This window comes from Equus caballus, chromosome 3 (assembly GCF_041296265.1).
Source record: "Equus caballus isolate H_3958 breed thoroughbred chromosome 3, TB-T2T, whole genome shotgun sequence".
Classification (NCBI taxonomy): domain Eukaryota; kingdom Metazoa; phylum Chordata; class Mammalia; order Perissodactyla; family Equidae; genus Equus; species Equus caballus.
Window position 1 is genome coordinate 88,387,235 of NC_091686.1, and position 144,179 is coordinate 88,531,413.

Below are 144,179 nucleotides of genomic sequence, written 5' to 3' on the forward strand. Positions count from 1 at the left end.
TTAACTGTTCTCAGCATCCTTCAGTTGTATATGACAACAATGAGAGTTAAACCTTGCTAAGAATTTCTGATGGGAGAACTATCAATTACTATTGTATAAGACTACGCAGTATCATATTCCCATTAATATATGCAAAAATCTTACCTAATCTTAGCAAAATGCAAAGAGTAACTAGACAACTATTTGTTACTCATTACATACTTCTAGTGAATTAATTCCTAGTTCCCCCGCTAATCAGATAGTGGATTAGTTTGTGCATCCAATGAAACAGTTAAATACCTATCCGAAGCACATTCTTAATTGAAGCAGAAAAAAAATACTACCCAGATTTATGTTATCAACTTTTAACTAAATTTATTCACCTCAAAATCTATTTTAACGAAACTTTATTGTTATATAAATTATTTGAGATGAGCTACCTTGACTAACATGCTTTGTGGAAGAGAATAATGGTGCCTAATTAATGTATAGTAGGAGAAGAAAAACAAGGAGGTCAATACCGTTTTTTTCAGAGAAGACTAAAAGTCTGGAGAATCAATCCAAGAGGGGAGAGAAAAGCCCAGCACTGCACCATCTGTTACTCCGGGCAAGAAAATATCTGTAACCTTGTTACTCCATCCAGTTCCTTTAAGTGATTTCAGAAGGCAGGATAGCAACAGTTACCTTACTGTCATGCACAAACACTGTTACTTCTGCCTTGAACTGTTCACGGGAGACAAATACTCTCGGATAACTAGGTGGTAAATTGCAGTTCAACCCTGAATGTGGCCAATTCCAGGTGGTTGTGGGGTGATTAGTGAGATAGCCAAAGACCCCAACCCTAGGAGGCTTTAATGGGAAGTAGGGATTTAGGAAGGCATGAAGGCAGAAGATGGCTGGGCAGAGCCAGCCTGCTTCCACCACCACCACCGTCTTGCCTGTACAGTTGTTCAAGCTGCCAGAGGCTTTCTGGTTGCCATGGCAACAGTTAGGCTCTGCTGCAAACTCAAAGCAGAGCCTCTGAAGTTAGGTACCAAACACTGGAGCTCAACAAACGCAAAGGCAACTGGGAAGGGAGCAGAGAATAAGGATTACCCACGTAATAGGTCTACAACTCAAGAGGACCTTTTTAAAAACGGATTTTTGTTTCTGTTTTTGTAAAATGAGATCGTTCTTGCCTGACAGTATTCATCAGCATCGTCTTCTGGTACCCGGAGAAAGAAGGAGTTGCAAATCCTCTCACTCATAAAGACAGAAGGGGTTGAGGAAACGTTACCGGCGGTGCACCTAGCCCGCTCATTCATTCATTCATTCATTCAATTAGTTGTTTATTCAACATCTCCCGAGAGCTCATTTGTGCCAGGCATTGCGCCAGGTGCTGGGTCTGCAGAGAAATGAGACGTCGCCCCACACTCAAAATCAACGATAATAAACAAAAATTAGCAGAACCTTCTCGAGCCTGGGGAAAACCAATTAGACACTGCAAGCTTCCCACGGGTCTCTCTCGGTGGACAGATTCAGAATCTAAAGGTGGGAGAGGCAAGAGGTAGTGGTTTCCCAAATAGAGTCAGGCAGGAGGGAAGGCCAGGGGGAAGAGGCAGGCTGCCTGTCCCTGGAAAGGAAGTCTGTCAAGGCTACTCAAACGTTTCTCCGTGGCTGCGAGGGAGAAGAGGTTTGTTTTTCTTTTAGAAAGACGAAGCCCTTTTCCCTACTGGGCACGATTTCTAGTAGGGGAAGCCCCGCCTCTTTGAGCCTTTGATTGGCCCAACTCTTTTTCAGATAATTTATGCCAACATCCTCTAGTTCTGATTGGCTCCCCTGCTCAATTCCGCTGGGAGTCGCATCCTACCTGGTTGGGAGGTGTACTGCCTTCCCGCACTCCCTTCTCGTACTCGCTGGGCTGCAGCTGAGGTGGGAGAAAAAGTCCTGGCTTGGAGACTTGAGCAGAAAAAGCGATCCCAATGGGTTCTTGGAAAGATTTTCATTTCTCTCCTTTTCTTCTGTGGAGTCAAAGCAGAGGGGTGAGGCTGATGTTCTTGTTACTGACCCTGCATTTGGGAAACTGGTGAGTAAATTTAAGGACCTAAAACTATTCTTTCGGATCTGTCTCCTTCCCCCTCATTTCTCATTCTTTTAAAAATGATTCTAAGTTAAGTAACTTGCATTTTCCTGGGCATGTGTGCGATATTTTACTAGCATTTTATTTTCTAATTACATCTCTTCATTTTCAGATAGAATGAAATTAACCTATGTTAGTTAGAAGGTTAGTTCAGTTGTTTTTCACCTGAAGCAAAGTCGAAACTAGTAAAGGTTCAGTTACCGGGAGTGGGGTGGGGGAGTAGAAATAATTTTGCTTTTAAATTTAATGAATGAATGCCATTGATGAACTTTCCAGATGATTCTGCGTTTTAAAAGCAAAGTTATTTTAGAAACTTGTTACACTTCATGGTATGTATGATGCTTTTCTATATACTAATATTGCTTTTTCTGGTATTCTTTTTTTTCTGTTTTTGCTATTCTGGAAAACACCAAAGTTTTACCTCAAGAAAGATTATGATTATAGCTAAAAAAAAACTATCACAGTTGAAATATTTAAGCCAGAAATAACTATGTATATTTTATTGAGCCAGCTTTGGGTGATTTTTATTTTCATTGACTGTCTACAAGTAAATAAAAATTGTATGATGATATGAATATCCTGGCTCTGTGTATGTGTGTGTGTGTGTGTGTATGTATGTGACAGAGAGAGAGAGACAGACAGAAAGACAGACAGAGATAGAGAGAGAAATTATCAGCCCCAAGCCTCCAACTTAACCAAAGCAAGACTTGAGCTGCTTGGGCTGTAATACCTTTCAATAAAACTTTGAAATCATTCTGGTAGAAAACTAAAATGCTCAGGTATTGCACCTGGATTTAGGAGTAGAGGATGAAAGAAGTTACAATGCTGGTTTAGATGTAGACATTATAAAGGTCTTTGACATACTACTCATATCATGTAACGAAATTTTATATAAATGTACATTTAAAATTATATTATTGTATTATGTGGTGCTGCTTAGAACTCAGGAGTAAAATATAATCACTATGCAGATGGAAACACGCCTGTATAAGTATTTGCATCATTGCTAAAATGAATTATTGTGATGATTAATTTTAGTATATAGCTAGAGTGAATATTTTTGCCATTACCAGCAGATAGAACAACTATATTCTTTCTCCGAAAATAGAGATTGGATTAAAGTATGCTAAGTCATATTAGACTTGCCAGAAAATATTTAACACACAATGCTTTTTTAAGTATTACAGTTTTAGTTTATTTACCCTTTTCCCTTAGAAACTTAAATGTTCTGCATGGGCTCAAATATGCTACTTGATTAATCATTTCCTATATGCAAGTTGTGTCATGTTCTATTTCTTTAAAATATATTATAAAATTTTATAGAAGATATTTTCATAGAACACGTACCCGTCCTCTCATGCATCTTCATAATGCTACAAATGAATCTGTGTTCTCATAAGGAAAAACAGATTTAGCCTGTGATTTTCTGAAATAACAACCTGTATGCTCCTTTGCCATTCTAAGTGCAAGTTTCCCTTGCGATGTAGTGGGCAAGCTGCTTGCTAAGGGGCATACTGTCTCTCTAAAGAGACGTTTTGTTTTAAATAACATCTTTTGTTTTTAAGGATGTTTACTTTATGGTCATCATAATTGGCTCCAGAATTCTCTTCCAGCTGCTCCGAATTAAAGAATTGTGTGGTGTAGGTGAGAGAGATGGGATCTGGCAGTCTGGAGACATGATTTTATGTGTCAAGGGTCCTTAACCTCTCTGAACACACTTTCTTCATCTAGCAAATGAAGGGTAGTAGTAGATCATTTATGACTTTTTCAAATTTTCGTATTCAATATGTCTAAGATTGAGCTAAACATAAAGTAATGATTGCTTTACTGGCTTTTTCTTAGTAGTTTTCAAGAGGGAAATTCTAATTGAGAATGCCATGAACTCTTTTTAGCATATGTATGAGTGAGTGAGAGAGAGGTGTTATGAAGTTAAAGTAGATAAATAATTCATTTTATCATAGTACTATAGACCATCTGGATTACTCTGGCCAGTGAGTAAATAAATACTAAAAAAAGCTGTATGTTGCTGTTATAATTAGCTCTTTGGGCCTCAATTATGAGAGAATATGTCTTCAATTTTTAAAGTAGCTACATTGTGGTGAACTTTTCATCCTTTTAAGATTTAGTTGGAAAAAATTGATGCCAGCATGAATAAACAATTCACATTCGTATCTTCTTCTTCCTTTTTTCTTCTTTTGAGAGATCTTTAAAAACTAACCACTGATGGTTCTGTTTATAGGAATTTTGATGTTTTACACTGATTTCAAAAATAAATCTTCCAAGTCATCTATTTTGCGGTTTACCAAATTGGAAGCTATTATTTCTTATATCTAATCAAAAACAAAAGCTTATTTCCTCATTAGTTTCCATCAAGAGCATAAAGGAGAGATACTATACTGATTTTTATATTGCTGAACTATGAAAATCTATCCTATTGTTGTAACTAAAAGCTGTAGTCTTGGTTCCTGTGTTTCCTTCCCCGTGAGGCTCTATGGCATCTTGACAAGTTGGTTAAAATCTCTTAAGCTTGATTTGACTTATTTGTAACGTTGGAAAAAATCTAATTACAGTCAGGTTTTTAAAAATAGGTGAAAAAGGGCTTGGAGATTTTAGCTGTTCTAAAAAGTAATTTACAATAAGCATTGACTAAGAAGTTATATTTTGAGAAACCAAAGGAAAATAACTTGTTTTTATTTTTTAAAACAATCACACAGTTTAGCATTCAGTTGCCGAAATAAAAATATTCAATTATCCTTGCTTTATAAAATATATTATTTTCAAAGAACTTCAGTAATATATTTTGTGGAGGTAATAGTGAATGATTTTTCTTTAGGCATTTAGATTTTTGGTTGGCTTAATTTTCTAATAAAATACTGATGCAAACTTGAGGGCAAATAAGTGAGTAATAATGGTCCAAGATAATTAAATATTCAAAGAAGGACTGAGAGACAAAATTATTTTGGAGCTAAGATGCAAAGCTATATTTGATAAATCCCCTGTGTATAGTCTTTTAGGTATACTCTCCTTCCATTTCATTCCATTATATACTAGGAGACATAATTTTGGCTAAGCAAGAAAAGGAAAAGTTTGACTTTTCATCAAAACATTAAATAGACATATAGTATTTTATGTTTATATAAAGGTGATTAAAATTTATCTATGAAAACAATAATGAAGGTGGGATCCCAAAGAAAGGAGACAAGGCAAGGTGGAAAACAGAAAAAGATGGTTCTTGAGGTATTATCAAAATATGATAAATGACTGTCATGGGGGAAGGGGGAAGAGTGGGCACAAATTGAATATACAGGCTTCAGGAGAATAATTCACATATACACTAGGTACCAATTGAGAATTCTGAACTTGATCATTAGATGTAAATTCTAGTTTCAGCTCCACTATTTCCCACTAGAGTGATTTCAGGCAAATCTTTGAGGCAGAGAGCCCTCATTTGTAAAGTGTGGAAATGATATCTACCTTTCCAGTTTGTTTCAAGACCAAGAGAGAAAACTTGTGCAAAGTATGTAGCACTTAAAATTTTAACTGAAAAGACATAACAACAGATGTTCTTGGAATCACAGTGATTCTAGTCTTATTTATCCTGGTTAAAGTTGTTTTAACTTCAGTAAAGTCCTTGAATCATTGTACATTATTAAATATCTTTTGGATTTGGGAGATGTCATTCATTCTTTTATTCAACAAATATTTATTGAATAACTTCTGTGTGCTATAGACAGTGCAACAGGCTGAGTTTATAGGGGTGAAAAGACTAAACATGATTATTACCCATATGGAGCTTGTATTCACTGCTAAGACCTAGATTTGTGGTAATCATCAAAGGAAAACATCTTGTAGACAAAACAAGAAAATATACTTTCAGAACTCCAAAGATAAACAGAGGAGTCTAAACTTTTAAGGATAGAGGGTGCTGATGGAACAGATCTTAATCAAGGAAAGAGAATTAGGGAGTCATGAGATTTCTCATCAGCAATACGGGAAAATTATGGAGGAAATGTCACCAAAATTCTAAAGACAAATGTTCTGCCTAGAAGGTTATGCTTAGCCAAATGAACCATCAAGCATGAAGGGCGAATAAAGCCTAGATACTGTTATTATCCCCATTTTACAGATGGGAAAACCAGGGCACAGTGATTTTTAGAAACTCACTGAAGATCATCGGCGCTGAATCCAAGATTCAAATCCATGTGTTCGTTGCCCAGAGCCTGCATTCTTAACCACCACACCTCTCAGATTACAAATGCAATATAAATCAAAGCAATTAACATGACTGTGGATGAAGGGGAAAAAGGGAAGGGAGGAGGGAAGAAGGAGGAAAGGAAAGGAGAGGAGAGATAACGCAACTGATAGAAAGCACAGTAAATATAAGAATCTATTGTTATGCCTACCACATAATCAGGAATATTATATGCAGTGCTAGATTACTTATTTTAGGGAAAACTTTAACTGGAGTACTTGATCTAGAAAAAAACACCATAGGATAAAGAGTTAAAAACACGAATTTGGAATTTAGGTAAGTTTTACTGAGGAATCAGATGGCTATTTATTTTTAAGTATGCTATATAAATAAAATCATGATTGAATTTATTAGGTTTAAGTGTAACAGACAAACCATAACCAAATGGTGAAAGCTGCATGAAGGCAGATTTTCTTTCAATAAAAAAGCCCTCTAACAATACAATGGATGATTTGTCACTAGACTTCTTCAAGCAGAAGCTTGTTAGAGCCCTTGTACTCTGTAGGACGCCGATGAAATTTATACTTTTTTCTATTTTTAAATATGTCACAATCTAATTCTATCAATACTAAGATAGTTTAACCAACTCAAGCTCCATGTTTCAGGAAATAGTCTTAGCTATTAATTCATTCAGTAAACATGTATTGAGCATCAATAATGCTCATTCATTCAAGAAATAGTTACTCATTGCCTATTATGTGTTAAGCAGAATTCTGGGAACTGGAAATACAGTGGTAAGCAAGACGTAATGCCTGCCCTAATAGTGTTTGTGTAGTGTATACAGGACATATGTATATGACAGTGTATGTACTAAATTCACAGGACAAAGAAGGCAGGGTCCCTGCCCCCAGTGAACTTAAACTCTAGAAATTTATATGAGATAGTTTATTAATATAAACAAAGACAGTAAAATGCTATAAATGCTACTTAGAATTCTAGGTGAGCTATGGGGGGTCACTAAGGAGAGTGACATCAATTGCAACTCTGGGAAAAGATGAAATATTCTCAGCTGTCCTGGGCACAAGTTCAGGTCAATGTTAGTGAAGAGTAGAGAGAGAAATAGCATTATTCTTCTGTGGCCAAAGGTATGGTCTCAAAATTTGGTAGGCCTTATGAAAACGATATTCCTATATCTTCTAGGAAAACCTTTACTCTGGTCATCTGACATATGGTATTAAAATAGCAACATCCTATGAAAGGCTATAGAATTAAGTTTAACGGTGAACTTCTGAACTGTAGGAATCCTTTCCCCCCAGATACAATGTATTTGGAGATTTAACTTTTCTCCTTATTTTTAGGCAAATATATTAAGTAACAAATATATTGAGTAACACAGTAGTTGGACTGTGCTAAGCACTAGGGATGTAGAAGAAAAGTTAACATGAACCCTGCTCTCCAATCTGTAGCTGGATGGGAAGATCAGACAGTCTGTGATTAGAATATAGTGGGTTTAATATAAATATTTTAATATTAGTGTGATCAGGATGTGATTTGGTTCTCCAGTTAGCTTTAAGGCTGCTAGAATCAAGGATCCTGGCAACAAGTTAATCTTTGAGTAGCTTCCTAGGACCATCACTTATGATTGCACAATTTGTGAATTACTTAAATACAGAGACATCATTCATCTCTCAGTCATCCTAGATGTATATAATTAGCAGAATAATTTTCCAACACATGTAGTAGAGTGTCTTGAGTAAGGATCACCTTTTCCACAAAATAACCATACTGATTAGCACAAAGCAGCTATATTGGCTATTTTAAATTTAAGTGTAACTCAGACCTCTGTGTTCTACAAACTAATTTGCTACTCTTGATAGGTGGCTTATGAGTGTGTATTTGTTTCTATCATATCCTTAGCGACAATTCTGTTTGAAAAACCATCAAATTGTCATAACTGGAATTGACAAGAAAGAGTGTTTTGGTGTTTCTGTTCTACTCATTTGTATTCTCTCCCTATTGAAGTGAATGGTCTAAGAGGATCCTTATGTCAATGAAAATATTTTGTCTCTCATTTTATGATCCCAAGACTTAGGAAACAAATGCATATCTTTCTGCATTCAGAGAAACTAATTCCCATTTCTTTCTTCCATTTAATTTTAAGATCTTTTAATATGCTTTACAATGTATTAAGCCTCAACATTATGCCTCCACTTTGCAAAGTTTTTAGCAGCCTTGTAGAATTTATCTGATGCAGAAGAGCATCAAAGGCCTACAAAATGTGAATGTCATGAAGAGTGGTATTCTTTCTAACTCTAATTTATGTTCTGTCAACCACTATGGATATAAATTGGAGCAATGGAGAATTTGGTATTCATTTTAATATACTTTCTACCCAGTACTCATTTTTTTATAAACTGTAATGAAAATTTCTTTCCCTTCCTCCAGAAAATACTCACATGGAAATGGTCCCAAAAGAACATTTATGATCTCTGGATATTCACCATCCCCCTGAAGATTATTTATTGGACTTGTGATTCCTAATTTTCTAAGTTTTAAAGAGCAGATCTGGCCTGCCAAACAAAGCAAATAAGCAAAACAAAAACAAAACTCCAAAAATTGGCAAAAGACAATGTTTTGTTAGTAATTTTTGTTGTTATATTAAGGATCAATCATTAAGCCTCAGAAATTTCATATCTATAATCACGATGTTAAAAAAATCTCTGCTTTATTTTATAATTCTCTGTTTTTATTCTCTTTCTAAAAACATGCTGCTATACCAGTTGATCTTTTATAAATCTATTCTGATATTAATCTGTCCCTTTTGGCATTAACTAATGGAACTGTACATTTTTATATCTAATTTAATCAGATCAAACTATGTTCTAATAGATTTAGGAATTGTGCTGACCCCTTTTTGAAACTAACAATGAAGCAGTCTGTGCCAAAAGTTATGTTTATTGCCATTTATTTCCTATCTTTAATGTAATTTGAAGGGTTCTGTATATTCTGCTTTACCAAGGAAACTACATAAAATTTACAAAGGATGAAGATGTCACATTTTATTTTTTTCTCTTAGATCAATATTCCACACTTCAAATTGTAGAATCATTAATTTATAATCCAATTTCTGTTCTATTCTTGGACATAAAATACTTTAAATTTTAAATTTCTCACCACAAATAGTTTAGACCTTATTTTTCTTTGTTTTCTAAACAAATAATTTGAATAATTTCCAAGTTATATGCAGATTTCCCTGCTATCTGAAAGTTTGCTTTTCGCCACTTTACTTTTACAAAAGACCTACATTAATACCTGTTTCCGCTAACTAGAAGAAATCTGAAGGCAATTTTCACTTTTACGACAAAAGACGAAAAGCAAAATTATCGTTCAGTGCTGGCTTTATAGAGGCAGCTCCCACTCTCGGCGTCGAGAGTGGCGCCCACAAGTCCTTCCCCGGAAACTGTGCCCAGGATCTCAGCATCAAGCTGCCATAGCTTTGAACTGTGTCTGTGGGCATCTGTGCTTCATCTCGATTTATTTTGTGCATCCATTAGCAAGATGCGTCCTAAGGTATCAGAAAAGCCTAAGAGAGCTCGTAAGGGTGTTATGCTTAGTGTAAAACTGGATGTAATTAAGAGTTTTTATCATGATGAACGAAATAAGGGTTTTATATGTTATTGGGTATGATTTGGTAGGTTATTTTTGGAGTCTGGGAATGCTCAAAAATTTTTCCCCTATAAATTAATTGTAATTGCTTCTTCACTTTATGCCATTTCAGCTTAGGAAAGATTTCGTTGGAATTCTCTACGTTTGGATATCAGCGGAAACCTGTGTATATATATATATGTTGCTGGTGTTGTTGAAATATATGGAGAAAAACAAAACTGTTTTCCCTAACCATAATGTTTTTGATCATATAATCTAAATAAGAAGGTCACTTATTTTATTCCACTCCTCAAAATTTCTTAGCAATTTTGAGTCTATACTTCCAGACTTTTACCTAAGTTTAGACATGAATGAACATACAATTTGTGTGTGTAAGTTTTCTATACAAATGAAATCTGACACTTGTTTTGTCGCATAACTAATGTTAAAGATATCTTTCTGGATTAGTGTGCTTAGTTGTATCTCTTGCTTTTTTATTTTTATTTTTTTGGTGAGGAAGATTGGCCCTGAGCTAACATCTGTTGCCAATCCTCCTCTTTTTGCTTGAGGAAGATTGTTGCTGAGCTAACATCTGGACCAGCCTTCCTTTATTTTATGTGATATGCCACAACAGTGAGGCTTGACTAACAGTGCTAGGCCTGCACCTGGGATCTGAACCTGCGAAACCCAGGCTGCCGAAGCCAAGTGCATGAACTTAACCACTATGCCAACGGGCTGGCCCCATTGTAATTGTATCTCCTTTTTAATGATGATGTGGTATCTATGTTATAGAGGAATCATAATTTAAATTATTCCATAAGTCTCTCTTTGATTTTGTTTATCAAACAAAATTGTGTGATTTTTGTATTATCACACATTGACTTTGTGTACATATATACATTACATATAATTTCAATATTATTCATTGAAATATTATATATTATACTTAATTTCAATATTTCATCAGTGTTGCCAAATTACCATAAAGCTATTTAGTTTTCTATTAATGCTTATAAAAATGCCACTTATCCATATTATCACCCCTACTGGATGTAATGAATCTTTTAGTGATTTGCCATTGTGATGGCTAAAATTTGTCACATTTTAAACCTATATGCCTTGCTACCAGTAGATGTTAGCATAATTTTATGTCTTTTTTTAACTTTTTTCCCCTCTGAATCTTTGTGTACCTGTTATGTTGTAAATATTTTTGTGTCAGTCTGCCCTTTGTCCCTAGTCTTTGTCAAGTGTCTTATGTCATTCATAAGTTATTTTTCATTTTTCTATTTATTTGTCAATTTTTTTTCTTTCCTCGTTTGGTTAGGTGTAGGCCTGAAAGACGTCATTACCCCAAAGGTCAAAAAGAATTTGCAATATCTTTTTTAATATTTTTATACTTTATTATATTTTCATCTTTAAGATATCTACAATTTATCATATAAGTAGGAATCTAAGTTATTTTCTTCTAAATTGGTTAGTAAGCATTGCAGTACAATTTACTGAATAATTCATCCTTTCATTGCTAAACCAGTTAGTCACTTTTATTATATACTAAATTTCTATTCACTCGGGATCTGAATTTACTTGTTTTTGTTCTCGCTGATTTCTGTATGTCTTACTACAATATAGTTTTGATTACAGTAACTTTATTTTGTTTTCTTTTTATTCTAGCAGGACAAATTTCATCTAACAATACTTTTTTCAATAATTTCTTGTAAACCCTCATCTTGATTCTTCTACCTAACCATAATGATTCAAAACCTATTACATACGAACTATGGAATTAAAACTTCATTAAATCTATAAACTTATTTTGGAATGATATATCAACAATATTGTTTTACAGCCAAAATATTTACTTTGCTTTTATTTTTTTCTGTCCTTATATCCTTCATTTATTTTTAAATTTCTTTACATAAGACTTATACCTTCCCTGTTATATTTCCTCTCAATCGTCTTATAGGTTGTGCTATCATTTTGAAAGGAATCACTTCTTTTCCTGTTTTTGTTTATGATAGATTAATAGTAGTATCAGAAAACTGCTGTATTTTTTAAATTAATTTTATATTAGGTTAGCTACAATAATTAATTCTCTTATTAAGGCCAATAGGAATAGTTTCTAGTTGTTAATTTTCTTGGTTCACTATAAGTTTACCTGCAAACAGCAAGATGAGCTCTAATATTCTTTTCATTCATTCACTTATTCAGTGGATTTTTTTTATCGGACACCTACCGTGTGCCAAGTATTGGTCTTGGTGCCAACGATATCATGTTGAACACCTTCAAGGAACTTAGAGAGGGTCATAAATATCTAAACTAGTTAATTAAAATGCAATGTGATCAATTTCCTGGTGGAGTTAAGCACTGAACAGAGTGAAAGCACATAGTAAAGCACACCTACTTAATAATCTATTCTTGGCTCCCCTCTCCCTCTTCAAATTTCCAAAGCATTCATCTCTGTGTGTGTTAAGTGATGGGCCCCATATTCTTTTGTGCTAATGAAATAATCACAAAATTGAGTGGACTGTCATTTCACCTCTCTAAAACTCTGGAAGTGCAAATCTGTAACCCTTTCACTCTTTTACTTATTTTGCTTCCCTACCAACTTTTATGAGCAATAAAAATGATTCAGAGCTACAACGCTAGAAAGGAATTTTTGTCCAAAAGAATTTAGCAGCTAAAATATAGAGGCAAAAAGAAAATAATAAAATTTGTTTTTTTTAATTTCTCCTTTATTTTGACTTCCTTTGACTTCCAGATCTAAAATGAGTGCTCCTCTTTAAAAGCTAGCTCTTGGAGGCTTTGACATTAGGATATCTTCTACTCAAAAACGTTAGAACAAGTATGTTTCTTTCCTGGAACTTGTCACTTGTTACTATGCTTATAGAAACATACCTGATGTTTATAAATAAACACTATTTAATTGGTCATGAGCAATAAATCACAGATGAGGCCTGGCTTTGGAGTTCTATCTGCTCTTTCTTCACTGATTAATGGAAGAGTCTTCTCCAGGTGTCAGAATCAGGACATTTGCAGTCACCTTTACACAAACTATATAAAGGATGACTATATAATTTATCATCCAAATTAGGTCATTTTGTAAGTGAAAGAGGGTGCTATTAATAATTATTCTAGGAAACAGGTGTAAACCAGGCCATCCCGAGGAAACTTCAATCAATGTTTGCCCTACGTGTGAAAAATAGTTTATAATAGTTGAGTGACTGGCTCTAGGTCTCGTACAGATACAGTGCTGGTCTGGAGGGCTGGCAGCTGAACTGTCAGTCAGCTATGCTCCCACATCAGGAAAACCACGTGGCAAATTTTCAGGGCTTCTGCTGTCTTTTTCTTGGCAGAATATAAAGCTCTGCTGCCCTCTATAAAAGGCTCTATTAAATTATTTATTTTTTATTAGAAATCTATTTCAGAGCCCTATCTGTCTGGTGTATAGGAAAAAGCAGTTCATTTTTAGGCAGGCTTTAATATCAAATTAACTCTTTTTCATGTATTTGTATTACAAAATTATACAGAAAGATTGTAGTATACTATTAATATAAAGAAAAGAATTAAGTTTTCTACAGTTCCACTAGTGTAGCATACTTAGTATATTCATTATGCCAACTTCTTATTAAATCTTTAGTCATTTTATACATCAGTTTTGATAAAAGCAAATTGTTATATGTTATTTTTATATAACATTAAATTATGAAAATAATTTCATATTTTTACAGACTCTTCACAACCGTCAATTGAATGTATGCATCCATTACGTCATATGGATACGTCATAATTTATGTAAATATACTCTTATTGTTTAAAACTTGACTACCACAGATAATATTGTGATAAGCATCTTTATATATGATGGTTTTCTGTATCATTTCTTTGATCGTTTTCTCCTTTATTAGAAAATAAGATCATCTAGATCAGGAATATAATTTTGTTTGCTGTTGTATTTTCAGCACTTAGCACATTTGTAGTATGTGGGATTTCCTCTAGAAATGAGTTAAAGCATTGGATTGGAAGTTGAGCACACATGTTAGAAAGTCTTTTCCATCATAGAGAGTGTGTTTGTGATTCCTTGAGTTTATTATTCTAACGTCTCGGAACTAAAGGCGGAGACTAAGGTATCTTACCTGTGCACAATCCAAATGCGCTTCAGATTACTTACCGTAAATGTCAATGTGTTCTTATGAATTAGAAAACTCAAAATCCAACCACCCTGGGTTGTTTAATAAAGATAGAATGAGATGATACTATGAAACTTCAAAGGAAAGAGCAAACGAGTCTTTAAAGTAAATTGATCTATTTTAAATCCTGGCTCTATTATTTAATAATATGTATGCTGGAAATTCTATAAACCGATTTTTTCACCTATAAAATAGGAATATTAATATTTATTTCATAGGATTATTCTGGATTAAATGACATAATATGTGGAAGGAACCTATCACACAGTTCCTGAAACATGGTAGGCACTTAATGGTGCATTATGGGAACTCAGTAGCTGATGAAAACAATGAAAGCATCAACTGTTAAACAATTAGTAAAATTTTATATTCAGGAGTCTAAATGTATTTCCACTAAAGATAAACTTACGCTTGTTCAAATTATTTAAAAGAAGAGCTTGAGCATAAGTCTAGGAATTCTCAGAGTATAATGTAAAAAGATCGTATTTGTTTTCCCCAAATGAATAGTCACTCAACATGTGTAAATGTTACAAAAATCTCCAAGCCTATGAAAGATATTGAGACATCAGTTATGTTATATGAACTATTTTAAAATTATGGGAAGTACTTTTAATCACCAAAATAATATCAATATGATATTCATGATAATTAATGAATGTTCTGAAGGTAATTTAGAAAGCTTGGAAGGAAGAGGTAGAAAAATTAACTATAATGAAATTTCCTTTCTATTATTGCTGGAAATGAGGAAGCATAGCTTTGTAATATCCTTGAGGCCGATTTTCATATTCCCTCTGAGCTGGCTGGGAAAAGCGGAATATGAATCACTCTGAGCATGTGCTTTTGGGATTACCAGGATGTTGCTGTGGCAAAAAATAGAAAAACGTTTTTATATTTGCTGGGAACTTCCATTTGACTGCAGTCATATTTCAAAGAAAGATCAACTACTTACATGGGCAGTGGCCTGCCTCTATCCACTAGATGTTTCATTCTATAAAACTGGGATTTAAAGCTAAACGGATGCCCTAAAATTTGGGTTGTTGACCTATCTTGGCAATTCTAATTAGATATGAAAACTTTCCTGGAGAACACACCAGCAAGGATTCTTAATACGTCAGTATTTTCAATGTTTTAGTTTATGAATGAATGTATGTATGTATATATTTTATTAAGAGAAAATTGTAGGAAATTATTTAAAGGAAATCACACAACTATATCAATGGTATATACTTTTAGAAGTTAAATAGAGCGATACAATTAATATAAATAAGCATTTCATTAAAAATTTGTTAACTAAATGTACCCTAGTAGTTCACATAGGGAGAACGGTGGATATCGTGGTAATAAAATACCCCCCAAATCTCAGTGGCCTACAACGCTAAATATTTCTCATACAGGCTGCATGTCCACTGTAGGTCAACTGTGGCTGTGTCCGTGCTGCCTTCACTCTGAGACTGCGGTAATGGAGCAGCCTCTGTTTGAGTATGGCTGCTTCTGGCAAAAGGACAAGAGAGATATGGTGAACTGTGTGCACTGACGTTAAATCTTCTGCTTGGTAGTGACACATGTCACATATATTCCATTAGCAAAAGCAAATCACAGGGCCACACTTGAATTCAATAGGACAAGGATGTATAATCCTCTCACAGGAAGGAGTATTTTAGGTCACATGACCAACTTAGAAGTCAATGGAGTGAAAAGTACAATTCTCTTGACAGAAAGGAGAAGTGAAGTATTGAGAATAATAATGCACCCTATTATCTGTTGATAATAAGTATCAACAGAATTATTATGAATATGAAATGTAGCAAATACTTTAAAGGTTAAGTTTCAATTTAAAAATGTTAACTTGTACTCATGGATAAAGAGGGTAGATGTTAACCAAACTTATTGTAATAATCTTTTCACTATACATACATATAGCAAATCATTTTGTTGTACTCCTCAAACTTATACAATGTTATATGCCAATTACCCCTTAATAAGACTGGAAGAAAAATTTTTAAAAGAAGGATAAAGAGCATGGGAGCAGCGTTAGGTAAGATATTTAGGTCCAAAGCAAAAGAGATCTGCATGGATAATGGAGAAAAGATCAACTCAAGATATTATGATAAACTTGCATATTTGCCGCTGGAGAGAAGCCTATCTCTGAAATATATGTAGATAACTAATAAATGATGGATTTGCCTGATTTTACCAAAGTAAGTGGTAATAAAGGGTCTTTTGAATCTTTTTCCCTGGTAGACTAAGATTACTGAAGTAGGGTATGTTAAGTCTAGGATGATCTTTCTCAAATGAAGAGGGGGTTACTTATGCGTCATAAAGGAAGAGTAATTTGTTCCTGTTGATGAATTGTAGATGAATGTCTATCTTACTGCATTGTCTACCATGACTCAGAAGTAAGTGGATTCCGTGTACTTGTTAAAGACATGGTTGTAGCAAGAAGCATTACTGGGAGAGTCAGGACTTGATTTTCAGTTTTGCTAATAAAAAGATTTGTGCTTTAGTTAGTTCTCAACTGTCTTTAGTTTTCTCATTTACAAAATGAAAGCAGTGGGTTATTTGATCTCTAAAGTCTCACTTCCAGTCCTAATATTTGATAGTCATGCCTCCCTCGAAAAAAAAATATGTGGAGAGTGAGTCACCCACTTATGATTTGATGGTAAGACAACGTTTAACACAATTTTTGGAATAAGATGAATGGGTTCTTCTGACCTCAAAGGAAGAAGCATAGGTGTGTTCAATAATTTGTCCCCTTTTTTGGTCAAACCTTTCTTCACTCATCTTTGTGTAGATTGTGTACTGCACAAATCTAGGGTACCATTCACATTTTCAGTGCATAATCTCTGTGGCCTTTAATGACACTTGTGGAGGTGGCCAAGATTTATTTCATTATTTTAATATTATGTTATATTTCTTATACTGAATTCTTCATTTTTGAGTATTATTATATCAGAACAGTTCATGTGATGAAGGTGTTAATCTTAATGTAACATATTTCTAATGGTTTTTATTTTCTCTCTTACTACTCCCTAAAAAATTATGATAATTATAATAATCTTAAACTACTTTTTTTAAATACACAGTTTGGTTGAACTTTCTATCATCCACATTTTTTTTTTTTGAATTATTTAGCATTGATAAAGCAGATGATGAAGATGATGAGGATTTAACAGTGAACAAAACTTGGGTCTTGGCACCAAAGATTCATGAAGGAGATATAACACAAATTCTCAATTCATTGCTTCGAGGGTATGACAATAAACTTCGCCCAGATATAGGAGGTAAGTTTGAACTATCATTCTGGGATTTTGATGATTATGAAAACCATATCTACTGATGTTATTTTAATCATATATCTCATATTCCTTGAGTGTCTGATGTATGTTAGAAACTGCTGGGTTTGACAATCATTGCTTGGAAATGTAGCACTATCTTTGAGAGGTTCACAGTCTGATGTGCAAAGAAAGACATATAAACATTTTTGAGGTAATTATTTTACAACTGCCACAACAAAGGGTACAACGGCAAAGTTTCGATAAACTGCCTGAAAAGCTGAGATATTTTATGAAAGAAAATATTTGAAAAGCAAGTAGGAGTTCTAATTTTGTGCCAATGCCACAGTTTTAATTAATGTAAAATTATAAGCCTTGATAGTATATTTAGTGTAGGTAATCCTACTTTGTTCTTTGTTGAGATTGTTATTCTCAGTCTTTTGTATATTTTATAACATAATTAAATTCTAAGTCCCTCTCCACGACTCTTTAACACACGAAAATAGAAATCATCAAAGCTTTTTATTGGAATTGCATTAAATCTATGGTCAATATAGGGAAATTGAAATCTTTACTATATTGAATTTTTATCATACCAAATTCATGAGCAACATATAGTCCTCTCTTTATATATTTATTTCTTTTTCTCCCCAAAGCCCCAGTACATAGTTGTATATTCTAGTTGTAAGTTCTGTGTGAGCCACCGCTGCAACATGGCTACTGACAAATGAGCGATGTGGTTTCATGTCTGGGAACCCAACCTGTGCTACCAAAGCGGAGCACACAGAACTTTTACTGCTAGGCCATCAGGACTGGCTCTATATAGTTATTTTTTAATCAATTTTCCTGTGAAGAAGTGTTGAATATATTTTACTAGATTTAATTCTACATATTTGGAGTTTTTCATTCATGTGTAAATAGGTTTTTTAAAAACTTGTTTTCTAATTTTGTATTAGCAGTATACAGGAGTCTTGCTAAATTTGTTTATGAATTTTAATTATTTATTGTTATATTCTTCTAGATTTTCTACAAAGATAGAGAATAATGACTATTACAAATAATGACTACTTTCAAATAGTGTATTTTGCAAATAATGAGTGTTCTACTTCATTAGAAAATTATATATTTGTTATGCCACGTTGCACTGGCTAGGACTAGTGGTATGTTACCCATTCAGTGTTTTCTATCAGGAGGTATGTGATGTTACTATATCTTACTACTGGTGATGTTAAACTTTGATCACTTGCTTAGGTGTGGTTTCTTCCACATTTCTCTACTGTAGAGTTGTTATTTTTCCCTTTTTGGTTAATAACTGTGCTGTGAGGACATAGTGCCGTGGGGAGAAACTATTGAAACGTTTCTCAGCACACATTTGTCCATTAACCATGTGTCCAGCAATAAGTCTTCCCTTCAGCAATATTACTGTGCTGTCTGCCAAATGGTGACTCAATAGTGTCATCATTCCTTCTACGTATTTTAATTGTAATTCTACCATAAGGAAGAACTGTGACTTCTCTTCCATTTATTTGTCTATTCATTTACTTATTTACTCAGTGTAGACTTAAAGATATGTTTTCTTTTATAGTTTATAACTCATTACTATCATTATTTACCTTTTTTCTTAAAATAAAAATTTGACCACTGGAACTTTCTATAATTTAGCTTCTGTGTTCTTTCACATGTCCCCATGATTTTCTGAACACTCCTTACTTTCTAGCACATAAGGTATTCCAGCCTCATCTTAATCCAGCAACGGAATTCACCATTTCTCCATGGAGCCCTGGTTCCTCTTTTTGTAGAGTGGTATTCAGAAACCAAGATTTGGCCACTAGGTGTACTTATTAATATAGGGTGTCATTACTTCTTGACCCTTTGGTGTATAGAAGTAGAAATATGTGTTCTACGTGCACATTCCAGGCATCTGTATTTCTATCTCTGTCCCTTTTTACATGTATTATAAACCAGGAGCTCACACTGATAGCTGTGATTCCAATCCAAACACCATGGGGTTCATTCTAGCCTTTCCCCCTTTTCTCATTTGTAGCTCCTCTTTCCAACAGTAGGCCCCTGGCTCTCATTTATCCGTAAAATATTTTCTTATTTGCTCAATTGTAGTAAATATATAAAAGTAGTTTTAGAATTTTAACACATCTATGAAAACAAATTAACTAGAATTAAATATTCATGTATAATTATTTTTGTCTTTAGCTTTACAGTATGTCATCAAAATACTCTTCCCCAAAGTTACTTAGGTTAGTTATTTTCTTCTCTATTTCTGTCAGTGTGGTTATGTTATTCATTTTCAATGCAGTTTGGTTCAAGTGTTACTGGTTGTATTCTACTTTGAGTTTACGTCTAGTAATTTGTATTGTTTTATTTTTTATATTTAATTCTCTGATCCGTTTGGAGTTTATTCCTGTGTATGGTGTCAAGTATGAATCTAATTTTTATCTTTTGCAAATGGCTTTTCTGTTGACTCAGCATCATTTATTAAAAAGTCAATTTTTGCCTCTGTTCTTTGAGATGTCAACTTTATAATTTATTACATTTTCCTATATACTTTGGTTATTTCTGACCTTTCTTTTCCATTCTCTCATCTATTTTTTTCTGTTTCTTTGCCACGACTTCATATTAATAGTAGAAATTCAACACTATAGTAAGACTAAAATATTTAATAGTAGTGTCTTGTAAGGCTAGTTCCACCTTATATTTTCATTTTATTGTGTTTTTCATTTTCAGCTTTTTGACTATTCTTTCATGTTTTTGAAAAAAATATATGGGCTTTATTATGAACAAGTTTAGCTCCATAAAAAAATACTTGTTGGTATTTTTATTGAGATTGTGTTAAATTTGTAATATAACTTTGGGAAAACTGACATCTTTATAACATTGAGTCATCTAATGTGGGAACGTGGGCTGCCTTTCCAATTCTTCATGTTTATTTTGTATCTTTTGTGAATAATTTAAAGATTTACTCACATACATTTTTCACATACATTTGAATCTTGTGTTTAATTTTTTTCTGCTGTAAATGGTATTTTCTCAACCATAATGTCTTCTGATTATTGGTTTTGTATATCAATGTTATAGATTTATGAGTGCTCATTTTATATCCTACTATCTCCCTGATTTTTTTTGTGTGTGTGTGAGGAGCTGGCCCTTAGCTAACATCTGTTGCCGGTCTTCCTCTTTTTGTTTTTTTCTCCCCAAAGCCCCAGTGCATAGTTGCGTATATACTAGTTGTAGGTCATTCTAGTTCCTCCATGTGGGACGCTGCCGCACCACGGCCTGATGCGCCGTGCCAGGTCCATGCTCAGGATCCGAACCGGTGAACCCCAAGCTGCTCCAGCTGAGCGCTCAAACTTAGCCACTCAGCCATGGGGCGGCCTCTCCTGATTTTTTATTGTTAGTTTAAGCATTTATTATCTGAGTTTTCAAAATATGCTATCATATCATACACCAAGAAATGATTTTATTTACCAATTAATAGGCAACTAATCGATGTGTCTTATCTAATAGCATTCACTAAATGTCTAGTATAATTAAATAGTGGAGATAGTGGATAACTTTGCCTTATTCTAGATCTTAGTGAAAATGACTCTAGTGTTTCTTCATATGTATGTTCACAATGAGAAATTGTTGCTCAATTTTCTCGACTTTGTTTTTAGATCAAGAATTGGTGTTGAAATTTGTCAAAGGCTTTTTCAACATTTCTGGGAATAATCATGAGTTTTTTCCTCCTTAGATCTATTAAGATGAAAATATTTTTGTGTTGTCCTCAGTTTTGAATGATATTTTCAATGGATATGAAAACCGAGTACGACTGTTATTTCCTGTCCAAACTTTATAAGCATCACTCCATTTTCTTCCAACTTCTATTATTTCTGTTGAAAAACCACTTTTCAACATTAACTTTGCTATGTTAAAGTTAAAATATCTTTTATCTCTGGCTGTTTTTAGATTTTCTTTGTCTTTGGTTTTCTACAGTTATATATAATGTCCCTAGATTTTTTTGTTTCATTTTTGGTATGTAGTTGGGGTAGTTCATAGAGCTTGAATCTACATGTTGGCATCTTTACTTTCTTTTGGAAAATTCTTGGCCAATATTTCTTTAAACACGTTTTCTATCTCAATTTCTCTGTGACTCCAGCCGCAGATATGTTTGACATTTTCACCATGTCCATTAAATCTCATAGATTTTTCTGTAACTTTCAATATTTCCCTCTTTGTGTTTCAATCTGTTCTTTATTATTGACCTCTTTTCCAGTTTAATAATTCTCAGTTGTATTTACACATGATTTTGAAGTCAATTTCAAGGATTTTATCAAATTTGCCACCTTTTCATTGATTTTCTTGTACATAGTAATGATAGTTATTTTAAAGTCTGTGTCTAATAACCACAATGTCTTGATCACTTGTGTGACTTTATCTCTTGGTTTAAGGTGATTTGCCTGTGTTTCATTTAATTGTGTTGATTTTTTATTGAATGCCAGTAGAGTATATTAAAAATAATGGAGCTTCTAGATGATGTTATTTTCCTCCAGAGAGGATTTAATTTTGTTTTGGGAGGCAGGTTGAGTAAAGGAAAATCACCTTCTTTTGGACAAAACCAGTGTATTTCCTTTTGTAAAACTTTCCTTTCTGCTAGGGCATAGCCATTTGAAGTGTCTCAACTGGTAGCCTGATAAGAATCCCTCTCCTTGGTGGCCCCAGACATTTCTGAAATAGCTGAAATCTCCACATATTATTGTAGATGCTTAGCAGCTGATTTATATTTGGTTTCTCAGCATCACACTGTCCTTAAGCACAATTTAGGAATTAGTAAATGCCTTGAGGGGAAGTTGCATGTAGAATGTCTGATTAAACTCCCCGTGGTGGTTTCCTTTGTTCCAGGGAAGTCTCAGCTGTCTTGACAGCCCTTAACGCCAATATTTGTCTCTCCAGCCCAATGAGACGGGTACAACTTCTAAGCCTCTGTGTTTTGTTCAGTTACTATTTCTGTGCAGTGAAAGAGCAAATGCACCAAGGGGAAAAAGTGACCAAAGAATAAAGAGGAGCTCACGTCATTGCATTTTCATTCTTTCCAGGAAATTGTGTCAAATCCTGACTGTCTTACTTGCTGTGTGATTCTTTCAACTATTTTTAAAATTTTAAGTAAATTTTATGCTTGTGTTCATTGAGATGGTTAATTTGATACCAACTGCTTATCACAAGAAGAAGCAGAAATCTGTACTTCCATTTTACTCATCATACTTCACTATTCTTATTTGACACTCTGTTTTCTTTGTCTAATGTAGGTTCCCTGAAAGTAGAAATCAGCAGAATCCTAGTTGGTAAAACAATGCTTGAAACATAAACTACATTCACTTAATATTTGCTGAATGAATATTTGCTGAATAGAACACAGTGTATATAATCTTTTTTATTCCATATATAGGTATTTTGACAGTTACTCTATTTGTGAATTTAGCATTTAAAATACATTATTTCAAATCAAGATATGAACTTTCAAATTCTATAAACATGTGACTGTCACTTTTTTTAATAGATTAGATAAAACATGTCCTAAAGTGTACCGTGCATAGTAGCATTTTATCTTGAATCTTGGAGTAAATATAATGAGCGACTTAGTTGTTGAGGTGACCTTTGCAGGTATTCCCTTCTGTCCGAAATTTGTGTTAGTATTTTTCTTTCCGTTGAGGCTATGAAAACTTACATAATCAACTTACTGAGGGCTTCTAAACTTAATGGGGAGTTAACACTAAAAGGTTTTGTAGTTCTAGTAAATCCTAAACAACTCTATTTTGAATCGTCTTTTTCTATTTCTTAACAACTTTTCAGCTAGAATCTATGGCTTTCCAAACTGTTTCAGTGATTTAAATAGTTCAATCTTGTCTAAAAATTTAATATCCAAACAGAATTAAAGCTATCCTTCTCCCAGGACGGGTAGACCAGTGCTACTAGAGATGGACTTGGTGTGATCTGCTTTCTTATTCCATCTGTTCACCTCTTCTAGGTTCCTAGTGATGGGAACATTCAAGAGATATGAGGGGGAACAGTGTATGCGATCATTCCAATGGGTACAGCTGAAACCTTTGTCTTGTTAGTTTTTATTTCTCTGGGCTAACACCAACTGGCCCTTGGTGTACTTTGAGAGGCAGACATATATATAATGACTCTTTTATGGGTAGGAGGGAAGAAATGGCTTTTGTTGTTCTGTTGATAGGCATTTTATATTGCTTACTTCCTTGACACAGGAAATCTGGATGGGTCTCTATGTCTTCTTCCCTCCTTAGTTCCTTTCCTCAATCATCTAGTCCGGAGATATGTGCTGCTGGCGCACAACACTCTTGGGTCAAAAAACTGGTGAAATCCCTCTAGCTCAGTTGTTTTATTTTGATATGAGTTATACCCACCAGAAACTAAAATATCCTAGACATTCTAAGGAAGGAGTGTGCAGATACTCCACTGCTTTTGTTTCTTTAAGTCCTACCACCCCTCCTAACTTTCTTTTCCCTTGATCAGGTATAGGAACAGGAGCAGGTTGCTAAGTCTGCTGCCTGAAGAGATGTTTAACTGTAGGATGAGACACCACTCTTCCATTCACCTAAGAATACATTCCCAATAGCTAGATATATATATATATTTAATATATATTATAAATGTATGTAATAAATGTATATTATAAATGTATATAATGTATATTAATAATAGTTACATATATGTATGAGTATTAAATACTTTAAATTGTTTATTGGCTATTGAGTACTTGAAATGTGGTTAGTGTGGCTAAGAAAAAACATTTTTGTTTTAATTTATTAATTTCTATTTAATTTAAGTAGTCATATATACCATGCATAGTAGCATTTTATGTGTTCATCTCAGACTATAAATAATAAATGACTTAATTATTAAAGTGATATTTGTAGGCATTCTTTTCTGTCCAAAATTTGTGTTAGTATCTTTTCTGGCTTTCTGTGTTGGTATCTACTGGCTAAAGTAGTAGACAACACAGTCTTAAGTACCTATTTATCCATATGTACCTTTTTATCCGTACACATGCCAGTATCTATTTGTCTTGGAAGGGAAATGGTGAGTGTTAGTCGACATTTCCTTGTTAGTAAGTCCTGGGAAGAAGTATCTGGACCCACATATGACATCTTTGGGTTGAGAACCCCTGCTGTCTATTCTAGGACAATAAGAATACATTAGTCACAGTTCTTTCAAAGTCTGTGTATTATAACTGCAATATCTGGATCAGTGGAGATATTTCTTTTTTTATGTCTGTTTTGGGGCGACAAGAAAAAACTGTCAAACTTTTTCTCCAGGATTAGAATTTTTAATTGACGAGTTAATTTTAATATCCAAAAGTGACCAAAAAGCTGCATAATCTGCTAAAGATATCTTAGAGTAGTTAGAATAGGCATCCAAGAAAGGATGGTTAGAAACAATTATGGAGAAAATACTTTTTAAGTCCATTTTAATTTACATCTTCTTTTTAAAATTTTTTAAAAAATTTTTTATTGTGATAACATTGGTTTATAACATTATATTAATTTCAGTTGTGCATCATTATCTTTAATTTCTGTGTAGATTACATCATGTTCACCACCCAAAGACTAATTAAAATCCATCACCATCACATGTGCCTAATCACCCCTTTCATGTTCCTCCCTCCCCCCTCCCTCTCTGGTGACCACCAATCCAATCTCTGTCTCTGTGTGATTGTTTGTTGTTGTTTTTGTCTTCTATTTAGAAGTGAGATCATATGGTATTTGACTTTCTCCCTCTGACTTATTTCACTTAGCACAATACCCTCAAGGTCCATCCATGTTGTCGCAAATGGCTGGATTTCGTCATTTTTTATGGCTGAGTAGTATTACATTATGTATATATGCCCACATCTTCTTTATCCATTCATCTTTTGATGGGTACCTAGGTTGCTTCCAAGTCATTGTGGTTGTGAATAATGCTGCAATGAACATAGGGGTGCATGTACTTTATGCATTCATGTTTTCAGGTTCTTTGGATAAATACCCAGCAGTGGAATAGCTGGATCGTATGGTAGTTCTATTCTTAATTTTTTGACGAATCCCCATACTGTTTTCCATAGTGGCTGCACCAGTTTGCACTCCCACCAGCAGTGTATGAGAGTTCCCTTCTTTCCATGTCTTCTGCAACACCTGTTATTTCCTGTCTTGTTAATCATAGTCATTCTGATGAGGGCGAGGTGATATCTCATTGGAGTTTTGATTTGCATTTCCCTGATAGTGAAGATGGACATCTTTTCAGGTGCCTGCTGTCCATCTGTATATCTTCTTTGGGGAAATGTCTGTTCAGACCTTTTTCCCATTTTTTAATTGGGTTGTTAGTTTTGTTGTTGTTGAGATGTATGTGTTTTTTTAATATGTTTTGGATATTAACTCCTTTACAGATATATGGTTTGCAAATATCTTCTACCAATTGTTAGGTTGTCTTTTCATTTTGTTGATGGTACCCTTTGCTGTGCAGAAGCTTTTTACTTTAATGTAGTCCCACTGTTTATTTTTTCTCTTGTTTCTCTTGCTCAGTCAACATGGTACTTGAAAATACATTGCTAAGACTGATGTCGAAGAGCATACTGCTTATGTTTTCTTCTAGAAGTTTCATGGTTTCAAGTTTTACATTAAAGTCTTTAATCCATGTTGAGTTAACTTTTGTGCATGGTGTAAGATAAGGGTCTACTTTCATTCTTTCACATGTGACTGTCCAGTTTTCCCAGCACTATTTATTGAAGAGACTTTCCATTCTACGTTGTATGTTCTTGGCTCCTTTGTCAAAAATTAGCTGTCCATAGGTGTATGTGTTCATTTCTGGGCTCTTGATTCTGTTTCATTGATCTGTGTGTCGATGTTTGTGCCATGCTACTTTGGTTACTATGGCTTTATAGTATATTTTGAAATCAGGGAGTGTGATACCTCCAGCTCTGTTCCTTTTTCTCAGGATTCCTTTGGCTAATCAGGGTCTTCTGTTGTTCCATATAAATTTTAGGATTCTTTCTTCTATTTTTGTGAAAAATGTTATTGGAACTTTGATAAGGATTGCATTGAATCTGTAGATTGCTTTAGGAAATATGGACATTTTACCTATATTAATTCTTCCAATCCAAGAGCACAGAATATCTTCCCATTTCTTTGTGACTTCAATTGCTTTCAAAAATGTTTTATAGTTTTCAGTGTACAGAACTTTCAATTCTTTGGTTAAGTTTATTCCTAGGTATTTTATTCTTTTTGTTGCAATTGTAAATGGGATTGTATTCTTAATTTCTCTTTCTGCTACTTCATGGTTAGTGTATAGAAACACAACTGACATTGATTTTGTATCCTGCAAATTTACCATATTCAATTATTATTTCTAAATATTTTGGTGGATTCTTTAGATTTTACTATATATAAAATCATGTCATCTGCAAATAGTGACAGTTTCACTTTTTTCCAATTTGGATCTCATTTCCTTCTTTTTCTTGCCTGTTTGCTCTGGCTAGGACTTCAATACTATGTTAAATAAGAGTGGTGACAGTGGGCATCCTTGTCTGGTTCCTGTTCTTAGAGGGATAATTTTCAGTTTTTCTTTGTTGAGAATGATATTAGCTGTGGATTTGTCATATATGGCCTTTATTATGTTAAAATATTTTCCTTCTATACCCACTTTATTTAGAGTTTTTATCATAAATGGATGCTGTGTCTTGTCAAATGCTCTCTCTACATCTATTGAGACCATCATGAAATTTTTATTCTTCATTTTGTTGATGGGGTGTATCATGTTGATTGATTTTCAGATGTTGCACCAACTTTGTGTATCTGGCATAAATCCCACTTGATTTATTGTATTGTTGTGTTCGATTTGCTAGTATTTTCTTGAGGATTTTTGCATTGATGTTCACCAGCGATATTGGTCTGTAATTTTCTTTTCATGTGTTGTCCTTGTCTTGTTTTGGTATCAGGATACTATTGGCTTTGTCAAATCAGTTAGGAAGCCTCCCTTCCTCTTCAATTTTTTAGAAGAGTTTGAGAAGGATAGGTATTAAGTCTTTGAATGTTTGGTAGAATTCACCAGGAAAGCCATCTGGTCCTGGACTTTTATTTTTGGGGAGGTTTTTGATTACTGTTTTGATCTCCTTATTGGTGATTGGTCTATTCAAATTCTCTACTTCTTCTTGATTCAGTTTTGAAAGGTTGTACGATTTGAGAATTTATCCATTTCTTCTCAATTACCCAATTTGTTGGTGTAAAGCTTTTCGTAGTACTCTCTTATAATCTTTCGTATTTCTGAGGTGTCTATTCTATTTTTTCCTCTTTAATTTCTGATTTTGTTTATTTGAGCCTTCTCTCTTTTTTTCTTGGTGAGTCTACCTAAAGTTTTGTAAATTTTCTTGTTTTTTCAAAGAACCAGCTTTTTTTCATTGGGGTTTTTTCTTTTTTTTTTTTTTTTTAGTCTCTATTTTGTTTATTTCTGCTCTGATTTTTATTATTTCTTTCCTTCTTTTTTTTTTTTTTTTTTTGAGGAAGATTAGCCCTGAGCTAACTACTGCCAATCCTCCTCTTTTTGCTGAGGAAGACTGACCATGAGCTAACATCCATGCCCATCTTCCTCTATTTTGTACGTTGGACGCTTACCACAGCATGGCTTTTACCAAGCAGTGTGATGTCCACACCCAGGAACCAAACCTGTGAACCCGAGGCCGCCGAGAAGCGGAACGGTACACTTAAATGCTGTGCCACCAGGCCGGCCCCTCCTTCCTTCTTCTGATTTTGGCTTTGTTTGTTCTTCTTTTCCCATTTCCTTTAGGTGCACTGTTAGATTGTTTATTTTCTTGTTTGTTCAGGTAGGCCTGTATTGCTATAAACTTCCCTCTTAGAACCACTTTTGTTGTATCCCATAGATTCTGGCATGTTGTATTTTCATCTTCATTTGTCTCCAGGTATTTTTTGATTTCTCCTTTGATTTCTTCATTATCCCAATCATTGTTCAGTAGCATTTTGTTTAATCTCCACCTATTCATGGCTTTTCTGATTTTCTCCCTGTAGTTGAATTTTAGTTTTATACTGTTGTGGTCAGAAAAGATGTTTGGTATTATTTCAATCTTCTTAAGTTTATGGAGGCTTGTTTTGTGGCCTAATATGTGATCTATCCTGGAGAATGTTCCATGTTCATTATTCATAGTATGAATCAACAAAAGTGGTAATGAGTCATTATCAAAGAACAATCACAAATTTCCATTGTTTTCCTCTTGACTATACCTTTTGAAGCATATAATCACTAACCGTAGTTTCAAAATTAATCTGAAATACTTTAGTTCACTTTCAGGTTTATTCTTCCTTGTGTTTTGGGGTTGAAGTTTAAAGAATTGGATGAAACATCAACAGCCCAAAGCTATAAAATGGGGCACAAAATAACTAAAAAAATATTCATAGTTTGCAAATATATATTTGTCAACTTATCTCTTGAATATCTTCTTTATCAGTAGCAATGTTCTACACTGAACTCACTGATGGGACTCTTCTTCTGTCCCATCCCAGATCAACTTGATCTATGTCCATCTTGAAATACTTAAGTGTGGCTCCTGTCCTAATGCCAGAGTTAATATTTCCCTAACATGTGTATGTATTTGTCTTATAAGTGGCTAAGGAAATGTTGATATCAGGAAACCAGGATAGATCACTCATATCTAAAACTTTCTACACTGTATATGTGAAAAAGTATGTCTATCTGTAAAAATATCCTCTGAAATTATTTGCTTGTTGGCATAGACAGTGTTCAGCCCTTAGTATCATGCAATAAGAGTGTATGCTCAGTGTTTGTTGATTTATCAGATGAATTGAAAAAATCTAATTAAATAAGACTGGTTCATTGCACTTAATTGCTTATAACTGGCAATAAATATACTTACAAATGGACTAATAAACTTATTGTCTTGTTATTAATTGGCTTTTATAAAAACCATTCTGTAAAAATAGCTATAGTTAGCCTAAGTATATAATATTTATTGGCTGCAATATATAGTTAGTCAAAAATAAATGGCAAAGGGCTAAAGCTACTCATTTCAGACGACAACAGCCTAAGTTAAATTACAAAACTTTCCATAAATCATATGATCTAATTTTATTTAAGGAATCTAATTGTTGGCTATCAGATTGAGTCACATTTTCATGTATTGTATGAGTCTAGAACCTATAGTTTGGCATACTAAAACTATTTCTAGCAAATCTCATTTATTTTTCTAGCTAAGATAATTTGTACACCATGTAATAAAAACTTTGCTTGAGGAAAAACAAACTATGTAAATGTTATTAATGTTTCCTTAAGTATGGTATTTTTATCGCAAAGAGTAAATATAAATATTGTTTTGAAATTATGTAGGCACTGTTTTTCAAAATGCCTCAAGTTTTCTAGCTTACTAGCCCTGGGGGCTCTGCCAGACTGGAGGTGCTAAGATGGGGAGACTTGGGACCAGATAGAGACTCAGACAGGCAGACTGGGCTGTGTGTTCCAGAAGCAGATGCATCCTGCCGGGCCAAGCATAGCGTCTGAATTGTAAAAGTGATAAATACTATGCCAGAAAGGGAAGTCAGGTAAAGTTTAGAAAGGAAAACTGAGTAAACATTACTAAAAACATGCTATTTTAGTAGAGAAACTTTTTATCTACAAGGTGGCTTTTCTGCTTTATCTCATTTGCATTATCTCTATATAAATCTCCATAAGAGATATGCCAGATTTTCTTCATGGAATGTTTTTCACCTTCTTGTCTACTTTGTAACCCTATACACACATTGCTCAGTAAGTATTTGCTGAATCAATAAATGAACCCTTTATGTCTCCTTTGGTGAGGGAGAGGGAATAAAAGAAACTGTGTGAAAATGTTTTTTATAGCAAACAAAAAGCATATGTCTATAACTTATCATTGTTATGGTGAATCTCATTATAGGAAGCCAGAAATACATGGCAAAAGTTGAAAGCCTAAATCATAATCAAATATGGCACTATTGTGAAGATTCATTAAACATATCATTTGATAAACATTTAAAAGGTTGGACCTGTGCTACACATTTTGATAAAATATAAAAACATTATATATACCATTTAAAAATAACTGGGAAATTACAGTTAAGAATAACTAAGAAATTGTAAATTTAAAGAATAACTGAAAAAACACAAATGATTATGTACAAAACACAATAGATGCAGTGTATAGTGACGTCTATATAATATACTCTGAGAATTAGATGAAAATACACCTTACACTGGAGTCAGTATAAACAACCTAAAGGAATATTGTTAACGAGGGAAGAAGGAGGTGTGAACAAATATTTATTAACCTCCTCATAAGAATCAGACCTGGAGTAGATGCTCTACATGCATTATGTTCTTTAATCATCATAACTATGCTTCAAGTTCCAGTGTGTTCTGGAATTGGCTTATACAGTCTCAAAATAGCCCCTTATTGTATATTGTCCCAACTCTGCATTCAAGGACTTTACAGTCAGATCTTTAAATCAGCCATTGTGGGAGTAATGACAGCATGGAAATCAGCAAAAGCTGCAAGGCAGGGCTGTTTTTCCTCTCTTTCCAAGAACAAGGTTGTTTACCAGCATACCACTGATATGCCTGAAGTAGGACTACATAATATTTAGGCTCTAAAATCTATCCAATCTGCAAATTCTACAACTATTGTGGAGCAAATTATCTAGTCATTTTTTATTGAATTAACTTTCTTAATTATAATGGATGATTTACATAATTTTAACATTTTTAGGTTATACACTGGAATGTTTTTAATTGAAAATGTATTGATTTATAAACTGAAAAAGGTTTTGTGTTTTTATAATGGGCTATATTTCTTGATTTTATAATGAGGAATGTTTTACGATTGAAGTGGTAAAATATTATTAGTTATACAGATTTGTTTAAAACTAAGATCTATTTAACACAACCTCTGATCAGATCTTTGACCATGCTTTGTGTTGGTATTTTGCAGTGAGGCCTACAGTAATTGAAACTGATGTTTATGTAAACAGCATTGGACCAGTTGATCCTATAAATATGGTGAGTAGTAAATATTAAAAATAGTTATCTTGCATAAAGTTCTAGAGTATACACCTCAGTAGTAGAATGAGTTTATGAGTAATTTCTGATAGCTAATTCTGAATGAGGTTAGGGTAACGTGCAGTTACTATGTGATGGGTGTTAGGATTGGAGCTAAAATATCCCCATATCTAAGAATGTGTAGCCTGTTACTGCAATGTGCTACGTGTGGTAGGAACTATGCTGGGGCATAAAAAATTATCACCAGATCCATCAAGGGTGGATCCCTGAAGGAATCTAGAAGGAGATAACCAGAAGGCCTGAAGGAAAAGTAGTCAGTCAGAGAAGAAAAGAGACTTACTGGCAGAGGAAGGAGTATGCATAGAGTCACAGACAGTGAAACAGCTTGATAAGATCAAGAAAACTTCCAGCAATTTGAAGACGCTGGAACATAAAGTACAAGGTAAGGAATTGAGGCTGAAAGGATGTTCAAGGGCATTATTAAGAATGGTCTTGTGAGCCATAATAGGAAACTTATGTATGAATTGTATCCCTTTGGATAAGAGAAATGATTGGAATCTTTTCTTTAGGGGAGTGTCATAGGCAGATTTATAGTTTTAATAAATCACTCTTACAATACTATAGTAGATGGATGTAAGGATCCGAGTCCAAGATTAGAGAGACCAGTTATGAGGTTGTTACATTAGTCTGGGCAAGAGATGTTGAAGGCCTTACCTAGTGCAGTAGCAATTGAACAGAAGAAGATAACAGCATGTTTAGGAAATATTAAATAGGTGAATTTTCCAAAATTTAATGATTCATTGGTTGTGCACAGTCTGACTCTGAGGTATACACATAAGGAGACTTTGTAGATGGTAGAGTCATTATTTGAGATAGGGAATATAGCCACACATGCCTCAAATGCTAATGGCACATTCAGGAGGAGCAGTCCAGAAATGATTTGGATTTTAAGTCTGCTGTTCAGGGATGAAGTTAGGACTGGATATAGATGCAAATTGAGAAGAAAAGAGGAACAAGCAGTATATAATATAGCTTAAAACTTCAAGAATACATGAAATGATCCAAGGGGAGATGCATATTAAGAAGAGCACAGATCTGAGGACCAGATGATATAATGAGACCAATGTATAAAATATATAGGTGGGAGAAAGAGAAGAGCAGAAAAGGGGCATACTCAGAAAAGTCAGAAGGGTAAGAGAAGAACCAGGAGAAGATGACGTTATATAACCTGAGAAATTAAAGAGGATGAAGAAGGAGGAACTAATCATCAATTTTCAAGGCACATGAGAATCCAATGAGAAATGGATTAAATTGGGCTCACTGGTGTTGCAATTAGGTGGTACTGGTTATCTCTGTTGTATGAAATTCAATGAAAGGTGAAGGTAGGAATGAAATAACAGATGAATTGTATGTCCCTCTAGCATCCTCAAAATTAGTCTCATGTCCAGCTTCTTGTCACAGAGCTCTGAAGACATACATGAGTTCTACAGGGATAGACATGCAGTCATGCACTGGTTTCAAGGTGATGGCGAGTAAGTGGGAATGCAGGTTAATGTTATGAACTACTATTTTGAGAAAATTGACTTAGAACACTATGAGATAAGAGTATCGTGGTAGAGAAGGGAGAGAGTGAGAGACAGTATAAGAGAAATATAGAAGGGAGAGAGAATATGAGAAAATGTCAAGGCAAGGTCATTTAGGATGGAAAATGATAAAGTGTGGTATTCATGATTTATCTTTTATACAATGAATAAATAATGTTTTATTACTATTTGGAGGACATAATTAACACCTCCAAGATAACCAATATACATTATTAAAATAGGTTAAAAATATTCTATCCCAAGCCCTAATAATCCCATTTCTGTGAGTCGAACTACTAGGTCCCATTCAATGGGCTCAATAATGTATTTCCATCTTCTTTGATTTTGTCATTTGTATTAGTCTTTCAGGCTGCCAGAACAGAGTACTGGAGACTGGATGGCTCAAACAACAAAAATTTATTTCTCTGAAGGCTAGAAGTCCAAATCAAGGTGTCAGCAAATTTGGTTTCTTCTTAGGCCTCTCTCCTCAGCTTGCAAATGGCTGCTTTCTCATTGTGTCCCCACATGGTCTTTCCTCTGTGCACATGCACCCCTGGTGCTCTTTGTGCATCCAAATTTTCTCTTCTTATAAGGACATCAGTCAGATTGGCTTAGGGCCCATCCTAAGGCCTCATTTTAGCTTAATCACTTCTTTAAAGGCCCCACCTCCAAATAGAGTCACCTTCTGTATTAGGGGTTAGGGCTTCAATATATGAATTTTAGGTGGACACAATTCAGCCTGTAACATCATCCAAAGATAATTCTCTAACACTTTGATGATTTTTTCCCTCACTTTATTTATTCATTATTACAACAATCAAATTGTCTCTTTATTATAGGTCTTAATTGACCTGCATAACCGTTATGTGCTTAACAATTGCCTGCTTATTCCTATTAGTATTATAGTCATGCTTAGTTTTTCTCTTACTCAATATAATGTTCACTTGAATGTCATTAACTTTCACAGCTACCTACCCTGACTAATGTACTGACAGCATTTTGGCCACACCATAAGGGACATCTCTGTCACCTTAATACAAATGAATATGAACTGGCTGTGGATAAGTTTAATTTGAGAGTCTGCAATTAAGAGTGAACTCTCAGGAGAAAGTTAGGACTGGAGCAAATATTTGTCAGGAATTAACTAAACCTCTGAGAAATGGGAAAAACACTTGTAAAGTAAAGAGAGAAGAAAAGAGGAACTAATTATCAGACCTTAGGGAACACATACATTTAAGGAACTGAAAGATGAAGCTGAGATAGTATAAGACAGCAAAGTTGGCAAGAAAATGAAGATAAAACAGTGGCAAAGAAAGCAACAGAAAAGAAAGTTTCAAAGAATTGTTTGGTATTACTTCTGCCCCAAACAAATTCCTATCAAACCTCTTGATTTTTGTAAAGGTAAAACATTCTATAGACCTGTGTGTATTGATTTAACGTTATGCAAATATGGGAGTTCCTAAAGTAGGGCATTACTAAAATGTTAATTTTCTCTTTGGGAGAATCTTACAATGTTCATGCTAATTAACCAGTGCTTAGAGAAGATAAGCCTGTTTGAGCATATGGAAGTCTACGTTTTCTTGAACTGTATATTTTTTGTTTGGAGCGTTTGTTTTCAATTTTAATGAATTCATGAAAGAAAAAAGTGTGGTCGTTAAAATAAAGACAAGTAGGTTTCAAGGCTGAATTAGTATTCCAGAAATGCTTTGACAAGAATGGCTACTGAGAGGCTTCTGTGATGATCTTCCTGTGTAAAACTTTCATGGTACTAAAGATTTAGTTTTCCCAGTGGGGCAAGTTACACACTTGTAACCTTAGACAGTGATCGTTTTTTAAAAAGCTAATTAAATGAAATTGCTGTTAAAACTGGTGATACTAAAACACGCATAAGGGAAAAAAACTATGAATACTTCACAGTGTTATTAAAAGAGAAGCACTGTCATACCAGGGATTAATAAGGAGCAGTTTACATAGAAGACTGTTTTAGCTAAACAATGCAGGGAAATTAGAATTCAGTTTTCATAAAATGAGCAAAATTGCTTTGAATGTGAACGTAATCAAGCAAGCAGACTTGAGTGTAATTAAACAAGCAAGAGGGTAGGTTTTATTCTCTCTTAACTACTCATGGAATTTAAGTTACTAGTAAGGAACAAAATTAATGTATTGGTTTAACAATTTTGTTTTTTTAAATTAGCCAAAATTGGATTTGGTGAAAAACGGTTGTTTCTTTTTAAGCTTGGCTACATAAAATAGTATCTCTGTAGATTACTGATAAAACCTAAAACAGTATCATTCTACAATAGGATATGTTTTTCTTTCTTCTTTTTTTCAGGTTAGATTAATGGCTTTAATCTCGGTGTCACTAACAAAAGATAGGATATTCAATAATTGCATGTTAAATGAATGAATAAATTAGTCAATAAATAGTTTCCATTTTAAGAATTTAAATTCAAAATGACACACTAATGAAGATTGAAAAAAAATGGTAACTTGGAGAGAGGCTGTTCAGCTATGTATGTATGCTCTAAAACTATCTAAATATAAATAGAACAAAAAATATAGAATCAGAACTGAAGACAGCAAGATGTTCATAGAGGTTATTAGGCTAGAATTAAAGTATTTTTTAACCTCTTAATTTTTCAGGTTTTGGGAAGATTATCTATTTCTCCTCTTTTGAGTAAATATCTCGTGATAATAAAACAGTAGCAGTTTACCCTCTGACTAACAAGTGCAATATTCAAGTGTTAGAGTGATTCTCTGAGTCAAATCAAAATCACTGAGAGCTCCAGGGAAGCCAAGATATTATGGGTATCTAACAGGAGCTAAAGCACAACAGAGTGAGTGCAAAAGCAGTTATAATTTAAAATTTGTACGTGGGTTTACTTATAGGGACTGGTAGACCATTATGTAGTCCAGGATTAAGAGATTAAGAGTCCAGTATGGGCACATTGAAAGTGTAGGACCAGAGAGAAAAACAACTAATGAAAGCTAGTCAAGAATAAGACCCCAGTTCAGGCGTGTAGAGCTCACTTTACAACCTTCTGACTGCCAAAGTGGCACATTCCACTGTCCTAGAATATGGCGCTGAAGCTGGATGCATTCTTCTTGTGGCTGGTGAAATTGCACTTGGTCTTGGTAATGGAGACAGGGCTGAGGAACAAGGGCGCCACTTATGAGGAAAACAACATAGAAAGGAGCCGAGGCACCAGCTGGGCTCTACTCCAAAGCAGCTACATGCTGGAGATGACTACAATGGGTGAGCAGTACACAAACAGAGTTAAGGAAACTTGGCAAAAGACAGAATGCTTTTTTTTCTGGCCAGTATAGAAATATTTAACAATTATGCCCCTTTCCAGGCTCCTTTTACCAGAAAAGGAAAATCCAACTGTTCCTATAAAAGAAAACAAAAAAAGAAATTCCTTAAACAAAAGTATAGGTAGAACTACGAAAGTCATAAAAGTTATTTATTCTTGAATAAATAAGCGTTGTCTCAGTAATCATGTTTTGTTCCACTCATTTAAGTGGAATGGCCAAGTTTTATATGTGTGAGGGTAATACTTAATCTGTTTGAAAATGGTAAGAACTGACTTTTAAATTTTTTTTGCTTTATCTTGTTTCGTCAGACTCGTTTTTGATAATAAGCTTCCCAGACACATAACCTGTGTTTAAACATTCTAAATATATTGAAAAAGTGGATGCTCGTAGAGAAATTTTCCTCCATGAATTTCTTTCACTGTAAGGAGCATATTTTATTTAGCATAGTTCATACAGTTGGTGCTAATCTTCATAGGTTTTTCTCTCTCGTTCTCTTTTTCTCTGCCTTTCTCCCTCTCTCTCTCTCTCTCTCACTTTTTCTCTTTTATTCCTCTCCTTCCCTCTCTTTTTTGATCCTGCTGCTTCTAGATTTAAGGAAATATAGCGTTAAGGAGAGCTTCTACATATCAGATAAACCCTGTTTATTCCTTTTTACTGTATTAGCAGGAACAGTTACTCCTTACCAGCTGCATTACGTTGAGGAATTATGAAACAGTGAAAGCATGGAAACAAGATATTTTTCTCCTGTCTAGCTAATTGACCTGCATATGCTAATGGAGGGGAAGAGAAAGGGTTTTAGTCTTGGATGTGATGAATTAAAATACTTGAAGAAATGCATTTATATTTAAAAAGTTTAAGTTTATGTCCTTGGTTTGTACAATATTTTAAAGCTTATTACTATAGTTTTAAATTTTTTCCTTTTGAGTATTACGTTAACTTTTTTTTACCACTAGGTACTCTAAAATCTATTTCCTTTCACTGGCTTTATTTTAAAACGGTATAAAATTTAGGTATGTTTTGATTCAACACTAACAGAGATAAAATGAAAAATTATAAATGAGTGAGTGTTATTTTCATCTCTATGCTTCTTTCATCCAGTATGCTCATTTGCCCCATAAATAGGACATTAAAGCTTTTAGAGCTAAGAAATTAAGTTAACCTATGAATCTCCAAAATTTATCAAAATCATGTTATTATTTCTTGAGGCACACAAATGCATTTTTATTTATTTAGTGGTTTTTTTGGTCTTATATGTATTTACTACCTATATTGTGATGGTGCATTGCCTACTAAGTTAGAAAAGATATGGCCTCCTTTCTTCAGAGAAATATAAAACCTAGTGGGAAGGATAGCTAAAAAATGCAAATTAGATTGGTACAGAAGGGCAAGTTCCAGGAAAAATGCTGTGCATAAACCCATACATATTTTAAGTTGAAAAAGGTGACCCTATGATATTTTTAAAAAATATTTCATAAAAATAGTTTTCTTCTTTATTGTGAAAGAAATACATATTCAATATGGGAAAATTAGAAATTCAATGTAGGCAAAACAAAAAAATTGAAATATTATAGATTATCATTATCCAATGGTCACCATTGCTTTTACCATTTTAATAACTTTATGTGTATAGTTTTCCCAAATGCTATAATGTTACACATATTCTATTATAAAACTGTGTCTTTCCTCTGATTATATCATGGCTATTATTGCACTTTATCTTTTGAAAAATATCATTAAATGTTGTGTAATACTTAGGGGATGTATCTGTACCACATGCACTTAATAATTCATTATTTTAACATTTGGGATGTTTCCAATTTGTTGTAATTAAGACTAATGTCATCAAAATCCTTTTGGCCACCCATAATTATTTCCTTAGGATATGGGTACAAACACCTCTGATACCTCCCATACCTCTTGGTCAGACTTTGGAGGTGTCTCTTTAGAATTCTTTTCTAATGATATGCCTCAAGATAGAGAGTCCCAGTTAGTTACAATCTTGAGTCCTTTATGGATTAGTAGATGTAGAATGTCGCAGAATGGGCCTTTCTTGCTTGACAAAAGGAGGGCCTAGATCGTGTCAGCTCATGACTTTCAAACGTGTGATTAAAAGCTGGTTTTAGCCTTGCTTCTACCTAGCTGCTCCACGCCACTATTTCATTCGTCAGATGTTATGGTTGATTCAAACCTACATCATAATTTCTCATTTTCTACTTCTTTGATTAAAATTGAATTATTTGGATTATATAGTACTTACCAAGGGCTTTCAATTCTGAACTCAAAGTTATTAGGCAATCATTTTGATTTTTTTATTTCTTAATATAAAATTGATTTATAGGAGGATATTGACAAGTATTAATGCTTTGCTAATAATGTAAAAACACAGCAAAACAATAAATATCTAAGGAAAAGCAATTTAGCACATACGGTGGTACTTTAACACAGCCTAACATAACTTCAGAGGGTTAATATTTCACCATTTTAGAAGATTACAGTGTAAAATAGTGTAGAGGTAGATATATTAGCTGAATGTTAAAAGCCAAATTTTCCTTAAATACACATACACACACACACATATACACACAGTCTCATATAGTGTTTAATACATAGAGCTTGTATTTAGAGAGATGGCATCCTACGTTGTTCAGTTTGAGGAATATTGGACAAATCCTCCCATCTGTAGATGTTAACTCCCAAACTTGTTCAAATGCCCTAAAATTCTGCATTGCTCCAGGACAATCTGATTCAGTAATCAGATGGATACTTGGAATCAGAATTTTGAAAATGCTGTTCAGGGATTTCTAGCCAACTATGTTTGGCAGCCACCAGCTTAAGCCATTTTCAACCCTCAATTTGGCAGGAATACGGTGGGATTAAATGAAAGTAACAAAGAAACCTATAGATCGGGAGTAGTTTTATGAGGAAGGGTCCTCGGAAGATACCATGTCCATCTCAGGCTTTACCCTTATTCATGTTTAGAACGTTTTTTAAAAAGTTAATTTCTAACATTTTATAACATTCTCGTGATCAATAATGTTCTTATGATCACTGAACCTTAGAGCTGGGAAAGATCAAAATGGTGATTTTGCCTAGTGTTCTCATTTTTCCAGTGAGATAGAGTAAGTGACTTGGTCAGCATTATATTTTAGTAAGTCAAAGAATTGGAGCTATGACATGATTTTCTGACTCCATCCAACCAGTGTTCTTTATGCTATATCGTAACTTCTCACTACAACACAAACTTTTGATGTATCAGTACTAGCTTTGTTGATTTTCTGAAAAGTATTTAAAGTTATATATATATAATTAAAAGGCAATGCTCAATCTCTTATTCACTGTGTTATTTTTATATTTTTTTAGCGCAAAGGCCTTAAATGCTGTACTAAAGTTTTAGATCTTAGATTGGCAATGGATTTGAACTAACATCAGTTGCTCTGCAGTTTAATTAAAATGTGAAGGAGAGAAAGTTTGTTTAAATGTCTTGACTTTTGACATTTTGCTATAATGAAACTTGTGCCAAATTTCTGTATTGAAAATTGTGCAAATTATGTGATAAGCCTTAGATTTTCTGCTAAGAGCCCTCAGCTCTGTGATATGCACAATTGGATCCAAACTACTGAGATAAACACTGGAAGCCAATGCTTCCAATAGCAGTCCAAACAATGCCATCCTAGCAGCATGCTGACAGTGTCAGAAAATTCTTCATTTTCTGCATTAAGAATATGGACAGTGGCAAGAATCCATGAAGTGGTAATAATATAAACAATTTGAAACATGAGTCATTCAGACTCCTTCTAAATATGCCATTCCCAAATATAGAGTTCTGTCTTGCTTAGATAGGAAGCCTAATTCGGACAGCAAGAACTATTTTTTCAGCTTTATTGAGGTATAATTGAAAGTGAAAATTGTATATAATTAAGGTGTTGATGTTTTGATATAAGTACACCTTGTGAAATGGATACCATAATCAAGCTAATTAACATCCATTACCTTACATAGTTACCTTTTCTTTTTTTCATGAAAGCATTTGAGATCTATCCTTTTAGCAAATTTCAAATATAATAATATTGAGGAATATACTTTTAAAACAGTGTAATTATAGATGCAAAAACATTTGTCAACTTACTTAGATCATAGAGCAAATAATCTAGCTATCTTGCACTGAACCAATCTATGGCAAATGTTGTTCACATGGATGGAAAACACAATGCCTTATTGGTGATGGGGCTTCTCTAGGAAGAAGACTTCTCACCTGAATATCAAACAGCCATCGCAGAGAGTTCCTTAACATGCTTTCAATGGTAACCATGCAGATTACTTCTTTCCAGATGTCATGCTGGATATTTACAGGCTTCCCATTAGAATGTTACCCTCTCTTCCGTGTTTCAGAGGTAGCAGTGTTTGATCTATCGTTGTACAACTCTTTAGTTTAGGTCACACACCTGTAACTATGAACTTAGCCATGAAGTTATGAGATTTTGGCCTAATTCTTACAGATTAATTCAAATGCACTATGGACACCAGGGATTAAAATTTATTGATAACACCTTACCAATTTATACTATAAACAACTATTTATTGGGTGTCTTTTATATGCCAGAGAGTGTTTTTAAGAGCTGAGGTTACAGAATTGAATAATCAAATATGTTTTGCCCTCGTGGAGCTTGGATTATAGTTGAGAGGCACTGTAAAATAAATAAATATATGACATATCAAGTGGTGATGAGTGCAATAGAGAGAAGTGAAGCAGAGTACTTGATAGGAAGTGTCAGGATGGTAGTGGGGTTTTACCGTATATATTGGTCAAGGGAAGTATCACTCCATAGGTGAGATTTAAACAGAAATCTAACAGGAGTGAAGGAGCAAGTCATGCAGCTATCCAGAGGAAGAGTGCCAGCTAGAGGGAATAGCAGGAGCAAAGGTTCTGAGAGAAAAACGTTCATGGAACAGCAAGGAGACCAGTAGGTCTTGTAGTAGAATTAACAGGGATTAAAAGAGATAGGAGAAGTTGGTGTAGTTAGGGTTCAGATCTTCTGGAGTCTTAAAGACATTGAAAGGACATTGATTTTTGTCTGAGTGAATATGCGAATGTGATAGAAAAATGTTGACCAGAGGAGAGGTATGATGTGACTTATGTTTTCAATGTGACAACTCTTTTTGAATGAAGAACAAACTATAAGAGGCCAATTGTAGAAGCAGGGAGACTAGTTATAAGAATATTGCAATGATCAAGGGAAAAGTTGATGATGGTGAAACTGGTGAGAAGTTATCAGATTCTGGAATAATTTGAAAATGGTGATTTGATGCCAGGATATTCTGAAAGACCAGATGTGGAGTATTAGAGAAAAAGAATCAAGAATGATTCCAAGATTTTTTGACTTGAAAACTTGGAGGATGGAGTTGTTCATTTAATGAGATGGATAAGTGAGTTAGAGATTTCTTTTTTTTTTTTTTGGAGGATGATGACGATCAAGACTTCCGTTTTAGAATGTTAAGGTTGAGGTATCCATTAGCTGTCCTACTGAAGACATTAAGGAGGCAATCAGACATACATGTTGGGATTTCAGCAGGGGGATTTGCAGTTGAGATACAGATTTTGCATTCTTCTGGCTACTTAAAGTAGATGATCTTCAGATGATACTTAAAGTCATGAAACTGGATTAGATTCTTTTGAGTGAAGAGAAAGGGACTGAGCATTATTAAACTCTGGGGCATTTCATTGCTTAGACATAGGAAAGATACAGAGAAACTAGCAAAGGAGACTGAGAATGAGTGACCATTGAAGCAGGAGAAAAACAAGACTCAGTGGTGTCCCAAGATCTGAATAGACCAAATGTTTCCTGAAATGGAAACTAATTAACTGATTCACGTTCTGCTAATGGACTAATAATATGATATTTAGAATAGACTAATTTTCCAGAAGCTAGAGAATTTTTATTACTTAGAGTCTTGGTATTGGAAGGGGCTGTCCCTATATATGAAGAAATTGCTTCACAAATAAAAGTCTATCTGGAAAATGTTTATCTCTTCCAGAGGAGGCATTGCATGATTATGCCTTATAATCTCTGTAAAATGGAGCATTTGCAAAGGCCCCATTGCCCCATTTTAAAACAATAAGAAGGTTTTCTTTCATTATTGTGATCATAATATTATAGAATACTTAACTATGTGTCAATCATTGTTTTACGTAATTTACATTAAATATTAACAAGAACCTTAATCACTAGATACTATATCATCCCCAGATACATGAAGAAGAAATTGGGTCATAAAGAGCTAAGAAATTTGCTGAAGGTCAGATGAAAATTGTTATATTCAGAATTTCAAACCCAAGAAGTCCGCCCCAAAGTAGCTTCCACCGCCAGACACTGCACTAAGCTGTACCCACTAAAGTGCACTCTGACCTCCAGGGCTCAGAATAGTCCAGTTGTCCACGTTGAAAAGAAGTTGTGTTTCTCTTGACTGTATGTCAGATTCCTCGGTTGGCTCACTGCTTTTTCTTCAGCAGTTTCTGTTTCTGTCTTTGTGCTTGATGCAGTGCTGTAGTGATTCTGGAAGTTCTTTCGTCTGCCTTCTGGATTGTCGTCGTTTCAGTTCATCCCCCCATGTGGCAGATGCTGAGCATTCCGTGTGCACATCTGTTTCTCTTTCATAGCCGTTTCAGGACTACAGGGGGGCAGTAAAAATCATTTTGATGTCCTTGCATTGGGAAAGTTCCTATAGTTTGTTCAAGGAGTTGCCCTGCCATGTGATATGTGGTATCCCATTGGGCATGATTTTGGTGAAACTTCTCAAGATACATAATTGTGGAAAGTTAAATTCACAAATTTATAAATGTTTAGAGGACCTTGTTTACAATTTTAGGATCTGAAGTAAGGGATTTCTCATGGTAGACTGGTAGAAAAAGATGTTGACATGCCCAGGACCTTTCTTATCCTAACAACGGATGTCCTGGAGGAGGACAATTCACGTCTTTTATTCTCCCGTGAGTGGTACAGGGAATAAGCAATATTATATGTTTGATCTCATGCAGTAATCGTAACACAGGTACTATTTTGGAATTACTTTGCAAATAATCATCTGGCTTTTTTAGGAGTCCTTCAGCTGAAAAATAGAATTCCAAATTTCATTACCTTTATGCAATATCAAAACTGAATCTAAGAACTTCCTAATATGGGCATTCTGCAGGGAAAAAATGATCATCTGTATTTTCTGGCAGATATTTCGTGTTTGGCAGGACCAATAAATGCTTCCCTCATTTTTGTCCATCTGCCCGTACTCTGAATCCACTGACAAATAAGCATAGAAGATAGGTAAAATAAACAAACAAGAAAAAATAAACAAACGAGAGATAAACTAGGAGGTAAAGTAAGAGATAAAATAGACAAAGAAAAAAATAAACCTTCCTTAGTAGTAATTAAACTGGGGCATAGAATAGAGCTAGGGTGTGAGAACCGAATGGTTTGTCAGCACTCTCATGCACCTATCTGACTCCAACCCTCAGTTGAGACTTTGTGAGCATTCATTCAGATAAAGTTCAGAGAAAAAAAGAGAAAAGAACTTACTGATTAAGGATTTTTAATATATTATATTCACCCAATTGAGAAATATGGAACAAACTTCTCCGAGAGGTAAAGTGAGTAAGAGATGGGACAAAATTAAAAGAGAGTTTATTTACACAGGAAACATGAGCTGGGGAATACATTTTTTCCTATCACAACAAGTATTCATTTTAACTTGTCTAGCAGAGAAACACATGCATAATTTTTGTTAAGGCTTTCTGAATCCATGAATGGCCATTCCTACTATTATAGTCCTGCAATCGTTGATTTTATGTGTCACCTTGCTGGGCTATGGTACCCAGATAGATGTCAAACACCAGTCTAGATGTTGCTGTAAAGCCATTTTTAAAGATGTGATTAACATTTAAGTCAGAGTGTGAGTAAATCAGATTATCCTCTGTAATGTTGGTGGGCCTCATTCAATCAGATGAAATCTAAGCGAAAAACCTGAGTCCCTTGCGGAAGAAGGGATTCTGCCTACAGACTGCCTTTTGCCTGAGGACTGAGACATCAACTCTTCCTGATTCTTCAGCCTGCCAGCCTGCCCTACAAATTTTTGACTTGCCAATACCCACAGTAACATGAGTCAATACCTTAAAATAAATCTATCTGTCCTATCGATCTACCTACCTCCCTATCCACCCATCCATCCATCCATTCATCCTATTAATTCTGTTTCTCTGGAAAATCCTGCCTAATACAGGCTTATAAGGGTTGCTCCCACCCCAGATCTCAGGATACCTATTATATATACCTGGAAGCTAACCCTATCTTCTCTATTGTATTATAAACTCTTTAAGGACTGGGAGTTCATTATTTTTTCTTTGTATCCTTTGTAGAAGTTAGCTATGTGTGATTATATTAAGTGTGATGTTTTACTCTTTGAAAATGTATATAGAATATTATTGAATATTTATCTGGTAGGAAATGTATGATTCAGCATGATGCACAAATTTGGCAAATGAAACATTAGGACTTTCAGTTCATAATGCTCAGTCCAGCAGTACATGGGGACAGGGCTGTGTCTAGGATGCAGAGTCGATTATTGGAAACTGGTAATTTTAGATAATAATTGTCAAAAACTCTTCCAGATGTAGAATATCTTGTGGACTTGAGGAATGCACATTCCTTGATGTACAAAAAATGCACTACTTTTTTCATTGTATATGGCTTATTTTCTTTTTTTCCCATTATGCTCTACATTTTACTACCTCTTTATTTTCCCCTCACATTTATTAATCAGCCTCTGTATGTATTTAAATGTTCATATATCCTTCAAGGTTCAGGTTAAATACAACTTGTATCATGAAGTCTTTCTTAATTTCCTCTAGCTGAAAATAATCTCTGTTGTTTCCGTTTCTCTTTAACTTTACTTCTCCTAAGTTTTAAAATTTCCAATTTTTATGTATATATTCATAATAGGAAGGCTCCATCTTCATCTTTGTAAATCCAGAACAACATAGAAGTAACTCAAATGCTGAAAAATATTTGTCAAAAAATTAACTGATTAGGGGGCCAGCCCCATGGCCGAATGGTTAAGTTCCTTCGCTCTGCTTCAGCGGTCCAGGGTTTCGCCTGTTCGGATCCTGGGCGCTGAGATGGCACCACTCACTCAGGCCACACTGAGGAGGCGTCCCACATACCACAACTAGAAGGACCCACAACTAAAATATACAACTATATACTAGGGGGATTTGAGGAGAAAAAGCAGGGGAAAAAAAAAAGATTGGCATCAGTTGTTAGCTCAGGGGCCAATCTTTAAAAAAAAAATAAAGCTAACTGATGAATTCATATGCTGCTATGTGCCTCTGGCAATCTACATTTAGACACATAAAAATAGATCCTAAAGGGTTGGTAACTGAATCCAGGATTCATGTCTACTTTTTAAATATCTCTCAATGTATTGCTGGATGACTTCCATGATTTAAGTAGCTAGTATAACCTCTCTGTTCCTTATTTCTTTTTCCATTTGAAACAAAAGAAACATCAAGTTTTCTATTTACCTGATTGTGACCGTATCAAGAAGTTGGTGCTTTTACAATAATTGAACTGATACCTATGGACTTTTACCACTAAAGCTGTTTGTGCTGTGGACTAGCTACACTTGTAACTTTACGTGGCTATAGCCTTAGTATCTGATTTACTGCTAACCATTATTTGGCCCACCATACTGTTTTGACCATGTGAATAGACGGTTTAGGGAGAGATTAATGTCAAGATGGAAAGACCAGATCAGGACCAACCAAATCTCATGATGAAATTATGCACCTACATTAATTACCTGGGCAGGTCTGCATTTTGTGTGAAGTTTCTTCCATTACTAGAAAGACAATAATAGTGAATTAACTAGTATTCTTTAAGTGTGAAACAAAGTACATAATTCAAAGGTGACGGTGTGCTATGAAGACTACACTACACACACTTTCATCAATTATGGATCGATTTGATTGAGTTCGAAATAGAGATGGCTCCCTTCACCTTTATTGACTAACACTGTTTCTCAGCTAACTTGCAAGGAGACAAAGTAAATCTTTTAATGTACATTGGATCTCACATGTTAAATGCACTATTTCCTGTCTCAGTGTATTTATCCTAGAAGCTACTGTATTTGTGCTTAGTGAATGAAAGTTCCTTTTCATGTTTCTTTTCCTTATTTATTATGCAGATAATTATAACCTCTAAAGAGGAACATGAAGTACAAGAACACAGTTTGATCATTTTCTGGAAATTACACTAACACAAATGAGTAAATGAAATTGGATTTTTCAATTGCATAGAAAATGGCACAAACTTTAATGACCTTCTTATCTGAGTGAGGCACTTATTAAGGATTAGCAGTTTAAAAGAGCTTGAAAGTATTAGCCTCTGCAAAGGCTTTGGGAAGGGTAGATTATCAAGACATTTGCTCTGTATCTTTTTCTTCTCAATCCTAGATTGAGGGAATAATTGTGAGTAGGAAAATTTTCATATTTCCCCCAGACTCTCCGCTTGGGAGAGTTTGACTCTTGGAAGTTGTAACTCTTCCAACAGAGATAGCACTTTTATAAACAGATTTTCTTAGGAAGATCCTGTCAGCTGCTAAGCAGGATTCACAACTACTTGCTAAATCCCACCCCTAGACAATTAGTTCTCAAGTGCCAACTGTAATGCCCTGTTAGTTAGAATACCGCAGCCAAGTTTACCTACCAGGCAGCATGAGGTTCCCTCTACCAACTGGGGATGGATCTTTGCCAAGCCACAATCCTGGCAGTTATGTTAGCCTCTCCCTTGATCTTAACCAGTTTGAGTCCATATAAAAGTACAGCATAATTCTGGCACATAATATTGATTAAATATTCTTTCTTGGATCTACCGTAAAATGAGTGTAAGCCTTCTTTCTATTTGTATTTAGTGTTACAACCAGAAACTATGTTATTAAGACAGGTTACACTGTTCGACTTTGAATGGTTAATCATTTGTGGCTGTTGAAGAGGCTGCTTGGATAAATCATAATTTAGTCCAAAGAAAAAACATCTGGCCTGAGAAGCAGGAGGTCAGAATAAGAATTAAAGATGACTGTTGTGAAGCTGTCCAAGAATTTCCACAAGGTTCAGGGAGCAGGTACACCAGGGATATTGGCAGGACCCATTGACCCACTGAAAATGCATGCCCATTTTTGTACCACTCTGTTAGCATTACCTAATAAGATAGTTAAGTGTCTACAGAATAAATGTGCTTCATTATTATGTATTATGAGACGTCTTTTGCATTAGAACTCAGCTTGAATTGCAAACGGTACATCAGCAAGGTTGTGGCTGTGGAATGTATAAAGCTTACATGGTTGCAAAAGCACTGTCAGTGTATATTCTGCAGCACAGTTTGGTTCTGCGTCATTCTATCGTAGTTTGGAAAAAGCTAAATTTTAATTTTCTCCCTCTCTAAGTTATTTGGGCAACACCATGGCAAATAAGACTATGAGAAAAAGGGGTCATGATACAAGTGATTTTGTGCACAAGGACTTCATTTCTTCACATCTATGCAAAACAATGACTGACACCCAGTAGATGCTAAATATATGGATAGATGATTGAATGATCACATATGACACATTACATGGACAAATTATCCATAATAATTTATCTATATATCTTAATTCTTTTATGGAGCATAATGTTTTGGCCCCTGTTGGATTTTAAATAATTTTATTAATATGTATGTACCTTTCCCAAATTGCAACACTGTTCATCTAAAATAGATGAAATGATGGTGTTTAAGTGTACAAACTTGTAATGAATAGTAAATAAGCAGTAGTTATCTAATGCACAGTATAATGACTATAGACTACCATATTGTACCATAATTAGGTAATGTGATAAATATCACTACAATAGCAATCATATTACAATATATAAATATATCAAAATAACATGCTGTACACCTTACATTCACACAATGTTACATGTCAAATTTATTCAATAAAAAACCCCACCGAAATAGATAAAATGAGGTTTCCCTCTCAATTTACTTTATGTATTCTAGTCAAGTAAATTATAATTATGAATACTCTGTCTGGAAACCAGAATTTGATCCAACTTTTCTATTAACATGTTGACTCCTAGTCTATTTACTTATTATTGTCCCCATCATTTTTTTCAAATCTTCGTTCATTACTTAAACTCCCAATTACACTTCCATTTCTTATATTAAATATTTCTCTCAGGTAAATTGGCCAATTGCTAGCATTACCTCAAGAGTGAGCAACCAATCTCTCTCACCACAAGTAATTCATGTAATACCTCATAGTTTTCAATTTACTCTGTTCTTCCTCTTTTAATAGTGCGGTTATACAGGCATATACATATAACCACTTTCTTTCCTCAATTGCATTGATTATTACTACATTGTTATTCATTAATTTTATTAAATAAATTTTAATGTTTACAATGTGGCAGGCATTTTGTCAGGAGACAAAGGTAGGTAACAGCTAATTCCCTACTCCTGAGAGTTCTCTCGTACCACGCAATTTCCTGTTTTCCATCACTTGCTGATTGTGCACAGAGCCTTTGCTCTAATCTTGGCATCTGTCAGGCCCCGTTATGACCACCATTATATGCGATTGTTATGGATGGGCATTTGGCATTCAACCTGCAGTGTCTCCATTTCCATATCATCTGCTTATTAGCTCTGTGATGTGCGGAGAATTATTTTACCTCTCTATTACTTAATAAATGTTACTTTAAAATAAAGATTATACAGGCTGGCGCTGTGGCATAGTGGTTAAGTTTGGTGTGCTCTGCTTTGGTGGCCCAGGTTCATGGATTTGGATCCTGGACATGGACCTACATCAATCGTCAGCCACGCCGTGGTGGTGACGCACATATGAAGTTGAGGAAGATTGGTGCAGATGTTAGCTCAGGGCTAATATCCCTCAGTAAAAAATAAAAAAGTAAAATAAAGATTATAGTAGTACCTATTTCACAGTGCTGTAGTAAGGATTTAATGACATGATACAGGCAAAGCTCAACATAGTACTTGGCATATTTTAAATGCTCAGTAGGGTTTCTTGTGTGTGGTTGCTTTCAAACATTTGAAAACAGTGAATCTAAATAATAATAATTGATTTTTTTGGATAAAGGACAGTGTAAGGGCTTTTAGATAATTTGGTGAGTATTTGCATCTTGATTTTGTACTTATTTCTGATTTTTGTGACTAAAGCACCATGTAAATATTATAAAAGTTAATATAGTCATTAACATTAAGAATATTTGCTTTTAATGAATATATCCTACATATTATAAAATCTTGAATAAAATTTACAAAAAAATTTACAGCCACATTTGGCAGCAGTAATGACTAGAAATCTTGGATTTTATTTTACATGACTCATGTAAACAATTAAAAAGAAAACTTAGGATAATGGCATGCTTTTTTTACTACAAGAAAACTAAGTTTAAGTGCTATTTACTTACAGAAACTTTGTAATATAAACGCTCAAATGTCTGAAGAAAATGTCTAAGATAGTGGCTTTACTATTATAAGTTGTTACTCTTATTTTTATTTTTTAGGAATACACAATAGATATAATTTTTGCCCAAACCTGGTTTGACAGTCGTTTAAAATTCAATAGTACCATGAAAGTGCTTATGCTAAACAGTAATATGGTTGGAAAAATTTGGATTCCTGACACTTTCTTCAGAAACTCAAGAAAATCTGATGCTCATTGGATAACAACTCCTAATCGTCTTCTTCGAATTTGGAATGATGGCCGAGTTCTATATACTCTAAGGTAATACTGTTTTTTAAAAAAAGATGTAGTTGCTCTAATTTATTTTCATTACTAATATGTGATTACCTCATAAATTTCCCTCTTTCAAAGTTGCAAAGTAAGAAATACGGAGCTCCTTTCATACCTAAACTCTAAAGTGGTAGAATATTTTAAAAACATTTGTTTAAGCTCAGATTACTAGTATGTGAAAAGGACTAAAAGCAAAGAGAAAAAAAACCCCTTGATTTCCCTCCTTTGAAGCAGAAGAGGTAGTAGCATGAACATTATGGTTTCAATTGATAGTGCAAATGATTGACGGAGATTTTCTCTAGGAGCCCATCCTGCCATAACATTTAAAACACTTTGTTTTTCAATGATGTAAAACATCCTAGGAAAGGATTAAATGAAGGTTGATGTATAAGATTCAAGTTTATTTAATTCATTCTCTTGAACGTATCTGCTTATTAAGAATCATCCTTAGAAAAATTTTTATGATAAAGAGAAAAGATCACCATACTTAACCATGTACACTCTGTTAATCTGTGTGTGTGTACACATGTGATTGTTGAGATCCCAAAGGATGAATTTTTAACTGTAAACGCAGAGATCATACTGAAATGTGTGATCTCTACATAAGATGCCTACAGAGGCATCTTAGTTGGCCGGAAAGGAAAATGTTAGAATGTTTTACTCATTTATGAATGTTATGATATTACCACTTAAGACTTTGAGACTTATTATTATTTCTTAGTACATTGCAGGTCAAAATCATGTTTAAAAATTAGACAAAACATTTTTAATGTTTGAAATTACTTCTTGTTATTTAATATTTATTTTTCCATCTAAATAGATTGACAATTAATGCAGAATGTTACCTTCAGCTTCATAACTTTCCTATGGACGAACATTCCTGTCCACTGGAATTTTCAAGCTGTAAGTGACAAAATGCTTAATAATTTCATAGAATTTTAGCCTCTGACACTGTTTATTTAAAAATGTAAAATGAAATGAGATAGAAGATTTATACAATTTTCAGAAGTGTGGATTATGTTCAACTCTCTTAGAAAAAATACTTGCTTTTAAATTAAAAAGTGACAATAAATGCATAGTGAATGTATATATTTTATTATATCATTCTTTACTAATCTTAGATTATCCAAGTGCCCTTTTCCTATTTTGATTAAATAAAGTACTTTGAAAATAAATTGTGTTCAAATGTTTTCATATGCCATGAATGAGTTTATTCAAAGTTTATTCATCTTCCTGGAGGCAAGATTTAACTTTATTTCATTGGATTTTAAAATATAATTTATAAGTTGGTTTGGTGAAGAGTATTTACTATGTTAATAGCAAATATTAGAGAAGACTTTAATGAATTGGAAAATCCAGGGTAGAAATAAGTTTATTTTATTCAAAAGGATACATAAAACAGAGAAATTATTAGAGCTAAACAATTTGTATACAAAAACCTGGTATTTTGTTCCAAGGAAATAGTTACAGTCTTTCTATATAAATGCCAATTTTATTTTATATTCCCAATCTATTTACCCTCACATGTATTTTTATAAAAATATTTTTCTAGATAACATACCATTGAGCAAGTCTTGAAAACATGTAAAATGAGTTTTAAAATAATATTACCTATATCCATGAATTGCCTAATGCTATTTTCCTTTTATTGAAATTCAATTTTTTTCATATATCACATTCTAAAATCTATTCACAGTAGATTAGAAGTATCATAAGTTTTATCCTACTTCACTTACAAAATTCCCAATACCTCTTGCTGCCCTTTATTAACAATTTTCTTAACTTTTCTAATGATTTTTGTCTCATTAAAATGTCCTTTTTAATTCATAATCTCATATGTCACTGGTTTGATTTTCTAACATTAGCTTCTCAGTAAATAAAGCAGCCACATCACAACAAAGACTTGATTAATAGGAACACTTGAGGAATAGTTGATATGCGAATATTTGAAGATGTAGCAATTATTATACTGTCCTCTAGATACCACGTCGAAGCTCTTGGCATGATATCTCTTTAGTTTTGACTGTCTTATTGGGAATTAATATTTTATCCTGATGAGTGCAATTGGGTGTCACTGACATAAACATTTTAGTCATAGCTGGCTTTTTCATGCACTCCATATGGGTCCAGTAAAGAATTAAGCGTTCTACGTCTAATATTTCACAATTGTAATTGGAAGATTTCATTATGGCCCCCATTTTAAAAGTCATTGTCATGAGATTTAGGGTAGTTAAGTAACTAGCTCACCATTTTTGTTTGTGCCAGCACTCCTATATAATTTAACTATACTCTATTACCTCTATAATAATAATAAAGAGTGGGAATTATGGAAAAACAAGATGGTTTAACCTCTAGAGAGCAAGAGAGAGAAGTTTGAAAAACGAAAGAGAAAACAGATCCTTACACAGGTGACAGCTGTTTCATTGCAGGGATGATAATCTTATTGAAATCTTCTCAAAAACATTTAAGTGGTCACTAGGAAGGAATTTTCAACCACAAAAATCCACATAAAAAGTTGAAGCCAGAAAGAAAGAAGTTTTGTAGCCAATTTGACCTGAGGACATTTACCAAACAAGGTAAATTTGAGCTTTGATTTTAGCAGCATTGTGGATTGGAAATTTGAAAGAACATAATTTCTACACACAGCTGGGTTCCAAATGGCTGGGCACTTAAGGTAAAATGAAGAAGTGCTCCCCATACACCTATACAAGCACGCACAACCACTAAGGTCTAAAAAGGAAAGTTGCCTCTAAAAGGAAAGAATAAACTAACTCCTTGAGAGGATTGAATCACAAGCCCACCCCACGTGGACTTGCAGCTCAAATTTCCTTTACTTCATTGGTCCAAAGGGCCTTTGTGGATTTCCCTGTCACGTGGCAGAAACTAAAACATATCCCTTTTGAAATAATGCACCTCCATTCTAGACAGCTACAGAGAAGGCAAGATTATTTTCAATACAGATAACTAACACAGGGCTAGTATCCAGAATACAGACAGAATTCAGACAAAAAGAAAGAAAACCCAATAAAATAGTAGGCAATTGTGCAAGCAGTCCTCCAGAGAAAAAACCCAAGAATCTAATAAACATGAAAAAATTGCTGGGTTTCATTTATAATTGGGAAAATATGAAATAAAATACATTCTACAGACCAGTATAATAAAGAAGACTGTCCACATCAAGTTTAATGAGAATATGGAGCCCCATATACTTTCACACTGTGGCTGGTGAGAGAGATGAGATTGGTATATTCTTTATGGAAACAAGACTGGCACTGTTTCATAAAATGGAAATTATATGTAACCCATGACCCAGCTATCCCACACTTAGGTATATAGCCCAGAGAAACCTTTGCATACACATGTTTTATGAGGCATGTACAATAATGTTAATAGCGGCAATGTTAGTAACAACCAACAGGAAACATTACAAGTGCCCACAACAGTAAAATTGATAAATAAATTTTATTGCACCTTTACAATGGAACAAATTTACTACAGCTACATATAATAGCATAGAGGACTATTATAAATATGATATTAAAAGGAGTAAGATACAAAATACTGCATCCAGTATGGCAACAATCAAATAGTGTTCAAAAAGTACCTAAATTAAGCTATATCTTTTAGAAATGTATATCAGAAAATCTATAACAAAAAAAAACAAGGGTGAGATTATCACAAATCAGGTTAGTAGTTACTTCTGGTTGGGAGGGAAAATACTATATTGGAGTGGACATATAGGTTTTCCTGGAAGCTAGCAAGGTTTTATTTCTTGATTTAAGTGGAGTTACGTGAATTATTATTTTTTGGTCATCGGATGATTATTCTTTAAACTATACACATAAATTTTATACAGTATTTTCTATACTTGACATATAATACAAAAATGAGAATAAATTTCAAAGAATTTGTCTTTGGATAATGTTGGTATTGCAAGAGTAACAGATTTGGATCCTGCTAATGTACATATCTTTATTTTAATTTTTTATCTAGATGGATACCCTAAAAATGAAATTGAGTATAAGTGGAAAAAGCCTTCTGTGGAAGTGGCTGATCCTAAATACTGGAGATTATATCAGTTTGCATTTGTAGGGCTACGGAACTCAACTGAAATCTCGCACACGATATCCGGTAAAAAGGAAATGCAAATCAGTGACGAATGCTGGCATCAAATGGCACTTGTATTTAAACCTGCCGATTGTAATCTATACTTTTATATATTTTATACCCCAAATAAAACATATTTCTTTTTTTCCAGGGGATTATATTATCATGACAATTTTTTTTGACCTGAGCCGACGAATGGGGTATTTCACTATTCAGACCTACATTCCATGTATTCTGACCGTTGTTCTTTCTTGGGTGTCTTTTTGGATCAATAAAGATGCAGTACCTGCAAGAACGTCACTGGGTATGACATGTAATATTATGCTATAATGTCATAGGACTTTTAACAACATTTTAATGTGATAAAAGTTTATGGTTTAATATAGTGGAAATATTCCTTTAACTACAATAAGGCAAAAATTGACATACTCTAGTACAATATGATGTTGGAATGAATATAGGAAAAATAAGTAAAAATAGAATTGTAAAGAACTTGAAATTTCAGAAAAATTTTTATTTTTCCTGCTAATAGAGGTGGAGAAGCATAAATACACATCAAGAATTAACACATGAAAATTACACATAGTCCCTCAGTCTTAATTCAGTCAATATTTTTAATCACTTTTCATCAAGATTTTATTTTTTAGCTGAATGACTAATAGCCAGCATTTATTGACTAGTGTGTGTTTAGAAGGCTTTGCAATTCTCTGCTTTAACAATGGTGCTGATGAAGAGTCGACTGCCAAAGGGCAGGTTGCTGAAAGGAACAAGAAGATCTGGGCTTCTGCAATCTATAAAATGTGTCATTAGTCTGTGAATATTTTGAAAGTTGCCTGTACAATAACGCTGATTAAAAGAGTAATTTATAATTCATGCTTGATAAAATAGACTCTTGTTTTCTTTCTTTAGCAATTCATAGCAATAATCAAAATCATAAAAGAAAATGTATGTAATTACTATACATTTGTTTAAAAGAAAATGATAACTTACGTCCATGTATTTGTATATGAAGACAACTTATTGATCAATTGATTCATTCCCAAGACAAGAATCACACTACTGATAATTATGTCTTAAAAAACATGAAGAAAGTTGGGACAATTTCTGTTTTCAACAGTAAAGAGGTTTTCATGTGGTTTCCATGATAGCTGGTAAATAACTCCATTTAATAAATATAGTAAAATGCAAATCATGTAAAAGTAGCAAGGTAAAGCCTGAGGCATCTAGCTCCGTAATTGGAAATGCAGTTTCTTTGGGAGTCTAAACAGTTGTGTAGACATAGCTCGGGGACAAAATGCACTCAGACCTCGTTTTATTTCCTACCATTGTCTCAAATTATTTTATGTTCCAAGGTGAATAAATTATTTTAGGTTTTTTGTATGCTACTATGAGTTATGACTTAAAAATTGTATTTTTTAAACATTATTCTCATATTTTTTCCCAGATAGAATTTGAATGGATTATTTCTACCATTAGGTTTCCATGAAGCCAAAAACCATATGCCATAGTGTCATGAAAGAGAATAGCCAATTATGGAATTGTATTTTTGCATGAATTCGTATTTTTTAGTATTAGCATATCAACTAGAAGGATAAGGTATATATATATATATATAATTGAAGGACAATTGCCTGAGCTCATTTATTCAACATTGCATTTTAACAAACATTCATCAAATGCTTTCTATGAAATAGGCAGAGTTCTAGGTGCTGTAGTGTTAACAGTGGACAAAAGTTGTAAAACCCTCATGTTCATGTTAAAACATAAAACATTTATGTTAGTGGGATATACGGGTAATGTACAAATCTAAAAAGCATACAGTAAAATGTCAGTAAGTAGTAAAGGCTATGAAGAGAAAGCAAAATGAATGGTTAGAGAACGGCAGGGGATGTGGGTGGATATGATGTTTGCTGTATTATCTCGTGGAGTCAGCCTGGATCTCTCTGAGGAGATGGCAGAGATCTAATGGAGTGTGGGAGCTAGCCTGGTGGCTACCTGGTAAAAAGATAGTCCAGGCTGGGAGAACCACAAAGTTCTGAAGAGGATTCTTCCTTGCATGCCATGCTTGAGAGTCAGAAAGAAGACAATGTGACTAGAGGTGACTGAGTAGTGGTAGAAAATGAGATTGGAGAGGTGGCCAGTAGTTAAATCATGTCAGTTTCAGTAGGTCATTTTAAAGACTGGATTTTCTACCAAATGTGATGGGAGACTATTGCAGGACTTTGAACAGGGGAAGCCATGGAAGAAATATCAATGAGTCCTTTTAAAATCCCAAATATTTTCTTATTTTTGTGGACTCAGAGATATTTTAATAGGAAATCCACCATGTTCTTTTTAAGCTGAACTCTGTCATAATAATTACTAAATTAGAGAGGGGCCAGCCCGGTGGCATAGTGGTTAAGTCCACATGCTCCATTTCAGAGGCCAAGGGGTCGCTGGCCTGGACCCCAGCCATGGACCTATGCACCACTTACCAAGCCATACTGTGGCAGGCCTCCCACATTATAAAGTAGAGGAAGATGGGCACGGATGTTAGCTTAGGGCCAATCTTCCTAAAAGCAAACAAAATAAAAAACTAAAGAAATAAATGTCTAGAAGCTAAGTTCTGCTTTAGTTTTCCTTATTTTATGAAATAGAAATGTAGCCATATTTTAGTACAGTGAAATTTAATACAATAATTGATAATGAAATCAAAGCATTAAGATTTTTTTAGTTGGGATGGGACATAATTATGGAAACCAGCAATATCTTTGGAAATCTACCTTTGTCTGACTATGAGAATGTTGTGATTTACTAAGTTATCAGAAAACCAGTATACAAAGCAAGAAAGAGGGAAGGCTAGTGTTCACTGAGATTATTCAGCACTTACCATATATGCAAAGCTTTTTAAATATAGCACTGTTTTAAAAATAAGTGAGGCAAAAACTGTCAGGAATAATGGGAGAAATAGACAAATCTGAAATCATCACTGGACATTTTAATACTCTTTCTCATTCGTTGACGAAGAAATGAATACATGAAAAAAATCAATTAATTGTAGAAAATATGAATGAAATTATCAACTACTTGACCTGACTGATGTTAATGGAACACTACACCCAACTACAGAATACATGATATTTTCAAGGGCATATAGAACATTGACCAAGATCTCAATAAAATTCAAAAAACTAAAATTTTCCAGAGTATTTTTCTAACCAAAACGAAGTAAATTAAAAATCAATAAAAGTAATATAGACAATAATTTATTTGGAAATTTAAAAATGACCTTTTAGATGCCCCTGGGGTCAAAAAATAATCAAAAGGGAAATTAGAAAATATTTCAAATTGAATTTTAATAAAAATTTAACATATAAATATTTGTGAGATGCAGGTAAAGTGTTGCATAAAGGAGAAATTATAGATTTAAAATGTTAATATTAGAAAGGAAGAAAGACTTAAAATCAGTATTCCAGCTATCCACTTTTAAGAACAAATAAGTAAAATAAATACCTTTTGTATAAATTTATTATAGTACCAAATAAGATATTACCGTGCCAGTTGTTTTAGATGGAAGGCACAGAGGAGTTAAGAAACTTCCCTAAAGCCACAGGGCTAACAGACGGGAGCATCAGAATTTGAACCTAAATTTGCCTTCATGACTCCCAAACCACCATACCTGTGTCATCTTTAAGTTTTTTTTTCAACCCGAAGTGATGATGAAAATAAAAAGATAGGCATGTAAGAAGAATTATTAGGGCACGTTTCAACGGAGACATGAGAAAAAGAGGTGGCTATTGCCTTCGTCAGCCCAAAGAGACCCTTTCTATTTTTATTTTCATCCCAGGTATATCCACTCTATAAATAATTGGCCAAATTAATAGTCATCTGGCATTTTATTTAGTACTTTTTAGAGAGTAGACAATTAGGTTCATGGGGCCATATTTCATGGGACAAAGAATGAGAATTATGGCAGTTTAGATAAGAAGAGATACAGCATGTGCAACTGTGAGTTGGGAGGCTAAAACCAGAAGAGTTAAGAACGGCAAGAAGGCCATGGGTAAAGAGAAACAGACACCCCCAAGGATGTACACATAGGGCTGGGGCCGAGGGTGATATCCTAATTTTGTATGCTGAATTCTTCAAAATATGAAGATTTACTCTGTGCTTTTAAAATCTTCCATTGATATAATTTTGCCTGTTTTCCTTACTTAAACTTTGAGATCAAAAAATAGGTTTAATTCAAGTTGTCTTGTAAGAAAACACTGTACTAGTTTGGAGTAATTTTAACCATGTGTGGCAGAAAACCTCAAATCACCATAGCTTAAATTAGGTAGAGGGGTGTTTGTTTTTCATTTGAAAAGTCCGGAGTGGGGAAGTCAACGGGTGACTGCAGTGGGAGGGACTCAGGCTCCTTCGAGCTTTCTGCTGTGTTGTGAGTGATTTTAATTCTCATGACCATCTAATTTTCTAAGGTGGCTGCTGGTGCTCTGGCCATTGTATTCCAGCAGAAAGCCATGAGAAAGAGGGAAAGAAGAGCATTTCCTGTCTCGTTAATGCCATCTCTATTTTTAAGGGGGAGATAATTGATGTATAACATTATATTAGTTTCAAGTGTACAAAATACTTATTCAATATTTGCATATATTGTGAAATGATCACCACAATAAATCTAGTTAGGGTCCATCGCCATACATAGTTACAAATTTTTTTTCTTGTGATGAGAACTTTTAAGATCTACTCTCTCAGCACTTTTCAAATATGCAATACAGTATTATTAACTATGATCACCATGCTGTACCTTCTATTCGTGATTTATTTATTTTACGACTGGAAGTTTGTACCTTCTGATTCCCTTCAATCGTTGTTAACGCCATCTTTCAGACACGTTCTTTACATCCTTGTCTTAATCCTCCTTGGCTAGATCTCAGCCTGCAGCCACACATAGCTGAGAAAAGGTGACAAAGAAAGTTGTTCTTCCAGACAGCCACGTGCCAGCGAAAAAGTGGGTGGTCTGTTATTAGGAAGGGAAGGATGGGTACGGGGAGTCAACTACTTGCGTTCCACTGAATTTAGATGATTAAAACTCATACAGGGGCCAGCCTGGTGGCTCTGCAGGTAGGTTGGCATGTCCTGCTTCAGCAGCCTAGGGTTCGCTGGTTCGGATCCTGGGTACAGACATGGCACCACTTGGCAAGCCATGCTGTGGCAGTCGTCCCACATATAAGGTAGAGGAAGATGGGCATGGATGTTAGCTCAGGGCCAGTCTTCCTCAGCAAAAAGAGGAGGATTGGCAGCAGATGTTAGCTCGGGGCTAATCTTCCTCAAAAAAAACCCAAAACCCAAACCAAAAAACTCATACAGACACAAAGAGCACACTGAACATAATGTAGCTATGGTTACCGGCACTTTAATTTTTTTTGTAAATCACGAGTAATCACATCCTTTTGTTTCCATTGTTAATTTCCACTCATAATATTGCCTAATCCCGTGGAAGAATAAAAATAGTCTGTTAAGTAATTTTTCAACTTCTGTTTTTTTTTTCCCTCCCTCCACAGGTATCACTACAGTTCTGACTATGACAACTCTGAGTACAATCGCCAGGAAGTCCTTACCTAAAGTTTCTTATGTGACTGCGATGGATCTCTTTGTTTCTGTTTGCTTCATTTTTGTTTTTGCAGCTTTGATGGAATATGGCACGTTGCATTATTTCACCAGCAACAAAAAAGGAAAGACCACACGAAACAGAAAGCTAAAAAATAAGGCCTCGGTACGTTAAAAATCTCTATTTTTATAAACAGCAACTCACTATTAGAGATACTGTTTTAAACACTCATGTTATATTTGCTTAAAGTGATACGGACGCTTGAGGTACCCTGGCAAAAGATAAATAAAATTAAGGTGAAACTGGAGACCCTAACATTGCCCACCAAGAAAAGAGTATTTATATTTATCCTTAGGAAAGACTCTCGGACCACCCATGTAAAGAGTGGCTTCTTATGCTGTGAATTTTCCCCAAGTGGTAGATTCTTTGGACCTAAAAAAATTATTTAAGATCTCTCTTTGATCCTATTTTTGTGTTAGGATTTGGACTTTCAACAAGTGGACCACAAAACAGAGATCTCTCTTTAATGTTAGTGTTGAGCTATGTTCGAAAGTCATAGCTATAAAAATTTTTTTGTTTTTTATATATTTGTATGCTCTTACTCCCCCTTCCCAATCATATATTTACCTTAACTTATATCACATCAAATTGGTATATTAGAATTGATTCTATTGCTTCTAAGATACTTAAGTGTTGAATGATTGACTATAATTTCTTGTTATAATGGTAATTATAACAATCTTAAAGTAATATCTAACACTTGCTATGTATGCCAGGCATGTCTCTAAGTATTTTACATGTGTGATTTCATTTATGCTCATACGAATACAAATTCAGTAATTTACACAAGGACGGCCCTAGGAAGTGAAGGGTCCAGGACCCAAACCCAGGTCTTCTTTGGTGTCAGAACTTAAGCTTTATATTTCCTGTTCTCGTAAGACTCAGAAAAGTAGCTGTTTATCTGATACCAACAACGAAGGCACTTTATTGCTGATTTTAGTAATTATTTTTAAAAAATTGGTTCCAAAATATCCAAATAAATGAGAACGTATAAAACAGCTATGTGTGAGTTGTAAGCTTGTAAACCTACCGTAGTGTGTATATATTGAGACATAGAGTTTTCCATGTTAGCTCCTAACTTTGTAAGTTTTAGGATTCTCTTTCCTCCCTTCCCCCATTTTTCATTAGTTTCTTCATAAAACTTTGACATACTTTTAAATTATATTTTACTTTTCATGTTATACTCCAGGACCAAACCCTTGTATACTTACTTTCAGATTGCCACAGTATTCCAAGAAGGCAGAGAACATTGCTGGCACATTCGAGACTTACATTGTACAATTACCCTGTCACTCTCTCGATTTGACACTATTTTAGCTTATCCATAGGATATATTATGGCCCCTGAATAGACAAACCATCAGAAGGCAATTATTGCAACTTTAATATCCATTTGCTTAATTTTTAAATAAAGAAAAACACAGGTTTTCTGCTATTTTCCTCTGATCAAAGTCAAGCATCCTCTCTGAATTTTCCATTTCATCATTTACTCATCTATAGCTGTGTTCAACTACTGCCTTGAAAATTTTACTTTTGGAAATTGTGAATGAAAATTTTTGGAGTAAAAATAATTTACTTTAAAATCCAGTCTGCGTACAATCTCGCATGGATTCTCTAATTTCGTTCTATGAATATATAATGTCTGTACTATTATTACATTAGCTAAGGGCACTCAACCAATAAGTGGCTACACTAGGACTGCAGCTGATTGGTTTGAGTCCAGATCATGCACTCGCAACCACATTACCAGACGTTGCATTTACTCAGAAAGCTGAAACATGGGAGTGCAAACTTTAAAATTATGATGTTTATTTAGTCGTTCATTCATCAAATATTTTTAACAATACCCATGTTCTAGACACTGTTCTAGAATAAGTATTTAAGAAAAAAAAATCTATATGTCAGTATCTAAAATTTAGCATCAAGCTCCAGAAGCAAAATTCTAAAGATGAAAAATTAAGGAATAAAAATTAAATGAGAACGTTGAAGCACCAAATTACAACTATCAGAAGTTAAATAGACTACGCAGGTCCGAAAAATGTTTCCTTTAGAGCCATCCAATATAAAATTCTATTGTCTTTTCTTTCTGTTCAGTTATATGCTTTATGAGCTCTTTGGATACTAAATGAAACTGAGTGAAAAACTGGGATCGCTAACCAAATCTGACTCACTGCCTGGTTCAGTGGTCATATGGTCTTGCTAATCAGGTAAATCAGGACGAACTTTTATGAAGAATAGACAGTTCTGCTTGCTGTTGTCTCAAATGGCCTACTTAAAGGGCTTTGTGGAATCTGTGTTTTTCTTCTGTTCCAGCCAGGACAGTCAAATGGACAATCTAAACACAGAAATCTTGCAGCATCTTGCCTTTACACCTGTTTCAATTGTTTGTGAGTTTATCTTCCTCCCTCTCTCTCTCTCTCTCTCTTCCTCTTTCTCCATGCTTCCGTCTCTCCACTTTCTTTTATAGGCTCAAAATTCTGAGTAATTTAAAATCCAGCATTCTCCCTTTTCTTCTCTAAACTATATATGGCAATAGGTCAGGACCAAAGACCTTGACTAGAGTCACTGAAGGGTCAATATGTCTGTTGTTAAGCAAAACTAAAACTCCCTTCTTGACCTCTCTTTGACTGCTTTACTGAGAATCCCAGAACACTCCAATTTATTTTCTTTAGGAAGAGGTAGTATTTGAGCACAATAGACTTTTAGCTTTAATGAACCCTCTAGAAGAGCATAAATTAATAAAGATGCTTTCTACCTTACTTTCCACATGATATATTGGACCCTTTCTCTCTCTTTCCTTTTCTTCCTCACTCTCTCCTTCTCCCTCTCATCCCTTCCTTCCTTCTGGTCTTCCTTCTATCCTTTTTCTTTTATTTCTTCATTTCTTTCTTTTTCATTTTTTATTATAAATGTCAATGAAATTTTGACTTGGTCCATATTTCCATTTAATACATTTTATGGTGTTCTTATTTCTATTCATTAAGAATATGGGGGCCGGCCTGATGGTGCAGCAGTTAAGTTCTCACATTCCACTTCGGCGGCCCAGGGTTCACCGGCCCGGATCCCAGGTGCAGACCTACACACCCCTTATCAAGCCACACTGAGGCAGGCGTCCCACATATAAAGTGGAGGAAGATGGGCATGGATGTTAGCTCAGTGCCAACCTTCCTCAGCAAAAAGAGGAGAATTGGCGGTGGATGTTAGCTCAGGGCTAATCTTCCTAAAAAAAAAAAAAAGAATATGATTCAGGTATGTTTGTTTCAACATCTATTTTCAAGATAATCTAATAAGTTAACTATGCTGGAGCATGGAATCAAGATCCTTTATGGAACAGATAAAGATCACAGAAGAGCAATTGTGGTCAACCAACCAACTAAAGAATAGTTCATGTTGAAACTCAAATGCTCAGTCCATAGCGGATTAGAAATCTCAGAAAACCATGTTACACTATGTCAGGGGCCCAATACATCCATTTGAGGATAGAATTTATGTGAAATCTCTCAATTTAAACTGTAAAATGATGGAAATTTATTTTGCCAACCAGGGACTAGGCACTTTGGAAAGAATAATGATAAAATGTATTCTCTGCTTTCAGGGGTCTTTAAATGCAGTTGTGAAAAAATACATTAGAAACATAAATGTAAGGTAATAAAGTATAATACAAATAGTTCAGTATAAAAATCAAAAGTAAACAAAGACATTATAAGGGAATTAACAATTAGATGACTGGTTTCAAATACCTTTTCAGAAATAGAATACTTCCTATAAAGAATATAAATAAAAATTATTTTTTAAAGGAGATGTTCCTATTGAAATAGAGACAGGTACTACAAAGTCTGACTTATTTGGCCTATCTTTTGCACCGAGGAAATCTTGAGACACCATGTATTAAGGTCTATGAAACACTGACTTAGCAAGCACACAGTGTTGAGAAGAGGCTATGTCACAGTGGGCCCCAGTGGAGTAGGGTGGCTTTCTTTCATTTCAAGTGTAAATAGGGTATTCAAAAAGCATGTAAACTAATTCTTCCAAAGGGAATTTGACAGAGAAAATTACAGAGAAATTGTGACATTGTTGAAGTAGATCTTTGAAGAATGAGTTGCAGTTTTCAGGAGAACAAATTAGGAAGAACATTTAAGACAGAAGGAACCATGTGAGCAAAGTTGAGCCTTACACGTGAGAATAAACAGTAGACTGGTATAAGTCCCAAGCTGTGTTGCCCAATACTAGTAGCAACTAGTCATATATGGCTAGGTTGCTTCATTTAAATTAATTAAAATTAACCAAAATTTAAGATTCAGTATCTTAGTACTGTTAGTCACCTTTCGAGTGGTCAATAACTACATGTGACTAGTGGCTACCATATTGAACAGTACAGATAGAGAACATGTCTATCATCACAGAAATTTCCATTGAACAGTGCTGATCTAGAAAATAGGAATCATAGGAAGGAAAATAGCCCAGGTTGATGATAGAAAAATGGTTTATGGCCAAGAAGTAGAAAATCTCCTGTACTGTGTAAGAAATTTAGGTTTTGTCCTGTCAGCACTGGTAAGCCGTGTATGTTTTTAAGTAAGATGACATTTTTATATATGTTTTTGAAATATAATCAGAAGTAGCATAGTGTATACACTTGAATGGCAAAAGAAGCGAGGAGATAAATTTGGAGACTATTGCAATAGTTCAAGAAGTAATATACAACTGAGAGCCAGAACCAGCACATTAAGGTGGAAATAATGTGTGGAAGGGTTTGTGTTTTTGCTTTTTGTTTCTGCTCACAATCCCTGCAAAGACAAGAGCTTATTTTCAGCCAGTTGCATACCTATATGAATAAACATTTGCCTTCCTTTCAGAGTACTGAAATAATGTGAAGCTATATCAATATACTGTTTCACAAATTATAGACCTCCCTTCCTATAATAGTATTTGGCAAAGTTCCCAGGAGTGATCATTTGATCTCAGTAAAATGTGAAATACAGCAAGAATGTTATTTAAATGACTTTAAAGAGTCAGTGGATGTAGGATGTTTTCAACAGATAGAGTAGCCATTTAATATCACTTATGACAATGGTCATGTAACGCTCCTCTCGAGGCATGTAGGTCTCCCCAACAATAGCTCTCCTTCTACCTTGATTTCCAGATAACACTCCTTCATATTTCTCTTCCTACTGAAACCACCATAGATTATTGCAGCTGAAAGGGACCAGATTAACCATGAGTAAAAATTTCATCTAAAAAATTATTTTAATAGTAATATATATACAAGGTTGAAACACATGAACAAATCAAACAATGTCAAATGTACAAAGGAAGAATAAAATTCTCTGCCCTGCACCCTTGGTCTCAACCGTTAGAATTAACCACATTTTAACCATTTCTGTTTTTACTTTCCTCTGATGATTATTTCCATTATACTACTAATTTTTGAAGTACCAAACTTCAAAGTAGTTACAACTGTTTGGTATAAATGAAAGAAAAATGTAGCTTTCCCATTGTCTCCTTCCCGTTCTTTTCTTCAATATTTTATCTTACCATTAATACTTATTATACTGATTAGTTTAAAAAATTTAAACAGTACACTTAAATCTCTACTTCTTAATTCATTATTATGATTAATTCTAATGCCAATCTGATTATTATTTCTTTGTCAGTAAACCCTTTTCTTTTCTTACCTAAAATTTTTCATCATCATTGGTTTCCCCAGGGCACAAACATTTTCTTAATGATTAGTACACTTTCTGTTTTTTGACCTCATTCACTTCCTTGTTACTTAATATTCCTATCTCTTATTTCGGAGAATTTTCTTGATTCTTTATTCCAATTAATTTCTACTTTCTCCTGTAAAATTATTATGAGATGAATTTAGCCCTCCCAGGTTAATAATCCACGTATTCCAGATTTTCTTTTTATCATGTTTTTCGTTGAGGTATTTTTTTCTATATATTATGGGAAACTTCCTCAAGATTTTATCTTACAATGCTTTAGTTTTTTTAAAATTTATAATAACTTGAATTTCTGGGAACTCTTATTTTCTAATTGTTCTCCCTCCTTTTTTCCTTAAATGAACACAATATCCCCTTAAGTATTTCTAAGTGAATTAATTAGAAAGTTTAATGATCTGTTATGTTTCCTGAAATATTAGAATCAGTAATTATAGCTGTTCATTTTCATTTTTTTCTTTTATGTTGTTGGTTTACCTAGAAAGTTCTTGGCGATTTCTCTCCAACAGGCCCTGCAAACTTGGCGCATAACTGATGAGTTTGCAACTGTGGGATTTCACTTTCGTGTGTGTGTGTGGGGAGCATGACATCTGATTGCTTCCAAATGTACACACACACTCTAAATGATGAGGAGGATATTATAGGACATTCCAATACCAGCTTCAGGAGCCCTAGTCCTCCCCGGGGTAGAGTGAGGTTATTTATTTACTTATTTTAGAAGTTATAAAGTTCTAACCAGGAGCAAATGCCAACCTGTCAGCACCTCTTCTTCTCTGCAGGCACAGTAGAAAGCTAGTTCAGGAGATGGGCCTTTAGCCAATGCCATGGTTTCCATTCTATCATTCTCATTCTTCCTGCCTTAGAGTGAGTGTCTCTGAAGCTTTGATGGGAAGAATAGCTCCTATCCGCCTGAGCCTCTTCTGACATTTGGCTTCTTTTGGTCTACTTTATCTGTTGGCCTACTGCCATCTGTTCTTTGTCTTTCAAAAACTCATCACAAATTCTGACATGCTGATTGGCAGCTCAGCATCACCAAGATCCATCCTATGTCTATATTTAACACTGATGTGGATTTCGTAACTTTTTAAATCCTGACTGATACTTAAATGAGATTTTGGGGAAGTGGAGTGGAGGAAAACTTGTGCTTAGGTTGGCATTCTCATGTGCAATGTGTTAAATGGGAAATTAATGATAGTAATAATAGTCAGTATTTCATAATATCAATAACATGACCTTATAATGTTGCTATTCGTATTAGTAATATTTAACAGCATTAATGACATTAGCATATTATGTAAATAGTAATTATAATATGTAAATATATATAAAATAATTTGTACGTAGATGTTTTACTAATTAATGATATTTATTTGATAGTAGTATATCTTAAAATATATTTTGTATATTTAACTATATTATTAATATATAAGGAATATAACATTTAATATATAACCAGACATATATGTATCTTTAATAATGAGAATAGGATAAATTTCTCAAAATGTTAAATTTAGCTATATTTTTAAAGACCTTTTGAAATAACAGAAAAATGGTATATTCTCAAAACTATATCATTCAAAATAAAAGAAAATCCTATTCAATTATATCATTTCCTTTTATATCACTTAAATTCATTTATTTTTATTTTTTCAATGCTTGCATTTTGAAGGGCAGCAGGATCTTTACTTGAAAAATTATAAGATGAGTAATATAGTTACACTTCAGACAAATAAGGTTTGGAAGATGTATATTCGTCCAATTAATCTCTCAGTGGTTTCCAGGTCACAAACCTGTGTGTCAAAAGTATTTTATTTTATTGACACTGTGTCAGCTCTTTGGATATTTTTCTCAGCACATATTAAGTCTATTTCTATTCACATTCATCATTCATTGAAGTGTAGTTTCTGTCAATTTATGAATTTGTGGTGTTGTGGGGGGCAGCAGGAAACTAGAAAATTGTCAGCTGCAAAAGAGCTCTCCATGATTTTGACCACCAGCGATTAGTCCATTTTTTAAATGAACCACTTGCAGTTTTTCTCCATTTTTGTGCACTTTAATGTTTAATCATCCCTTTCATGAACAATTGATATCTCCAATAAACACATCATCTTTCCATTCATGGCCGTGCTGAGTGATATATAGAATGTGTTTTATGTCATATAACCTTGAAATTGCCAACTAACAACCTTGTATTTTAATCACTTTTCACTCTGACTAGCATTTGAACATATGCTATTTAAGTATTAGGTGACAAGGAAATGAATATCAATTTGTCTCATTTTTATGCATAATTTTAGTGCTCCACTAAAATTTAGGAGTTTAGTCAGGTATCCTCAAATGTCAACCTCAAAAGATCTGTCATTAACATTTAGTAATATACTGCCTCTGCTTTTTTGGATACTTCTAGGCAATGGATCCTGAATTTATTTGTGTTTATGGCATTGCTCCTTATCTTCGGCCTGCACATTTTGTCTCTAACATGGATATTATGACTTGTATGATGCATTTATGTTTTTAAAATATCACTAAATGTGATCATTCGCTTTTTTGCATCTACTGAATGTTTAATATTTAGCGGTTTGGCTTCTATGTTTCCTTTTAGGAATAAAATAGGTTTGAATATAGGTCCAAATTTTAGGAAATTCTCATTTTTTGCATTTAATTTTTAAAATCTTCTCCAAGCAATATTTAGTTTTCATGGCTTTGAGATTTATTTATTTCAAAACTTAGGATGAAAAAATTTATAAACATTTTCATTGGAAAGAATTTAAGATCAGGTTAAAAAATTTATAATCTCAGCATTGTATTTAATGTTTAGATAACAAAACTACTGACTATAATAAATTTTGATATTCTCGTCTTAAGATACCCCTGAAATATGTGGAAGTTCTGAAGGATGAAGAGTTATTAAATCTGACATCTTTACTCATATTTTACTTTCTTTTTTATTTGTGTTAATTAACGTGTTTTTTTTTCCAGTAACACTTTTGATGAGGTCCAGGTTGTTGTTATTGTTGCTTATTTTAGAACGTATTTTAGAGCGAATTGTGATATAATCCTCTTCAGGAATCAATAATAACAATGGCAATATCAACAACAATAAGTATCACCTATTGCAGCTAAATACTTGCTATGTTTCCGATATTTTACTTGGTGCTCTATATGCATCATTTCATTTAGTCATCAAACAGATCTACGTGTTGTTATTGCAAGCTTTGTACAGCAGAAGACACAAAGTGACATTTTCTGTTCAAGGTTATTCAACTCTGCTGGGCAGAGCTGGAATTTCAGCCCAAGCCTGTCTGACTCCAAAGTGATTGCTTTAATATTCCGTAGCAGCCTGGCCTCGCTTGAGTTTTTATGTTTTTAAAAATTCTGTTTATTGTTTAAGTACTATTCAGAGCATGGTTATCATAAAATGTTAATTTGATATGTGTCCCAAATACTCCTGATAATAATAGTAGCTATTATTATCGGTCAAGGTGGAACACAGATCATTTTACATAAGTTATGAAATTCATCACAGCCATCACAAAAATTAGGTGCCAATGTAATTCCAGCTCTGAGGAGAGCTACACCGGTAGAATGAGCAGAATTTTGAACACCAATTGTTCCCAAACCTGACTTTTTAACACCTGCATGTTCTCTCTCCTAAATATGATGCCTTGTGCTTATCCACTATTACAAACCCCATATCTTTCTTATTCGTTCACAGTTTCTCAAAGTTTTCTGCCTTACCAAAATGTCATCTTTGCTGTTTGTTCTCATTATTACTAAAATAATCAAAGTCCATTATATTACCATAGCAAACGAATAGATATTTATAGCATGTAAATGTTTTACTGTAAAATATCAGAAATATACAGTTTATTCTCATTTTAGAATTGGATTCATGACTAACAATATTTTAGTAGATCAACTTTCTAAATGTATACAGTATATTTCATTTTCAAAAGGTGTTTTTTTTCTGCTTAATCTTTGGAATGTAAAATAATATTGTTACGTGTTACAAAATAAATTATCATCTAAAAACATGATAAGATTGAATACCTGTTTGATTTTTGGAAAATAAGAGTATTTTTATTGTATATCAGCCTCGTAGGGTTTGCCTTGAGGGGACAAATTGATCTTTCTTCATGCTTTTTTTTTCTCTCAAAACTCATTTCTTATTTTACTCAGATATCTCCTGGACTCCATCCCGGATCCACTCTGATTCCAATGAATAACATTTCTCTGCCACAAGGAGAAGATGAGGACGGGTATCAGTGTCTGGAGGGCAAAGATTGTGCTAGCTTCTTCTGCTGCTTTGAAGACTGCAGAACAGGATCTTGGAGGGAGGGAAGGATACACATACGCATTGCCAAAATTGATTCTTATTCTCGAATATTTTTCCCGACAGCTTTTGCCCTGTTCAATCTGGTTTATTGGGTTGGCTATCTTTACTTGTAAGTTCTACTTACTAGGTGAAAATCATAAGCAGTCTGACTGAATCCAGCATCATCTACTGTACTTCAATACATGAAGTGTAAATTTAACATGCAGGCACCAATGTTTAAAATGTGAGTAGTATTGTAACTATTTTAAGGCTTTCGTAGGCTTTCATATTTTAAAGCTTGCAGATTAATTTACTTAAATTTATGTAAACCATATTAGTTGCAAATTTCAGTATATTAAAATAGCATTATATATTTTTACTTTAATTTGCCTTATTTTACTTATATCCTATTAAGATTTCAAATTTATGAGTTCTGTAATTCATATTTAAAAGATGGAATAATTTTAATACATATTTTATTTAAATATAATCTACCATTATTTGTAATGAGGGCCTATTCTAAAGCATAATGTTTATGTAGTAATTTTTTGACTGGAAAATATCGTTAGCGTTTTTTTTTTTTCACTTGTTATTTGTATGCCTTGTTTAGAATAGAGCTAGTTGAAAACATAAAACCATGATTTCCTTGGATTTATTTCCAAGAAAAAATTAGTTTTGAATTCTTTATTAATTAAAAAAGAAAGGGCCAGGGCTAGCTCTGTGGCCGAGTGGTTAAGTTCAGCATACCCTGCTTCAGTGGCCCCAGTTTAGTTCGTGGGCGTGGATCTACACCACTCAGCAGCAGCCAAGCTGTAGTGGCAACCCATATACAAAATAGGGGAAGATTGACACAGATGTTGGCTCAGGCAAATCTTCCTCAGCAAAAAAAAATAAAAAGAAGAAGAAGAAGAAGAAAAGGCCAATGTTTACCTTATGGAAAAACCAATTTTTACCTATATTTTAATCCAGTGCATTTCCTGACTCAATATCAGATAGAACTCCAGTTACATTTAGTTTTCGTCATTTACAAACTAGGATGGAAACCACCAAAGTCATTTCTTTTAAATGCAAGGTGAAGAAAAACTAAGGAAGAATGTTAGATTTAACCATTTTATTCTCTGCCTCATAGCATTTATAAGGAATGAATAGGTTAACACTGAAATGTTTAGATCTACCGACACTGAAGTTAAACGCAGAGAGAACTGATTTTTCCTTGATGCTCTACAAAAATGTTACATATCCTAAATTAACAAAAACATTGAGGAAGAGTGCTTGTATTTACTCATTGTGGTTAAAGAATTATCATCTAACGAATTCAGTTGAAGTTCATATTGAGGCTATGGTCTTGCATATGTACTGTTTTTCAGATCAGAAATATTCTGGAAACATAGTTTTGGGCATGTGTGGTGTGTTGCCCTTCCCAGCTCTTTAGTTTGGACCTGGTCAGTTTTACAACTTCATTCTAAATCGCTATGATAATTCTCTTTTCTAGAAAATGGGAGCAGGCTCAAAAATTACGTTAAAAGTGGAGATTTGTTAGAGAGCACTTCTAATGAACATGAGTCTGGGACTCATATAGTGAGTGTCTCACTATAGTTTAAAACCTGTCAGTTAGTAGTTTTCAAAATGTCTCTTTTGTTCAAAGGAAAGTTAAATTTAAGCTTTAATCATTATATTTCTGTAACTACTTTGGCACATCAGTTGTTTCTAGAACTCCATATTCATTCACCATCACCTAATTTTCTAGAAAATCACCAGAGTGATCTTGGAGATGATAACATTTAAAAATGTTTCCATTGCCAAGTACAACTGTCAGGGTGAAGATAATTATGATCAGCCCTTTCTTATGGCGTGGAGAAGAAGCTGTCACCTGCGCATTTAATACTGTAGCTTTTAATGCAATAATTTCTCCACGTAGTTAGTAAATACATGAGTGATGCTCTGACATAGTTAGACTTATGTTTTTAAAAGACATGTTTTTTTAATCTAAATATATTTCATTGTGTGTTCCCCAGCTAAATCTGAATTTTTCACTTTGCTTATAAATCTCTGAAAAAGGTAAGCATGAATTGAACGATAATGCCCAAATATCCACCGACACTGCTTTTTTTGAATGGAGAGCCAAATTAAACTTTGGCCATGTATATATTCACCTACAAATTATTCATGCATTCATTTTTATAACATTGAGTATTGATAGATATTCTTAAGGTGACTATTAATTTAGGGACAAATGAAAAATGAAGTATTCGTGAAGAATAAAATATTTCACTAAAATGTGTTATGGCTATTTCCATATTTTAAGCTATAATCTGTGCATTATCATGGGGCAGTTTTAATTTTGGGATCCTACAAGTCTATCTGAGCATGACTATGTTTTAAAATACTTAAAAATGCTTAATATAAATAGCTTTGATGTTCTCATTGGTGTTCTGTTAACTTGGATTTAAATGTTGACAATATTTACAAGTGGAAATAAAATTGATAAAAATATGAAAGATTTTTTCTATATACATTCAGTGTATATACCATCAAAACAAACACTTATTTTCAAAGTCTGTGGTATCTTGAGTAGTTTTATTTAAATATGAACATCAGAGAGGTCTTCAAAATAACAAATCTTATTATTTCTAAAAATGAGAATGAAAAGGTGAAAATGGAGTAGACTTTTTGCAAGAAATCCAGTAGAGTGTGTTTTCAAGGGAATGCAGTCTAACTCCTACGTCCTTCTTTCAAGTATTAATTTTGCCATCTTAAGAAATAATGTTTTTAAAAATCCTCCTTTTTTTTAGGTGAGTTATGTCTGAGTTTCTCGTATTCACTGGAACTTGTGTTTCTTGGCTCCTTTAAATAACTTTGGCACTAACATAGACCGAAAAGGTGGATATAGAGGATGGGAAGGATAATGGGAGCAGAAGGATTTAGAATCACTTGGAAAACTGTAAATTCATATAGAGCCATCCTCTAACTATGTGACCAAGATCTAGAAGTTCTGAGAAGAGAAATTGTCACAGGCACACTTTTGTTCTTTTGGTTTCACAGTGACGTAATAATATTTTATTTATTCTTGAATTGCATAGATAAACTTAGGTTCACTTGAAATTAATTTCCAAAATATCAAATAGTTTCTGGAAAAAATAAGCATTCAGTAGATAAAGGATAAAATTCCCCAGCAAATCTAACTAAATATAAAGTTTTAATGTAAGTAGGAATTAGACAATTCATTTCATGCATTTTATTTGGAGTTAAAGACACAGACTTCATGAAGGAGTTTTTAAAACATTAACTTTAGGTCAAAGCACAGTAAGTGTGTGTAAATACGGAGACAATCACCAGGGGCTTTTTTCCTTTACTGCGTTCCCATATGCTGACATCAAATTATATTAGTAAAATTTACCATATTTTAGCTTAACAACGGTGCCAAAATTGAGGGCTACATTCTTGCCAATGATTCAGCATCAAAAAGAATGATTGCTAGTACTCTTACATCAAGGGGCCCATAATTGGAAAATGTGAAATTGTATTCCAAGTCAATGTATTGTGACTAAATGCATCTTTTACTTTGATCATATAAAAGAGAGGAGATTTAGATAAGATGATTTGTTTGAATAAAATTGAAATTAATAACCAATAATTGAATAAACACATAATTAATGAATAAATTCATATATAAAATTATCAAAGATACATACTAGTGCCTATTTTCACTCTTGCAAAATTTCCTGTAACAAGACACCACATTCATGATTCTTTCATTGATCTTAGTACTGGAGTTGAATTGATCCAATAGATGCTTAATGGTTTAGCGTTTGTCCCACCATAAACATTTTGGAGATAATTTATTGACCAAGCTATTTGTCTTTGTATCATCAAATTTAACTCCTCAATGTCATACCCTATGAAGACTAGACATACTTGGTATTACATCTCTGTGGGCCATCATTGTTTTTCACTGCTAGGGAGCCCTAACAGGCCACTGTAAAGTCACAGAAACCATTACCATGTCTCTATCAGAGAGACAATCCAAATGGAATTTCCAAACACTATTGACCACACTGCTCCAGTAAACACAAGGTCAGTTCTGTCTTTTTTGCGTTTGTATTTTGGAAGTGATATAATCTAAATGCACATATTTATGCAGCACTTTTTGTGTATAATGTACTGTTCTAGATACAAAAGAGAATAAAGATGAACCCTCAAGCAGTACATAATATAGTCAGAGAGTAAGAGGATGAATTATACAATTTAAGGGCAGGAGGATGTGCTGGGAAGGTTTCTTGAAGATATGTGTTTAGAGATGGGAGCTTGAGGATTCAATATGTCAATAGGTGAGGTTAACAGAGATCATACTTTCCAGTTAAATAAACAGCTTGAATAAAGAAACAGAAGCATGGGCACACAAAAAAGTTCCATTTTAATTGAAGGTTAACATTCATATAGAGACAAAGGTAAGTCTAAAGAGACAGGTCAAGCCCTATGGTAGAGGCAAGAATATGAACTTCAGGAGGATGGGTGAGGTAGATTTTTGAAGAGTTCACAAAGGTACTTGAGTACAAAAGAGCCATTATTAACACTGCAGAAATTTCATCTTAGTGTGTCATGTTTGAAGTAAGAAAAGCCAGTTAGGAAGCTACTATAATACATGAAACGGGAGAAGATGAAGGTCAGTACTCTAAGACAGAAGTTCAATGGAGGAGGGAGAAAGCCTCTAAATAAGAAAAACAAGTGGCAGTCATGAAGCTGCGATTAACAGGAAACATGAACTGAGAGACATGGTGTGTGTGAGGGGAGGGGGGGTTCTGTATTGAATAGTACCTATTTGTGTGTAAATGGACACTAAAACACTACAAGGAAATTCTGGATGTAATCTTTTTGCCATTACTTTGAACATTTTAATCAAATGCTTATTTTTCCTATTCACCTATGTTTTTCACATATTAGGGCTGAAGAAAAAGGATAGTCTCCTGAAATACAAATCATGAGGCAGGTCTGTCCAGATTCTTATTATTTTTTAAAAAATCTGTTCTCATTAAAAGGGCTTGCTCTTCAAATGGCTTTCTCTCCTTTCTAACTGAGAAAAAAATAATGTATTAGGACAAAGAGATGAAAGGAGGGGAACTGTGAATAGAAATATGCTGCTGGGGGCCAGACACACCCAAGAAGTTGATTTCTCATTCTCAAACAATATCTGAAATATGTGTCTCAAAATAAATAGGTAAATTGTTATTGTTGGACAATGAAATGTACCTTGACCCCTTGAGTCTGAATAGTAAAGATGAGCCTGTGGTGACTGGAATGCACTTAAGCAGAAAGGGCTAATTAATGGACTTCTAAGACATGATTGATCTAAATGGAAATAGTTTGGATCTTGATAAATCGCCGTAATAACTTATTTTCCTCCATTATGTGTATGTAGTAACTTCACAAAATAAAGTTTTATGGCTTGCATATAATAAAGTAATGGCTTCTGTTGTCCGCTTCTGCCTTGTCATTTTGGGGAGAATTTTGTGAGTGTGTGGCAAATGTACCTCAGTTTTTCAAAGTATTTTGTACTTTTATGGATCCTAAGTGCAAAATAAACTCAGTTACTCATTATGAAATAAAGGGTTACATTCTCTTAAAATGTGTCTTTTTTGATAGTTTTCATGGAGATATGTATCTTTATTGTTTTAGATTAGGTAATCACCACTTTAGCACTGAAGTCAATTTCTCATTAATTTTATTTCACATTTCCCGACTAAGAAAATAAAGATAAAGGCCAGCCCGGTGGCTGAGTGGTTAAAGTTCCGTGTGCTCTGTTTCAGTGGCCTGAGTTCACGAGTTCAGATCCCAGGCATGGACCTACTCCACTCACCAGCCATGCTGTGGAGGTGCCTGACATTAAAAAAAAAAAGAAAGAAAGAAAAAGGAAGATCGACACAGACGTTAGCTCAGGGCTAATCTTTCTCAAGGAAAAAATAAAAAGAGGAGGATTGGCAACAGATGTTAACTCAGGACAAGCTTCCTCAGCAAAAAAAAAACCAAGAAAGAAAGAAAAAAACATAAATATAAGAGTTTCTTTTCGATAGAGAGTTCTGAAAATGAACTGAACTATAAAAGGTTGGGTAAAGACAGTCAATGTTTATGCATGAATTTTCCTGCAAAGACTATGAATTTCTGGAATATTCTAATACCTGTAATTTCATTCTAATCTGAACTGCCAGCTACTCTTCCCCAGATGAGTCAATAAGAGCAACATATATTAGTTAAGATTAATACCTGAACCATTCCAAATATGCTGTGGTATGAAAAAATTCCTATTTAATTTGATGAAACAGCTAGTGAAGGAAAATTAAAAGCCAGAAAATCAGGAAAGAAGGTATCTTCTGCCTCACCTTCCCGGTTCTCCCTTCCCTGTCACTACAGCGCAGTATTAAAAAAATAAAGTTTGTGGTTCTTTCTTCAGGTCCAAAATAACAGACATGCTGTTTTCATAAAAAGCTGAAGATGGGAGAGAATATAATGTTTCTTGAGCACCTGCCACATGTCTAGAACTTTACATGCATTATACATTAATAATTTACTCTTCAAAGCAAAGAGCTCTATTTAACAAATGTGAAAACCGAGGCTGAGTATATTAGATACATTCCCCAAGCCCCTATAGCCATAACCTGAGATTAAGTTTAGGTACTTCTAGCTGTAACAACCCTTGTCTTTCAATTACCTGGAAATACCTGATGACAAAGTGATTGCTCATATTCCAACACTAGAACAGGCTTTTTCACAAAAGAGAAGTTTAGACCTAAAAAACAACCCACTTAGTTCTATTTAAAGCATAGAAACAATATATTATCCAGTAAGAGCATAATCTTTATCACCTTCCTTGTTATTTACAGTGTGGACTTCATTTCAGCTGAAACATTTTAAACATGTACTAATAGTGTCTTTGAAAAATTACTCCTACTGTCCCAATCAAATATAATGCAGACTATTGACTTTTTAGAAAAGGGGCTGGCGACTACGGCCATGGCGGTGGTTATTGGTCCACAGCCAAGCCCCTTCCGTTCTGTATCGTCTGGGGCTGCCTTTGCACCATAAGGCGGAGCTGAGTAGGTGCAACAGAAATCAAGTAGCCCAGGCCCGTAAGCCTACACATCTACTCTCTGGCATTTTACAGAAAAAGTTTGCCAACGCCTGTTTTGGAATAAGTTTATTGTGCCATTTGAAAAGGCCTCACATTATTAAAAGTGCATTTTCTTAATTCTTTATTTTAGTTTTAATTTTAAAAGAAGATCTTGGGCTCCAACCCTGTGGCTGAGCGGTTAAAGTTGCACACCCTCTGCTTGAGAAGCCTGGATTTGTGGGTTCAGATTCCAGGCGCAGACCTACTCCACTTGTCAGCCATGCTGTGGAGGCATGCCTTAAACAAAAATTAGAGGAAGACCGGCACAGATGTTAGCTCAGGGCTAATCTTCCTCAAGCAAAAAAAAAACGAAAAAAAGAAAAAGATCTTGGTTGAAGAGTTTTATGTGAAAAATGCCATTAATTACTCTCCACTGTACTTTATAGTCTCAACTCCTCTCAGATACAGTAATCAAAGCTATGCTCTCTTTTTTAGAATCTGTAAAAAAATATTGTCTGTTTTATTAATGAAAATACATGCTTCTTCATAATTATTTCAATGTTTTTTGCAGTAGATAAAGTGGATTAATCTAGAGAAAAGATTGCTGTTACCACTAAAATTGACACAAGATGCTTTAAGTAAAAGAAAAGTGATACATGCAAATATTAAAGTAATTTCAATATTTTCCCCCTTGAGACAGCGTAAAGTCTATTTTCTCATTAAAATTGTTTGTGTCAATATAAAGTCTTGCTTTTAACATTTTTCACTGTACTAAAATCCAAGCAGCCCTCTCTGAATAATTTCATGGGAATAAATATTTAATTCACCTTGCACATTACTCATGTGCTTTCCTCCTGCATTTCAGGACATGCACTTCAATTATTAAAATTTGCATTTCAAATAGTCACAAAAAGTACTTTATTAAAAATTGTACACTCTGAATAAAATACAAAAACTTCTTTAAGAGAATACTACTCAATAGGTAACTTTACCAATGCTATGCTCTACAGTTACCCTAAGTCAAATCCCTGCATATTGATTCAAGTACACTACTAAAAACTGCTTACATTCATACTAAGGTTTAGATTTTTAATTCTTTTTAGTTTCTTACCTTCAAATTATTGTGCTAAAATTTCAATTCTTCATTTGGCTTGTCGTCTTAAAAGATTACTCATAGTAAAAATTTTGAAATTTTGAAAACCTCCCTTTGCATTAATATTAGTAATTAATATTAGCATATTGTTTTACTATACAAGTATTTTTATATTAATGATCTCAGCTGACCATTAGCAAAGCCTATGGCATATAATGAACCAATAGTAAGCTTTCCATTTGACAAAGAAGAAAACAGTGGGCCAGAGAGCTGAGGTGATCCAGACAACATTACACATATCAAGTTCAAGCCTTTTGCTTATAAATTGTGTGTTGACAATGCAAACTCTGAGTTTTAAGTCATATTTACAAGAATGTGAACCATTTGTACTGCATGCATAATCCCGCTCCTCTTCCCTGACTTCATCTCCTCAAGGATGAAGAAGGAATGCAAGAAAATGTTTTCTCACTTCAGTATTTTTGATGTTTTTCAGTCATCATCCCAGAAGGAGAATGATGGGGTATTTAAATTGTGTAATTTAAGGAGAGTTTAATAAAAGGACACTTTATAGAAAATATAGGAAACAATTAGGAAAGCCCTTAAGCATCTTCCAGAATCTTGAAACTAATTCCAGAAGGAGGATGTGGTGCTAAAGGACCAAAGAGGAGGGAGTAGTTACAGGAAGTTAAAAAGAAATAGCTGTGAGCAAAAGGACATTTAATCAGCCCTGTGACCTTCAGTTGACGGACACTGGCAGCTGGTGGCAGCCCTACTGGAGGGAACCTGTGGAATAAACACCCCGTCGACATTGCTTCCCTTCTTCCCTTTGATCTTCTGCTAGTGCTCCTCATTGGCAAACTCTAGCTGAAACCAGAGGGCAAGGGGGCCTTCGATCTAATCCATACAGGTCAGTTTTCTGAGACTCAGGCAGAGGGCAGAAGCCAGGAGAGATTTGGAGGGGGAAAATGGAAAATACCCAGAAGAATGCCTGAGGACACTACTGGAAGATTCAGAATTGATTACAATTAATGCACTTTATGATAACATATTTACTTTCTCTCTACCTGGTGACTCTGAGCTCTGTGCCTCTCCCTGCAGGGTCAGTAGCCATGGCTGGGCCAGGATCCCTTTGCAAACTTGACTCATGCATCAAACAAGCTTCTGTGTCTATCCAGCTCCATTTTCTCTGATACTGGCAGATAAAATTTTTGCCACAGGATGCAGTAAACTTCTATGTATATGTTTGTTCTAGGATCCAAGGGCTAATTTACTAGATTTTTAAAAAATTGATGTTTGTTGCCAAAGTTCCAGTTAATATAAATGTTTTTCTTTTTCTTTGTTTCCATTATACACTCTTTTTCTTGAAAATTTGAATGGAGGAAGGAAGGCTGGGCCAAGAAAGACAAGATCCAGGTCTTCCTAGCTCTTCCTTTCTTGCTAGGATTAGAACAATGAATCTGACAGTTTCTGACTTCAATCACTTATAAACTAGAGTAAAAATTGTATACTCTGAGCTTTCACTATATGACAGAATTATTTACAAAAACTCAATCAAATGAGAGGGTGAAACTGCAAAATGTGTTGATAGTATTGACTGGCAATTGAGCATTTGTCATACAATGTGAGCACACCACAGTTCAATGGTAATTTAACCACCTTGGACCAATAACTGTAATACAAGAAATTGCAGGTGACTCATTGACCTAACTATAGTGGGGGAAAGAGGCATGATTTTCTGTGAGGACTTGTGAAAGGGAATGGCTTCTGAGAATAAAAAATGAGTGGGTGATAAAAGTAATATGACAATTAAAAAAAGTAATTATAGCCAGTACATAATATGTACTTGACATTATACTAAGAGCTTTATTCATATTAACTAGCCTAGTCCTCACATATCTCTAAGAAGTAGCTATTATTATTATCTACAATTTACATAAACGGAAGCTGAGGCACAGAGTGGTTGAGATACTTGCCCAAGGACATAGAGATAGTGAATGGTACAACTGGGACTGAACCCAGGCACACAGCCTGAGAGCCTGTTCCCCACATCACTACAAAACTGCCCCTCTGTGTGTTCAGGCTCCACGTACCCGCCTAGGCCCTAACGTATGACTATGAATATGTGCTTTTTATAGCCACTGACATTGGAGGATAGTGTCAGCAGAACATGCATGTCCAGAATGGGATTAAAAACAGAAGATTTCGCTAAGGGTCTGACAAATTGGAGAAACAAGATGATTTATATTAATCTATATAACTGGAAGGTCAAAGGCCATAGGTTAGTTGCCCTAGCATGAAACTGCAAGGATGAAGGGGGAAGAAAAAAGGGCAATCTCCAAATGGAATCTGTAGATTTAATGTTTTAAGTTATTTTATTAATTAAAATTACTTCTACAATGATCCAGCAATCCTACATTTATCTGAAAGAGTTGAAAGCTGGATCTCGAAGGGATGTTTGCATGCCCGTATTCATTGCAGCATTATTCACAATGGCCAAGAGAAGTGAGCAACCCAATGGCCATCGATGGACAAATGGAAAAAGAACATGTAGTATATTCATACAATAGAATATTATTCAGCTCTAAAAAAAAAGGAAATTCTGTTACCTGCTACAACATGGATGAAACTTGAGGACAATATCCTAAGTGAAATAAGCCAGTCATAAAAAGACAAATATTGTGGATTCCAGTTATATGAGGTATCAAAGTAATCAAATTCAGAGAAACAGAAAGTAGAATGGTAGTTGCCAGGGGCTGGGGGAAGAGGGAATTGGGGAGTTATTCAATGGGTATAGTTTCAATTTTGCAGAATGAATAAGTTCTAGAGATCTGTTGCACAATAATGTAAATATAGTTAATGCAACTGAGCTATACTTTAAAAAAATTAAGATGATAAATTTTGTTATGTGTTTCTTTAATCACAATTAAATAGATAGATAAATTACTTCTACAATCTTCTTTGCACACTGGATATAGATGAATGGAGTCAGGAATAGTCATTGCATTTAAGAAAATCACAAGCCTTGCTGTGTAGTAAATAAAAGAAGCAGCTTTGAAATTTTTCAGAATTGGAATCAAATCCTAGCTCTCCCTTATTTTTGTGTGGTCATGGACAAATTACCTAAACTTATAAGCCTTGGTGGTTTCTTTTTTTAATCTAAAAATTTGGGCTAACGTGTGTTTCAAAGAACTTAATAAAGATAACTTTTATGAAGCATTTGACATCTTACTGATACTCCAAAACTGTTAATACCTGCTCCTGATATTTACGTGAGGGGAAAAGCTTATGAAAGGGAGATTTCTTGAAATAATGACTTTTTGGTCCAGGACTGCAATAGGAAGCAGCATTATACAGCAGTTGAAAATGTGACTGAATTCGGATGACCAGTCGGTACCCCCTCTCCATTAGTCACTGACCGTATGGCACCGGGAAAAGTACTTAACCCCTCCAAGCCACACTCATCTCAACTGTAAAACATGGATGACAATAAATGTTAGACTCTAAAGGATTGGCAGCAGGTGCTGTGAAGTGAATGCTAAAAAAATATTCACAGCCCTTTCTTCCTCTCTGCCTTTCTCTACTATAGAGGCAGAAAAAGAAAATAAATATTTGTCTTCACAAACTTTCGCATAATTTAAGGGTGGCCATGTGATCCAATTCTCATTAATCAGATGTAAGGAAGTACCTGGGTGTTTTTTCTATCAAGCTTTTCTTTTTCTTCTTAAGAAATATACTAGGCTGGTGTGTACAATCAATCCTTAGATCTGTCAGCTTTTGGCTTCCTCTTCTTCCTCTCTGGAATTCAGACACAAGACATGGAGGTGCAAAAGTTGATGTATAGGAAGAATAGGGAGCATTATACTACTCCTGATTTCCCATATAAGATTTAGACGACTTCTCCCAGGATTTCTTGTCTATGGATCAAAAAAACAAATCCTCCATTCTTTAAGACAATGTACAGGTTTTTTGCAAGCACTAAAGGAAGCAAAAGGAGGAAAGCACTTTGCACAGTGTCTTGCCTGCAGCAAATTATTATTGACAGATGTGTGCCTAGTTGAATGTGCATCTCATAACCCTTCTATTTCATATTCTATGATGTTGAGCATCTGCTAGAAGAAGAAAGCATCAGTATCAATCTACATGATGTCAAAATTCAATATTTTTATTACTTTCTTAACCTTTGTCAATGAATACGTAATTTATGAATTGGCTTCACGTAAAATACGAAAAGCCAATTGTATTACAGGTTCCCTCATTTTTTACAGAGCTATTGCCCAATATATCCTGATTGATTCATTGAACAGTAAGGAAAGTAGACATTAAAGACTGCATGTGAATATATTGTAAGAACTTCCACAGAGCTTGCAAAAAATCTTTTCTAGTATGATTTTTCACTGTTGCATTAAAAAAAATTGGATGTGCATCTGGTTTGGACTATTTTGATGAGCTTAAATATCTTGGGAGGAGTAGAGTATGTGCACCATATGCTCAGGCTTTAGTTCATTGATTAGTGTATTGAGCCATGCTGACTTCCTAGTGTAAAGCTGATTCATTTTGTGATTCATCATAGGAAAAGCTAATACGTTGAAATACTTTTTTTACTATTCTGGAAAATGTATGTTTCTTAATGGTCTTTAAATAGTGTAGTTTTCAACCGTGACTTGCTTTCCTTAAACTATCAAGATGAAAATTAAAATAACATTTAAACTAAATGATACATTCAATGAAGTAAAGATACGACTTTGAAAGTGTAGGAATCAAATCATACATCCAGAATTCCATTAGTAACTGAACCAGCTGCAGGGTAGATTCTGTTTTCCAGAAACGGTTGAAACGTTTCCCAATCCTTCCTTTTACCATGTGATTTTCACCTTCCTCCAATTAAGAGGCAGGACTTAGTTTATTTCTTTATAATCTGGGAAGGCTTGTGACTCTAGTGAAAGTAATGTTATGAGCATTCCAATGTTAGATCATAAAAAGTAACACAACCTTTTTCTGGTTCTCTTGGGGCACTTCGTCCTGCTACCTAGCCAGCATGCTGTGAGGAAGCCCAAAATAGCCTACACAGAGAAATCACACAGGGAGATAATACGCAGGTGTTCCTGCCGTTAGGCCAGTTAAGGTCCCAGCTGACAACCAGTATCAAACTACTCAACATGTGAGTGAAGGTATCCCCAGACAATTCCTGTCCTCAGGCACTGAATCGGCTCCAGCTTTCTAGTCTCCCCTGCTCAGGCCCCAGACATGGTGGAATCAAAACAAATCATCCCCATTCTGCCATATCTGAATTCTTAATCTACAAAAACTGTGAGCATATTAACATGATTGCTTCATGCGGTAAGTACTGGGGTACTTTATGCAATAATAGTAACTACTGCAACTTTTCTTTTTTTTAGATGTTAAGGAGCTCCGAGTGCTGGAACCCAGGATTCTTCAGTGATAGTAATGCATTAACCTATATATTTATACTGCATCATCTCTCCAATTATTCTGAATAAATGTGAGCTTTGTGAATGCAAGGACATATAGGCCAAGTGTGTTACTTACATGTACAATTTCTGAAGCAGCCTCCCCAACACTGATGCAGATTGGTAGATAGGGGAGCAAACTCAAAAGTATATATCCTACGTAAGGCATTTAAATTAATATTTGTTTCAGTATTCCGGGAAAACACATGCATACTACATACCTGTTGTTTCTACCTTCATGGTTTATTTCTCTCTACCTCCATTGTAAGCTAGTGAACACCATCTTCATTATTTCTCCCGTACTCCTAAATTGGCTCACGACTCTGTTTTTCCCACTTCCACCCTTGTTCACTGCAATCTATTCTTCACACTGCAGTTGGAGGTTTGTTTGTTTGTTTTAATATAAATTAACTCAGTTATGTATTACCTAGGAAGCCCTCCAATATCTGGCCTTGCCAACATCAACGAGTTTGTCTAGTGCCATTTCAAAGACCCTGGGGTGTTCACAACTAAGAACCTTGGCATAATTTATGATTTCTGCTTAAGTTATTCTTTCCCTTACAGTTTGCTTTGTCGGCCTTTTCTTATATTTTAGATCTAAGCTTAACTGTAGTCTAAAGGAGACATCCTCTGACTACTCTATAAATGTGGGATCCCCACAATTATTCTCTCTTCTCTATATCTGCCTGATCTGAGCCCATTTATTTACTTTGCAGCACTTACTATAACCACTAATGTTTATAAATATATATGCACATATTGATTGATTGATTGTTCTCTTGTTGTAAACTTGAGAAAATCAGAGGCCAAAATAGCTACCACATGAGAAGAAATTGATATTATTTGAAAGAATCATGAAATAATGGTTTGAAAGAGAAAAAAACTCATAATTATACCCTGATTACAATACAATAAGTACATGAACAAGTTCTTTTAAAAAAGAATGCAATGCAAGGTATATTTAATCAGGCAAATGGACAGTATTTAATGCTATCATTATCAACTAGAAAAAACACAATGGGTCACATAAGAATTCAATCAAATAATACAACAAATGCAAGAATATTCAGAAAAGAGAAAAATAATTAAGACAAAATTATAAATTGATAAACATGACGTAAATTGAATTGAAAAACACAGGCAAGAAATTAAAAAGTAAAAGAGAAAAATCACTGGTAAAGCAAATGAGAATAAAACAGATAACTTACATAACCAAAGTTAGAAATGTAAGGAAGACAAAACGTCTCATGGAGAAAGACTTGAGACATCTAGAATACTTTTTACAATTACACAATAGTAACAAGGCAACATGGAATATCCAAGATTGACATGAAAGTATTAATTATTACAATAATGACATGAAACAGGGGGAAACACACTGAAGCCAAAGAAATTTATCAATGAATTATTTTATATTTCAAGGAATAGACTAGAAATAAGTTTTTAAAACGTCTCAATTTGATTTTTTCAGAAAGTTTGTTTTAAAAACCATTAAAAAAGGCAGAAATAAGAAAATTGCAGACCTGTTGTATAGGTATAGGTAATATGTTTTACATAAAATTCTAGCAAATAAAATTCAGCAATCATAGTTCCATGGCTGACAGAAAATTACTGGAAACATATTGCCAAGATCTTCTTAAATGATCGTCAAAGAGGATCGTGATCAGCAATACCTCACAGAGATCACAAAGATGTAGATTCACAGAGGGATTTCCTTAAGCTACATTTTCATTTCCACGGCTGAATATTTGGGATGATATCTCATACATATGACAGTTTAAAACGATATTGTTAGCTCAAGAACTTACAGCAATAAATGTGGTCATATGTAAATATACTTTTAGTAGTTGAAGGAAAATAACATGGAAAAGAGGATTTACAGATTATTTCTTTCAGGAAATTTTACCATTATTAAAGAAATTTCAAACCAAGTAAAGTAATGAAGGAACATGTACTAAGAGATTTTCAAAAATAGTATTTTTGCAATTTACAAATATTAATCCAAGCTGACTACTCTCAGTTTATACAATCTTCCTCTTTAATTTTCTCTCATACAAGAAAACTTTTGGAGTCCTCTTTGTTCATAGTCAACTTTTAAAGCATATAAATGATCTTATGGATGCTTTAATTCTATTTGAAATATTCCTGGCTAGGGCAGGGGGCAAAGGTAAGAAATAAGCCATGATAGGGAAGTAAATTCATTGTCAATACTTGCTTAAATAGTGGCAATCCTTGATACATTATCTCATTTAATTCCCCCAGTCTCCCTATGAGGTAGTTATTTTAAAATAAAGATTTAGTACTAGAGTTTTCTGTTGAGGTCATGTTGTTGGTAAATGAGAGAGCAAGACTTGAACTTGGATCAGCCTGATTAAATAAAGTGTGAGCGTGTGTGTGTGTACATGTGTGTGTGTGTGTTTCCTTCTTTCATGGTTTGATACAGAGAAGGATAAAAGAAATGTGGTTACCTCTATAAAAAGCAAAATAAATTAGCAATCAAGTCACAGAAACATTAGGAATGATGACTCTCAATGTGAAATATTATTATAAACATCAAGGATTATTTTCCAAATGATATTATTTTAGAACATTTTATTTCCAAATTGTTGAAATGCCACAAATGTAAACTTACTTTCTTTTCTAAAGTACATTAACAAATTTACAAACTGAAACCAAATTGCCCTCAAGATTAATGAAAGTAGCTATTAATGATATAAAACTTTTAGAAGTCATAAAAAATAACAAGTAACAACAAACAAAATTTTCTAGTGAATTGTGAAAAATGGGAATGATCAACCTCTTTTTGATAATCACAAAGTGCTTGAGGAGTCTAGCTATGGTTTTAATTCCTATTCAAATTGATTATAATCTAAATGTGATTTCTTTGGCACCAGCTGTTAGTGGTCACTAGCCACTCAAAACAAACTAACAAAAGCCTTGAACTCAGCTTTTCTCTTTTTGCCTCCATTAACTCTTCCACTGATTACTTCTAATTTTCTATTCATCTAAATATAAAATATATCACTAAATATTCAACCAGAATCTTGATAGAAATTTTAACCCAATATTAACAACTTTCAACTTTTAAAATATTTTCTGTTTGTTTTGTGAAACTCTGTCAATTCTTCTACTAATGGTGATCATTTGACATATCTTAAACCTAGTCTTTTCATAGAAACCAGGAAAAACTGTTCGTTAGAGTCAAACAGATCACTTTCCATCTACTATATCCAATCACATTAAATTCCAATCACATTAAATAAACCACTGGAGTTTTCCATTTACCAGTTCCAGAACAATTGGATACAGTCCGAATATTTTGAATCTCATCTTGAATATCTGAATCAAAAGTCCTTCCAATACACGAAAAACCATCTGTTACTCATTTCTGTTTCAGAAACTTCTTCCAGACACAGCACAATATCTATGAGTCTTAAGAATCAGTATAGAAACACATTGGAGTCATAAAATCCAACTTTCAAAATTAAGAACCATCAAGCAATTTCATATACAATTGATGTTATTAAGAGTAACAAGAAGACTTCATCTTATCAGAGAGTCAATATTTTTCATTTCCATTACTGAGTCCCCAGCTATGAAGTCACTACTAGAGCTTGTCCTCTAAAGGAATTCCTGCCGTGGTGCAGGTGCAGTGGTGGGGATGTGAATGTACGGTGGGATAGCTGGGTTCTCCAAGAAGGATAAAGCCAACAGGGGATTAGATATGCAAGGGATTTATTGGGGGTAATTCCAGAGGAATTACCATTACCATTTTTACATTGCATGATTTTTTAAAATAAGAATTGAAGATAATGTATATTTGATATACATTTCTACACTTAGATTATCAGTTTTTCAATAAATGATACCTGTAACACCTCCCCGACTAAATACATCTCCTTCCCCAGCTTGTCTTCTATGCCATTCCTTTCCATTCAGCAATAGGGGAGAGATCTTGTCCCTGGAAGGCCTTTGTTAAACACTTAAATACCTCCTCATAATCATGAAAGATTTGCAGGGAGTTTTTGCTGCCTTCCTTCCGCTAGAATGGATCAGTTTATCTGAAATGGAATATCCACTTGCTTTTATATGTTTTACTGTTTACAAGGCACTTTTGAGGACCTTATTTGATCTTCACAATGTTAGGAGGTAGCTAAAGAGTATCACCAGCCCCATTACACAGCTAAGAAAACAAGAGCTAGCTATTTTCTGAAAGTTAAAGAAGCGGTCAATTAAGGTCAAAGATTCAAGCCCTTTCAGGACTGATTCCAGAGCTCTTCCTGCCATAACACCATTCCTTACTGATTAGCGACCTTTCTCTTTGGCCAGCCCGGATAATCTGGCCCTGTGAGATGTGAGGAAGGAGAAAGTTTTCCTGCCGAGAGAAGGGACTGGACGATGGTAGGCAGTAAGGAAACAAAGGAGCAAAGAACCAAAGTTATTGAGAGATGGAAATGGAAGGCTGCAAACCTCCCCAGGCATGGTCTACCTGTTGCCACACGGAAGATCCAATGCATTTCACCAAGAGATTCCACAAATTTAATGTTGTAATAAAAATACCATAGGATTGAGTAGCACAGCACAATACATGTCATTTTTAACTATACCGACACATTTGATTCCTATGATAATGTCTTGACTAAATTAATTTTAGAGATGAGGAAACTGGGACTCAGAGAGGTTTAGTGACTTCGATAGAAGTTATTAGCTAGCAAGCTCCAGAGTTGAAAATGGAACCAGCTTTTGACACCTGTTCCCATTCAGGTTCCTCTTCATAAATCTCGGTGAACTGTACCTGTCATGTCTAACACATTTTGCTCCTTTGATTCCTAATGACAACATCAAAAATATAATTAAGAATGGTACTTGGATAATATCAAAATTCTTATGAAATATAAGGTACTGGGTAAAAGCTAAGTAATCTTTTTAATAGATACATTTCACTTTTCCTGATAATGCATAAGTAACTTTCTTCTATATATCTAGATTCAAAATGGAATTATCTTTGACTGAATTTCAGTGTTTTACCTTCTCAAAAAAAGGTTGGAACACATTATATACTAAATAATAACAGATTTTTTAAACTTTGTTTATCAACATTATTACCAAACAAGCAGTAAAAATAAGTTTGGGAAAATTGATTAATTGTAAATATATTCAAGTAATTTGAAGTTACATCACCAAGTGTGTGACTTCCCGTTAATTAATTAGGTTACAATTATGTAACAATGTTGCTAGAAGAATTACCAGGAGAAAGAGCCTAGTGAATAAAATATGGCTTGCTTATTTTATTTTTTTGCTAAGGAATTAGTGGGAACATGAAAGATTAACATAAAAGCAGTATTTGTCTACAAAAAAGGTGTTTATAGGATTTTGGGAATAACTACCTGAACATCAGGAAATGTTAAGAAAATCACAGTACATGTGAAATGTAGGACAATACCTTAATACAAATTTAAGCTACATGAAGCTGTTAAAAAATATATATATGTATACATATATGTATACATATATATAAAATTTGTTCTGATAAGATATGTAAAAGGATAATTTACTTTGTCAGAAGCTCAGGTGAGCTGAGAGAGAGCAGGGAGCGATCAGATGTCAGAGCAGCCAATTAAAGCAACAAACCAGAAATGAGAGAGTTAAGCCTTTAATTATTTAATGCTATGGCATGAGCAGGAGTCTGAAGCACGAAAAAGTGCCCACTCCAGTTGCTCTATTTTCCTCCCTAGAAAGGCGCACAGTCAGGTGTTAAGTGGATTAGCACAGACTTGGGAGTCTGCTCAGTGTTGAGGAGGCTCCTGAACAAAGGCGCCACCAGTTTTATGGCCCTTAGGTTTGGGAGGACAGCAAAGGGGAAAGGCTAGGAGTGGAAAAGTACTGAGTCAGACTTGGTTAAAGATGCCTTCAAGTTTTCTTCCTCCAGTCCCCAAAAGGAGGCCTCAGCAGAGGCACCTGCAGAAGATCACTGCCCAGGGCCTCAGATAAAGACCTAGGAAAGAAGGTGCCAGGGCCTGGAATGCAAATATGAGAAGAGAGACCAGCCAGGGGGCCCTGAATCCTTGACTGCACTCCCCTCACAGACTGCAGCACAGTGGCTGTGCCCCAAGTCTGGTGTGGGGAGGGCAACTTCCCTGGAGAGACCTGTCAGGTAAAGCCTTTGTAATTGCCTGTGGTTGAGCCTGAAAAGTCACACATAGATTTGTAAACAGAAGCCAGATTCCTCATACGTATCACTCTCTCTTTGTGGTGCCACAATATGTTCCATTTCTTTCTAATTCCAAAAAATAAATAACTTCATAATGAATGCATACCACCAGTTATTCCTTTACTTTCAAGATAAACCTTAATCTTCAATAATTGCAAGCAGGAGACTTGATAGGTCTGATGAATGAGCTTAAATCTTGCATTACATTTTGGGAGTATAGAAATTTGTGCTTAGATCTTAGTCTTTAGATTATTTTCTTTACTAATTCACTCATTTCCTAGGTGATTTCCTCTAGTAAACACATCTAAATGTGAATGACTCCTAAATTCATATCTCTTCCATGAACTCTACACTCAGCTGCAAACTTAATGTCTCTATTTGGTTCTTTAATGGACATCATAAACCTGCGGCAAGCTCTTGATTTCCATCTCCTCAAACATGCTCCTTCTTTAGTCATCTCTATCACAATAAAACATAACTTCATCCTTCAGGTTAGTTGCTGAGGCTAAACAAACACCTTGGGTTTGCCCATGAGCAAACATTTAATTCAAGCACAAATCTTGCTGGTTCTTCCTAAAAATTTATCAGGTTGATGGCTACTTCCTAGCACTTCCAAAGCTCTCTCCGTGGTAACAGGCCACCATCATATCTTGCCTGAGTTGAACAGACTCTTCATTTGCCTTCTTAACACCCCAGTCAGTGATCCACTGAAATGTATGTAAATGAGATAATTCCAATCCTCTGCTTGAAAGATTTTAATGGCTTCCCATCTCTTTCAAGGAAAACTCCAAAATCCCTTAAAATGGTCTACAAAGTTACATGAACAGATTTGGTACTAACCTCTAGACTTTATCTACTTCCCTCCCTTCCTCATTCTTTCCACCTCCGCCACACTAGTTTCCTTGCAGTTTGCTCAAATACAATACGCACACTCCAGGCCACACTTGGTGCTTGCTGTTCCTTCTGCCTGAAAAAGTCTCCTTCTGACAGCTTCAAGATTAGCTTCCTCACTTTCTTCAGGCCTCTGTTCAAGTATCATCTCATCAGAGAGGCCTTTGCTAACTCAGATAAAATTGCAACCTCTTTTCTGCTTCTCCACTGCAATTGATAACCCCTTACTCTACTTGACTTTCCTCCATGACTTTTGGTGACAATTTTAAATGAATCAAATGATTAATCCCAGATTGTTTTTATTAAAGTGTTGCCACAGTTAAGTATTTTTTTATATAGGATTTTTAATGGATGAAACTATTGTGTTTAAAACCAGAGCTGGTATTCAGCAAAGCCTTTTGAATGTTGTTCTCCCAGTATTGATTTTAACTAAGATGAAGCACTTTCTAATTTTCTTAGCAAGTCAATATATGGGACTAAAGCTTACTTTTATGTAAAAATGAACACTACTTTGTGAGATATTTTGTTCAATGGAAGCAAACTCCTCAAATATTCTCATTCATTCAGCCATTTCTGTATGCAGAAAATTTTCATTATGTTCCTCTCATATATATCAAGCTCTAAGTTAGCCATCCTGTATGTAAAGATAAATAAGCATAGCCCGCCCTTACCGTCTCCAGAACTCATATGGCTAATCTAATCCTAATTGTGATCCAATCAAAGCAGACACAGAGAAACTAGCCTTACGTGGCAGCACTATTTAAAATGACTTCATATTTTATGTTTTGGTAGAAGATGATTGTCTTTAAATGATTTTCCAACGATTCTGATTTTTCAGCAATTTAGATAGCACTTCCCAATTCTACATCAGTGAAGTTTGATGTTATCATTTGTATTTGTTCCTTGTGAGAAACTGCTTTGGGGCCATTTAGAAGAAGACTAATTTGTTCTTGCAGAATCTTAGCAAGCTAACTGACATAATTTTCTTCTACCTATATCTTTTGAAAGATGAACATATTCATATTTCAAGGACATAAACTTATACAATATTTGCTATAATTATTAAATCATGAAGAACAGAACAACTTGCACCATTTTTTCAAGGAGGACTAAATTCATATCCAGTTGACTGTGGATATATATGGACTAATAGCAGAAAATGTTTGCATTTTCTTCACGAATCAGATTTTCCATTCTTCCCCCACAGAAAATTTCTTTAAAGCAGCGATAAGTGCTAACATCTATATTACACGGTATTTTATGATCTACAAGAACATGAAGTTCTCTAGGTAGATTAAATGTTTTTAATAACACATTCCAGTTACAGAGAATCTATTTTCAAATGCCTTTGTCTGATTTCCCTATTTTAGAGAAGACAGAGAATTTGCTAAATCAAGGAATGATCTTGCAATTTTAATAAACCATTCATACTGAAATAAGTTGTTCACTTTATTTTTTTTAACTTGTCAGTTTATGTCTGCAGCATTGAAAGATATCTCAAGTTAGATTTTTAAGCAGTAAAGAAACAGATGTTCGTTATGACAGGATACCTGACTACAGTAAGGTTTGAAAAACACCAAAATGGGACATATATATCTCTACATATTCACATATATATCCCATTCCCAAAAATTTTCAAATGACTTTCTATTTCTACAATTAACTTTTAGTTTTTAATCTCGAGTCAAAATCATCTCCTAGGCTCATAATGCATACTTGTGCCTTCCCAGAAACTAAGAAAAAAAGAATGAAACAAGGCCCCTTAATTATATAAATTTACAATCTTCTTAGTTATTATGACAAAGTCAGCAAAAATATCATTAATTTCTTTAGAATGTGAAAATTATATGATCCTTTAAGTCAGTATTATAAAAATATGTTCAACTTGAGAAAAATAATTGATAAATTCAGAAAGCTGCTAAAATCTTTTTACGAGATTATTAGTTTCTTATAGGTTTCCTTAATTTCTTAATTTTTACCAACTTGTTAAAAATAACCAACTGTTTTTAAAAAATTAAAGTAGATGTTGAGGCTGGCCCTGTGGCACAGCAGTTAAGTTTGCACGTTCAGCTTAGGCTGCCTGGGGTTCACCAGTTCAGATCCTGGGTGTGGACCCACACACCACTTGTCAAGCCATGCTGTGGCAGGCATCCTACATATAAAGTAGAGAAAGATGGGCATGGATGTTAGCTCAGGGCCAACCTTCCTCAGCAAAAAAAGAAGAGGATTGGCAGCAGATGTCAGGTCAGGGCTAATCTTCCTCAAAAAAAAAAAAAAAATTAAAGTAGACATAAAGCTGTACATCAGGTGGTTAGCAATGAAATATCTAAACAAAACAACTGTAGAGAAGACAAAAAAACAGAGTGTGCAGGTACAATAGTCAATTTTATGCTTTGATGTTAACTGGAGTTTGTTAAAATGATACAAAAAAGAAAATTGGAAAAGAACATTTGGTACATCAGAATTCATCAAGAAAAGAGTTAATGACTCAAGATTAGAGACAGAAGTGGAGAATAAACTCCCCAATTTAGATAATTGGTCAAAATGCTAAGAATTCTAAGTCACACCATTAAATTTAGAACAGTTTTGGGAAAAAAGAAAACCATCATTGCATCCAGACTTTTAAGAGAATTTTTTAGTAAAGCTTTATTCTTTTATATTTGTGTGGGCTACACATTACAATTATTGCTAAGAGTTCCACTTACAAAGAATTAAGCCACAGGTAATGTAGAAAAAACACTCTACAAAAGACCATTCTTGCCTGAATGTACGTTGGTTGCAGAACGGTGATTTTTCTAACTCCATCATTCTTTTGACAATTATTAGTTGGCATTTTAGTGTAAAGAAGAGCTTTTCCCTTTCCCTGAATTTATTTGTTTTTGATTTTAGTGTTAATGTGTGATTCATGAATTCTTTTATGTCTGTTGTGTGTTTTTTTTAATTGACCAGATCTCGTCTCATTTATTTTCAAAGCATCTGTAGGTAGTAACAAAACAATCACTTAAAAAACTAACATCTGTGCCAATCTTCCTCTATTTTTCTATGTGGGATGCCACCACAGCATGACTTGATGAGCAGTACTTAGGTCTACACTCAGGATTTGAACCCACGAACCCTGGGCTGCTGAAGCGGAGCACACAAACTTAACCACCACACCACCAGGCCAGTCCCTCCTGTTTTACTTTTAATGAAGAATGGTATTTAGAAAATAAGAAACAGTTGTGAGGCATGCACACTGTGACTGTAGTTCCATTTCTTCTATATCTTTTTAGAGCATAGAGGCAGGAATTATGCCATGGGTATTGTAGGACTAAGCAAATTGGTAAACATGGTGATATTGTTGGGAGGCAGTGTTCTTACTACAGGACAGAAGACAAATACAGAATGGGGAAAGGAAAAATCTAATTGTGTTTAATTAGCTAATTGTGTTTAATTAGCATTAGATAAATCAGTATAAAATGTAAATTTTTATCATTTGAATTGATTATTTTCTCTAAGGAAACCTTTGACTTTTGAACTCATCTCAGGTTTCTCAATTAATAGGCTGTTCTTTTCACTTCCGATCCCATTAACACGAATGAGATTTTTGCAAGTGTTTTTTAACAGAACACTATTCCTACAAGATGCTTTAGGGTTGAACACAGATTTTGCAGTCATTAAGCTCAGAAAATACTGTATTCTCTATCTCCTTTCTGGAGATAGATGATACTTAATTGCATTTATAGCTCCTAAGAAGTCTGACAATAAAGGAGCCTGTCCAACCAGTTTCCCTAGACGATTTGATCACAGAATCCTTTTCCCCTTTAAAAGGGGAAATCTAATCGAACTGTATGACACAGAATACACTTTAAGAAATGCTCTTCTAGATCATTTCTACAGAAATGTGTTCTCAAGTTTGTCAGTGTGGCAAAGTTAGAGGGAACATATTACTTTCACATGTGCAAGCTATACACAAGGATTCTTTGCTACCTTGAAAAAGGAGGCACCCAAGGATAAATTTCTCTGGCAAGATCCAAAGGAAAATTCAGCCAGAGTCTGCTGATGGGGCTCTTGACTGCCTCCAGTTTACTGCCTGTGGGTGGTGGTTCAATACACGTTAGGCAATCCTAGTCAGGGGCTTAATAGTCATTTATACAAAGCCTCTTTTTGACACCAAATCCAGGAGACAAATAGATTGCTACCTCCTTAGTCCCAAAAAATTCATCTTTCTTTATGTAACAGCAATGATTTCAGTGTAAGAAGACTTGGAATTGTAATATGACAAATGTCACTATATGTCTAAGAGCTGCATCCACTACACATCTACTCTGCTGCTGAAAAATTTATTTCAACCTTGGATGAATAAAAAGTAGTTGAAAATCTAGAAATTGAAGTTAGTATATGTGACATAATTATTGCTAAAGACCATGCTCACTATCGTCTCATACATATTAAAACTCACAGAAACTCTTCGCACATCCTAGGTGGACATACAATTTCTTTTGTTAGACGTGATAGGTCAGTTCAAGCCAGTATTTCTTAACACTGCATAATACCTTTAATAAATGAGACAATGTACAATTTAAGTGATCTAATTTCTTTTACTATTTTGTTTCTCTTCTGGTTTTATATAAAGATTTGAGAACATGTTAAACTTGCTTAAACCATTTTTTCAAATTTCTCTCAGCTCTGAATAAACAGAAAAGCTCTGAAATTAAGATATCTTGAAAGAATTCATGGATATATGTATTTTTGCTTAATTTTTTATGATGACTTTGTTTAATATAGGTGACGCTGTCTCCTCAGTATTAAAAAAATACTCATTCACTCTGCAAATATTCACTCAGCCCTTTCTATTTGCTAGATGCAATTTTAGAGGCTTAGAATACAAAAATGAGGTATACGTGCACGCAGCCATCAAAATGCTTATAGTAAAAAGAAAGCTGGCATGTAACGAGATATATGAGGAGACTGTTAGAGAAGCCATAAAAAGATGCTGAAGGAGCCATCACAGGGCACAGAGATGAAGAGATTGATACTACCTATAATGTTTGTAAAAACTAATGCTTTTCTGAACTAATTTCTTCAGCAATTTCACCTTAACCATCAGGTTAAAATTCTGTGAAGACAGCTGCAGTTTGTATTCTAAAATTCAGGAAGAACACTAAACAAACAGCAATGCCGTTGTATTTCCTTACATTAAATTGAGAATGGTGGCAAAGATGATACCTCTGTGGGAATAGAAGGACTGAAGCCCTGGAAGGAGCCTTATTCAATGTTGTGAGACTTGGCATATAGCATCCTTTTCCCATTTATTCAGTCCTGGTTCAGGACAGGGCTGAGAAGGCAGAGGATGCCATAGACTTCTGACTCAGTTGCTTTAGCAGTAAGATGAAGATGTTGGATTGATTCTTAAAAGGCCTTTGAGGTTTAAGATTTGATAACTCTAATCATAAATTCACTGAGTATGAACAGGGTAAAATGTGAAAGAGATATGTCTGAATAGCAGGTGAGCCCCAGTAGATCACTGAACTGAAGAAATTCTGACAATCAGGTAGAAACAGAAGTGTACTGGCCCCTTGTTGGGAAAGGACATAAATGCGGTGGGGGGGGTGGCGACGAATGGGGGGAGTAGTGAATAACAACGAGAAAGCCAGATGAGGACTCTTCTTCAGTCCTTTCTCCATTGCCACTAAAAATGGCAGGAGCCCGGACATTTTTTCAGGTATTATTAAAAAAATCCCTCCTCTGATTTTCCATGCAATAGCACAGGAAAGTCAAACCCCTCCCTTCCATCTCCACTCCTTGTTACACTGCAGCACACCCAGCGAAGAGCTAAACATCAACCCGAGAAAGGACCCCTCTCTAGACAGCGTAACTGGAATCTCCGCTTTGATGAAAGGTTCCTGGTCTCAGGGAGAACATTCGCAAATCTGAATGAAATCCTTTTGGTACGAAATTTGTGCATAAACCTGGAAGGAGGCAGTGTTCATGTGGTTTGGAGTTTCTGATGAAAATTTCACACTGTCTCAGCTTGTTCCTTTCCCCTAGGAATCTTCACAAATGAACCTGTGTGAAGCAGTTCCCAGCAGACATTTCACTTGATTAGCTTTCCCTTCTTTCTCTTGTGGCTCCTTTTTATCTTTCTCTTTCAAACTCAAGCAGCCTAGTCCCTCAGAGCTATGTGTTAAGCCAAATCCTCATCGCATTGCTCTCTGAACACCCGTGGTCCGGTGGGATGCTCCTTTCATTGTAGTACGTAAGCTAAACACTCAGGGGGGAATTTTTCCATCGGAAAGCTAACTTGAGTCCATCTAGCCAACATTTTTATTTGCTAGAAGATGAACCTGGGGCTCAGAGAGGTTATGTGAAATTGACTTCTCTACTCCTACTGACCCTAGTGACTGGAGGATGCCACTATCTCTTTCCTTGTTGACTACAACACCAACCTAAGTGGTATCATTGCCTTTAGATTTGCCTTCTACAATCCACTCTACACAATGATAAATGAGTACTCATTCAAAAATGCCCCTTTCATGCCGTCAAATCCCATTGCCTTAAAATAACCCCTTAATTTCCCTTACAAATCTAACTAATCTGGCCACGTCTGATTTCCAGCTTGAACTCTACTGACCTCTCCTTCTCCGGTGTTATCCTCTAGCCATGCTGACCTCAGCGCGTTCTTGCAGGCCTGTGGCTTCCTAAGTGCTGATCTCTTGCTCTACACGGACTTACACCTTCCCCTTACATCTGACTCCTGCAGACTACAGGTCAGAACTGCAATGTCATTAATGCCTCGGGCATCCTGCCTCTCTTCCCTGAACACACCTTCCCTCTTGTCCCCCCACCAAATACCTCTTAGCAACAATAATATGTAATGTAAATAATTTTTGAATCTATGTTTACCCGTTAGACTATGAGCTCAATTGGGCAGGGTTTTTATTTGTTCTTGCTAATTGCTCTAAGCTATGTGGTTAGCACCGTATCTAGCACATAAAGGACTCACAGTATCTGCCTATAAAACAAAGTCAAAACTGGAAACTAATTTTCTTCCTTTTCAGTCTAGTGCTCTTTCCACTACGCCATATATTTTAATCTTACTTAAATCATCTTTAATTCCACCCAGATGGTCTGAACGTATTCATGTCCCCAGCCTCATTTATTACTTCTTCAGCACACTGTGGTTCCAGTTTATGGAATTACCTACTGTTCCTCTAAAGTGCCGCTTGATTTGTGACTTTGTTCCTCTACATCCTCTTTCATCTGGGGACCACCACCTTTAGGAAGCCTTCCCTGACTCCCGACGTTGACATCCCTGTTCTTTCCCTGCACTTGGCACACACTTCCAAGATGACTTTTCTTCCACATATTTGACACAAACTTCCAATATGACATTTTCTATATGTGTTTATTTTTGTCACCCTAATAACCTCAAGATTCATGGATTTACGGGTGACATTCACTTTTTAGTTTCCGTATTTATCACACAATCTGATGCAAGTTGTGCTCCACAGATGCTGGTTGATTAAATAACAAAACTGGTATGATATTTTCACCTATTCTTTGTCCCTTGAATTTCTGCAAATAAGAGAGCAGAGGCATCCCATGTAGGATAAAGTAAGCCACTTGCATTTCATGTCAGAATACCCCAGGGTTCCAGCTTCACCATTTATGAGCTGAGTTACCGGAGGCAAAGCGTCTTACCGTTCCAAACTTCAGCTTCCTGATCAAGGAAATGAGTTGAAAATAAAGAATTGAATAAAAAAGTTTAAAATTAAGATATTTACATGGAGTCCATGGTGACTATTACGAAAATGATTACAAGGTGCATTTTAATCAGGGACATGGAAATCTGATGCTACCTTTTATTATTAGAAATATGCAGATTAAAAATGAAATCTGATTTCTTTCCTGTAGCATTGACAATTTCATTTCAAATGTCCTTTTAGTAATTTAAATCTCTATGAATTATTATTTAATTTGAAAGCAACTTAAATGTTTATGAACTATTTTTCTTCCTAAAATAAAGTTTGCTTTTTTATTTTATAAGTAGCATATGCTCAATATATAAAAATATGAAAAATTTATAAAGATATAAATAATATACAAATATTTTTTATTTCTTTATCTACAAATAACCTTTAATTATATTTTGGTGTTTTTCTCCTGGTGTAATTTGCCTATGTGTACTTTGTATTTGCTTGTTTTACATAACTATGATCATATCATACAGTCCACCTTGTATCCTTTTTAAAATTAACAATTCATCATAAGCATAGTTCATGCTATATTTCACAAAATGCATTTTGATAATTGAAATTAAACTAATATACTTAACAGATACTTTTGTACTTTTATAATGTTTCCAAAAATTTGCACTTACAAATTACTTTGTACTAACTATCATTTTTCCTAAATCTTTTTTAACCTAAAAGCAAAATTACAAAATATCATTTTTAGGTCAAATAATAAAAACATTTTAAATCTCATTATGTATTGCCAAAATCATTTCCAAAATGGTTACGCAAATTTAGACTCCCACTAGCATTATGAAAAAAATGTCTTTTTAAGTGTAAATTTCCTGCATAGTACCTTCTTATATTTTCCATATCTATGCTAACTTAAAAGATAAAAATTATTTTTCACTTTTTGAATATGTATATCTTTGTTTACCAATGAAGTTTACCTTTTCCCATTAGCAATATACGTCCTCCTTTTTGAATGATCTATTTATGTCTTTTCTTCACTGATCTAAGTATTTCCAATAGATTTAAGGGAAAAATTAGTGTAACCCAATATTGTCCTATTTATTGCAAATAGTTATCCTTCTATGTTCTTCATATTAACTTTTGATATTAAGAATTATTTTGAGAGCTTATTGCATATTATCACTTTTCCATATGCTTTACCTGTATTAACACACTTAACTCTCACAACAGCCCATCCAATTTGATGCTGTTATTATTCTTACTGTGCGTATAAGGACTTCACATAAGGACTGTAATGTACAGGAAAGTTAAATAGTTTTCGGTGGCAAGCTAGAATTCTAACCCAGATGATGTAGCATCAGAGCCTATGCTCTTTGGCTGTATGTCGTGTTGTCTCAAGGGCTAGATTAATTATAAAGTACGATTATTTGAGAGGCTGGCTCCATGGCCAAGTGGTTAAGTTCGTGCACTCCACTTCGGCAGCCCAGGGTTCACTGGTTCAGATCTTGGGCGCAGACCTACGCACTGCTCATCAAGCCATGCTGTGGCAGCATCCCACATAGAAGAACTGGAACGACTCAAAACTAGGATATACACCTATGTACTGGGGCTTTGGGGAGAAAAAAAAAAGAAGAAGTTTGGCAAGAGATGTTAGCTCAGGGTCAATCTTCCTCACCAAAAGGCATACCTTTTAAAAAAATGATTATTTGAAAAAAGATATACTTTCTTTTACAATTTGTTACCATTCTTGATGTTATGCAGAAAACTAACTTTTTTTTGAGTAAACTATATGGCTCCACCGTTTTAAATTGCCATCCATTAATATATAAGATAAAACATATTTAAGTTCCCAATTCTGAGCTCTTAGTCCCAAATACCATATACAATTGCTAAGATTCAGATGTCTGCAATGATTTATGTGACTATAGAAAAGCAAGAATCTTTTTAATCAGATATTGAGGATATGAACTAAAGTATCTCTTCTAAATTCACCATGCTCTCTAATTTGATATACAGATGTAGCTTTGATAAAGTGAATTTATACCTGTTCAAAATGACCTGTTGAAATCTCATTTGACTTTTATTCTCTTAAGAATGGAATTCAAAAATATCAACTATATATTTTTTTGAAATATTATTCATAAATATTGGGTGTACTGTTCATAGAGATTCTCTGACTTCCCATGAGTTGCCTGAGAAATTATTCACAATCTGGAGATAGCAAGTTTGATGTAAACATCAAACAATATGATTTATTAGATAATTTGGTGGCAGAAAAATTTATAATGCACATTAAATAAGAAAGTGAGTGCATAAAATAAAACTTCCCACTTGAATTTTGTGCACAAGACAAAGGCTGTATACCTAATGTCAACATAAAAGATGCTACTTACAGCTCTCCATTGAAAAAAAAATCACCAAAGCAAAATCCGTCCTGATTACTGAAAACGTTGACCTTGGTTTTGAATAAAAAGGCAAACTGCATTAAGATATCCCACAGGGGAAACAATGCATCATGGTATTTTCCTCCATAGCATGATGTGATGGGCATTATGATTTAGGACCAGTGGTAACGTCCACCACAGGAGATGTCAGAAGGAGATGTTCTTCTGAAACGTCAACTCTAGAACCCTGATTAGTGTCTTCACAGGTAGAGTGAACTGTTTAGATCAGCCAGCTTCAAGAAAAACCCACAGGAAGCTACAAATATTCTCTACTATTGTCAATAATGTAATTCCTGAATGAATAAAGTTACCATAACCTTACACTTCTTTTGATGTTATACTTTAATATAAAGCTGTGCTAAATATTTTCTCTTACATTATATGGCACCACAGTATATATTGAGAATCATATATAACATGTATTGAACACTTAATATGTGCCAAATTTGATTCTCATAGCATCTTTAGTAGCAGGTGATTCTACTATCTACTGCGAAAAGAAATTAAGCACACTTTCTGTTGATCCTAAAACATAATATTTCAACATGAAAACCTATTGCCACTACTATATTTATTTTCATCATTGCTAGCATTCTGTAATTAGTAACTGATACATATTGAAGCACATGTGGTAGATTTAATTAGTAAGTCAGATTTATACAGAAAGAAAATTTCAAAACCATTTTTAAAATTTTCAACTAATGCATAAGAAGAGTAAGAAGAGATAAAGAGACTGTTAATGTTGACATATTTTATACAGTACAAAACAGCATTTTATTATTATGTATTATTGAAGTGACTTTTAATGGGAGAAATCTATGAAGTTTTATCTCCTCCAAATAAGGGGGACAGTGATCACTATCATTAGCGGAACAAAATGCTGCTTATTATAGTTACAAATCAAGACAAACATATTCATTGGCATATGTTCTGTTTTAATTAACAAGCAGAGTTCTTTTGGGGTTGCTAATCTTTGATAATTGAAAAGAAAACTTCAGCAAACACATTTGCACAACTTATGTTAGCAGGCAGACACCTAATCACAAATCAGTATGGGAATCAGGCAGGCAGGAAGAGGGGCGTAGCTTGGGAATTGATAAGGCCAAGCTTTGAGGAACTGGCAGGACAAGGACCCAGAACACTGTGCCCACTGATGTGGAACAAATAAGCTTTGGTCTGCTTCACACCCACGAAATATCTACGGGCACTTGTCTGGGAGGTGGGCGCCACCATAGGAGTCTCAACTCACAAATGAGGGGACGGCGAGATTGAGTCCCACCTAAGCTGAAGTAGGATCTTCTCAACCAAGGAGAAGAGACTGATGAAGTTTTCACCAGTTGCTATAGCTCCCAACAAGTTCAGGATGAAATGAGAGCATAATGGAAATGCTGTTGCAGAAATCTCGTCATGCTGCCTTGGTACAGTTTGCAGAGAGGAGGGAATGGAGAGCACCTCAGCTCAGGCCTGGGGCCTCGCTTTATCCATTTTAGATAATGGACTTAAAACAGAAAACAAAATACTGACTCTGTTGCATCAAAGTCTTCTAATCTGCTACCAGCGTCATTTTCCTTGGCCTGGGGACAGAAAGGAACTGTGTCTGCATCTGTGAGGCTTCGTTAATTGGGCAGCTCAGCACAGGCGTGGAGAGACACAGATCATCAAGCGTTATGATTACATTTCCTGTTCGTGAAGCAGTGACCATTGGATCCCTAGGAGAGAATAAGTTCTTAAATATGCAGTGAGGGAGGAGGGAATATATCTGCTTGTAATATCTGTTTATTAACTCTACAAATCATAATTGAGAATCTATCAAGTGTCAGGCATGTTTATAGGAGCTAGAGTCCAAGCTATTAACAAATAGTACCTGCTGGGGCTGGCCAGTGATGTAGCAGTCAAAGTTTGCTCGCTCTGCTTCTGTGGCCCAGGGTTCGAGGGCCCAGATCCCTTGCACGGACATATGGACTGCTCATCAAGCCATGCTGTGGCAGGCCTCCCACATATAAAGTAGAGGAAGATGGGCACAGATGTTAGCTCAGGGCCAGTCTTCCTCAGCAAAAAGAGGAGAGTTGGCAACGGATGTTAGCTCAAGGCTAATCTTCCTCAATAATAATAATAAAAAAGTAGATACTCATATTCTAGCAGGGCAAACTCCATTACCTTTTCCCTTTCTACAAACCAGAATATAATTTATTTTACAATCAGAAGTTTCATATGTGTATTTTGTTATGGCGAGAATGAGGAACACAAATTTTGATGGAGTGTCTTGACATGATTTCCTACAAGGTTTTAAGCTACCCTTCTCTCCATACATAATCAAATGTGAATTTTCCCTTTAAGGATTTGTATAAAAATTGTGTTCCAACTAACTGTGCCAGGTTGTCCCGAAAAAGCCTGAATACAGTTGAAGTTAAAATAGCATACAAAAACTAAGTAGATTAGTTCTGTTTGGCTCTCAATTCAGTTGTATGAGGATAGTTCAGGTTCTCATGCTCTTCCACTCATGGGACTCTATCATCATCAATCTGTACAAGTCCTCTCTTATATTTTATGTTTTATTTTATTTATTTCCGACATTTTATTTTATTTTATACCCATCCTGCCTTTAAACAGAGTCTCACTTTCATATATCATCAAGAAATTACATAGATCTTTTCAAAAATATACAGTACTTTTGGGTGAATCTACATGCTTTAAATACATTTTAAACTAAGTAATAAACATTTCTAAGAATTATTCAGCTCTTAATTTGTGTCAGGCACTCTTCAAAGTGTTTTTCATGTATTGACTCATTTAATTCTCACAACAATGTTATGGTGTAGGTACTATTATTTTCTCCATTTACAAATGAGGAAACTGAGGCATGTAGAGGTTATATGATTTGCCCAAGGTCATACAGCTAGCAAGAAGTCATACCCAGACATAAGGCAGCTCTAGAATCTGGAAGTTTTAACCTGCTTCTATGTACACTGCATTGCTCTATAGATCTATTTCCATATCTTAAATTTCAACATGAGACTATATTTTTAAGACCTGTCCACATTTGAGTTCAAATGTCATTCATTGCTTTGGATTGCTACTGCTGCATACTGTCCTACAGTGTATATTAACTACATTTTATTTAACTATTCTCCTCATTAGAGATACCCAAATTATTTCCAACTCTCTGCTTCTACAAACAACAGTGCAGTAAACATTCTGCAAAATTCTCTTCTGAGCCTGTTTGTATATTTGGATGTGGAGTAGAATTGCTGGGTCATGCTATATATGCTTAAAGTTTACTGCATCCTATTAAAGTACTCTCCAAAATAGCTAGATCCATTTTCATTTCCACTAAAGAATTCACTCATGCTACTATTTTGTCACCTAATATTGAGCCCTTGATATGTATCTGTGCTTGCCAGTCTGATTGAGGTATGTCACTGTAGGCTTAATTTGCCATTTCTATTTACTAGAGGAGTCAATTGTCTTGTCATATAGTCACTGGGGTTTCTTTTTCTGTAAAATGATTGTTCACATTCTTCGTCCATTTTTCTAACAGGTTTACTGTGTTTTCTTGTTGATTTTAGTTTCTTGGACATTTTTTGTATTAATATAGAAATCTGTTTTTAAAACTTTTCAATTCCTTTTGATCTTTCATTTTTTTTGGTCGACAGCTTTGGTGTTACCTACTCCAGCCACAATCACAATCAAATTGCAAGCAGATGTCCTTATTGGAACCAAGAAATCTGGTGATAATCACAGATTATTGTGAAACAAAAAGATAATGATGACAGCAAATTCACAATACCCCCTTAGTGAAAACAGACTGACATACTACAACGGGAAGTATATGAAGCAGAGCAACCCAGTGAACTAGGCATCGTTAGCCTCATTCTAATAATGATTAAACTGAAACTTACAACAGTTAAGTTATCCATAGGATTGGCAATTGGAGGTCAATAGTACTAAACCGAGGTAAGATGCAGTGGGTCCCAAATCTTCATTTTTATCAGCAGAGCAAGTGATTCTGATGGATTTAGTTCTTTGTCAACACTTTAAGAAAGATTATCTATCTAAATCCTACATTTGCTAGATTTTGTGATTACCGCTTTCTGTGCAGAGAAAAAAGTTATCAAAGATTGAGTAAGGGATAAACCAAGAGCTTCTTTGCCAGTTGTCACCTTTCCTCTCTCTCAGGTATCTCTTGGCCCACATATAAAGAAAAACGTGTTTTGGCAAAATGTAATTGCAAACAAAATCTTCTGTCAATCCAGAAAACGTCTCCATAAATGTAGTAGAGAAAGAAAACAGTTTATTATTGAGTAAACATTAAATCAAAATGTGCTGTGCATCCCAGGCAATCTCCTAAGAGGTTGCAGAGACAGAAAGAAATCTCACCCCTTGACATAGCCATGCAGATACTACCCACTGCATACATGTTCTTGAGATAAACAATAGTTCTCAAGGAAGAGGATCTGAAAGCATCATTGGTCACAAGTAGTTCGTCCTAAATTCACTTGATAATTGGGGTGACCATTTGTGTTAGTTAATTGGCTTTATTCAAAGGCAAAATAGCCTTTTCATATTTCTATCACAGGAGACAGTTTTGCAACTTGAAGCTAGCTAAAGTTAGGCTCTTATCCTCCCACAGAACTGAGAGAGATACTATTTTCCTTGAATGTTCACATTCCAATCAAGTGGTTCTCAGGCCCTTGAGAAGGCTGTTCTGGGGTATTCATACAGCCAACAAAAGTTTTCTTTAGCTTTTAAAAGAATTTACATACATTTCAAAGAGATAGAGAACTTAGAACTACAAATTTTCTAAGGTAAATGGTCTCTGAAAAGGGAGGGGGAGAAATCTTTTCCTTTATTTTTAACAGAGAGAGTTAAGCTCCTTATTTTTAATTTTATTCACCCTTACAGGTGTTCATCTATTCTTGCAGTTAATATTCATGGATACTCTACAATGTCCCGAGTGTCTTTTATCCAATGGTAATTTCAGGCTGACAATAACCATATTAGGGTAAAAACAAGGCATATGCTTTAATGAAATGTTTTATATGTATTAAGACAATTAGTCCTCAACACAACCTCTGAGAGCAATGCTATTATTATCGCCTGTTATGTAGATGAGAAAATTGAGAGAACTGAAATGATAACTCAAGGTAGCCTCGTTCTGAAGTCTAGACAATTAGCCACTACAATGTCTTGAATCTCTTTTACCTATCATTTTCTCTCTCACTCTCCCCACTGCCTCAACATCTTTTACGTCTCCTTAAGAAAATTTTGATGACACTTTTAATTCTGAAAAGCACTCATAGTTTCCGTCCTGACATACACAAGATTAATTTTCTGAAGGAACCAGAATACTCTGACAACAAATGAGTGCTAATTATTTCAAACATTTGGAATTGATGCCTAGTTAGTTCCTGATTAATAAAACAAAAAAGACATTAGACAAAAAAAGACAGAAAGAATTTGCCTCATAGTCTTTATTTCTTCTCCTTATGAAGTATACAAGTTGGACTCAAAAAAACCCTGAAAGTTTATTATATTTCTATTAAAACAAATATTTTTGGATAAAACAATCATGCCCATGAACATCTAGCTCCCAAAGCAAAATTCTTGCCTTCCAAATATATGTTTTCTTATTAAATCCCCAAAGAGTATAAATTAGGAGTAGGCATTAGGCTAAACACTGTGAAGAGTTGAGGAGGCTAAGGTCCCGGCCTTCAGGAATTTACACACAAATGGGCAAGGTGGAGCTATTAACATTCCAAGCAGTGTTACAGTTACAAAACCTCCTTTGCTTTCATTATCTCATTTGATCTTCATTGCAAGTAGTGATGGAGGTCTTATTTTAATTCTCGCTTTGCAGATAAGGGAATTGAGGCTCAGTAAGGTTAATTAATTTGTCCAAATTTACACTCCAAATAAGAGGCTGAAACCAGAACTTCTTCCTAAATCTTATGCTCATTCTGATACGGGCTCAACACAGGTTGACATAAGTGAAGCCGTATTGTAGGAAAGAAACCATATTCTAAGTTTGAATGACCTCTACCTAACTAACCTAGCTGTATATGCACCCTCTAGCAGACCCACCTGTTCTGTATATTTTATGACTCCTGCTAGTGCCATGTGCCTCCCAGTTGCGATAAGTTGATAACTTCGTTCTTTTGAGTTCCTTAGGAATGTGATGACACGCCCTCCCCTCAGAGAGTCTGTGCTGATGGCCACCACCAAGGAAAAACTGAAAGTTCTAGTGAGGCGACTCCGGAGTCAACATTCCCAACTCCCTCCCCTATAACCCACTGGCCTATATAACTGCTTCAAGACTCTGTGCCCCGCTTAAGATGATTCTTTTGGACGTTAGTCAACCATCTTCCCTCTTGCTAGCAAGTTCTAATAAAATGCCCTTTCTCTGCCACCATCTTGCCTCTTGATGATTGGCTTTTGTCTCACGGCGAGCAGATCGTGCCCTCTGTGCAGTAAAAATTCTACTTCACAGCAGCCGCTTAATTTACTGCTACTGTCCTTTAAAACATAAAACCAAGATTTCTAATATGAACCAGTTAACCAATACTTTACTAAAAAGTATTTTGATTCGTTTCCAAATTTAATTTGGAGAATGTAGTGGACAACTCTCGTTTTGTGCTACACAGCACTCATTTCATTCATATTCTGGTAGCTTCACCCTGGTTTTCATTAGGGTGAGATCCCTAGCTACCCCTTGACCTTAGAGTTTGTAGGAAACACTGTTGCTCCAATCCTTTTGAGTTTTTGCGGGCCCCTGCCCAGCTTCCATGTTTATTTTCTTCCAGTGGCCTACATTTAAGACTTCTGTTCAGAAGACTGCCCTCAGGACCCTGGAGCCACTCTTCCTTCACACACAGAAGGCCTGGAGTTTACGTTTATCCATGTTCAATAATTGAAAAGTGTAAAGGTAAATTGCACACCAGATTTCTCTGCAGGAAAAGGTTAAAGACATCTCTTTCTGGACAGCGCCTGAAACACACTTTTCTGTACTCTGCCTGAAATCACACCCTTCCTTGGTTTCGTTCCCATCCCCATCCTCCTTCCTGGTTCCTCCTACAAATACTACCTTAATCAGCTACAGAGGGATCATTGTCTCAGGATCAGCTTCTGGGGAACCTAACCTAAGACAGAGAGAGATCTTGTGACCTGGACCTAAGCCAATTTGCGACGTAATTTTCCTGCCATAAGTTTGTGTTCAGAGTTGGTATCCACTTTAAACCAACGAGACACAGTGAGATTTCCTTGGGATTCCTGTGAGAGAAAACATTATCCCTTCCTAAGGAATTGAAGCTAAGAGAATATAAAGTCCTGACTTCCTACAGCTGATTTTTTTGAGGCTGTTGAAGAGTAGAGTCAAAGCATGAAGAGTCAAGTTGAGCCAAGTGGTAGGGAGGAAACAGATGTTAAGAATAGCATTTATGCCAGTACATCAAGCTGTGCCTGGAAGCGGCCCTACCTCTGGATGTCTCCAGTTACATGAGCCAAAAAATTCCCTTTTTGCTTACACCAGATTGGCTCAAATTCTTCAAAGAGCAAAAAGATCTACTCATTAATAGAGGAAACTAAGATACATTTTTCAATTGAGATAAAGTAGGGAGTGTTGAGTCCTCTTTTTCTCAGCAGTGAAAAACATCTTGAAACCATTCAGTATACTCAAATTTTAGGAGTATGTATTTAAAAGTAGGGAACAGGTCATTGCCTTTTTTAGCTATTGGTGTAAATGTTTTCCAGCAAAATCAAAGGCTCTCTCTGAAATACTTTTTTTTTACTGATAAAAATTCCATCTTTGGCAGTAAAATCGGATTGTAAAGTGAGTGCAGTACAAATGATTCAGTGATTTTTCACTAAATTGGCCACAGGCTTCATATACTCTATATACAATGCTTTAAGTATTGTATTATGAGTATCTATTTACAAATGTTGAGAGAGGAGGGTGGTATGAATAATTCCAAAGTTAGTACATCCTCACCAAAAAGAAATAATGCTATTATTATTACTACTACTACTATTATTAATTAGAAGCAGTGTATAACTAACAGTATGGATTCTAGACTGATATGGGTTTTGGAATGGTATGCAAATTCTGACAGATTCTAGCTATCTAGCTGTCTGATTTTTGATAAAAAATAACTTCTCTGAGACTGAATAGCCTTATCTATAAAATGAGAATTATGATGCCAATTATATAATTAAGTTTTCTGAGGAATAAGTGAAATAATGAATGTTCAAATTCTTAGAACAATGTGAGCCATACAGTAAAAATGTAAAATTAGCAATTGTCATTGTTTCTAAGGGAGGAAAATTTATTCACATTTGTTACATACACTCCTTTTAAAGAAAATGCTTTTTCACAAAAAATATGTATTAACAAAAAGTTCACATAGCTAAAAGTAAAACATTTGACTTCATCTCATATCTCTGGAGAGATTCTCCATGCCATGTGCATAGCAGTCAAATTAAGAAAAATGTGTAATAAGCTTTGAGAAGGTGCATAAGAAGTATTTACTGAGTTAATGGATGTTAATTAATGCCACCTCACTGTGAAGCAGTGCTTATGTGATATTGAAAAGGTGTGAATACTTAATTTTAAACAATAAATTGGTTTATTTGTATGACATATTTGAATAAAAAGTTTAGTTATCTTTTAATGAATACTTTCATTTCTTTTACATCATTGATCAATATGTGCAATTATTAATAATAAAATGGGTAAAAATCATAATTAACCATTGTAGCATGGCAAAGTTTTGAAAATTAGGAAACAATTTCAAACATATTAGCACATTTAACTCAAGAAATCTATAGGTGAGAGGTGGTATTACTATTCTCAAATCAAAAATTAATGAACTGAGAGCTTTATAGATATAAAATAAATTAAAGGTAGTTGGGAAGTTAAGATACTAAATCTGCCACTTGACTCCAAATCTCATTTTTCTCAGAACCATTTTTACCAATTTGAACACTCAGTCATGGGGTCTGGGATAAAAACAGAGTGAAGGAAAATTTGGGGATTAAACTTTTAGCAAGTATGTGAGGGGATCTCTGCATGCTCTAAATGGAACCAAACCTAATAAAGAGCAAACATAGGCCGGACCAAAGACAATGCCTTTATTCTGAGGAGGCCTGGGAGAGGGTGATGCCTTTCGCAGGGCTCTCCAGGGAGGCACTCCCCGGACTGGTGTAAATTAGGCAGAATCCTCTCAGTCATTTCGGCTGAGAAAATCTAATGTAAATAATGGTAACCAGGAATTGATTTTTAAAAATTATGCAATTGTAAAATAGCAAAATGGAACACAAAGGCAGTGGGTTTCAAAGGGTGGTCCATAGACCCCTAGGGATCACTAAGACTTTCATGGGGTCAGAGAGGTTAAAGTAAATTTTTGTAGTAATGCTAAGTCATGATCTACGTTTCTCATCCTCACTTTTCTCCTCTTAATAGTGGAGTTTTTCTAGAGAATATGTGATATAATGACATCATCATTGATTATTAATGGAATACGTGCTTGCGTGTTGTTTTTTCTAGAATTTCCACATAATAGGTTTGGGTCAACATATAGACATATTTAAAAATTACCATAGTTTGTTTGTCTACTGTGTTCTTAGCAGGCTGTCTTTGGTTATACCTGCTGCAATCTCTGTAACTTCATTATTGTCCCATAAATAGTTATTGTGAAATCCAAAAATTTTTTGTGGACATGTGTAAAAACATAGAATTAATAAGTACAATATTTTATATTCTTTGAAAGCAATTTTATGAATTTTTAAATTTCATGTATATCTGTCATTACTTTAGATTTTATATCTTTATATTATTTTAATATTTTACCAAAAAGTAATGTAAAATTTATACAGTTTTTTGGTTATTCATAAGAATGGGTCATCAAAGTGATGGGTCATTGCTTTAGAAAGGGAACTTAAAAGACTTGCTCTCTTTTTTTTTTTTTTAAAGATTGGCACCTGAGCTAACAACTGTTGCCAATCTTCTTTTTTTTTCTGCTTTTTCTCCCCAAATTCCACCAGTACTTAGTTGTATATTTCAGTTGTGGGTCCTTCTAGTTGTGGCATGTGGGATGCTGCCTCAGCATGGCCTGATGAGTGATGCTATGTCCATGCCCAGGATCCAAACAGGAGAAACCCTGGGCTGCCAAAGCAGAGTGCGCGAACTTAACCACTTGGCTGCAGGGTCGGCCCCAAAAGACTTGCTTTCTTTTTTTTTTTTTTTTTTTTAAAGATTTTATTTTTTTCCTTTTTCTCCCCAAAGCCCCCCGGTACGTAGTTGTGTATTCTTTGTTGTGGGTTCCTCTAGTTGTGGCATGTGGGACGCTGCCTCAGCGTGGTCTGACGAGCAGTGCCATGTCCGCGCCCAGGATTCGAACCGACGAAACACTGGGCCGCCTGCAGCGGAGCGCGCGAACTTAACCACTCGGCCACGGGGCCAGCCCCAAGACTTGCTTTCTTAACACACAGTGTACCTTCTCCATCTAAAGAGGCTAAAAAAGAAGTTGACATAGAGAATTTTCTGACTCACAAAAACAAATCTACCACAAACACTAAAACAAACTTAAATACGATGAAAACTGTCTTTTCTTCACGTTTATAGGTGTTAATTTGCCTGATTTTGTCTAATGAGCAAACTTTTTCTAAGAGTATTATGGAGCCAGTTAAGTGTGTTGTTATCAAGATAAATAATTTTCTAATGGATTTACGAGAAGACTGGACACAGCACAGAGGGAAGAATAAGTGAGCTTGAGAAAAAGGTCAATTAAAATTATTTAAACTTATAGACAAAGAGATAAAAGAGTGAAAAAAGCCAGCAAGGCATCCAAGAAATAAGGCACATTATCAAATGTTCTAACATATGGTAAATGGAGTCTGAGAAGAAGGAGAATGTGAAAACTAGGTAGAATAAATACTTGAGAAGACAATGACCAATTTTTTAAAATAGTGAAAAGCAACAAGCCACAATGATTAAACCTCAGAGAAATGCCAGAAGGACAGATACTAACAAAGAGACACTTAGATATATCATAATCAAGTGTTTAAAACCAAAGATAAAGAGAAAATGTTGAATAAGGAAGAAAATCAGAGACAAAAAGAGAGCAAATTACAGGAGACTTCAGAAACTACTCAAGCCAGAAGATAGTGGTGGCACATTTAAAATATTGGGGAAAAATGCACTCAACATGGAAATTAATAACCAGTGAGAATAACTTCAAAAATCAAGACAAAATAATACTTAGAGAATCTATGGCCAGCATACCTGTGCTCAAGGAAATGTTAAAGAAAGTACTTCAGGCAGAAGGAAATGATACTAGATGGAAATTTGGATTTACATAAAAAAATGAAAAGCAGTGAAAATAGTAAAAATAAATATAAACATAAATAATTTTTATCATGCTTAATATCTTTAAAATACAATTTATTACTTAAAGAAAAATATTAACAAAGTACTGTGAGGTTTATATCATACAATGTACAAAAATGATAGCACAAAGGATGTGAGGGAGGAACTGGAAATATACTGTTGTAGGTTTTTTATTCTGCATTGGAAATAGTATAATATTATTTTAAGATAGACTAGGATAAGTTAAATATATTTTGTTAACTCAAGGGCATACTCTATAAGAATAAAAAATATATAAATAGTAAACCAATAGTAGAGATAAAATGGAATAGAAGTATACTCAAATAATCAAAAAGAAGACATGAGATGAGGAAAAAGAATGGAAAGATATGACAAATAAAAAACAAATTGCAAGGTAGAAGATTTAAATACATGCATATCAATAATTGCACTAAGTATAAATGGTGTAAATATTTCTAGTAAAAAGAATTGATTGACAGATTGGCTAAAAAAGCAAGACCCTACTATTTACTGTCTAGAAGAAATTAACTTAAAATATGAAGACATGGATGGGTTACAAGTAAAATGATGGGAAAAAATATACCATTCAAAATAAAGAAAGCAGGAGAGGCTTTATTATTATTAGATAAAGTTGACTTTAGGACAAGAAATACTACGTGTGATAAAGAGAGATATCACATAATGACAAAGGAGTCAATTTATCAAGAAGTCAAAATAATCCCTAACAAAAATGCATCAATAATAGGACTTTAAAATATATAAAGCAAAAACTGAAAGAAGAAATAAACAATTCCACGACTATAGTTGGAGTTTCCAACATACCTCTTTTCCTAGTTAATTTTTTTAAGTAAGAAAAATGGCAAGTTTATTAATAATCACCAAAAAGTGTCAGCAAACTCTCCAGCGCATGTTAAATGGATAAGTAAAGTGTGGAACATGCATACTGTGTAATACTTTGTAATGTGAAGGGATGAACTACTGATAGGTGCAACAATATGGATGACGTTGATTGCATTATGCTAGGTAAAGAATCCAAACACATAAAAACTACATACTGTGTGATTCTATTTATGTGGCATTCTGAAAATGTAAAACTGTAGAGAAGGTGTGTCAGTTGTTGCCTGGAGATGGAATTTGCTTTGAAGTGGAGACAAAAACATTTTGGGGTGATGGAAATGCTCTATATATTGATATGGTGATGTTTACATGACTGTATAAACCTCTCAAATATACTTAAATGGGGTGAATCTTTTTGGTGTATATATATATTATATATACTTTGGCATGTATATTTCATATACAAGAATATATAATTAAACCTGACTTTAGACAAAATTTTTAAGACAGAAAAAAATCATCTGAATCTTTGTATTACAAAGCAAGCTACTTCAACTTAAGAGTCTCTGCCCTTCTGTAAAGTGAAGATAATAAAAATATCTAGCTTTGATGGGTGTTATGTGTCTGACCCTCAATAAGCATAAAATCAATACTAGCTGATTTTATTATTATTTTTATAAAAGATTGATATAGTAAAGATCTTGTAAATGTATATCTTTGACCCATCAAAAAAGAAAGAAAATAAATTAAAAATTTGTTTCTTGTCTATGCAATAGAAAGAAATAAAGTTTACCAGTTTAACAAGAATATTCACAGCCTACTATTCAGTTCCTAGTTTTTTTATTATTTATATTTAATTTTTTTCTTTCTACTTCTATATTGATATAGTCTATATAATGGAGTATTTTTGAAACATTTAGCATGAACTTATGTAAGAATATTCAGAGTTGGAGATACATATACTATATATTTTAAAGCAAAGAAGCAGGATAAAAATTGTATTTATAGTAAGATCCCATGTTTCTAAAAACAAATAATGTATGTAAATAGAAAAATGGCTATAAAGATAAACTTCAAAATTTTAATATTTGTCACTTCTGGGTTGTGAGGTACTAGTATTATTTCCATTTTTTACTTGATTGTGTTGTCTATTTTTCATATCATTACTATGATTTACTTTTCAAATAAAAACCCAAAATTTTAAAAGTAAAATGAAATAAAAATATGGCTAATGTTGCACATGTTCATCATAGCTAGAGAACATGCACAAGCAAGCAGAAATGTGTTATGTTTCCCTAATTGCTGTGATTCATTATCTCTACATGGCAGATTTGCTAAAAACCATCTATCACCCGGAGTATTGAGTATGCGTTAAAAAGAATGCTTTTCCAAAATATTCCAGAGAAGCGTAAGTTGGAAAATCTCAAGTATGGCCAATAGCTTCCTTCTCTACGGTTTAAAGCCATGCCTTCTGGAAAGACATGAGCTTAAATAATTTAGAATCCACAGCTTTCCGTTTTGCAGCACATAAGAAACAGAGCTTTGGGGCCATTTCTCTAAAGGAACACATAAATGAAATCTGTCAATTTATGAAGATTTTTCAAAGTCTAGTGTTCAATTCCTTTGTTTCTTTTATTGTTTATTTTTTAATTTCCTCTTTCCAGTTCTAGTTTCAAAAAGTCAAGGTAGAGAGAACTTTAAAGCTGAGGCATAGAGCAAACTGAGTACAAGCGACTTAAAGGATTTGATCTTTGATTCAGAAGACCTGGGTTAGTTGAGTCTCTGAACTTAGGAAGCTATATGTCTTCAAAACTCACTTCAACTCTCTGAGACTTAATAGCCTTATATGATAATTAAAGTTAAGATTAGGTGAATGCTGAGGTCTTTTTAGTCTCTAAAATTACATTTTACACGTTTACAGCTAAATTCCTATGGTCAAAAACAAATTAAAAAATCCCAATGCAGATTAATGTGTTAATTATATTCATTATAAATTCTCATATCTGCCAAGAACACATAACCGAAGTTTTCTTATGAGCAATAACTTACAGTTTGACAGCAACTCTCCTAAGTGATTTGTAGGCCCTTTTCTCTATTGGGAGTAATAATACATATTTATTTGGAGGTCCTTTAAGATAATATCTCCATTTAAAGAGAAAAACAGCTTAGTTTATATTTCCTCCAAATGTGCGTAAACTTGTTTTCGCTCTTGCTAATTCCACAGAATAGCCTAAAGATTAGTTATAAAATCTAAATAGGAAATGAAAAAATAGGAATGAAAGAAGAAAGGAATATAGGAGAAAAGAAGAAACAATGGAAGAAGAATGGGAGAAAGATATGTAGTAGCTCTGGACATTAAGAATATTTGAATTGCGGTTGTCTTACCCCAGGTTCTCTAAAAAATGGTGGCTGAAACCCAAACCTAAATGCTAACGTTTTATGGGTGAGTGAAATCTCAGGAAAATAGGAGTGAGGAAAAATGAGCTGAGGATGGAGGAAGATCCCACACAAGGGGGTGTATTTCTGAGCTGGCAATAGCCACATAACAAGCAGGGGCAATTGTTCGGTGTGAGGGACGTCTGAGAGAACCACTGTTGCAGAAAGTTCCTCTGTTTCTTATCTCCCACTGGCCAAGTTAACCCCACAGAATTCCTTAAACCCAGAGTTCCAGGTTTTGCCATCCCATTTTACTGGACATCTTCTGGGGAAGCCAATCTCAAAGTAGCAAAGGCTGCCTCTGATAGGTCCAGGGGTACCTTGTGTCTCAGAGGGAATAAGAGAACCCATGGTAGAAGGCAACTTGTGTGGGTAAAGATGTGAGGTGAAGTGCTGCCTATTCACGTCAATGAACATCGTGGCCAACCAGAAGCCCCAGCCTGAGTGAGGGTCCAGCTGCCCAAGCAAATATATTTCCATGAGGCTATGGGTCTCATCACAAGGTGGCCTTGGAGCTCAGAAAGACTTCCTCCAAGAAGATTAAACCCATCAGAATGATAGGTTTAATTAGTTTATCACAAGATTAGAGCAGAAAGTGACTGATGAGCAAACTTGGAGAGTTACATAAAGTGTGTCCCAAACATAGAGGAATGATTCTCCATTTCTGCACTTTGCCTTAGAATGATAATGAAATTTTTAACTAGCACACATTTCTAATCTATGCATTCTTTAAAAATTGTTGGCATTCTGAAGGAAGCCAGTCCACTGCAAATCAACTTGTAAGGAAGTTATCTAAAACATGAAAAAAATAGTTCTCTTTCATAGCCAAGTGGATTCACTACAGGAAATATTCACTGCCAGAAATATTCTTTCAGGTTGTAAGGGGCAGCATAATAAAGTAATTTCTACCAATTAGCGTTCATGCAATCCTTAGGTGGTCAGTGATAATGATTTTTTAAAAAATACTATCTAAGGATGAATTTCAACTGGGCAAAGGGCTTTTGGCAATGGTTGTCTTGTCTTTTTAAAAAATAATGTCAAAAGAAGAAAACAACCAGCAACTGTCTCCCTTAAATTGATTTTGATATAATTACAGAACTGGAACATTAGTTCTTGGAACTGTCAAATGTGTCTTTCAAAGAATTGAGCCTTTCTTGAGAGAGAAAAGAAGCCATCAAAACTCTGCTGAGCAATGGTAATGGATGACTTGTTTTCCCGCATGTAACTGCAGAGAAAGATAAACCATGAACCGTAAATCTATGTTTCTTCTTTCTTTAATCTGTATTCTACACTAGTTCACTGACGTCCTCTAAGATTTCCTGTCACTAGAAGCCTACAAATTGGCTTGGTAATTCAGAAGAAATTCTTTGTGAGTAGGAGGAAAGATGATATTTCAGCAGATCTATAGACTGCCTATTGATTTTCAAATAACTATTTTGGTGACACATAGTAAATGCTCTAAGACTGCTTTGAATTTTGATTTTTTTGTTTATATCAGAATCCAGAAATTCAAATATTTCCCCAAAATGAATTGAACTTATTATATAATTTTGTCCACAAATTTTATGGCTGAGGCTGGAATTTTTATTTAAATAACCATTATCTCCTCTTTAAAGTAAAGGAACCCTTAAGTATTAGAAAGGTACTTAGTTATCAGAATAAATACCGTATTCCCTAGTCTTCCTTGCAGGTAGGATAGCCACCTCACTAAGTTTGGCCCATTGGCTTGTGAATAGAAGTGTGTGCACACCTTCTAGATCTTGTCTTTAAAAAAAGGAGAATACCTTCCACTTCTCTTTTTATCTTTTCCCTCTGGCTGAAAGAAGCTATAGTGGTAAGCCGTGTTAGAGAATTTAGGCTATAACAGAGATAGTTATGCTCACCAAACATTCTGTGTATTCCTAACGTATCAAAGGCCCCTGTAGTGAGGTAAGGCCACATGACTACCTTTGTTCAATAAACTGTGAGTGGAAATGACCTATATCACTCTGGTTTAGGCAGGAAAAAACCCAGGTACCAATCTGCAGTCTCTTTCTTCCCCTGCCATGCTAACTAGGGAAGCTTCATATTCCATTCGATGGTGGTATCAGATGGTAGAGTTCCCATCATTCCACATCCCTGAATGACTTTGTGGAGCAGAGCCTTTTGCTGACGATATGCTAAAGAGTGACAATAACCTTTCCTACATGAAGCCTCTGGGACTTCAGGGTTAATTTGTTAATATATAATAGCATATACTGACTAATGAATGGACAGATCAACATCCTATGAAAGGCAGAAGACGAAGCTGGAGGAGTCTGGGTCTCCAGCATTGTGGAGCTTCCATATCAGTTTTGGATCTCTTATGTAATTAAGAGAGAAATAAACACTTTTCTTGTCTAAGTTCCTGTTTACAGCCTTATATAGGAAGTTCCACAATGGTTCAAGAGTCATTTACCAAATTTGAATGTAAATTCTTAGATGTTCACATTTTCCAAAATAAGAATTATAATTGTACATAATAAAACAAGTTAAAATAATGGTTATTAGGTCTTTTTAAAACAATCATTTTGAAATCTCCTTTGAGCAATAGCCTCTGAAAATATTCCTTTCCAAGATTATTGTACTTTTAAAATAAATATATATAACATATCTAGTTATGAACTGGCACTACCTCTATCACACAGAAATGAACTTTTCTTGAACAATTACTACAGTCCAGGAATTGCATTGAATAATTTATGCACATTACTTTATTTACTCTTCACAACTCTATGAGGTAGATGCTATAATTAAAATCTCCATTTTATAGGTAAAGAAACTGAGTTATAGAGAGGAAATTAACCTGCTAAAACTCACATAGATAGTAAATGGCCAAGATTCAAACCAAGTTTATAATGATTCCAGAGCCTAGTCGCTGGTCATGATACTATATTTGTGTTCATGATGAGATAAATGCACTTATGGCAAAAAAAAAAAAATACATAAATAAAAAATCTTTCTTTCTGTTGTTAACTTTAAATTTCTTTCTTTTCCCTCTCCTCTTTTTCTTTCCTTCCTTCCTTCCATCCTTCTTTCCTCTTATTTTCTTGTGTCTGTTTTTTTCTTTCATTTTTTTCTTTGTAAGAATGGAATGCATACGATATTCAAGATTTGAAGTCTGTAGGATTGCTGTGTTTCTCTTTCACTTTATGGCAGTCCCTGTGTGTGAGAAATCATGAGCTCCCTCTCCTTGCATCAAATCTCCTATTACTCCTGTGGCCATAATTTTATATCTCGGAAATTACCTTTTAGAAAATAGTGAATTCATTCTGGAGGATTGTTGTTTAGATAGTTCTAAGAGCAGGATCAATTTCCTTTTTATTGTCCCTTTCTCTCCATTTAGTACAGGTGTCTGTGCTGCTCTTTGCTGTGTCCTTGCATCCCATGGGGTCTATATGCAGTCCCTAGGGGCACAGCGGGAAGCCTACAAACTGGGCTGGGGGCTTGTTTCTGGGTGGGCTCACAGGACAGCTGTGAAACAGGGCAAGGTGAGAAGAAAAGTTCTGTGCCAGTATTGCTACTGACACTTCTAATATAATTTTGATAAATTAATATAATGAAATACGTGATAAGCGCCAGGGCTACAGAAATAAAAAGCACAATCTTGAAAAAGATGTTTCAAGATTGAGAAATAAACAGAGAATAATACAATTAAGGTTTAATAGAGAAATATACTCTGATTTTTTATTATTTATTAATACTTATTACATATATTTATTATATATATTATATTATTATTTATTTTTAATAGCAGCAGAGAAGAGAGCTGTGGAACTGAATTTAGTCACAGGAAAGAGAGGGTAAAGGGTTAGGGAAGGCCCTGGGAGGGAGTGATCATTGCTCTGAATCTTAAAGAAGGAGTAGTAGTTAGATAATAACAGTAGTACTGGGCTGGGACGATAAAATTGCTGACATGCAATAATTTTTCAGTTATAACAATGACAATTTCACATGGTTTAACCTAACCTAACCTGTGTTTTTCACTGATCTAGGATTTGGATAATTATTAATTTATTTAGTTCTCATAACAAACAGAGGAGTTAAGCATTGCCATTTTACACATGAGGGGATAAGCATAGAAAGTTAAGTACACTCTCCAAAGTAAAAAAAAAAACTATTAAGTAGAAAAGCCAAGATTCAAATCCAGGCCATCTGGTTCCTGAGGGCATTTTCTTAACAACAGCACTGATTTGCAGTAAAGGATATTCCTTTCTTCTTTAAAAGTGGGTGATTCTCTTTACGTACATCTACATCTAATTCTTTTTGTTTTAATCTGTATATTGATTTTTGGAAATTTGTTGAGACTTACTTTGTGAACTTGTATGTTGTCAGTTTTTTTTATAGTTATTTCATTGAGGTCACATTGGTTTATATCATTGTGTGAGTTCTTATAAATTTCCAGCATTTGTGCTAGCCTAGATCCCTCCTACTACAGAAAAGGAGAATGTTTATCTAAAATATCCATTCACAAATAAAAGGTTCTCTCTTGATGGCCAAGTTATAACATCAACATAAATAAACAAATAACATCAATAAAACGATTTTGTCAGGACATTTAAAATTTCTAAATGATAAAACAAAATTTACTAAATTCTTTGTGTGTTCTTTTTTCCAAATTAAATATATCTGTTTTGAAGACTTCTAAATGAAATGTGTTTAAACGTTAATTTAAATATTTATTTTGAGTGTGTGTGTATAATCACAACCAGAACACTAATAAGAATTTTTTAAATATTACGTAAGCCCATTTATAGAAAGAAGACAACTTTAATTCCTGATAAATCATTTATAAATTAAAAACAAAAGCAAACATTTCATTATCTACAGTAAAGGCTATGGCATTGTAGTGATTGAGTAATATAAATGGAACCATTAGATTTACATAATTTAAAATTAAATCATTTTTGAACACATATGTGAATGTTAGGTTTGGATATAATGGAATCAGTTTTTGTTTTCATAACTAATATAGATTGACAAAGTCACATTTGGTGAAAATCAAATAAAATATTTTAGTCAAAACTTTTTTGAGCCAATTGCTAAGACTGTGAAGTTTCAGTTTGATTTCTTCAGGGTGCCTCTTATGTACAGAATCAATCCAATGTAAATGAAAACTCTCTTTAGTTAAGAGATGTCACCTTTTACTTTCTTTTGGTTTCAGACTTTTAAATAAGAATATATGTATACTTTAAAAACTCACTAGAAGAGCCTGCAACTATTTCACAAGAATGGTTAAAAGCCAATTTACTAAATTTTTATATTTTATTCATTTACTTTTTTATAAGTCTGAACAGTTTTGAGTTAAGAAAGAAAATTCAGTAATATTTTATGTTCACCCACTGAAATAAAATTGCATATGTAATCAGGGCAAAACCACAGTATGGCACTGCTTATAGTATTAATATGATAGTTCTTCACAGGCAGTTGCAATTCTCATATTCACATCTAGAAATGGCGGAACAAAAGATCAATAAAAAGGATAAATAGTAAGAGGATTTTAATTGTTTTTCTGTTGTTGTCATCATCATCATCATCATCATCAAAGGAGAATGGCTAGCTTACTCCAGTTAGAGTAAAGATAATATCCATTCACTGTGTCCCCGAAACCTCTTTGCAATATCAATGATCTATGAGCTCCTAGCAAAGACCGCCTCAGTTCTTCATTAACTCACATAACTTTTGTGAGGTGTCTGCGTATCTGATTATCCTGATAGCTCTGCAGTATAGGCCATCCACCCATTCGAACTTTGTTGAGGTTGCCCACTTCTACTGCTCCCTCCGGAAAAGGTGAAGCCAAGGCCAGCTTCAGTCAAGATTTAGTAGGAAAAGATCTTACACCCTCTGCCTCCTCCCAATAGCTATCCTTCCAGTAAACACCTCCAGGTAAAAAGCGAGAGTGGGTTCCCCAAGTCAGAAGATCTTCTCTTGCCATTGCTATTCTTATTCTAACATTAGTTTTCCAAAAATTTCCTCCCAGGAATGTGACCAAGAAGGAAATCACGGGTTGGGGTGGTGGGGTTGGTGGATAGAGTTACATGTTCTGTGAACTCTGCTGAGTAAAGAGCACCTTCCGATTGATCACTGCAAATGTAAAGCTTCTGTGCCTGACCATCTTACAATAGATTGAACTCACTCAAGTTTACTCTTCAGCCTGGTCACAGCACAGGTATCAATTTTGCTATTTATCACTGTCCTTTAAAATATCAGCACATATTTATTAAGCACCTACTTTGTGCAAGGTACTGGGTGTGTAGTGGTGAATGAGAAAATCTTGGGTACTTGCTGAATGCTGCTGTCAGCATCATCACCTACTCAAAGATCCTTTTATTTAGATTAAGGCAACCAGATCACCCCCTCACTGCTGCACTGTGTCCTACAAAGCGAGATAAAGTCCCAGTAAAGGCTCCCACAGGCTGAGGAAAAGCTGCTCTTTAGAGAAGTCTCTAAGACCTTGTTTTACCTTTTATAACTCCTTTTAAATGCCCTTCTATTTTTAGTGTATTTTTAAGAGTTTAAAGTGTGTTTGAAATAATTAAGAGGACGACCCTACCAAAAAGAAGAGAGAAATCTGTGGCATTCTCACCATAAAAATGTCCATAGTTTAGGACTTTGATCATATTTACATCACAGGTGTTCGAGAGAACTTGGATCATGCACCAGGAAATTGGATTATAGTTTGGGGGAAAACAGCATAGGAGATGTTCAGATAGGGAGCCTGGATGTTAAAAACTTATTTTTTCTCTCATGTACATGTGGTTGAGCTTATTACTCTCCTTTGAATTTGTTCAAAGAGCATGAAAACCCAGGTCTCCTAGCTCAAAATGCGCAACTCTGCCTCAGGGACTGCCTTCAGACTGAGGCAATTCTCTCCTCTAATCAAGAAGGCAAGTGCGAAGCAAAGTCAACAAACAAACAAACGAAAAAGAGAGGAGCACTAGATTTTGAGCTAGAAGACCAGGATTTGTCTAGTTGCTACCACTCAGTAAATTTCGTGACTTTGGATAATATATATAAATTTTTAATTATGAAATTTCTCATCTATATACAATGAGAAAAAAAACTCTACTCTCCCAAGCTCACTTAATTTTGACAGCAATTCAATAAGATGGTGAACATAAAAGGTATTTGAAAAGACAAAGTTCAATTCAAATAAAATATGGCCACAACAATCAAAGTGTGTGTAGGAAAATTAGTAAAGTATGTGTACTTGGAAATCAGACAGATTCTACTACCTATGAAATTATTTGTGCTATTCAGCAATTTCTTTCACCTTTCAAAACTCACTTTCTTCATTAGAAAAGAGATGCTATTCACTTATAAGGTTTTATGGTATTTCCATCAAATAATGTATATAATAGCCTTAGTATAAAGCCTGGTATGACATGAGCACTCAATAAATAGAAGCTGGAATTATTTTTTTTCCTAGAGAAATGTGTATATATCCCAACTTGATAGAAATGATTTTTAATACCACTGAAGCCCATATATTTTAAATATTACATCAAAGATAAACCAGAAATTCTTTTGTGTGCTGGAGAGCTAGGGCACCTTTGGGACTCAGAATCCTATAATCAAACCAATGATGCGTAGAATTATTCCTGTCCTTTGATGTTATTTATCATCCCGCTGCATTGTCCGGCTAGTAGAGGTGATGGAACACGGCAGACTGTGGTCTTACACTCTATCTTGTCACAGCAGGTTTGCTCCATGTACACGCTGTTAGACAAAGGACAGCATGGAATACACGTGCTTTTCTGTTCTGAATGATGAGAGATTAATTGGCCCTCTCATTTCTCAGCTGCTTTTTGTCCTTGGAAAACACTTTTGCGGTGCAACCAGATTTTTTTTGTCTAAACATCAGAAATCACAGAGTTGATGGGCTATAAATCTGTAAATCAAGTTTTCCTTAATGGGTAGAGGCTAATTATTGCCGCTTTTTAAATGACAGTGTTAATAAAAATGCAAATATAGACATTCACCACAACAAATTTGTTTAATACGTTTTAATGCATCCTGTTCAATTCAGGTAGTCATTCCTTCACTAGCTTATGCTCTTTATTTCTATCCAGCTAAATTAAGAAAAGTATATTAGATTTTAAAGTTTTCAGATAAAGAAATATTTTTCATTAATAAAAAAGTTTGCTAGTTTTTAGGGAAAATGCCTACCTGTCATTTTTATAATTAATTTTGCTAATAAAATAAGTAGATTAAAACGTCAAGATTTCAACAGAATCCTAAAATAAATGTTCAGTTATTTCAAAAGTAATTTACACTCAAACTTATTTTTCAGGTAGGTCTACTTGAACGTTAAAAAAAATAGTCACTTAGGAGAAAAAAAAGTTGAGTTTTCTCTTGTAATGTGTTCTATAGAACCCTAAATTTCTCCTCTGTGATCCTTATCACACTTGTAATTACTTGTTCTGTGATTGTCTTCATCGCGAGAAGAGAGATTATTTCCATTTCATTCCCTGTTCAATCCTCCTACTTCTAACATAGTGTTTGCATATAGTGGAAGGTCAACAGATATTTTTTCACTGATTGCATGAAAGAGTAAATTGAATATATAATTTCAATTATAAGCATTTCTCTTACTCATTAAACAGAATGATATCATCAAAAAAACTTTAAGATGCTTTTTCTCTTCTGTTTTTCCACATAAAGATCTTGCTCCTATTTTACCTGAGGCCTCCAATGCTAGAAGGGCAACTACAACTGTCATGGTAGGAATGCACAGAGGAGAAGAACAATGAAGAACCATTGCTAACTTATAAGAAATATAGTGTGTGTGCATGTGCGTGTGTGTAAAGCAAGATAATAACCTTGAATGACAGGCTTTATGTAGAAAGACAAAGGGTTTTTAAATTTTAAAGGAATTCTCATTTTTACATCAAAAGTCAAGCTTCTATGGACTATTTGAGCCTTAATTAAGAGAGACCTCAAGAAGAGACAGGAGGGGATTCTTACCCACTGAAGGAGCAAATAAAGAGCACTTTTGAGACCTTGAGAGAAAGAAGACAAGAGAGAGAGAGGAAAGGGCAAGGAGTCAGATGACAGAAAGTCCTTGATTCTTCATCTTCTCCCACTTTGGAATTGAACTTCAAGAGGAATGATAGAAAGAACATAGATAAGCTGGGAGTGGAAGACGATCAAAAGAAGAAATATTTTTTGTCCTTCTTGAGTTCACCAATTTTGAACTCAGGGTGTGTAGACCACTTCTGAAGGTGCGCTCGTTCCACCATGGGCATTACAGAGGAGGAAGGGAAGCATGCTACAGCCAATTTCAAAAAGTATCTACCTTAGTACTCCACCATCTCCCGGTCTCCATTGCTTCCCCTTTGTTCCTTGTGGCATGCAAGTTATAGAGGTTCCTCTCTTGCTCTTAGCAGATGAACCAGAAATAGTAGGCTGGTACTAGCCTGTCTACCACAGGGTTGTTGTGATGAAGGGATGGTGACACCATGAAGACGACAACCTAGTCAGGGATGGGATACAGGACCGACGGAGTGCCAGTGACTGCTAAACTGGGCCTATGATCAATGATGTGAGAGACAGACAACTAAACTAATTTAAAATTACAAGTTTTCTAAAGTAAGTGCTCTAAGAAAAGGGCAGAAAGGGAGGAGGAGCCTCTTCCCTGATTTTTATCTGGGAGACTTAAACCTCTTATTTTTAATTTTCGTCTGCCCTTACATCTGTTATCCATAACTGCTTCTGGTCCTGAAACCAGTGAATCAATTTATGTACAAAGATCCACATATGGATTCTATGAGAATCAGTAACACTAGAAGCTATCCGTATTTTTAGAAGAACATATTTGACGCTTTCGATTTCATATTTGGAAAGTGCTATTAGTTTCACATTTATAAAATATAAATAGAAAAGTCTGTGGATTTTAATTAAAATTATATTTCAAAAGTTAATATACAAAATATTTATATATTTATGTGGTGGTATTATTTTTACATACTTATTATTTTTAGTCTAACATCTGACCTTTCCAGATAGTAGTATTCATTTTATCCAGTGTCTAAATAAGGCACTGTTGAAAATTCTTCTCTCTCAAGTTATGTTGTTATTCATAGCTTCCTCCCTTTTGTAGGATCTATATAATTGCAACTTATTGAGATGTATTAACTAATTCTCATTGCTTAATGTAGGAAAAAAGACATCATCCCCTTATTTTTTTTACAACTTTAATTTTGCATGAAGATCTCAATTACCCCATGAGAACTAACACTGTTAGAAGGATTTTGTGTGTGGGGGGTGTGTGTGTGTGTGTGTTTTAGGAAGATTGGCCCCGAGTTAACATCTGTTGCCAATCTTCCTCCTTTTGCTGAGGAAGATTGTTGCTGAGCTAACATTTGTGCCAATCTTGCTCTATTTTATATGGGATGTCACCACAGCTTGATAAGTCGTGCTAGGTCTGCACCTGGGATCTGAACCTGTGAACCCTGGGCCTCCAGAGCAGAGCATGCAAACTAAAACACTACGCAACTGGGCTGGCCCCAGAAGGAATTTTTTTAAGTAAATATTTTAAAGACTTTTTCTCTCAATAGTTGAAAGAACAAAAAACAATTAAACTGCATTAACTTTGAATATTGGGAGTTTGGCAAGACTCCCTCCATAGGGAAGGAACTTAATTCTATACACTTTTTTCATGTAAAAAGTATGATTAAATCATCACTTCAGTAAAATGACAATTAGTACATCTGAAATTTGGGGGTGATAATAGAATGACCACATAGCTACTTTACACTCACTGGTCAGGAATGTCTCTCTGTAAAAGTGGACACTTAAGATGAGATAATTGTTCAAATAGGGTGAAGCACACTACGCTCATTTTCTTAGGTTGATAGTGGGGAATGTTTGCTACATTCTCAAATACAGAAGAAATTCGAAATGCCTGTACTGGATTAAATTGTGTCCCCCCAAAATTCACGTTTACCTGGAACCTCAGAACATGACCTTATGCAGGAGTAGTCTTTGGTAATTAGTTAATATGAGGTTATACTGGGTTAGGGTGGGCTCTAATCCAATGATCACCAGAAAAGAAAATGGAGACTGAGACAGGCGGAGAGGGTCATGTGATAAGATTAGAGCGATTCATCTAAAAGCCATGGAGCACCAATGGTTTCCAGCAACCACCAGAAGCTAGGAGAGAGCCATGGAACAGATTGTCCCTCAGTACCTCCAGAAAGAACCAACCCTGTTGACTCCTTGATTTCCGACGTCTGAACTCCAGACCGTGAGAGAATGTATTTCTGTTGCTTTAAACTACCCAGATTGTCAAATTTGTTACAACAGCCCTAGAAAATGAATACAGTGTGTTATCTGGAGGTTGGCAAACTTTTCCTGTGAAGTGCTGCATAATAAATATTTTAGGCTTTGTGGGTCACATAAAGTCACTGTTGCATATTTTTTTCGTTTTATCTTCATAACTCTTTAAAAGTAAAAATTATTTTTAGCTTTGTGGACCAAACACAAATAGGCCCTGGGTAAGACTTGACCCAGGGGCCACAGTTTGCATCCCCTGCCTTACTCTCTTGTACCATTGCTTTAGAAGAAGAAGAGATTGCGTGATCCAATACAAGGATATAATAGAGCCTGTATTAGGAAGTGGAGTAGAGAAGCGTTAATATAAACAAGCATGGGTTTGGAAAATTTCACTTAATGCACATTTGGTTGGATTTTTCTCTTTTTTTGTCCCACATTTATATTGGACATTAATGCAGTGCCTGGTTCAGAGTTAAAGCTTAAGAAATAGAAGCTCCTGTTGTTATTAGGTCTGTTTATCAGCATTAGGCCTAAAGGGTTTTGAGCATTGACTCATGATGAAAGAAGTCTGAATTGTTAGAGTGATCAGACAGAGTCATATTTGGATCATTTTCATTACCATCTCTTTGTTTTGCTCTCTGAGACACATTGTGTATCTCTGTTCAGTGTTTGGCCAATTTAGCCACTCAGCTCGGTTACTGATGATATGGAATGGGTGAGGGTATTGTTTCGGGGGTGATTTCTTGGTCTAGTGAGATAAAATTAAACAATGCATTGAACCATTTAAGAGGTTTTATTGACTATCACAGGGCTTATTTTTGTTAGTGTTTTTGTTTTGGGGGGGAAATTCAAATAGACATTCATAAAGTCTCAAGGATCTGAATTAGGTATCTTATTATTCCCAAACGAAAACACAGAAATCGCTAAGAAGAGTAAAAGCTTGAAGTGGTCCTCGTCTATAAAGCCTTGTCATATCTTGAAGAGAATATCAGTGGCCCTAGTTGACAAAGAAATGAACAAAGATTACTGGTTTCCTATTTTAAGGGAAACTCAAGAAAACCTCTCCCGTCTCTTCACTTCTTAAGAGGACAGGACCTAAGAATCACATGGACCATCTTTCCAGTGCATGGTGCTTTACGAGGAGGAGGATAAATACATTAATTTGGGGCCAACTCTCGGTTTTGGAAGGTTGGCTTTATTAGGCTTTGCCTTTTCTTAAGTCTTCTTGCCTATCTGTCAAGGTGTACTGTGGCACAAAGGAAGAGGCCTGCCAAGAATAATTCTTCTTTGTTCGTGTAGTTTTCATGGTACACCATGGCCAGAGAGAGATTCCACATATAACTCTGTTTTAGAATACCAAACACTGTGATTTTTGTTCAGAACATCCCCTCTGGATATTTCTCTCTCGATTCCGCGGCTTCTCTTTTCTGTTAATTATGTTTGGCTAGCTTCTCAAATTGGAATGATTAACAGAAAAGATTAAATCAGCTCTCATAAATTGCAAAAAAAACTTTTTTGAAGTTAAGAGACTTAAATTCAGAATGTTCTTCTTATCACTTCATCCTTTCCTCCTCCTTTGCTTCACTAGTTGCTTACTAGTTGAAGGATTACAATAATTGAGTCAGTGAAACTAGATTTCCTGTAGGAGTTGCAGAAGAAGAAAGTTTGCCCAGTAGCAGTGATAAATGTTTGAGCCACAGCATGTTTCCAAGATTCTTTTGAGATTTCCTTTTTTCTTACTAAATTTAATGTACTCAGCAATGCCGCTAAATATGGACAACAGAATCACAGTTCAAAATAGTTAAAAAGCAAATATAATGTATTTTAAAGTTTCTTTCAAAGTCTGATTTTCATTAGTTTCAAAACTGTCCATGTAGAAACATTTCTAATACCAATTAAAATAAACAAATTAACCAAAAGAGGATTTTCTCTACTTTTTAATTAATGTATTTATTTATAGTCTACCTTGTTTCAAAATAAATTTAAGAAAGCTCTGCAGACGACTTGATCCCTTTGCAGTGGAATGCATGAATATACAATACTGTTATCTAGGCTTGAGTACAAAGCTGATATGGAAAATGGAATACAAAAATTGAAACAAGATTTTAACATGGCTGCTTAGATATGCTTCATTTATCCAATTAATTATTAGGGGAAAAATCCTGAGTCAAAAATGGAGAAAAGACTCTATTCCAACATTGTGTCTCCTGGTAGATTTTTCTCAAATATATTCTGGATAGAATTGTCTGGCTCTTAGTTTTCTCAGGAGGAAATGGATTGTATTGCATCCCTAAATAACTCATTCTAATGCTTAAAAATCTACTGTCAGAAAATATTGGTTAAGCAAATTTGAAATCCATTCTGTTGCCTTCTCCATTCAGTTCAAACAATTATAGAAAGGCAAAACAAAAGGACTGTACTGTTCATATAAACATACTGGTATGTGCATGCCTGCCACTCAGTTGATGTAATTCTATCAAATCATGGGTCTCCTGATTCCATGTGGGACATTGTGATGAATGAGCTCTCAGATAGTCTCCCCATATAAGGAAGAAAATTTGTCACAGCCAAGGATACAATTCCAAAGTCAGTATGAATATATGCAGTAAACATTGCTCCAAAAGAGTGTAGGGAAAATAAGTGTGATCAGTGTTATTCTTAAATTCTCTTGTTATATTCATATATCACAATACACATTTCCACTGTTCTACAATGCTGTCATCTTCTTTGATCCATGTAATCATTTTATAGCTTGAATACATGTTTTTTCTTTTATTTTCCTTGTTATTACTTTGTACTTATTTCTGTAGGTAGTCACTCCGTGGGTTTTTCAAAGCTTATTAAAAAAAAAATCATTTGCTCAAGCACACACAAGTTTTGTCCACTAACAAGGACTTGTTTTTAAGAAGTTTTCAAAAATCAGAGACCTCTTTAAGGCAATATGCAATTAAGTGGTTGATTATTTAATACACAGCCTGAGGAACACGGGAATTCTGAGAAGAGAGATAAATGAGCACAATTTTCCTTTCCTTTCCTAATCCAGATAGACTGATTCAGCAAGTTAAACCCGGGAGGACTCCTTTTCCCTCCAAGTCTGGGAAACCAAGCATGACATGGCAGGAAAAGGGAAAACAAAAAAATACACAAAGAAGGACTTTGAAGCTAAAGAGAACAGAGATTAAAATGTGACATTGACACGTAGCAGTATAACTTTGCACGAGTCAAGTGAACAATTGTGTTCTCATTATCTTTAACTGTAAAATCAGGATAATGTTCTCTCACGTGGCTTATTTAAGGATTGGAGATAAATATCAAATACCATGTCTGTCCCACAGAAATTATGCAATACATGATAGCTACTAAATTAATTATTACAATCATTAGGGGAGTCAGAAATAAACAAAGTGTACCAACTTATAATTGCCTAAACCTTTCCCTGAATAAAAGGATCTCCTTTCACGATGCACAAAAATTAGTGTCAGTTTTAGAAATACACATGAAACAAGTAAGTTCCGTATCAGACAAAGATATGCTACTAAGGGTTTTTGTGATTTATTCTCAACTATATAAGGAATAATAGAAGTCAAGCAGAATCAATGCATCCAGAGTTCAGTAACAGCAGTAACTTCTTATTCTTGAGTTCAGAAGTAACTTTTGTTTTATTCAGTAGTAACTTTTTATTTTTTTTTCCCAAGGGAAAAACAAATTAATGGTAAACCTGAAGAGATGGTTGTCCTGGGCTTCTTGCTTCATGTCAGGGGCTTCAAAGGAAGAGGGGTGGTTCAGGGACAGAGACGCTTGGCTGAATCCTACCTGTCTGTGATTTGAGTTTAATTAAATGAAGCTGATGAATAATGCAATAAAGAAATGATATTAAACTGTTAATGATTTAAAGCCATAATCTTTGTGTATCCAATGGGTAAAATTTCCTTTAATGGACACACAAATGCTGAGCTCTAAATTCTGTTTACCAGTGTTAGTGAACCTGCACACAGCGATACATATTTTCCTGCATTACTATGTATAGAAGACGTAAAATGTGCTAGATTCATCTCAAGTCACCATTAACCCTAAGGATTCGTTCTGATTTTCCCGATTTTATACACGCAAATTTTCAGGCAGGTTTTCCCTCAAATTTCAGAGTTATAGACTATAAGGCACAATTTACTTTATGCTGCAGTGATTTCAGTTAAACGGACCCAGCCTTCCATGAATGTCCATTCCTCTCTGCCTAGTGTATCAGTCAAGAGTATGTGCTTGAGTATCATCGAATTCCTGTTCTCTGCAGGGGCTGGGGAAGCAGGATGTTGGGGATCAGCAAAGGGAAAGATGAACTAAAGCAAAAAGTGGAAGCCCCCAACAGTTTTCCTCTGGAAATTCTGATCTATACTTTCTACACGTCAAAAGAGATTGTTTCAGTAGCCAAAAATTGATCTCTAGACATTGTCAGATCACAGCCATACTGGCTTCTGGAAAAAGTGTGGCTATGGGTAACTATCAGGATCAGCTTTCAGAAGCCAGGAAAGTTTAAGCGCCTGGTTTCCAGGCTTCCAAGCTTCTATAAAGTTACCCTCCAACAAGGGTCAGAAACCTATGACCTGCGGGCCAAATCTGGCCCGCCATCTGTATTTATAACGAAAATTTTATTGGAATTTACAGGTTATTTGTAAGATTATAAAATGATCACATTTCTCTTGCTACAACCAACTTTAAAAATCTGACCTATCCATGTTTCTATCTATTTCATTATAAATAACAGCAACCATTCAAGCTGAGCTATATTCACAATAAACGCAAAGTATAGTGAATAGTAAACATAAAGAACACTGCTTAATTTATTTTCCCTGGGTATGTGTGGGTCGTGTTAAAAGTCAAAGCCAAATTCTTGTAAAACTATCATAAAATGTAGCCTAGTTCTCTTAAACAATTACATTTTACAGTTGGTATTTCCATTTGACCTCTGGGCCAAGTCAGGAATGACTCATAGATCACTACAAATAAAACTCTGAAACTTAAGGGCAAGATTGAGTAAAAAACTCATCCATCTTCTTTGGTCTGGAAACCAATGTAATATAGATTTGTCCTGAACTAAACTCCGAATGTAACAATTTTTTATTTGTAATCACAGCACAAACTTCAACGTCTGTAGGAGTTTGGGTAGATTTCTGGAAACATCCCATTCTAGATAGCATTTTTATATAACATGCGCTATCTCCCATATTATGTTAGTCCTTTAAGCCTTCTAGTCCTCACCTGCTGCTCCATGTAAGATGGATCATAATATCTTACCTTCATGAAAGCAAGAAACTAAGCAATACAGTATCTTGAGATCGCATTCAGGTCTGAGAGGAATATGGGAGGCATTTACTGAGAATTAAGCCAGTCATCATTTCGTATTCATTTTGCAGACCAGAATATAAAAATGAGGAAATTCCATATCCTGTAAATTCTCAGGAATATTAGGTGGCAGCTTTTGCTGCTGCTTTCATAAGAGAAAAAGAAAACACACACACACACAAACACACACACACACACACAATATGCACGCACAACCCCATACGTGCAATTAAGTTTGCTTAAATGATTGATTGGACCTATTCATATGAATATGTCATTGTCAGAATTTTCCAATCTGGGTACTTTAAAATACCCGTTGTGGCAGCCGTGGAGATGTACCACACGGATGGCTAGCATGAAACACTCACTGTTCAGTAGTAAGGAACACAGTTGTCTGGCAGCCTCCAGCTATTAACACCTCAGGATTGCCTCAGCTTTCAAGTTACAGCCACACTCTTCTTGGGAAGCCCCCAGCCAATGACTGAGCGTGGTGGAGGCATGAAGGTAATGCAATTTTCCTCAACATGGGACTCTTCTGGCAAGCAGTTTTTGTTCCAGAGCTGCCTGTGGTTTGAAGACTCTCATATCTTCAGTGCGGTGTGACACTGTCTAATCTTGCTATTTCAACCTTTTTACCTCCTCACAAGCATTACCTCCCCAATAAAACTCTTGCAATGCTAACTGTGCCTCAGTCTCTACTTCTCAGACTTCTCGACTGACACACTTATGTTTGATGACATATTAATATGATTCTTGAATAAATAGTTCCATGGCCAGACAAGTTGATTTCACATAGATATTCACAAATACACAATAGCATTGTAGAATTTCTGCAGCAATTACAGTTGCTAAATGTAATTTCAATCTGCATTTCCAGACTTATTTAAGAGGATAATACTTTTCCCAAAATTTTCCTTTCGTTATCTCTATTGATTATAATGTTCTACAGATATTGATATATTTACTATAACGATGCTACAAGAAATGTTTTTTATGTTGGAAGGAGACAAGCCTCTCTCCAGTCTTTCTTCAAACCACATCTTATACTCCCAAATTTTACTTCTTCAAAAGAATTAATCCAATTGGTAATATTCAATGATGATCACTTGGCTCTTTTACTGGAGATCAGGTTTATTCAGAAATTAAAGGTCAGAGGAGCGGACATTCCTTTTTCTTTCTTCTTCTACACATGCTCTGGTTGGTTCTCATTCTTCTCTCCAAGTATGTGGCAGCTTAGTGTGTGAAAATATACTGAGTTAGGATTGGGGTTTATGGTTTGAGGAGGTTTCATCATCCTCTAATCTTGGCCTCAAGATGAAGCTCAGCATATCAGAGAATTCTTTCTGCTTACAATGGGAATAGAGTAGGTGACATGAGGGCACAGATCCAGCTAACAATAATGTTAATTTGCTTTCCTTTGACCTCGCCTCTTGTTCATAAGTTTTCCTTATAGAATTTTTGGCCAAGAAGGATGCCAGACATTCTTATCCCTCTGGCCATCTTCACACCATCATACCTCATCTTTCCATTCTAATATTTGTCCTGGTTAGCTTTGATATTTAGCTCGGCACTGGATCTTATTTTAAAGTCATCTTTATTTTTCAACCAACTTTCTCCACCACTCTTATACTTATTCGTAAGGGACATATTGACTCAGAGCAGAAATAAGGGATACACTTTGAAAAACTCAGTATATTTTATGAAGGGACATTTGAAACTAAATGTTATTTTCTGAAATTTGTATCATGGCTCTGGTGAATAGACCCTGAAAATGAATATTAAGAATAGAGGTCTCATTAGAAATTCTTTTAGTACTTCAGTATCTGGATTGATATCTCAGGTATGCTGCCTCAAGGAGATCTTTATATTAACTTCAGAGATGGAAGAGAATACAACAGTGACTCCACAATATCCCTATCATCAAAAAATATCGGTTAAAAACACCTTGCTCTCTGTGTTTGTGGACATCTAGCCCAGTTTGCCTTATATAGGTACGACATGGTTATGCAGTGTTTCCTATATGGAGAATTAAGAGGTGTTAAGGTAACCCTTATAGTCACTGTAATATACCTAATAAGGCAAACTTTACAGAGACATTATGCTTATGATATGTGATACCAAATTAAGAACGGAATTCAGAAATTCTGACTCAGTTCCTAGCTCTGCATCTTATTACCTACAAGAACTCGAGCTAGTGATTACCATCTCTGAAGCTCAATATCTTTACTAGTAAAAATGGGAATCACAATGTTCTTATTCCACTATAGGAATGATAAAAACAAACAGATTGGAAAAAGTATGACAATTAGTTTTTAAATGGGAAAACACTATAAAAATGAAGATGAAGAACCTCGGGAAAAACCTTAGACAAAGGGTAAAAAGGAAATAAGTTTTTGTTCTGTTCTTCAGATCTCCCTGTAGATAGCCCAAACATTCCCTGGCAGTTTACAATCTCTCTGGTTGCAGCCCAGGTATGTCAAATGTCATTCTAAGATGGCCCCCATCATCTCCGCCCTTTGGTAAGGATCTTGCTTCTAGTCAATAGAATATAGGAAAGGAAATGGGGATGCAATTCCCTTGAGTAAGCAACCTTATTTGGAAAAGGTGATGGTGACAAGATGTCACTCCCTTGATCTCACTATGTTATATAAAACTGTCTCCTTCCAGACGGAAGAAAGAGACTATCCTAGTGGCCTTGAAAAAGCAAGCTGCTATGATGTGAATTACCTATGGAGAGCATCACCTGGCAAGACTGGAGGGGACCTCCAGGAGCTGAGGGCCTCAGTTCTACAACCACAAGCAATTGAATTCTGCCAAGTACATGATCTTGGAACAGGATCCAGAATCTCAGATGAAACCACAGCCCTGGCCGACATTTTACTTGCAGTCTGTGGAACCCTAAGCAGAGGATCCCCCTAAGCCATGTTCAGACTTCTGGTCCATGAAAATGTGAGGTAATAGATGTGTGTTGTTTTAAATCACAAAGTTTGTAGAAGTCTGTTTTGTAGCCGAGGAAAACTAACACAACATGTTATGCATATTTCCCTTTACATTCAAACTAAACTGTCTGGTTTTCTGAAGCTAATCTGATATGAATTGACACTGTGTTAATAGTTCAACATTCTATTTTTTCTAATTGACGTACACAAATGGTAAACACATGTGTACAATAACTATTAATGCCTTACCTTGATGGTTTTCAAAAGGAGGTACTCAGAGGCTTAGAGAGGTGTCCTGGAGGAGACTTAGGGTTACAGATGGGTAAGTTGATAGAAGAGGAACATGCAAAACAAGATTCCGCGTCCTGATTCCTGCTTCTCTGCTATAAACAGAGCCATTCTTTTAGGTGTACAAGTTAGAGATTAATTTTTAGAAAGAGTATTCTTATAAAATATTTGAAAACGACCAAAGCATTAGTGGATGGTGTGGAGTTTGAGTGAAGGGAGCTGTCATCATAATCTCAGTTCCAAGCATATGTAGATACTCAGTAAAGAAAGAAAGAAGAAAGGAGCTGGGGAGGAGAGAATGAAATAATGCATGTAAAAACTCTAGGCTCCTAATAGACACTAAAAATGTTAGCATTTAAAACAACTTATTTTGTATATTTATAGAATTTCATTTCTTCATAATCTTGAGAAGCAATGATATCTGCCTTTTTAGGTGGCAAGTCATAACCAAATTAGCTAATTTTCTAGTTTAAAGGTGCTAAAATCCAAGTAAACTGATAATAACCGATGGACAAAACATATAATAAAATATTTTTCACTCTGAATGTACAAAGAAGAAACCAATGATAAATGAGTGAATTGACCAACTGGTGATTCCTTAATGACTACTCTCTGTCAGGCTTACATTCGTGCTAAGACCATGCGCCTTGACCATTGAACACGGCACTCACTAAGACAAATCAAAGGGTTGTAAATTTCTTTCTGATTCATTAGACTAACTTTCTCACTGCATTAGAAAGTTAAAGCAATTGAAGGAATTCACTTGCACTCACTAAACTGAGATACTTTTGGACAGCAATTGGGTTTCAAATGGCAAAATGGAATTCAAGTTCCTGTGAACACAGAGAAGCAATTCCTGGCCTGACAGCAGTGCACAAGTATAAGGCATATCAGGAGATGGGCTGTGGGTTTTAAGTAAGTTCACACTCCAAACCCAATGAACTCGTTATAACATTTTATATTAGTTACAGGACTGGAAATAGCAAAGCACTTTAATGTGTCAACTCCTTTTATCTCCGGTATGTCTATCTTGGATAGAATATAAACCCATCCTCTGGCTTTTATCTAATATACTTCCCAGCATCTTCAAATTTCCCCTTTGACATGCTTGCTATTAAAAAGCCAGGAGCTTCAGCAAGTTACAGACCTGTGGAAATCTACTTTTTGCTATTCAATCAAGTATAAGAATATTTTTAAATGGACTTGAGACTTTAAGATCCTGAAAAGTAAACAGGGATTTTTCCCTTACAGGCTGCTAATTCTCAGATTTCATTTCCCATCTTTTATGCTGTTTCCTAACTAAATTTTAAAACCAAGCCATGGGAAAATGATTTCTATCAGTGTTCACCACTATAGAAATTTTAGGAATCATTCAGTTAGATTTTGTATATCACTTGATGTGTACAAATTATGTTATAGGCAGTGTGGTAGGAAGGGAGGATGACAAAGGACAAAAGACTAGTCTGATTTAACAAGAGAAACTATATGGGTCACTCGTGATGTTCATGACTCATTTTGAACATAGAAAAAAATTACATGCCCAATTATTTCTAGCCTAGAAAATCAGTGAATAAAGGGAATTTCTATATAATATAAAAGTAGAGAGCAATTGATAAATAACTAAAATAATAGTTTAATAATGAGAGTCAAACATAATTGTGGTGGTCATGAAGACGTAATGCTCAATCCCCCTTTTTTTTTTAAGATTTCATTTTTTTCCTTTTTTTTCCCCAAAGCCCCCCAGTACATAGTTGTATATTCTCCCCCCAGTACATAGTTGTATATTCTTCATTGTGGGTCCTTCTAGTTGTGGCATATGGGACGCTGCCTCAGCATGGTTTGATGAGCAGTGCCATGTCCACACCCAGGATTCGAACCAACGAAACACTGGGCCTCCTGCAGCGAAGTGCACAAACTTAACCTCTCAGCCACGGGGCCAGCCCTTCAATCTCCTTTTTAAGAGAACCTATTGCAAAGAGTTTGTTGACTGACAATCTGCAGTTGTTGTACCTGGGGATTTACTTGCTCATGCTGAGGACACAGACTCCTTTGAACTGCTTCCAACCAATGATTGAGCACCTTTGGGTACTAAAGTTGGGCTGTTTATCCCATCTGCTGAACCCCAGTAAAAGCCAATCTTTGCTAGGAGATTCCCTGTCATCCTGGATAATACTTTCTCAGTGCTGCTGATCCTTTTTATTCTTTTGTGATAGTAAAAACTCTGTATAGAGGACATATGTGATTATAATATTGAATTTAAGGTCCGGGCCTGAAGCTGCGCTTTTCTATGATGTCATGAAATAAACCTAAAATAGCAGCAGAGCTGGCTTTCTGGGCAGCCAAAGACTTGGTGGCCATTTTTATTGTTGTTTTTTGTTTGTTTTGCCTTTTTTGGGGGGATATTAATGAGAAATCCTAGTATGTGCTCAGTGGCAGGGTATTAGTTTCAGTGAGGCTGGACATGAGTTAATGCATTAGAAATGAGTGGCTTGGTGGTTCGGCTAGAAAATCATATGAAATATTCTCTTAAAGACTGTCAGCTCCATGAGCATTATTATAGAGGTCCCTGAAACTGACAGTTCTTTATGATACAACAATGGTGGGTCACTGTCCTTGCAAGCTTATGTGAGTCAATAAGTGTCTTCATGTTTCTGATGCTTCAAATACATGGGACTTTCTTCAGAACTGGCATAACTGGCACTTCTTTGCCATTTAGGGTTGCTTTTCAGTTCAAATAAAAAGTGTCATTTATATTTGAACAGTCATTTATTTCCATAGTTCTGTTAAACATCATCCCAAAGAATATTGTACAGATGGCATCTGTTGCATGAATACTAAGCAAAATCATATTGATTTCAGTTGCACTTTGCCTACTAGCATTTGCATCATAAATGTGGAGCTTAAATATCACACAATGCAGAGAGAGTGAACACACTGATGCTTCTACGCCACCAAATGAAGACTCCACAGCTTCATTTACATTACTTTAGGTCTAGATAACTGAGTTTTGATGTCCTGAGAATATGAATCTCTTCATTTCCTGTATTTATAGGCTTGAAATTGGTATCCTGGATAAGAACAGGAAATTATGCTAATATGGGGTTAAATGATTGTTCGTTGACTTGCTAGAATTTTAAGAAGAGCATCTGTTTGTCTATTGCATGTAATCATGACTCCCCAGGTGTCTTTTTAAAACCCACAGGTTCTTAAGTCACTGGCATAGCCTCACCTCAGTGTTGTGACAACGTGACTCATCTCAGGACCGTGGCTACCGAGGAGCAGCTTACCCACAAAGAAGAGTTAAGTGATATGACAAATCCTGGATAATTCCATTTCAAATTATGGGTTGGATGATGGTCAGAACCTTCACCTTATATAATGTTCATATCAATGTGTATTTTATACTGAAAAACAGTAGTAATACTTGAAAATAGATACTCCTAAATCCACATAGCTTAACTATCAGGAAAAAAGTTAAGGCAGTCTTCATCAACATGACTATACTACTTGTTCCCAAAAATTCTTGCTGGGAGATAAGACTGCAGACCAGTAAATAACTTCATTGAATGCCTTAGGAATTTCCCTTGGGGAATATGTTTTCCTTCAAGATTCTAAGCCATAGTTTAAAGTTCTCAGGAGAAATTAATTTTAGTGAGTAGAACAGAGACATCCATGCTCTGTTTCCTCAGATGGGTAGAAGTGGTACTTTTGCTACTCAAAGACATAGTTAAATATGATCATCAGAAATCCTCGTTCCCATGTGCTGTTGTCAGCAGTGTTGTCAGAAGAAGGAGGCAAGGGGCCGGCCTGGTGGCGTAGGGGTTAAGTTCTCGCACTCCACTTCGGTGACCCTGGGTTTCACTGGTTCGGATCTCCAACGTGGACCTATTCACTGCTGTCAAGCCTTGCCATGGCAGGTGTCCCACATATAAAATAGAGGAAGATGGGCATGAATGTTAGCTCAGGGCTAATCTTCCTCAAAGAAAAAAAAAGAAAAAGAAAAGAAGAAGGAGGCTTGGATTTCAAGCAGCCAAAGCACATCAGTTGTGTTTAGATAGCTGAGGAAGCCACTCTTCCTGTCGTTTGGGGAGCTGCTTATTTGGCTTGCTTCCCAGCGCTTGTTGGTTCCATACGATTACCTGTTAAATACCTTCTAAGTATTCCACCACATCCTCAAATATATATACAACTGGAGGGGCCCTCATGGCGCATTAATCACACATACAAACATCTCAGCCTGAGAAAGCCCTAAAAGTTACTAGCAATGATGGAATGCAACTGCAAAGGGACACTTCCAGGAAGCTCTTACCCAGTCAGAGCACTAAAGCATTAAGCTCTCTGGCTGTAGACTGAAGAAGGATGAGGAGAGCTCTCATCAGTCCCCAGGTGAACACACATACAACAGTTTCATGTCAGTATCTTGAATCTGCTCATGAGCCTATTAACTCAAGCAAGATTTGCCAACTTCAGGGTGAGACTGTAATTAATACAAGTAACTATTATCCAGGAAAAAAAAGTCTTTTGCATTAAAATATAATACTAATATCCACCATTTGTTGAGCATTTACTATGAGAAAGGAGCTCCTTCTGGTTAAGTGCTTTACATTCTCTATCTTATAAGCACAAAATGGAACTGGCAATATTGGTACAGTTATCTCCATTTTACGGTTGAAAGCAGTGAGGCTCTCATAGATAAAATAACTTTTGCAAGATCAAAAATTTAGCAAGTGATGCTAGGATTAGAACCCCATCAATCAGCCCCTGAGCTTTCCTTATAACCAATGCATTATACTGAGGGATTAACTCTTCTTTAGAGGCGTATATCCCTTGACTAGTGGCTTTGGGTCTGTGCTCACAAGTGCATTTTCAGCCATTGCCCCAGGTAGTCAACGGCATATATTTTTCCTTGATGGTATTTGCTTTATGAAAAGCTTCTCTGGTCCAGAATAACTACCAACAGAATTATACTGAATTACACAGTTCTTGGTCCTTGAAGCCATGTTTTCTAGCCCTTGTCTATCTTCTCTGAATCTTGATTTATCATTTCTTGGCTGAGTATATATTATCTCCTTTTCTAATCTCATGGTCTCTTCCAGTGGATTCCCAGTTCTCACTATGCAATATTGAAATTATTCCTCTAAAATGGATATTTGTCTGTTTCTTACCCAACCTAGATTCCTCCTTTCTGTTTCCAAAGTATATCCAAATATTTGTCTTGTAGCCGCTGCTTTCTGCACAGTCTATTTATCTCTTGAAGCTGACCCTACCTTCAACTACAGTTATAGACTATGATTACCTTTTTATTTTTATTTTTTTAAAAGATTGGCACCTGAGCTAACAACTGTTGCCAATCCTTTTTTTTTTTTTCCTGCTTTATCTCCCCAAATCCCCCTGGTACATAGTTGTATATCTTAGTTGCAGATCCTTCTAGTTGTGGCATGTGGGACACCACCTCAATGTGTCCTGATGATCGGTACCATGTCTGTGCCCGGGATCCGAACTGGAGAAACCCTGGGCTGCTGAAGCAGAGTACGGGAACTTAACCACTCGGCCATGGGAGCGGCCTCTAGACTGTGGTTATCTTAGCCCAGTCAATACAGTTCGTCACCTTGCCCATGATGAAGGATGGTTTAAGAGTGGGAATGTCATCTCAGCTGGTATTCTCAGTTTGAACTCCTTGGAATACTGTTTGAGAAATCCTTTTTCTTTTCTGGACATGGATGAGGGAAATACATAGGTCTAATCATAGCAGATAGTCATTGCCTATCCATAAGATCAGCCCGTTTTAGGACAAAGCTGGTATTTCCATTGTCAGAAAAAAAAAGAAAAAAGAAACTAAGTATTTGATACCTTTTTTGAGCTTCTGGACCCACAAACACTACAGGGCACCTTGCTCTGATGCCCAGTTATGATCTCCAGTTAGGACAATAGATCCCTTTTCTGTTTATGCCAATTTGAGAGGGGTCCATATTATACAAACATAAAGATCCTAATTGAGACAGAATTTGGCATCAGAATGTGAGGGGTTAATTGAATAGGAACTATAAGGTGGAGAACGGTCAGAATTTATCTCAGGCTGGGAAGTTGATGATCCTCCTTAGGTTTTGTATAATTAGTTACATTGTTCCCTTTGTGCCTCGGGGACATGAACCATGGCTTTTGAAGGCATAATAGTAACAGAATGTGAGAAAAATTCACGCAGTTGGAGTGTACTGGCTACTTCTCCTGGCTTTCAGTGCAGTCCTACAAGCAGAGCGGGTTCAGGCCAAAGGTGAACTGAATACCCATAGAGAAGGGAAATAAAGCACTGCTTTGCTAAAATAGGCTCTTTCCTCTTATAGTCTAAAAATCTTAGTTAACAGATAATGCAACAATTTTGATCCTTCTTGAATTTTTCCCTCACATTAAATGTTGTATAAGCAGAATTGGAAAAAGGGGACTTAGAGCACATAATTGGAACTAGATGGAGAAAGAATATGTCTATCTCAGTAACCCAAGCAAGACTCCTAATGTTCAGTTTGAACTAGCTTGGTCTACATCTGGGCCATTCTTACTGTGACTAGAGAAATGCAATGTGCTGAATGATTTAAATCAACCAGATCTTTTTAAAAACAGCTTTGTTAAGGTTAATTGATATACGCAAAACGGCATATATTTAATATATGTAATTTGATGAGTTTGGACATATGCATACCCTGATGAAACCGTCACCACAGTCAAAGTAATAGGTACATCCATCGCTTCCAAAAATTTCATTATGTCCCATTAGTTTTTGTTTGTTTTGTGATAAGAACACTTAGCATGAGATCTGTCCTCTTCAATTTTTTAAGTGCACAACACAGTATTGTTAACATAGGTGCCATGTTGTACAAAAGATTTCTAGAATTTATTAATTTTGTATAGCTGAAACTTTATATCCATTGAACAACTCCCCATTTCTCCTTTCCCCCGCCCCTGGCAACCATCTTTTTACTCTGTGATTCTATTAATTTGGCTACTTTAGATACCTCATATAGTGGAATCAGGCAGTATTTGTCCTTCTGTGACTGGCTTACTTCACATATTCATGATACCCAAGATGTGGAAACAACCTAAATTGATGCTTGATGGATAAAGAAAATGTGATATATATATATATACAATGGAATATTATTCAGCCTTAAAAAAGAAAGAAATCTTGCTATTTGTGATAACATGATAACATGGATGAACCTTCAGGATATTATGCTAAATCAATCAAATCTTAATCCCTGGGTGTAGGGACAGACTAGTGAATATTTTGGTACACTTATATAAAAGAAAGAGGACAGGAATTCTGGATATATAATCAACAGATCCCAACCCAGATCACATCTGTAACTAACCAGCACCCACTAACACCATTACTAACATATAAACATTTAAAAAAAATTCCCTACTTTCTCTCTAAAGAGACACCACAAAAAATGTCATATCTGACCTGCATCCAGCTATAAGCATAAGGTATTGATATCTAACTTTGGAAACGCAGTAATTGTCTTTCTGTATACCAGGCCAACTGCCTATCTGTAAGGGAGGCAGAGAAGGCTGGCCTAAAAGTTTCTGTGTAGCCATTTGTAAGATTTGTTTACCATGGGACCAGGTTAAGGCAAGGCACACTTACTCAAAGTAATGAGGGGCACAGAGAGCCAGAGAGATAAACCAAACTAAAGATTTTAAGAGAAAATCCAAACACTAGGAGAGACACATACAAAAAAACCAGAGTCAGAGCTAGAAGGTACACTTGGTTGAAATTGCAGAAGTGGGAAGTAGCACGTTCTAAGTAAAAGATTGACAGAGACATGCCAAGGATTCCCTGAGTGATACCCAGACTGTTCATCCTCATTGAGCAGTGGATGAAAGTTTCTATCTCATGCACAGCAAAGCCAAAGCCCTTACGTGCTTTTCAAAGCCCTTCGTTGCCAGCTGTCATCAGTCCATCTCTTACTGCTCTCCCTTTCACACTCCACTCCAACCACTAACTTGCTTGCTGCTCTTTGCATACTCCAGACCTGGTCCCACCTCAAGCACTTCGCATTTGCTGTTTCCTCTGTCCATATAATGCTCTTTGCTCAGATGTCTGCATGACTCGTTCTTTGGTTTTCTTTAGATCTTCAGTCAAAAATAAGCTTATCAGAGGCCTAACCCTGGCCATTCTCTCAAAATGTTCACCCCTTTCCCTATACTTCATGTCTTCTTTTGTTGGTTCATTTTTTCCTCCCTAGTTCTTACCACTAAATACCTTATATATTTTGCCTGTTTATTGCCAGTCATCATCTCTAGAACGTGAGTTTCATGAGGAATTTTTGTCTGTTTTGTTCACTTTTGTATTCCTAAAACCTAAATTATATATACAAACAGTTTAGCAGCACTCAATAAAAATGCACTGAATGAGTGAATGAGTCAAGAGGACAAGGGGGGCCAGAGGCAGAACAGGTAAGGCTTGGAATGGTGGGCCTGCAGCTCCAGGGGCTGCATTAGAGAGAGTGGTAGCCACTAAAGGAGCCAAATCCCCCAGAGGTATTCTGGGTTTACCAATTATGGTACACATGGTGTAGCTCGTTCAGCGAATAATTGTGGAGGGGTGACTGTAAACTATGACATAATTCTGAGAGAATAATTGTGACAGGGAAGAAGTAGTGGGTGGTTACTGTACCAACAAGAGAAATGTCCCCTGTGAGGAAGAACAGGATTTGTCTATTTCTCATATCATTGTAGCTATGTAATGCAACCCCAGGACTCTGAAGAATTCTCCAC

General features: G+C 35.0%; 1 protein-coding gene across 1 annotated transcript; it reads left to right on the top strand.

The window, feature by feature from the left end:
• The first annotated feature begins 1,740 nt into the window (after nt 1-1,740).
• On the top strand, nt 1,741-75,470 carry GABRG1 (gamma-aminobutyric acid type A receptor subunit gamma1). The gene is made up of 9 exons (XM_001496202.6): nt 1,741-2,044; nt 17,255-17,403; nt 31,409-31,476; nt 49,981-50,201; nt 51,031-51,113; nt 54,204-54,341; nt 54,469-54,621; nt 59,855-60,066; nt 69,860-75,470. The coding sequence occupies exons 1-9, from the start codon at nt 1,941-1,943 to the stop codon at nt 70,127-70,129; spliced, it is 1,398 nt and encodes a 465-aa protein (XP_001496252.1). The 5' UTR covers nt 1,741-1,940; the 3' UTR covers nt 70,130-75,470.
• The last annotated feature ends 68,709 nt before the right edge of the window (nt 75,471-144,179 follow it).

Excerpts from the sequence above, each read along its gene's own strand:
- GABRG1 (XM_001496202.6), top strand. The coding sequence starts at position 1,941 with ATGGGTTCTTGGAAAGATTTTCATTTCTCTCCTTTTCTTCTGTGGAGT. Across the intron at positions 2,045-17,254 it reads ACCCTGCATTTGGGAAACTG|CATTGATAAAGCAGATGATG; the intron begins GTGAGTAAATTT and ends TGAATTATTTAG. Across the intron at positions 54,622-59,854 it reads ACCTGCAAGAACGTCACTGG|GTATCACTACAGTTCTGACT; the intron begins GTATGACATGTA and ends CTCCCTCCACAG.